This window comes from Onychostoma macrolepis, chromosome 16 (genome assembly GCF_012432095.1).
Source record: "Onychostoma macrolepis isolate SWU-2019 chromosome 16, ASM1243209v1, whole genome shotgun sequence".
NCBI lineage: Eukaryota > Metazoa > Chordata > Actinopteri > Cypriniformes > Cyprinidae > Onychostoma > Onychostoma macrolepis.
In genome coordinates, this window is record NC_081170.1 from 22,810,759 (window position 1) to 22,954,937 (window position 144,179).

General features: G+C 37.0%; 9 protein-coding genes and 1 long non-coding RNA gene across 15 annotated transcripts; 8 read left to right on the forward strand and 2 right to left on the reverse strand.

Annotated features, from left to right (window-relative positions):
* Window positions 1-3,654: 3,654 nt before the first annotated feature.
* Window positions 3,655-28,732, forward strand: jazf1b (JAZF zinc finger 1b). Its single transcript, XM_058745848.1, has 5 exons — window positions 3,655-3,976; window positions 15,738-15,810; window positions 19,349-19,545; window positions 20,087-20,256; window positions 24,442-28,732. The coding sequence occupies exons 1-5, from the start codon at window positions 3,862-3,864 to the stop codon at window positions 24,616-24,618; spliced, it is 732 nt and encodes a 243-aa protein (XP_058601831.1). The 5' UTR covers window positions 3,655-3,861; the 3' UTR covers window positions 24,619-28,732.
* Window positions 27,994-61,310, reverse strand: tax1bp1b (Tax1 (human T-cell leukemia virus type I) binding protein 1b). Of its 4 annotated transcripts, none has more exons than XM_058745843.1 (18): window positions 61,152-61,310; window positions 57,638-57,834; window positions 46,839-46,941; window positions 46,149-46,339; window positions 45,874-46,032; window positions 44,999-45,147; window positions 44,399-44,489; window positions 40,053-40,238; window positions 38,834-39,085; window positions 38,306-38,461; window positions 38,133-38,202; window positions 37,926-38,041; window positions 37,717-37,842; window positions 34,145-34,231; window positions 33,274-33,457; window positions 32,382-32,533; window positions 29,185-29,264; window positions 27,994-28,916 (listed from the first exon to the last, which is right to left on the reverse strand). In XM_058745843.1, the coding sequence occupies exons 2-18, from the start codon at window positions 57,812-57,814 to the stop codon at window positions 28,721-28,723; spliced, it is 2,475 nt and encodes an 824-aa protein (XP_058601826.1). In that variant the 5' UTR covers window positions 57,815-57,834; window positions 61,152-61,310; the 3' UTR covers window positions 27,994-28,720. The 4 variants fall into 4 exon arrangements, with proteins under 4 accessions (XP_058601826.1, XP_058601825.1, XP_058601828.1 ...); XM_058745842.1 differs by having other exon boundaries at window positions 38,306-38,464; XM_058745845.1 differs by lacking the exon at window positions 40,053-40,238 and having other exon boundaries at window positions 38,306-38,464.
* A 592-nt stretch (window positions 61,311-61,902) lies between these two features.
* On the forward strand, window positions 61,903-75,255 carry hibadhb (3-hydroxyisobutyrate dehydrogenase b). Its single transcript, XM_058745847.1, has 8 exons — window positions 61,903-62,058; window positions 62,677-62,837; window positions 63,352-63,461; window positions 63,724-63,845; window positions 71,437-71,570; window positions 71,663-71,739; window positions 72,287-72,443; window positions 74,192-75,255. Exons 1-8 carry the CDS (start codon window positions 61,989-61,991, stop codon window positions 74,348-74,350), a joined length of 990 nt encoding a protein of 329 aa, XP_058601830.1. The 5' UTR covers window positions 61,903-61,988; the 3' UTR covers window positions 74,351-75,255.
* Window positions 75,256-80,739: 5,484 nt separating this feature from the next.
* On the forward strand, window positions 80,740-82,773 carry hoxa13b (homeobox A13b). The gene is made up of 2 exons (XM_058747048.1): window positions 80,740-81,576; window positions 81,936-82,773. The coding sequence occupies exons 1-2, from the start codon at window positions 80,949-80,951 to the stop codon at window positions 82,175-82,177; spliced, it is 870 nt and encodes a 289-aa protein (XP_058603031.1). The 5' UTR covers window positions 80,740-80,948; the 3' UTR covers window positions 82,178-82,773.
* Window positions 82,774-87,803: 5,030 nt separating this feature from the next.
* On the forward strand, window positions 87,804-90,919 carry hoxa11b (homeobox A11b). The gene is made up of 2 exons (XM_058747141.1): window positions 87,804-89,109; window positions 89,838-90,919. Exons 1-2 carry the CDS (start codon window positions 88,491-88,493, stop codon window positions 90,068-90,070), a joined length of 852 nt encoding a protein of 283 aa, XP_058603124.1. The 5' UTR covers window positions 87,804-88,490; the 3' UTR covers window positions 90,071-90,919.
* Window positions 90,920-93,693: 2,774 nt separating this feature from the next.
* On the forward strand, window positions 93,694-98,172 carry hoxa10b (homeobox A10b). 2 transcript variants are annotated; one of them, XM_058747033.1, is made up of 2 exons: window positions 93,694-94,717; window positions 95,849-98,172. In XM_058747033.1, exons 1-2 carry the CDS (start codon window positions 93,952-93,954, stop codon window positions 96,124-96,126), a joined length of 1,044 nt encoding a protein of 347 aa, XP_058603016.1. In that variant the 5' UTR covers window positions 93,694-93,951; the 3' UTR covers window positions 96,127-98,172. The 2 variants fall into 2 exon arrangements, with proteins under 2 accessions (XP_058603016.1, XP_058603018.1); XM_058747035.1 differs by having other exon boundaries at window positions 95,852-98,172.
* Window positions 98,173-99,078: 906 nt separating this feature from the next.
* Window positions 99,079-101,390, forward strand: hoxa9b (homeobox A9b). The gene is made up of 2 exons (XM_058746667.1): window positions 99,079-99,710; window positions 100,503-101,390. The coding sequence occupies exons 1-2, from the start codon at window positions 99,182-99,184 to the stop codon at window positions 100,739-100,741; spliced, it is 768 nt and encodes a 255-aa protein (XP_058602650.1). The 5' UTR covers window positions 99,079-99,181; the 3' UTR covers window positions 100,742-101,390.
* Window positions 101,391-108,623: 7,233 nt separating this feature from the next.
* On the forward strand, window positions 108,624-113,411 carry hoxa2b (homeobox A2b). 2 transcript variants are annotated; one of them, XM_058746664.1, is made up of 3 exons: window positions 108,624-110,791; window positions 111,306-111,507; window positions 112,066-113,411. In XM_058746664.1, exons 1-3 carry the CDS (start codon window positions 110,693-110,695, stop codon window positions 112,794-112,796), a joined length of 1,032 nt encoding a protein of 343 aa, XP_058602647.1. In that variant the 5' UTR covers window positions 108,624-110,692; the 3' UTR covers window positions 112,797-113,411. The 2 variants fall into 2 exon arrangements, with proteins under 2 accessions (XP_058602647.1, XP_058602646.1); XM_058746663.1 differs by lacking the exon at window positions 108,624-110,791 and having other exon boundaries at window positions 110,867-111,507; window positions 112,066-113,404.
* A 142-nt stretch (window positions 113,412-113,553) lies between these two features.
* LOC131521708 (uncharacterized) lies at window positions 113,554-120,238 on the reverse strand. The gene is made up of 4 exons (XR_009266345.1): window positions 119,637-120,238; window positions 118,246-118,370; window positions 117,029-117,168; window positions 113,554-115,927 (listed from the first exon to the last, which is right to left on the reverse strand). It is a non-coding gene; the product is annotated as an uncharacterized LOC131521708 (long non-coding RNA).
* skap2 (src kinase associated phosphoprotein 2) lies at window positions 118,498-136,235 on the forward strand. Its single transcript, XM_058746666.1, has 13 exons — window positions 118,498-118,731; window positions 119,497-119,602; window positions 119,702-119,727; window positions 121,246-121,344; window positions 123,792-123,872; window positions 123,953-124,036; window positions 124,131-124,255; window positions 124,347-124,410; window positions 124,502-124,615; window positions 124,819-124,896; window positions 127,385-127,500; window positions 134,702-134,804; window positions 135,957-136,235. Exons 1-12 carry the CDS (start codon window positions 118,692-118,694, stop codon window positions 134,792-134,794), a joined length of 1,026 nt encoding a protein of 341 aa, XP_058602649.1. The 5' UTR covers window positions 118,498-118,691; the 3' UTR covers window positions 134,795-134,804; window positions 135,957-136,235.
* Window positions 136,236-144,179: the final 7,944 nt, after the last annotated feature.

A 144,179-nucleotide genomic window follows, 5' to 3' on the forward strand; every position in this document is an offset into this window, starting at 1 on the left:
AATAGATGTCTATTTGACATCTAAAAGGAGACGTCCAATAGACGTATTGCAGATGAGCAAACACTCTAAAAAATACGTCTTGCAGATGTAAATGCAGATGTCAAATAGACGTCTCCTAGATGTACGTGTGCTATCAGGGGAAGTGGGATGTTGTTGGAATACTAAACAACCTTTTACATGCTAAAAAAGTATAAACTGTTAATCAGATGACAAAAGGCATTTAGTAGATTGTGTACAATAAGTTTTAAGGCCTTAAAATTTCATGTATCAAATATGATACTGTAGGCTTTATACCATTTGCAATTTTAGGCCATCTACTTCCTGTTGACATCATATGCACCAAAGATAAATAAAATTGTAAAAAAATACTGTTTTATTGGTTTCCGAGATACTAAAAATTCAACTTTTCCCCGAAAATGTGGCCTTAAGCAAAAGGATCTGAATCTCATCCACAAACGTGAACTCTCAGAGGGACAAACTTGACTATTTGTAAAAATCTGAAGGGTAACAGAATTGAAAGCAAAACTGAAGGCCTTAAGCTCTGGAGAGCCTCAAAACAGAGCGAGTCAATGATGTAATGCTTTCACAGACATGTCCCACAGCGTGCTCCAGCACTGCTGGAAAAAGCAGGCCGATCAGGGTGCACAGCTGCCCATGCTGCGCTCGGCTGTGGTGAGTAAATGGGGCCCAACCCAACAAGGTCCCCATTACACAGTACCGGGCACAACACCAGCACCAACAACCTCTGCCAACAAACGTGAACAGGAAATCATGGAAAAACAGAGGCAGCGAGAGAGTGGGAGAGTGGGATGAAGCACATGGATGTGAACGCGAGCAAAAGGAAAGAAAACAGCCATAATGTAGTCCACACCACTGGAGCTTTCTATTACTGACAGAGAAACGCTATAGTGATCAAGTCATCTGTGTGACCACACGGCCATTTATAGCCTTTCTGCCTCTAGAAGTCAATTTATTTGTGGCTAAATGTATAGTAGATTGGACATACTGTATGCAGACCGTGCAAACATGCCAAATTGGGGAATACTTGAGCAGAATGAGAAGCCTGATCATACAAACCAACAGTGATGTTGCTTTTAGGAGCTTTATGATAATACTGAAGCTCAAAATCATTCAAGGTTTAATTCACAAAATGATATGGTTTGCACATGTGGACCACCTTCTTATAAACAGAAATCACACAAAGGAGCTTGTTTAGAATCAGTCTTATAACATGTCTTATAAGTTTCTTTTCTTTTCTTTTCTTTTTAAGTTTATTTAGGCCTATTTTATTTATTTATTTTTATTATAATTATTAATATTAACTAAAAAGGGTAACACTATTTTAAGGTGTCCTTGTTACACGTTACATGTACGTACTATTATAATACAAATAATTATGCATAATTACATGCAAGTAACCCTAAGCCAGACCCTATCCATTTAGTGAGTACACATAGTTAATTAATATTACTCAGTACTTAAATGTATAATTACACTGTAACAAGGACACCTTAAATAAAGTGTAACCCAAAAAGTACTATGGGGCCATCGTGATTTGGTACAGTGGGATTACAATGTTTATCAAGAGGTTGTTTTGCTGAATAATAATAATAATAATACGGAGTTAATGAAATGTCATGGCTGTAGAAAGAAGCATTTCCGTTTGTAATTCCACGCTGCCACCATGTGGATTTCTACTGCACTGCATTTACTTCCTATGAACAGTTAGGCTATTTACAGTTATTTAACAGTTTACACTAACTTTTATATTACGTGTGTTAACGAGAAACACATGCCAGACATTTTCAGTCTGACCATGTTAAAATACCTCGACCAACCACACAATATTTATTTATTGTTTGTTTGTCTGTATTTGCAAAACACAAGCAAAGTTGGTTTCACGCTTTGCAAACAAAAATCCACACTGTCAAACCACATGTAATATAAAGTAGAATTTCTAAAAATAAAAATGTGGCCACATTACGAATAATAAAGATTCTGAAAGTTTCAGTTCAATTAGGGAACTTTTTTTTTATCCCCTACAGAGATAGAAAATTACTCTAATAAACTAAACTTACTATAATAAAAAACATTTTTAAACACTATAATAAAAAAGAACAATTAGTTTTAAGGATAAATTAGGCTATATCGTTTATAAGCTAAGTTGTATAAGCTTTTTAACTGTTTTTCTTTAATTGCTAATTTTTAAGAGTGTTGAAATTAGTAGTGTTAAATTTCACAGATTGTGGCTCTTTCAACATACAGAGTTCTTGATACCTTTACGATAAACGTATAAAAATGTTGCAAATCAATATATGGATCAATATATCATATGTGACCATGGGTCTTTTTTTTAAATTAAGATTTATACATGAATAAAAGCTGAATAAATAAGCTTTCCGTTGTTGTATGGTTTGTTAGGACAGGACAACATTCGACTGAGATACAACTACACTGTAAAAAATAAGTGTAATTTTAACTGTAAAATTTGTAAAAATGCTACTGAAAAAAACTGTTAATATGTTAACAGTGAGTTCCTGTACTATATACAGGGAAAACTGTAAACGATCTAACCAGACATTTCATGTAATTTTACAGTAAAATGCTGTTAATTGTACAGTTTTTAGAAGTAAAAATAACAAATCAATGTATAATTTACAGTCAAAAACTGTAAACTGATATTCCCAGAATTCCCTGCGTGACACTCCACTTTTGAAAGCATTTTGTTTAAATAATCATGTTTTTTAATAGTTTTTGTTATCAGTTATGTACATTTGGGCTTTATGTTACATCTTCTGTTGTTTAATGAAAGTTTATTGCATTATTTAAATATCATGTGTGTTACCACGATGGTGTTTTGTGTTTGCATGAATGACTCTGTGCACCTTCTATATATCAGTATATACTTCTGCTTGTGGTGAAGCTACTGGTGATGAGCTTTGATTCTTCATGTGGCTTTCTCTTTTACCACCTGCATTATTATGGTGGTTGTCAGTATGTTAAAGGTACAAAACAGATTTTAATAGCAGTGTGTGTTGTTGAATGTAGTGGTTTACATTCAAATTTCCCTGTTTGTAAATTACAGTTATATACTGTAAATTTGACAGTTTTGTTCTGTAAATGTGTTTACAGTTTTTCTGTATTTTTTACAAAATTATTCTGGCAGCCACAGCTGCCAGAATTATTTTGTAAAAACTACGGATTTTTTTTTACAGTGTAGGCTATTAGAAAATCTGCAAATCTGAGGGTGCAAAAAATCTAAATATTGAGAAAATCACCTTTAAACTTGTCTAAATGAAGTTCTTAGCAATGCATATTACTAATCAAATTTTCAAATTTATTCATGGAACATGATCTTTACTTAATAATCCTAATGATTTTTGGCATAAAAGAAAAATCGATCATTTTGACCCATACAATGTATTGTTGGCTATTGCTACAAACATACCCGTGCTGACTGGTTTTGGGGTCCAGGGTCACATATAATATACCACTTGAAAGCTGTAGGCTGTAGAAGTGTATCAAAGCCATGATTAGGCCTTTATCCCTTCAGTAATATTTTAGGTTTGAACATATTTTGAAGAAGCATTCTTTTTTTAAAGATTTCAAGTGAAGAATCACCCATAAAGACACGCACAATGGCTTATGGAGCAGGACTAGTGTACAGTATTTCACATCAACAGGTATGACGTGTCGGGCCCTCCTCTCTTTCTCTCTCGTGCTGCGCTGCTCCAGCTGCTGCTGTGCCGCCGCTGTCTGTTTATCTGTCTGTCTGTCTGTCTGCCTGACGGTGCGTGCGTGCGTGCGCGCGATCTCCTTTCCGCTCGCGCCGTGCTGCTGCTCCTCAATGTAGCAAAGACCATGACAGGCATCGCCGCCGCCTCCTTCTTCTCCAACATTTGCCAGTTCGGGGGCTGCGGACTGCACTTCGAGTCGCTGGCCGAGCTCATTGTGCACATCGAGGATAATCACATCGGTAAGTGCGCTCACGGAAGCACAATCTGTGCCGCTGCAGCGCGCGCAGCAATGGCCGGCTCGGGCGCTTCACAGTCACACTCACTTCCTGCGTCTCAGCGGCGCTGTTGCTAGGTGTGGTGAAGCGATGGGACTTCAGTACGTTTGGCTCGATTTCGGGGCTCTTTTAGGTGTCGATAGCACAATATATGAAGACGTTCGGGCGTCGTTTAACCGCTTCAAACTAGTACATGGTCTCAACGCGTAAACAAGTGATAGTGCTGCAGTGGGAATGTTATTTTCTGCGCAAGGCCCGCAGACGCGGAGCTTCGTGGAGATGTGTCCATCTCACCAGCTCAGAGCAGCTCATAAATGCGAAAGGCATGCATAAAGCAGATTAAATTCAATCCAGAAGTGATTAAATGCTTGTTAGCTAATGCAGCATAAGAGCTTCCTTAATGTGGCTAAAGGTAACGGGTACGTGTGGATGGCCATGATCATTAACGTTATGCGTCATAATAATGTGCAATGGTCATGGCAGAAATGCATTAATAGGCTAAACGACTAAATGCACAAAAGCACTGGGATCAGATGACTGCAAGTTGGTGTTCACTTATTGAATCATGAGTATGGTTTGTATGTGTTAATCCACTATTACAATGTCCTGTATGAAATATGACACTATGGTGGCTTGAATTTCAGAGCTATCAGATCTCAAATGTCTTGTCACAAAGATTTCAGCGTTTTCTTAGAATAATAAAAAAAGGAATTGTGTTTTAAAGGTTAAAATAAGTCGCATTGTAAGATACAATACTACTACTAATAATAATAATAATGAGAAATAGAGATTTATGTAACAACACCACTGTATACACAGTTGAAATGATGAGACATAAAGTTGCAATTAGAAAAACAGTTACATGAAATAATCACATTGCGAGATAAAAGTTCATAATTATAAGATATAAAGTCACACTATAAGAAATTTGTAAGAAATAAAGTTGCAGTAAAGTGAGATATATATATATATACAAGTCATAACTGTGAGAAATAATGTTGCAGTTATTAAATACATTTTTCCAGGATTCTTTTAATAGAACGTTCATAATAACAGCATTTATTTGAAATATAATTTTTTGTAACTTTATAAAAGTTACTTTTAGTTAATTTAATGCATCCTTACTGAATAAAAGTATTAATTTCTTTAGAAATAATAATAATATGACCTAGCTTTAACCTCTGAATGGTACTTTGTGTAGAAATCAAATAAAGAAGTTGAATTAAAGAGTCAGAAGTCAGAAATTGGCTTCTGTAATATCCTGCGTTATATCATAAATCCATATCCAAACAAAAAAACAACAACAACAACTGAGTTCTGGTCTCTTACACTGACTTGCATTTTGTCCAGGGTATTTTTGATTTAACCGGAAGCACATGTGGTTAAATTAAGGCACATTTTACCTCACTTTATAGTGGTTTGTATTATTTACAAGTGCAGATGTAGGTCATAAGGTTGCACTGGTGCCTATCAGGGTCTGATTTGTTGTCATTCTGGAGCAGGGGTCGCACTGGGGTCAGGAATCCCTTTGAGTCCCAGCCTGCAGAACTTATATCCAGTAGAACAGATGCGTAGGGTCAAGGCCCTTTATAGCCTGTATTGTCCCACTGTATCACTATTAGTGTTAAGGCTGTATTAATGCAGAAATAAATGTATGGATGTGTGCTTGTAAATGTGTGATAAATGAAATGAGTTGTTATGGTTTCGCACAAAATTAACAGTGCTTTCTGGTTTCTCTGGCTGTTGTGGAAGCAGAAATGTAAACACAAGATGACTGAGAAGTCCAAAAATGTAAGCATAGCATGAGATGGAATGCAGGTTTACTTTGAGCACACCTGAAAAAGTATATTACATACCTATCTGTCATAATCAAAATGCTCTCATGATATCTCTTTCATTACGGTTGGTGATTCAGTCTCTATAGTGCTGATGGATATCTCAGTCAGTGGGGGCTGGATCTGGACTCTGCTGATGTAATTTAACACCGTTGGACTACCTGTCCAATAGACTCTGGCAAGAGCCTGCATGGAGTGAATTTGTAAGAAAAAACCTGTTTTCTTGAGACAAAGCACCACCCTTCCCTTCCCTTCTCTCCCCTGCTGACTGACATTCCCTGTTAGCTCAGCTGGCCTCTGAGAGGGAGATCTGTCTGGAGAGCTGGTGGAAATCAGCAGTCCAGTCAAGCGATTTAGCCTGAGGTGTTTTCTGCCATCCATATGCATGCCAAACACACTCTGCAGCTCAGATACTCTGCCGCAGACTGAAATTTGCTATGAATGCATCACTTTTTGAAAGCGTGATGTGCTTGTTTGCATAGTTTTTGAATTTATTTTCAGAATTATGTGATCTAATGGTGCACGATATATCAGTACCAGTGTCAGTAATAGATATTACCGATTGATTTATTGGTATCAATTACTTATTTATTTGATTAGTATTCAATTAATTAATTTTATTATTCATTAATCCATTTTATTTGATTTAGATAGTATGGAATTAAATAGTATAGATTTAAGCATTTTTAATATAATACATGTTATTTTTGTTTTGATCTGTTTTAGGCCTTCATGTAGTTTGAGGTGTCAGATGTGTTCAAATTAGACATCTTACATATAGGTCATAAAGATCGTACTGAAGATATAGTGAGGGAAAATTTGCATACTAAACCTTGCATAATCTTTTAAATCATCTGCAGTTGACCTAGTTCTTGAGACAAAATGCAGTTGCACAAATTATACTCACTTTTACACTGCTATGTATTATTTTGAATGCATCCACTGGGCGCAACCAGTGTTCAGGTCCATGCACCCTATGAGCAGTTTTGTGGTATTATTCTGAAGTGGAATCACAAAGTGATTGGATGTTTTACCAGTTCTAGGCATAGACAGCCTAGGTGGTTGCCTAAGGTGCCACCAGCTGGTAAGTGCCCCAACATTCCTGTTAATATTAAAGGTGCAGTATTTAATATTGACAGCTAGCGGTTAAAATGAGTACTGCAGTCCATATTCGAAATATATGAGAGAGTGGTTTCTCCTGCCCCCTTCTCCTCAAACTTGACGCTCACGAGTTGCCAGATTGAGGACACTCAACAGGAATGAGCAAAATTGACAATGGTACACGATAAGCCTTGCAGTGAAAGTTGATGAGTTGATTTCTCAGCATGTCTCTGGTCATAGAGCTTTTTAGATGGATGCCGGGAACTTTTAGTTTGGGTAGAATCTGCGATCTTCCCACAAAGATATTAGCCCCTTTCTCACATAAAGTCTTTACTGGTAAATTACCGGTGCATTACCGTTAAGAGATCATTTGTGAACTGGACCTTTTCAAAAATACCTGTAAATTCGTTCTGGCAATTTACCGGTATGAGAAGTTGTAATATTACCAGTAAATTACCAGTGATGTGGTCTGTGTGAACGCAGAACGAGATTACCGTCATGAGTACGTATGAGTTCAGAACACGCTGACGTAAGACGTCTACTCCTACTCTGACGCAGATGATGTATTTACTCCGCGCTGTGTAGTTCAGTTTGAAGTCGTCTAATACGATGTCTCTGGGCCAAAAGCAGCTGCATAAATGTGAACATTTGACACAAAAATGAGAACATCAACAAACCTCCATATTAACAAATGATGTCTCATAGTTTACCGGTATTTTGAAACTGATGTATTAATGGTGCTTTACTGGTTAAAAGACGTAACATCATTGTCTGTGTGAACAGCGCATTTTTGTATTTACTGGTAAAGTCATTCTGGTCATTTTATTTGCAATTTACTGGTATTACTGTGTGAAAGCAACTATTGTCTGATAAGTCAGCGAGGCAACAAGTTAGCTGTATAAGCTTTCAGATGCAGCCAGTAAATTCTGGCTTAAATTTAGCTGGCACTTATTCATCCGAATAGGAATGGGAATTTATACTGACACCTGTTGGCCTGGATGAATGAAGTTTGTTTATAAACCGCTAACTGCCAATTCATACTATTATTAGTAGTAGTGGTAACTCTGTCAATTTTATGACACAGCTGGTCTTATGTCAACATGGCAGCTCTCGTGAGGCGATGTAGAGAGAGAAAAAAATATTTAATAGAAAACTTATACGTGTGAGTGGACAACATTTTAATGATATTTCCCAAAAGTGTTCATTCCTTTGAGTGTAAAGCTTTTTTAATTAGCAAAAAATAACTGCGTAGCCCTTTAAATTCCACTATGGCTGATTTGCATTTGTGTGTGTGTGTGTTTGCTGTGGTATTGCTGTGGCTGAATGTTTGAGTGCAGGCTTGTTTTACTATACAAAATGGAGACCTAGTTGCCACAATGGCAACACACAAGAGCTCCGCTCTAACAAAATAAAATGACCTAGAAAAACATTGCCGTTCCACTCAGCACTTTTAAACCTGTCGTTCTGAAAACTGATAGCCTTAGGCTGCCTGCCTTTGTTTAGCTTATTTTCACCAAAGGATTTATGTACCAGGTTAAATTGCCCTCAGGACCATCATGTTTACATCTAAACTAAATGTGTCAACACTCCGTGGTGCCCCATTCTCTGATCGGATGAGATGGAGGTTGATCAATTCCAGGCAGCTGACCAGAGCTGAGCTTGTTTTAATACCTCTTCTGCTCTCTGATCGCACGTCTTGCATGTGTCCGGGGTGTTAGCTGAAGGAGAGTGTGGCTAAAGTGACTTATTGCGCAGTAATGAGGCAATTAGTGTCCCATGGAACCCGTCCCTCACCCACAGCCCTGCTCCTGGCGAGGTGTGAAATCTGGCATGGCCCCACATAGGCCTGGAGCAAGCCTAATTACAAAGTGGGATGGTGGATTTTTGGCCTCTCTTCCTCTTCATCTGGGGACCTGCTGCTAAAAACATTCTCTACTTTAATTAACGCCCGGCTAAACAAAGCTCACATTCTAACGGGTGAGGTGGGTTCATTGACAGGTGCTCTTGTGACCAATAGGGGGCGATGGCATGCTACCAGCAGAACAGAGTGGAGATTTGCGAGGTCGGGTAGAGAAATATTGCCGATAGGCCTCATTGCTTACAGCAAATGAGCTTGTGAAGTTCTAAGGTTGTAATATTTTATCACCTTCGAATTTTCCTCCGTCTTCAAGCAAATTCGAGTTTGTGGTTAAAACGCTCTCTAGGGTTTGATTGTTATATGTATTACGATGGCAACAGTGTAAATACAAGGAAAGAGGGTGTGTCTGAACCTTTTACTGTTCGTACTTGTGCGTGTGGGTTCTGTAAGCAACGAAAAGATCCCTCCGAGACTCTCGCTGGATGTGACAATTTATGCGATTCGTTTTCAACTTCCAGCTCTTAAAATCGTGAATTTAAAACTGGCAGGCCGCGGCCTCCGAGGGTTTCACATTAAAAGTGTTAATATGACGCTGAGATGATTTAGGGAGTTGAATGGGTTACAGCGCACAGAATTATTCTAGTTGCGACTACAGTGTATAGCTAGCTTAAATCCTCCTGGTGTTTGGAGACTATCATAAAAAAAAAAATACAGTTTACACCATGTGCTGAATTGATTTATTTTATTTTTTTTAATTATTAGGTTTTCAAAAATATTTTTTTTAAATATTTATCTCTACCATTTTGGATAGAGGTCCAGTTTAAATTTAAGATTTTATTTCAATTGTAATTCAAGTTTTAGTTTTAGAATTATGTCTACTTGTTTTTAAACATGAAAAAAAAAAACTATTTTATTTCAGTCAACATTTATTTTTAATGGTTTTAGTTAACTATAATAGCCCTACAGAGGTCTTCTGCTTTCAAGATGTCAGCTCTACAGGGGTGATCTGCAGGCCTCTGAACAATGAACCTCTGAGCTTCACCACACTGAGGGCTCCTGGAATGGCCTGGAAAAAAAATCTCAACGGAAATAATAAATTTGAGCAGTGACTGGTGCCCCAGAGCTGCACCTGGTGGACCTAATTACCTCAAACCAACACCCCCTGTTCCCTCCTAGCCCTCCATCCAAACCCAGCGCAGGCCAGCTAATGACAGGAAGAGCTGATATTACCTGGATTAACCATGGCAGGGGGCTGCCGCTGATTTAGAACGTGTGCGTCTGTGTGTTTTGGATGTGTGTGTTGTGATGTTCACTTGTACAAGACCACCCATGCTCAAAGGAGCAGCTAAATGTTATATCTTCTGAATGACAAGAGGTTACATAGCAGCAGCTACTAGTGCGGTTTGGACCCTGGAGTGTTTTTGTGATTTATCTCTCCACAGTTTTTTGAAGGGAATAAATATCCTCTTTTAGTCACAAAGGATGCAACCACTCTGCCTGGTGTAAATATATCACAATATTGGCAACATGGTTTCCCATAATGCTTTGAGGAAAAAATGTAGGTGGAGTTTTTTCCCCCCCTAATTTGTCTGGTAGAGTAAAAAGAGAATTGTGGGTGGGGAAAAAACAGTGCATGTGTGGAGAATACACTAATGACTAGATCTCCAGCTGGCCCAAAAAATGCAGCCAGTGCAAGACAACACAAGCACACTTTCACACAACTACACAATCAATAGAAATTTCTGCAAAAAGTGCAAGAATGTGGATCTGAAATGTGTTTTCAGTTTGATAGACTAAATCACACTATGGATGCATGATATATTGGTACCTTATAAGTTAATATCCACTGATACAGGGATTTTTAAATTTAGGCCTATGTGTCAATATTGGAAATCTAATTTTGCATGCTTATTATTTTTGTATTTAGATTACCTTTGGTGTCATCTAACATTCATTCACACAATAAAACTGTTAATCTTATGCAAAACCCAAAATAAAAATCCATATTACTACTGAAAATTATGAAGTTGTTAATTCACTTGTAGCTTTTGAAATGTTTTTTTTTTTTTTTTTAAACAAAATAGTATACAATTGTAATAGTCTATTTCAGTTATCAGCCATAACATGCAAATAATTATCGCTTCATTGTTATCAAGCAGAATTTTAATATTGCTGCATCAGTAAATCACATTTATATTTTTTAATGGCCTGTACCAATATCTGGTGACCAAAATATCTGTAATATAATATTGGTATGCAGATATGTAATACAGCATATTTTCAAACTTTCTTACTTCGTGAAGATAAATTTTAGCATATTTTCAAACTTTCTTACTTCGTGAAGATAAATTTTAACATAAATTTTTCAGTGAACAAATTTTTAAACAAACTTATTTTGTGTGTGGGTAGTAACCAAAATATTTTGGTTACCAACATTCTTCAAAATATCTTCTTTTATGTTCCACGAAAGAATGTAAGTCATATATGTTTGAATTGATATGAGGATTATTAAACAGATTTTGGCAGATTTTCATTTTTGAGTGAACTCTTTAATTCACTAATATATTAAAAACATGTGGACAAAGATGTCAGCTGATTTGAAATTTAAACAAAGATAATGCAGATAATTGTTAGCCTAATTGATCTAACCAATCACCTATCTGTCTATCATTAGGATATACTCTTACTCTACCTGTTTACCCTTCCTTTGACCTCTTCAATCTGAAAGTCTTACTAAGTCTTGAGCAGTGGTGAAATAATGTTCCTGTGTGTGTGTGTGTGTGTGTGTGTGAGAGAGAGAGAGACCACCATGGTAGACCACCTGTTTGTGTACTTGTGGACCACCTCTCCCTGGTAGGCAGCAGCTCTGGGGCCCGTTAGTGACTTCAGGCCCTAAGGAGCCCGGGCAATTCTATGTGTGATTTACGGAGTGTGTGTGCGGATTGATCCATGTGTGTGTGACTATATGCAGCTCTTCTTGTTTCTCTTCTTCTGGGGCTTTTCCCCTGCACGGGTCATATGCACACATACAAAACTCCTTTTTCTTGGCACAGGAACAGCATGGTGCCTAATGCATCTTTTGTGTGTGTGTGTTTGGCAGAAGGGTGTGGGGTCTTTCTCGCAGTAGTTAAATCAATGCTAATGAAACACTTTAGCTGAGGTGCAGGCCGAGCTGAAAGCTTTAAACAATAAACCGACGTGGAACGACACACCTACATCCTACCTGCCCTTCAGGAAGCCCAGCGTTCAAATGGCAACTGAAACCAACCCCATACTGCTCCATATAATGCCATTGTCTGTGAAAAATATGTGCAATGTCATTCGTAAATTTTCATATGATCTGCTTGCGCCCCAGTGATGGTTATGTTTAGGGATGGACCTTTCTGCTTACTTTTTACTAAACATTGTATGTTTGTGAATGTTTCAGACTGAACAAATTAATACGAAATTGCCAAATAAAGTTATGTTTTCCCAATGCTGTCACCCAATTCAGTCTCATGAGAAAACATACTTTTACAATCTGGTGTTTTTGTATAAATTCATACAATATAATGTACAATTAAAATAAAACTTTAAGGTGCCATAGAATGCATTGATACAATATTTTAAATTGTTCTCTGATATCTACATAGAAGGTATGTGGCTTAAGTAAGGGCAAAAATTCTCCAGAAATGGTTTTACATGTACATTTACAACCCTAGTATTTCTATTGTAGTCCCTAGTCTGCTATTGGCTTATTTGGAAGGGTCATGAATAATAATGTCTGCTCTGATTGGCTGTTACACAGTGCAGCTCATTTCAGTTGCTCACAGCAGGAAGAAAGCACAGGGAGGAAAATATGCATTTCAATACTTTCTCTCGCAGTTATATCGTCGGGTAATTATGCTGTATATAAAATGCGGGCATCAGGGAGCCGCTATTAATATGCGGGGCACTGAAACTGCTTTCAAATACACAATCGCTTTTTACTTTCACTTTCGCTTTCAAGATTCGCGATCGCACAAACTCTGTTTATACTGTGGAGCGGCAGTACGGTACTTACCACACATTTTACAAGATCAGATGCTTGTCAGTGGTGCTCAGGATCTGTAAATCATTCGCCATCATCCTCAGTCATCTCTCCTTACTCTGTTTATGTGGTAAGTAAAATCTTATGTACTGCAATGTAACAGGGTACTGCTAGCAAGGAGCTAACCATGTCCCTTTAGTGGCTCACGTTGTTTTATTAGAACGCGTTATTTGCTTTCCGTGCCTTTCTGAATACAGACACCAACCCATCCCTGCACTTCACATCCCCTGCACAGCCTGGAACATAACATTTATTTCCATGATCTGCCATTTTTGCTGTTGTCCTCGCTTGTTTCTTCACAATACCTGCAGAACCTTAAATCTGTGAGATTTCGGCATTGTATTAAAGTGAAGTAGATTACATATTTTTACGTTATGGATGTCTTATATGTAGAATTTGCGGGTTTTTAAAAGGAGGCCGGAGAGCGTGACGTCCGTATTTTGCGTATTCAGAGTCTAGTCTGACTGGGTTTTTTATTTTAATTTTTTGGTAACCGTGCCGCTGCGGTTACATAAAACTACAACTTGGTGGCTCACAAACAGACTTTTTCTAAGCAACAAATAGCAGAAGAAGAGTCCCTGCCCTCTTTTATTTGGTGTTGTTTGATAAAAATCATAGCAAATATAAAAAATTCTGAATGGCTGTTTGAAAACATGTAAATGCTGCTTGACTTTTTCCTTGTTGACAAGTGGATGTAAGTGGGGAAAGTACTGAGACAAATATAAGGATATTAATAAAAAAAAATTGAATATCTTGATTCACAAATAACATACCGCTACAAAAATTAACCATGGTTTTACGACATATAAAACCAAAAATCCATGGTTACTATAGTTAAACCATGCTACCACAAATTAACCATGGTTTTGCTACCATAGTTTAACCATGGTATATATAGTGAAACTGTGGTTATACAAATGGCAATAAATACGCCAATTTTACTATAACAAAACCATGGTTAATTTTTGTAAGGGCCATATTTCTATTATTCTGTAAGTGCCACCTACTGTCAGAGACTGAAATAGCATGTTCACTCAACCCCATCTACCGTTTTTTCAGCATTGGTCTGAACAGACAAATCGCATGTGAAAATCATTTGTGTTGGTGTGAACAGAGTTGTGCCTAGAAGGGATACAGCTGCCGGAAGTGACGCAAAATCTTTCCATAAAATAACAATTTAATTTTGCTACCTATCACATTCAGTTTTATTAACTTCTACACCTATACCCCAACCCTAAACCTACCCCTTACAATAATGCAAATACAGTAATTATTTTTGTTCAGTGTGACAAAAATGACGCGATATTGATGTACGCATGCCCAGTAAGCCCTGGTGGTCGAAGATGTATCCCTTCTCTACCCGTAATCAATTCGGCAAAATGTAAAATAGTTACGAATTGCCTGTTGGGCGTCGCCACGGTGTAACAACCAGGTGGCAGCATCTGCATGCCTGTGTAATTACGAGGCGGCCGAGCCGGAGTGAGTGTGTGATAATGCCACGCTGGACGGATTCGCAGTTCTGACACGCGGGGTGCCGCGTGCTTTCGAAGAGTCGAGACAAATATGTTTCGGGTTAAACGGAGCAGAAAGAAATGTTTACTCACAGCAGAGGCATAAAAAGAGGCATTGAGATGCATCACAGGGGGGTGCACAGGGGAGGCTCATTAGATGAAACTGTGTTTTGGCAGTGCTTGTGTTAATGGTGTTGGAGAATGCCCGGAGAGACAGGCATCTGAAAACCATTACCCTGGCAGAGCCGCTGGTATGCGGGCACCGCCGACCACAGAAGGGACGTTACAGTGTTGGGATGTTAAGCGGATTTTTGTGCTTTCAGGCAATGAGATGCAGTTTAGAGACATTTTAGCCGGTTTGTGTATTCTAAAATAAGATAAAAATAAGAAATAACAGTAAGTGAAAAAACTAACTCAACCTAGAATGTTTATGTCTGTAATTTAGGGAAAAAAAGTGTATGTATGTATATATGTGTGTGTGTGTGTGTGTGTATATATTTATTTATTTATTTATTTATTTATTTATTTATTTATTTATTTATTTATACATTCATATTCGCCACAAGGTGGCAGCGTAGTCCACAATGGTGCTGCTTCGTGACAGCATTGACCGCACAGAATCAGAAGCCGTTTTGACAGAACAGCTCTAAAACAGATATCTTTATTTTTGAAGTCGACTCTTTAATATGCGCAACTAAAAACCAGACATAAAACCATCTTTGCCCTGGCGTGCGGGCATTTGGATCCAGTTGGAGGGTGATCTGGGTGGCCCTGCCTAGAAAATGAGCACATCTGGGAGGAATGGCAGAGAGCTTGTTCAGTGTGGTGTGGTGTGACACTAACCAAATGGCTGTCTTAAGTTTTACCAAACAGCTATTGGATACGCTCTCCATAGCCCAGTCCGGTCTCTCTCCCATGCAGAAGTGCTGATTTATTCTGCCACTAAGTAGAGTTTAATGAAAAAAACTTGATTAATGGAGTTAATTGCCATCTGCAAGTGATTGTGTACATGTTGTGTGGCAGAATCTAGTATTGAGTTTGAAAGTCAGTGACTTTAACAATAAAGTGAGTAATAGCTTCACTCTGGCAATGACACGTAAGCTTCCACAAACTCACTGACTCTGATGCCACAAAATGACTCTCTGGGGTGACGCAGATTTAAACAGGTAAACAACACTGCTGTCACCCAAAGAGTTTTAGCTATATATTCTTTTTGTGTATGTTGTTAGAGTTTATTTTTATACTACAGAAACCCTTAAAGCCTCAAAGTGCTCTTGGTTGTTCTTTTGTGGTGTGTTTTTGTGGTGTCTTTGTCAGTCTAGTGAATTATTCATCTCTCTGTTTTGTTTAGATACAGATCCTCGTGTGTTGGAGAAACAGGAACTGCAGCAGCCCACATATGTCGCCCTCAGCTACATTAACAGGTACATGAGTCATGAGATATTCAGATTTTATGGTGTAATAAATTATGATTTTAATTTTTGTTGTATTTTGTACAAATGTTTTTATTGGTTGTATAGAGAGAGAGAGTGAGAGTGATCTAGTTCATCAATATGTGTGTTAAATGTATTATGTATTTACTTCATAAATAAAAATATTTGTATTTTCCACAGCATTTACTCAAAAATCTAAAATATTTGATAATAGGAATTTTACATTCCTGTTTACTGTTAAGCGGTGAAGCAGGTGTCTTTTTTGGCAGATGTCAAATTTATTTTCAGTTTGTTTAGTTTTGTTTGCTTTATTGTCCACAATGTAAATTGATTTTGGCTCGCCACCACCATGTATTAAAAACAAAATGCAAACATAAAGATAAAACATAATAATATGGCATGTTAAACATTTAAAGGGATAATTCACCAAAAATGAAAATTCTATCATCAGTTATTCACCCTCAAGTTGTTTCATACCTGTGAGTTTCTTTCTTATGCTATTTTGAAGAATGTGTGTAACCAATGTGCGTTTCTGGTCTGGCGTCAATGGGATTTTTTCCCGATGCTATGGAAGTCAATGGGGACCAGCGACTGTTTGGTTACACAGAATCTTCAAAATATCATCTTTTGGGTTCAACAGAAGAAACAAACTCATACAGACTTACAACAAGTTTGAGAATTTGTATTTTTGGTGAAAATATTAATGACCTAAGACTTTTACACAGTACTGTATCTTTAAAAAAATATGATATATTTATCCAAATGAAAAATAACAATTAAAATATATTTATTAAAAAATTACAATAAAAATAAAATGTATGGGCTGGCTATGCATTCTGCATATAGCAAAGTAGCGATTAATCAGGCAACCTTAAACAATCAACCTTGAGACTGTACAAAAGTAACCAAATGACAAAAATGAATCTAAGAACAGTCCAGCATTTTCCTTAATGGGATTCTGTAGTTTTTGGAAAACAGCCATGTGGTCAAGTCCTCCTCTACATCCTCTTAGGGATCTGGTCAGTTTATGAAGCTGTAACGAACTTCAAACCAGCACCCAAGTCATCGTATACACTCAATTTCACTCTGTTGAATGTGGTTTGTGTAGGAATACTCCGAGCTTAGAGACAGAAAGCAGTTCCAGTGTTAAACAGCTTTAATAGGACGAATGGTGGTGGAAATTGTTGCATAACAAAGAGGAGACACTTTTGTCCATCTCTTAACTGCTTTATGTGGCTTCTGGCTGGTAATCTGTTAATTCCACACCAGCTTTAATAATGTCTGTGTGAACATTTATGCTTTAATACATACATTCACTGACAGTTTTATAATGCAACAAAATAAACTGGAGTGAATGCATTGTTGTAAGGTGGATTAGTCCTCACTGAAGCAGCTGAATCATAACAGATAGACTTGTATGACAGATGGTTCATTTGTATTGCAGGAAGAAGTAGCTGTTTATGGTTACAGTGGTTAAATTTGGGACATCAATTGTACATCACATCACTCTTGTTTGGAGAGAATTGGGGGATGTACTCACAGGACACATTCTTGCATTCAGAAGCGGATAGATGGAGTGCAACTGATAGAAAGGAACAAAACACAGGTGTCTTGAGATGTTTAATAAAAATTGAACCAGTTTTAACCTCCTATTTGATACATGTACACTATCATTCAAAAGTTTGGGATCTGTTGGATTTTTTTAATGTTTTTGAAAGAAGCCTCTGATGCTCAACAAGGCTGCATTTATTTTATCAAAAATTCATCAAAAACATTATGCTGTTGTACATGGTAATATTGTGAAATATTATATTGCATAAGATGCCAATATGGTCTTATCATCAATGTTGAAAACAGTTGTGCTGTTTCATTTTTGTGCAAACCATAAAACTTTTTTTTTTTTTGATATAGAAAATTTAAATAACAGCATTTATTTGAAATCTTAATCTTAATAACACTATAAATGTCTTAAAAACCCTACTGAGTGCAAGTTTTTAAACAGAGGTGTACATTGATTAACACCAACAAAAAAAATCATTGCCCACCTTTCCATTCCTAATACTCAAGTTCTTGGCTGATTTATTTATTGAGAATTAAAAAAGGTAAATGAATGTATTAATGTAATGTATTAATATATTAGTGCAAAAAATATGATGATTAACCGGAGTTCTTCAAGTAGGTTGACGAATTTAGCTTTTTTGCATTCTGTCAAAGTTTGATATAGTGGCTTAAGTAGTGCTGGACGGTTCGAATTACGCACACTGTATGCATTTTTTTAAAACTGGCATAGAAGTGGCTAAGCAATGTAGACGGCATTGTGAATTGAGAGTGGATCCCTGATAATTGCATACACTTCTGACTAATGGTTGGAGAAATATTAATTACACACATCTAATTCTTTAACTAGGCAAATAAAATAACTGTAAGCAGCCGTTAAAAGAGGCCACAGACACTGAAGATGAACGCAAAGAGGAGAGCAAACTCACTTCACCATGCGCAAAACATTGGAACAAAATCCTATACTGAATTGGGGGTGGGGGTTTATATAAATGTATCTCTGAGGGGAACTTTCTTTTCTTCTTACCTCCATATAATGCATATTAATGTGGTATTTAAAAGTGCAGCACTGCTTTGTTTACGGCAGTAACCAATTAAAACGCTGCATCGCTGCTGTTACATAAGCGACACCTGCTGTCAGAGAGTGGATTTGCATTGTCATTCAGCCCGTCTGCTGTTTTTGTTTCAAGCTGGCATGTTTTATGTAGGATAATTTCACACCATTCTGTTTTTGCTGCAGATTTTGAAATTATACAATCTAATTTACATCAAAAACTGCTCATGCCACATGTAACATGTTTGATTGGATCATGATTAAAATACAGTGGTTTCATGCATTCGGATTCATATGAATGCACAGTCAGGGAAAAACCGTGATAAACCGTGAAACCATCAGAATCCTAAAAAAAAAAAACCAGCACTAGGTTAAAGTATTTTCCATGGGTTTTGTTGAACCTGCTGTGTGTGTAATACATGTGCAAATGTACTTCATTTTGTTGCCACAGGCTTTTTCCTTTAACAGCCATGTATTCCTTTGCCAGCTCATTTTCATTGCTACATTGTGCTCACTGAGACTGTATCTTATCAAGGTAGTTTTCCTTCAGTTAGTGTGGACAGATAAAGGGCTGGATTTTTTTTTTTTTTTTTTGTCCCAGAAACATCAAGTAGCTTTTTGTAGTGAGTAAATTTAATCGACTGGAAAGTCTTTGTGCGCAAAGTCTTTATACATTTTTTTGTTGTTGTATCCAATAATAACAAACAGCTATGAAAAGTCATGGAAATTAATTGCTCAGAAAGTGTGATGGCAAATGTACTGATGTTTGTGTGGCTGGATTAGAGTATTTTAGTTTATGACTGTTACTTTACATGTTTGGGCTTCCCAATAAGCAATAAGTCTTTGTTTTGAGTTTGCTATAATTTGTTGTAAATCAGTTTAAGAACTTCATCTAATAAAGTTCACTTCCCTCTCTAGGTTTATGACAGATGCAGCACGGCGGGAGCATGAGTCTCTGAAGAAGAAAGTTCAGCCAAAGCTGTCACTCTCACTGACGGGCAGCCTTTCACGCAACAGCGTGGCCACGCCCCCTCGCCACAACAGCGGCAACCTGACCCCGCCCGTGACTCCGCCCATCACGCCTTCGTCTTCGTTCAGGAGCAGCACCCCCACAGGTACTTCGTCAGGAACTCGCTTTATGCTTATGTTTCCTAGAAAGATGAATTTTGGTAATAACTCCATTAAACCTGCAGTGCTTGTTTGATGATCTGTTGTAATAGATAAACCAATAATCACATTGTGAGTCACACACTGTTTGTTTTTTTTCACCGCTGCAGTTTCCCATGGCCCTCTCTAGAGCAACATGTGCTCTCTCTCCCACAATTAAATGTTTTAAGCATTTTATTTGTGTGGGTTTGGAACAGAAACTAAATAGTCTCCAAATTGCTTGTATCATACTATTACTGTGCTTTAACCCTTAGACCTTCTTATGCCTTCCAGATTCTTTCTCATAAAACGCGAGCGCTTTGCTTGCTGGGCACAGTACTGTGAGAAAGATAACTGTACCAGTTTTCTTAAAGCTATTGTGTGTCCGCTGTGGTGGCTGATGGGAAATGCTGTTTTGTTGTTCTAGCGGTGTAGTGGTTAATTATCTGAAAGGTTTGATGTGTCGTAACATGATCAGTTACTAAATGATTATTTGCTTTGTGCTTTCAGGAAGCGAGTATGATGAGGAAGAAGCAGAATATGAAGAGTCTGACAGTGACGAGTCGTGGACCACCGAAAGTGCCATTAGCTCTGAATCCATCCTCAGTTCCATGTGCATGAACGGCGGCGATGAGAAACCGTTCGCATGTCCCGTGCCTGGCTGCAAAAAGAGATACAAGGTAAAATGGCTTAAAATATTTACTTTTATTTGTCTGTACACTATAGGTTTGTGGATAATTTTTGAAGACTAGAGAAATCCTAACAGCATGGAAAACATGCAACACAAAAAGTCCTTAAAATGATCAAAAACTAATATTTATATAATATTTTTATGAAAAATTAAAATTTTATACAATTTATAAATATACATTTAGTAATTCATTTAATATTTTTTACATTTCATATATTTTAACTAAAGGGGTCATATGACAATGCAAAAATAACATTATTTTGTGTATTTGGTGTAATGCAATGTGTTTATGCGGTTTAAGATTTAAAAAACACATTATTTATCACATACCGTACATTATTGTTGCTCCTCTCTGCCCCGCCTTTCTGAAACTCGTTGATTTTCACAAAGAAAAATCGTCGTTCTTATCGTTCTGAGAAACGTGGTGTGCTCTGATTGGCCAGCTATCCAGTGCGATGTGATTGGCCGAATACCTCAAGCGTGTGACGGAAATGTTACGCCCCTTACCGTATTTGGAAACACACAGCGTCTCCACGACATGGCGGTGGCGGCAACAATACTACAGCGAGAATAAAAGTTACGCCGCCTTTCCTTGCGTAAACATTTGGGCGGTGTTATGCAAATCTTCCAACACAGTGACGTAGACGTGGGGGCGTGTTTAAATGAGGCGTTTTTAGGAAGGTGTGGATGAGTCTTAACTTTTATAAAGAATATCTCTTTGGTTTTGAGACTTTAGTCTTTGCAACTTCAGGGATCTTATCTCTGCACAAACAGCTTGTAACACTCCAAAGACAAAGGAAAACTTGAAATCGCATCATATGACCCCTTTAATATATTTTATTTTAAATATACTTTATATTCTTTAAAATGTGTATTGTTAAGAGGTTTGGGGTCAATAAGATTTTAACTTTTTTACAAAAAAATACTTTTGAAAGAAGTCTCTTATACTCAGGCTGAATTTATTTAATCACAAATGCAATAAAACAGTAATATTGTGAAATATTATGAAATTTAAAATAACTGTTGTATATTTTTATGGGAAAGCTGAATTTTTTTGTAGCCATTACTCCAGTCTTCAGTGTCACATGATTCTTCAGAAATCATACTAATATGCTGATTTGATGCTGAGAAATTTCTAATTACTATCAATGCTGACAGTTGTGCTGCTTAATATTTTAGTGGAAACCTTGATGTATAATTTTTCAGGATTGTTTAAAAGAGCAGCACTTTCTTAAAAGAAAATAAAAATCCACCTTTTGCTGAATAAAAAAAAAATCTTACTGCCCCCAAACTTTGAACAGTAGTATGTACAGTGGGGAAAAAAAGTATTTAGTCAGCCACCAATTGTGCAAGTTCTCCCACTTAAAAAGATGAGAGAGGCCTGTAATTTTCATCATAGGTATACCTCAACTATGAGAGACAAAATGAGAAAAAAAAATCCAGAAAATCACATGTAGGATTTTTAAAGAATTTATTTGCAAATTATGGTGGAAAATAAGTATTTGGTCAATAACAAAATTTCATCTCAATACTTTGTTATATACCCTTTGTTGGCAATGACAGAGGTCAAATGTTTTCCTGTAAGTCTTCACAAGGTTTTCACGCACTGTTGCTGGTATTTTGGCCCATTCCTCCATGCAGATCTCCTCTAGAGCAGTAATGTTTTGGGGCTGTCGCTGGGCAACACGGACTCCAAAGATTTTCGATGGGGTTGAGATCTGGAGACTGGCTAGGCCACTCCAGGACCTTGAAATGCTTCTTACGAAGCCACTCCTTCGTTCGGGCGGTGTGTTTGGGATCATTGTCATGCTGAAAGACCCAGCCACGTTTCATCTTCAATGCCCTTGCTGATGGAAGGAGGTTTTCACTCAAAATCTCACGATACATGGCCCCATTCATTCTTTCGTTTACGGATCAGTCGTCCTGGTCCCTTTGCAGAAAAACAGCCCCAAAGCATAATGTTTCCACCCCATGCTTCACAGTAGGTATGGTGTTCTTTGGATGCAACTCAGCATTCTTTCTCCTCCAAACACGACAAGTTGAGTTTTTACCAAAAAGTTATATTTTGGTTTCATCTGACCATATGACATTCTCCCAATCCTCTTCTGGATCATCCAAATGCTCTCTAGCAAACTTCAGACGGGCCCGGACATGTACTGGCTTAAGCAGGGGGACACGTCTGGCACTGCAGGATTTGAGGCCTTTGTTACTTTGGTCCCAGCTCTCTGCAGGTCATTCACTAGGTCCCCCCCGTGTGGTTCTGGGATTTTTGCTCACAGTTCTTGTGATCATTTTGACCCCACGGGGTGAGATCTTGCGTGGAGCCCCAGATCGAGGGAGATTATCAGTGGTCTTGTATGTCTTCCATTTTCTAATAATTGCTCCCACAGTTGATTTCTTCACACCAAGCTGCTTACCTATGCAGATGAAAATTACAGGCCTCTCTCATCTTTTTAAGTGGGAGAACTTGCACAATTGGTGGCTGACTAAATACTTTTTTGCCCCACTGTATATGATTAAATAATAAAATAATTTCTCACAGACCCCAAATCTATTAGCACCATTATTTAAAGCTGTTTACTTAGGATTTCATTCACTAAAAAGCAGGTTTACAGCACACCTTTGTATCCATAAACAATAGCAATCACCAGTGGCACAAATATGATCAAACAGTGAATGCTGGGGTCTCACTGTTTAGCAGTCAAAGAGTTTATTAACACTAAGAGCTGTAATGGGGACAGGACTGGAAGCTTGACATATATTTTAAAGGCATACATGCAGTCCACTGAAGGCCTGTGCGTTTTATGAGATTTTCCACTGCCATCTGGTTCTGGCTGCTGAGATAAATGATGTGCAGCCTGTGAGAGCCGCATTCAATAAGAGGGAGAGGAAATGGATGATGACAGCCATGAGGGTGTCTCTGCATGTTCAGATGTACTGTTAGATGTGGCTCTGATTTGGGTTTATTTGGGTTCAGTGGGTGTCTGGTCTCCACTGATGTCAAGCAGCTGATGGTTTTCCTCATTATTTCACACAACACTGGATGTTTTATATGTCTGGAATTATTAAAGCGCATTTTTTACTCACAGATCGTTTTGTTTGCCTTCGGATTATTGATAAATGTTATAATGTAATATGGAATTCAAAACTTGTAGTAACTGAAGTGAATTGTAAAATGTTGTTTGCACAGTTGCATCCTCCGTGCCGAACTGAGGTCATCTAGGATCACAAAATGATTTCATTGGCTGAAAGTACTTTTAATATGTATATTTTCACTTCCTGATTAGAAAGTCGCGTCATGATGTTTGCCATCTGAACTGTTATTGCAGACATTAATGTCTTATATAGATTATAAAAGATTGTGTGAATATAGATTTTATAATTTTTTAACTTGCAAATGTTACATTGTTTTTTTTATACATTTGACAAAAAAACAAAACAAAAAAAACAGTAATATTGTGAAATATTATTATAATTGTATTACAAATTTGAATTTATTTTAAAATGTAATATATTTGTGTGACGGCAAAATTTAATTTTCAGCAGTCATTGCTCCAGGCTTCAGTCACATGATACTTAAAAAATAATTCTATGTGCTGTAATATGGTGCTCAAGAAACATTTTTTTATTATCAATGTTGAACAACAACATTGATAATAATAAAAAAAAAGTTGTACTACTTAATATCTGTGGAAACCATGATAAAAGTTCAAAGAACAATTATTTGAAATAGAAATCTTTTCTATCATAAATGTCGTGACTGTCATTTTTGTTATAAATGTAATTATATATTAGTAATATATATGTATATGTGTGTGTATATAGTTATTTAGTATTAATAAAATAAATATTACTTAGTTAAGTATATATTAGAAATTAGTATTAATTTCTTTAAAAAAATCTTTGAATATGTTCATATTAAATAAATTTTTATCTGATCAGGCAGGACAGGAACCCCTGGAGGTCCTCAACTCAGACAATTGATGCCATATAAATTAACAAAAATATGAATAATTCATTTAAAATTTCAAATCACACTTCTTTTTGTGAACCAGTCAAGACTTACTATAAAGTGAATCTAAATGCAGCAGTGAGTTGTTGTTTTTTCCCTCCTGTGCAGTCAATTATTGTCTAACCTAAACAATGATCCTCTTGTTTCTGCTCTTCTCTGCAGAATGTGAATGGTATCAAGTACCACGCCAAGAACGGCCACCGCACTCAGATCCGCGTTCGGAAGCCCTTCAAGTGCCGGTGTGGTAAAAGCTACAAAAGCTCTCAGGGGCTTCGACACCACACCATCAACTTCCACCCGCCCGTCTCTGCCGATATCATCCGCAAGATGCAGCAGTAGAGAGTGCCAACATCCCCCCCCCACACACACACACACACACACACACACACACACGTGTATATACAGTACAAACAGAACACCTCCACATCCATCCGCACCAGCAGCTGTGGCTGTCCATTAACTCTGACTTTGACCCGTCTTCTCCTCAGTTTTTTGGAGGACCTCCAAAAAATATTTGTCTGGAGGAGTTTGTCTTTCTCTATTTTACTCTTTCAGGAGTAAGACTTCTTCACCTCCCTTTTCATTCCACTCCTCATGAGGAGGAAACTTTAATCTTTTTATATTCCTCTTCCTCAAGGAAGACTCCCGAATCCCTGTATCATTCCGTACCTCCATGAGGAGGATTTGATTCAACCATCTGTCAAAACACTACATTTTGAATCGCATGCTTTAATTCTGTTATTTTTGATTATTTCATTTGCTTATTTGTATTTCACAGTTTTGTATTTTTGCACATTTGCTTAATCTTTTTGTTTTCCTCGTCTTTATTTTTTTGATGCTTGGTGCTTATTGCAAGACTGACGATATGTTTGGAAAGGTCAGAATCGTGACTAGATAACCAGCCTCACGCGAGTGAACGTGAGTCTCTGTGAGAGAAAAAACGAAAGATAGGAAAGGCTTGAAAAGTCTGAATGTTTTATCTACCCCGTATAAGCAACATTCATAGCTACAGATTGTGTATAACTATATATTCTATAAGTTTCATAGTCAGATTTAAATTCTATACTTTATTCCTAAGTTTTATTTTGTATATTTTCAACCGAGCTTCGGAGATGACGATATCGATTGATTGTGGATGTGCAGTTTTCGGTAGTGCTTTCACCCTTTCCATTAATCTCAGAAAAGTTTTGAGTTATAGCACCAAATGACTCTCAGGTGACAAATCGCCAGCATTTAAAAACGATAATCCTGATCTGATAGTATTTTAGAGTAGGCTGTTACACTCTTCCCAGGTCGGCTGTGGCCGGGCCGTTCTGGAGCGTTCTAGAACTCCACAGCGATCTGGAGAAGAACCTAAAGCACTTTGTAGTGACCCGTTGCCAACCTGTTCAGGGCATTTTGTATTGCCAAGGAGTTGCAGAATGTTTTCTGCAAGTCAGCTGCGAAATTCCAAGGACTAATATGGCGCTTTGGAGGTCTCTCTTTCTGAGGTTCTTTCATTTTTTTTCTAGCTAAGGGAATTCATTCTTTCGCTATACCTCCAGTGTGCTTGTTAGATGTGAGATTATTGAAACTGGTTGCCTTGAATTGTGGTACACCACAGCATTCCAGTACAGTATATGTGTAGCCAAGTGATTCAGATTGTGTATTCATCCTGATTCTGGCTCGTCTCTGGTGTATCCGTGTGACTTTTATACCCCTAACCTGTCACTGGGATGATGTAGAGTCACAACCCAAAGATATTCAAGTGTGAACACATACTTTGAATCAGAAAGTTACTTGATTTGATTTGCTTTTGGACTTGTGGGTGGTATAAACGAAGAATCGCTAGATCCTCCAGAGATGCCGGCCAGATCGGGGCCTGCCAATCACTCATTATGACATTACTGCATGGACGTTAATGTTGTTGGAATTGCAGTATCGGTTTAGATGCAACATTGTAACAGTATTACACTGCCAGTACAGAGGGAAGTATTTGATATATTGTGTACTTAATGTATTGTCTCGATGTGAGTGCTTTAAATTATATTTTCTTAAGTTTCTGGACAACAATGTTCCTACATGAAGTCAGACACCAGGGGTTGTTTTGGAACTGGTGACATTTTCTGCAACAAAACTGAAAAAAAAAAAAAAAAAAAAAAAAGCTGCTTCATAAATGTATACCTGGTTACATTTTATATATTAAAATGGCCTCTGATATGTTTTAAAAAATTGTCTTTTTTTATTTCTTCCCTCCAGGAATGTGGATTCATGGTCAATTTTAGTATAAGGATAGAGGAAAATTATTATATACCCATTTAATATATTTTTTTATTTATTTATTATTATATGATATGTGACCCTGGACCACAAAACCAGTCATAAGTAGCAGGGGAATATTTGCAGCAATAGCCAACAATACATTGTATGGGTCAAAATGACCGATTTTTCTTTTACGCCAAAAATCATTCGAATTTTGAGTAAAAATCATGTTCCATGAAGATATTTTGTAAATTTCCTACCGTAAATATATTACAACTTCATTTCTGATTAATAATAGGCATTGCTAAGAACTTCATTTGAACAACTTTAAAGGCGAATTTCTCAATATTTAGATTTTTTTTTTATTTTGCACCCTCATATTCCAGATTTTCAAATAGTTGTATCTTGGCCAAATATTGTCCTAACAAAGCATAAATCAATGAAAAGCTTATTTATTCAGCTTTCAGGTGATGTATGAATCTCAATTTCAAAAAATGGACCCTTATGACTGGTCACATATTGTTTTTTGTAATAGATATGTAGTCAAAGTTCTGGGGCCTCATTTATAAAGCGTGTTACCATAACCGCACTGAAAGGAAAAGCAGTGGACAAATATTGCCACCGCACTTCAGCAGCCAGGCGAGTAATACTTCTAAAGAATGAATAGAATACATATTTTCTTAAAATGTATAAACCTTATACTTGAAGAAATGGCTTATAGTCACTGTAATTTCTCGCAAGAATTTATGTGAGAAAACGTATTTTCGCTGATGGTCGGGAACGCCTCTTCACTGAATGTTTTGTAGTGTGTGCGCCTCGTCAGCGTTGTGTTGTGTAGTATGCGCGCAGCTATGACAAGACGACGACAGATGAGAAGAAATCTTGTTGCGTAGTGTGAGCTTGCCATTAGGGTGTGCGTACGCGTAAATCCACGCCAACGCTCATATTTGTAAAAACTGGCTTTGACGTAAAAAAGTGCTTAGCGTCACATCAGGGTCTGAGCAAATCTACACACTTTTTCTTGTTGGAGTGCTGCAGGTTTTTGAAAATGCAAGCTGTTCTTGCAGCTCGCTGTCCTAAATGAAAGAATATGGATGATGACTGGTGATCTTTTACATGTTAATGACATTAATTAGGAGTCGTTTACAAGGCAGAGAGCTGAAACCATTCATTTGTGCACAAGTTCAAGATCATTTGCGATTCAAAGATTACACATACTTGAGAGATGCTCATAAGATCAATTTTAGGATGGTTTCTGCGCAACATTTTATAAATGAGGCCCAAGGTGTTACAACTTCTAAATACTTAAATTCATAAAGTTTAAAAAATTGTAGTATGTTCCTTTCAGGCTTTCTAATAAAAAGAATCATTACAGCTAATCCTCAAAATGAAGCCTTACCATGTGGTTTTGGTAAGTGAAGGTAAATGTTTTCAATTTGAACAACTCCACAGGACCAGTATGACCAGCATAAATATTGCTTCAGTGAAATCTTTATTAGTTTAGATCAAGTATATAAGACACACTCGCACAGTAAGAGACCGAAAGTATTTAACTAAGGAAATGGAACAAAAATAAAAGATCTAGGTTTGTGATTTCAGTGCACAGGAAACGTGAGCATGCGACTCAATTGAAATAAATGATTTAAATAGATAAAGGAAAAAACACTAACTCAAATAACTTGATTATCAAGGTTTATCTTTAAAAGCTTATTCTAAAATAATTTTATAATATAGAACCACCCTCTTAGCTGGTCACATACATGCCCTGCCAGAAAAAGCTGTGCTCTGCCTGCACAGAGTATAGTAGGCGATACCTGACATAAACTATAGAACCTGGGGAAGGTTCTCAACAGAATGCTTTAATATGACATTTGCTCAGTGTTCTTAAATTATTCTTAACCACCTGCAATGCTAACTTTGATATGAGAAGCGTTAAAGTGAGCTAGAATAAACAGTCCTATTGACAGAAGTAATCCCCAACTACAATGGACTTAAATAAAAACCCTAAAACGTCACCCAAATCCATCTTTTAGTCATTTGGAATTCATTAACAGTATCCAGACTTTATCTTGATTGCGTTAAATAAAGAATCAGTTCTCTACAGATGAATGCTCAAAGCTAAATATGCTGTTTAAAGTGGCTGTTAACTGTAACACAAATGAGCAGAATGTGAAGTGGAGGCAAGGACTCTTTTTCTCGACTAGAAGTTGAGCACGTTACTGTCGAAGTGGGTGAGGACGTGCTTCTCGAAGAGCTCCTGGTCACAGTCGAGAGGGAACTGTTCACCGCACATGGGGCAGATCTTCCAGTGGCTCTCCACGTGCTCCTCAAACTTGGACTGGTCGTAATGAGGAGGGAAGATCACTTCACACAGCGGACAACGCTTCTGCTCCCCACTGCGAGATGGAGAAATTAAACTAGGTGAGAAAAGGCTAATAAAAATACAAAAATAAAGTCTGAATGAGGAAAACAAAGTGTGGCAAGGTGTGTTTGTGTGTGAATGAGCTGGTGCTGGAACAACAGGAGAGTAAACGGCAGTAAAACGGCATCTGTGTGAAGGCGATGTGGGTGGGCCGTTGAGCTAATGCACATAGTCACACCACAACGAAGCTCAACCACATGATATGTAACAGCCGTGAGGTTGGTGTTCGTGCGCGTTCTTACCTGGGTTCAAAGCAGAATGGCATCTGTCCATCATTGAGGAACTCTGCGGGGTCAGCAGCTGTAGGCTGATCATTGGTTTGCTGGGGAGAGAAGAAAAAAACCTTTCCTGTCAGCAAAAGCAGAGGAACCGTAAACCACCTGAAAACCTCCATTAGGCCGTTAACTGTGAATGATTAATATTGCAGGAAATCTTGTTGGTGTGGCAATATATGACAGCTCTAAACATAAGCAATTATGTAGAAGAAAGTCGTAGCATATTGATTAGTGATCTGGGGTGCGTTTCCCAGCATCATTAGCTGTTGTTCTGTTGTTAGCTACATAGTTCAAAAATGCACTATTTCCAGAAAACATGGTTTTAATGAATATTTGCATACATATGTGGTTGGATCTACAGCATATTTCTGTGTTATTATGACATGTAGATCATGTTCTTGGGTGCAGTACATATTCTATATATTTTACACTATTTATTTATTTATATATAAAATGTTTCAATCTAAACTGTATAGCATGTCAACAATACACGTAAAACCATAAGGGAACCACAGTGTAAGAGGGAACCCGTAATAAATCACATTTACATATTTATGTACTTAAGAAAAATACCCTGCAATTGTACTTTTAATATACTAAACTGGTATACTTAAAGCCTGCTCTATTGGATCAACTAATTTTGTACTTAATACACTTTATTTGTGCAGAAATAGTGCTGAAGTCCAACTAAAGATATACTGAAGTATTTCTGATTGTGCTAAAGTGGAACTTTTGCAAGTATACTTCAGGTACACTTTAAATATCTTGCATTTAAGGACCAAATATGTTAGGATGGTTCACCCAAAATAAAATTTACTATTTTTATGCATACAATGAAAGACAGTTGTTTTGGACATTCACTATATGCACAAAAACATCTTAAACATTCTTTAAAATATCTTCTAATATATTTTAAATAAAGTAGGTCAGGGGCGGACTGGGACCAAAAAGGGGCCCTGGACTTTTTGGCACAGAGCGGCCCACCAAACAACACACTGTGGACTGTTTTATGGTGTCTTTCTATTGGTCATATACAGTATTTGTCCCTTTGCAGGGGCTTGACATTATTATTTTAAGGAATAGAGCTCCAATTGTGGAAAAGAGTATAAAAAAAAAAACATTTTGATAATGAAAAATACAGTAAACAGTACTGTGTGTGAATTATATAATGTTACAATTTAAAATAGCTGTCTTTATGCAAATATATAGTAAAATATAATTTATTCCTGTGATAAAAGCTGAATTTTCAGCATACTCCAGTCTTCAATGTCACATGATCCTTCAGAAATCATTCTAATATGCTGATTTGCTGCTCAAGAAACATTTCTGATTGTTATCAATGTTGAAAACAGTTGTGCTGCTTCATATTTTTGTGGAAAATGTGATACCATTCAGTCTTGGGTAAGATTAAAAAATATTAACTAATATTTTTCATCAACAAGATTGCATTAAATTGATTTACGTGACAGTGAAGATATTTACACTTATTACGAAGTACTTATATTTCAAATAAATGCTGTTTTTAGAACCATTATACCAATAATAAAAACAATTATTAATAACTGATAATAATTAAGCAGCAAATTAAGCAGCATTAGAATAATTTCTGAAGGGGCACTGAAGACTGGAGTAATGATGCTGAAAATTCAGCTTTGATCACAGTAATAAATTACATTTTAAAATATCCTAAATTGAAAACCACTATTTTAAGTGTAATGTTTCATAATATTATTGTTTTTACTGTATTTTTGATCAAATAAATTCAATCTTCTTTCAAATAAATAAATAAATAAAAAGCATTAATTATTTCAAACTTTTAACCACCAGTGTAGCAAATTATATTTTTATTAGGCCTATAATATAAATCACTTTCCTATGCGCAGATTTCCTATGCTTCAGATTTACAATTTTCTAGACTACAGTAAGATTGAGAATGATTTTTACAGATTTTTAAACATTTTCTTAGACACATGAAATCACAGAAGAATGCCTATATAGAGATATACATTAACTCTCATTTCATGTCTGCTGAAAACTCCTATGTTATGTAGGCTACATTGTGACGTATAACGTAAATGGCATTGAAATCTGAGGAATTTGAAAAGGCCAGAAGTAGCTTGCGTTCCTGAAAATTAAATGTCTGTCGTTTAACTTTTTTTAAATTTGTTTTTTTTTATCGTAAACGGTTGGCAAATATTGCTGAATTGTCTTGTCATGTTTAGCTGCTTACATCTTACCTCAGCATCTGTGAACCGTAAATCCCACCTTCTACACTTTGATTGGCTATTTCAAACATTTTGACATTGACGAGTGCTTTTGGCAGCTGTACTGAGCCGGAGCATGCTAAATTAATTAGAATTTTTTAAAACAAGTGGCCGATGGAAGGATATACGTATATATACACTACAATTCATTTTTTTATATATATTTACGCTTTGTACAGCGGCCCACCGGGAAAACTTCCAGATGACCAGTCCGCCACTGAAGTAGGTAATTCAGGCTTGTAATGACATGAGGGTGAGTAAACGATAGAATTTAAATTTTTGGTGATCTATTGTAGTTGATATTACTTCCGGTTCATTCATCACATCTTGAAATGGAAGTGCAAGTTGAAAACACTGCATTATGAGTTACAACACTTGGCACAGTGTGCTCTGTTGTATATTTCACGTTTTAGAAATTTAGCACATCATCAAGGTATAGAGTCTGAATTTTTGGCATGAAGTCTGGGTATTCTAACTTTTCTATACGACTTGGCATATAGCTCTAGTACGCAAAATTATTTGTGTATACTTCTGTATACTTAGGTCACATCAAACTTGATGTGAACAGACCACTTAAGATGAAAAGTGACTGTTTTACGTTGACTGACTGAAGCTCTTCCATGTTTAGTTAGGTAAATCCACCGTTATCCAAGCAAGGCTAACGAGCTCTATTAGTTGCGAGCGTGAGCACTTCCTTAATGACTCTCCTCTGGGTTAGCAGGGCTTTAATAATGCCAACTTAGCTAAGCCCTACCGGAGGCCAGAGAAGTCCAGATAAAAGAAAGACAGAGATTTGGGAAGAGTTTAAGCCCATCTGCAGTTCTGACTTGATTAAAACCTTAATCCCACCTCTATATCACTTCTAACAGCTGAATGTGGAGGTAGCCGTAATGAACTCACAGTGTTCTGCGGCTCCTCTGGTTCCTCCAGTCCATCGGGGCGGCTGAGGTTCCGGGCGGGCTGTATGCACACTACATTGCTGTCCCAGGATGGAGGCCCAACTGGGGGCAGTCGGGGCATATGGTCATCAGAGAACTCTCCATCAGCTCCATCTGTCAGGAAAGGAAACCCTTTAATGCCTTAATATCTGGATTTATACCTCAAAAAAACATGTAGCTTAAACAAATATGAGCAGGAGCAATCAAGGAGTACATGCACAGCTGCCTAAAAAGTGTTTGGAGCCTAAAGTCACACTTGAAAATGTTTTACGGTCATAATACTCAATACCAAATATCAAACCAAGGTATTTATTTTTAAGAAACATGGAAAAGGATTAGGGCCAAGAAGTAATAAAAAAATAAAACCATCTTGAGAATTAAAAAAGTCGAAATAAAATGCTGAGAATAAACACACTCGTGTCATGTTCATGTTCATTGGACAATGTCAAACAGCATCTACAGTGGCGTAGGTTGGAGAGTAAAGCACATGGATGGAGAATGATGCAATCGATCAGGGTTTGAATCCAGTCTTTTGCCGAACTCGATTTCTTCCTTTTGTCATCACATATCACTTTGGAAAAGTGGAAATCAATTGCCTAACGAGTGTTTAATAATAATTTAAAAAATCACAATTTAACAAATTTAATCGCGCATTATGATGACTTTAATCTCAAGACGGTTTTATTTTTTTATTATTGCTTGGCCCTAATCCTCTTTCGTAGTTGTGTCATTACGAATTATATTTAAAATAATTACAATTATTGGCAAAACACATGCATATTAAAATACATACAATTTTATTCCTTATTTAAAATGAGCAATTGAAATGAATGATGAAATAGCAGCAGAGATACCCCTGGAATCATTAGAAGAGTACGGGTTCCCAAACATGAGATCAGTGGGGCGCTGGGGCACCAGTAGAGGAGATGGATCGTCTTGAGGGTACGGCATCGGGTACTGCAAGAAAACTGACTGCGCATCCACATTGCCATCTTTCTTTTCATGTTCTTCTTCCCTGCTGACACTCCTTTGCAACTCCTGATGGGACACAGGAAATGCAACAGCTGTTAAGTTTTGGTTCGCTTCAAGAACAGTCGCTGAAATCAGTAGCTAATCACCTAATCCACACATTTCAATTGAAACTTAAATGTAAAAATGCCAATTAAAAGCTAAACTGAGTGAAATCGGTCCAAAGGTGACCAAACTGAAAGCAAAGTCTAATTTAAGGCCAGCCATGATGCATTGACAATAACTCAGAGTCAGGTCCCATTTTTCCATCCTTCTTTTCATCCTTTCCTCTATCTTTGAGTCCAGACAATACATCACTCACCACAGCGAGCAGAGGCAGCAGAGTAGAGTAACTCGCCACCCTCGCACAAACAGTTTAATTAGGCCCTTCATTAAAACTCCTCTGCCTGTTCAAAGGGAGGCAGAGCTCTGCCTTTTATTGAAGTCTTCGGCAGGCGCCAATTTCATTTAGTCTGAACCTCAAATTGGGCCATTTTGCTTCTCGAGCGTCGAGTTTTGTGTTGTACCTCGACTACGCGTCCCTCTCTGTGGTCCAGGGTAATTGAATGGAAAATAAGGACTCACTTGCACTGCTGGCCCAATTAGAGAGATATGTTAAACCCAAACCAGATCCTGAGAATAAAACAACAAGCAAGAAAAACAACTGCATTTTTAGATTGGCAGAGGCCTGCGGAAAATGAAAACGAAAGCACGCACCCTCTCTAGCTTCTCTTTTTCTTTGGTCAACGAAAAAAGACTGTCCTTCAGCTCCTTGAGTTCTCGGCCCTTCTCTGCCACCTGGCTCTGGAATCAGAAAACAAAGCGTTTACTGAGATTATCTGCTAAAAACATTATTTAAGATGAAAAGAGAAACAACTTTACTCTAGAATGAGAATAATCGGTTAATTTGCGAAAAATAATGTACAGGTAGATATATTCACATAAAAAATATATTAAACTGATTCATATAAATCGTAATTGAGTGTGATGTGTGCATGAGTGAATGTGTGCATATTTTAAAATAATTATGTATTTTGCAAATTGTTCAAATGGATAACTTTACAATAAATTCCAAAAAATTCTATTTACTTAAATCAATTGCATTAAATCTATTTAAAAGCTTTAGTTACTTAATTTTAAAAAAGAAATATCAATATTTAGAAAAAATATATTTAAAAAATTTAAAAACATTTAAATAAAAACGACCATTACATTTGTTGTACATTTGTTAAGAAAACTGGTTTGCATCCACCTAAAGGGTTTATTTTGCAATAATGACAGGCTGACTGTGCGTGAATGCGCACACACACGTTCGTTTTTGTGAAAAGTGGGGACATCCCATAGGCGTAATGGTTTTTATGTTGTACTTACTGTATGTGCTATTGCCCTACACCAACCCTATACCTAAACCTACCCCTTACAGGAGACTGTGCATTTCAACTTTCCCCCAAAAAACCTCACTCTGTATGATTTATAAGCGTTTTAAAAAGTGGGGACATGGGTCAATGTCCTGAGATGTCACCTTCACCTTGTAATACCTATGTCATACCTTTGTCATTATACAAATCTATGTCCTGACTTTTCACAAAAAACGCACACGCACACACACACACAAAATTGAGTTGCACAAGAAAAAAAAAAAAGGCATCTTTGCAGAATGGTCAATTATACAGTTTATTATATAACAATATTGCCTGCCTGCATGATTGACCAATCAGTTAGGTATTCCAGAGCCATGTAATAACGTGATTGATTTACTTAAAATGTGGCAAATAAAATAATTATAAAAAGAATGGTCTTGCAAATGCTTTTCAATTGCAACTGATATGCTTGGGATTTTAATTAAGTACTTATTTGCTAGTAAAAAAAGATCTCCATGGTTTCTCTACCACTCATTTACATCTGTCTTTGCATGGCTCCACATGAGTCACACAGAAGAACCGTAAACTTAGCCTGAAGACTACCACTGATCTGCACATGACCTTACTACTTAAACAGAACTGAGTCCCTTGCTCTGTCTCCTGCTGTGTAGGGAGGCAGCCAGCAGATGCATTATCCTGTCTTGATCCCAGGACTCCCAACTGTCCTTCCTCCACTGTCTCCATGTCTCATGTAAACAGCAGTAAAAGTCAGTCTCCTCAGTGACACGCTCATAAACCAGCACTGTCAGTGTATTTGTGCTAATGCAATGATATCGGGCTTGACTCAGAGCAGCCGTAAACTGTGTGGAGGAGAAAATGGTACTAAGGTTGTTGTGGATCTCTTATCAGAACATCTGAAGGTCTGCTTATCTGTGATCACATTTCCCTCTGATCGAGTCATACTGTTCAAAATGTACCAAAGAAAAAAAAAAACCCAGCACAGCTTCCCTTTGTTAAGTCCCAGATGCTATAATAAAAAGAAACTATTTTGTGATATTTTGAGGTAAACATGAACGCAACCTCCGTTTTACCAGTTTACAATGAAAGTAAACAGTGATTACAAGACTTGATTAATATTCCATTATTCCATTATTATTCCAGTATTCCATTTGTTATGCGAGTTGTCAGCAGGAAACTCATTCACTCACATACCGCTTGTCCTGTATCACTGCACGAGATGAGAACATATTTTTCTTGGGTCAAGAAAGAGTCAGACTTTTTGATATATTTCCTCCTCCCATACCACGAAACACTCGCTGTGGCTGGATGCATTTAAATCCCCAATAATCTGCCGTAAGGATGCTTTCCTGTCACATACTAGACATGCACTTCGATAAACTGATGGAAAGCAGGTTAAGATGTTTATATGTTGGGAAAAATCGGGATAATTTGCAAATATCTAGCTCTGTCGATAGGTTTATGCTTAAACGGTTTATGCCCTTATGCCGATGAAGGAAAATGGTTTAACGCACTTACATGACCAATGATGTTTCATTAGAGCATGAAATTTTAAATTTTATTTTGATTTTAAAGCTAGCTATATAATAATAGCTATAAAAATGAAGCAGTCTTAAAAGAGTAATTCACTTACAGAATGAAAATTTCCTGATAATTTACTCACCCCCATGTCGTCCAAGATGTTCCTGTCTTTCTTTCTTCAGTCGAAAAGAAATTAAGGTTTTTGAGGAAAACATTCCAGGATTTTCCTCCATATAGTAGACTTCAATGGGGATCAACGGGCTGAAGGTCCAAATTGCAGTTTCAATGCTGCTTCAAAGGGCTCTACATGATCCCAGCTGAGTAAAAAGGGTCTTATCTAGCCAAACGATTGGTCATTTTCTAAAAACAAAAATACAAATTTATATACTTTTTAAACCACAAATGCTCATTTTGCACTAGCTCGACCTCACGCATTACATAATCACGCATGAGTGATGTAGGCGGAAGTACCGACCCAGTGTTTACAAAGCGAACATACAAAGACAGTCGAAAAACCCTTTACAAAAAAAGGCAACCGAAGTACACAGACGAAGGACTAACCTGCGTGACTTTTCCAACATGAATACGCAATGCGTGAAGACACACATGCGCATTGCAGAGCTAGTGCAAGATGAGCATTTGTGGTTAAAAAGTATATACATTTTTATTTTTTAGAAAATGAACAATCATTTGGCTAGATAAGACCCTTATTCCTCTGCTGGGATCGTGCAGAGCCCTTTGGAGCTGCATTCAAATGGAAATTTTGACCTTCAACCTACTGGCTACTATTAAAGTCCATTATATGGAGAAAAGTACTTGAATGTTTTCCTCAAAAAACTTTCTTTGCGACCGAAGAAAGAAAGACATGAACATCTTGGATGACATGGGGGTGAGTAAATTAGCAGGAAATTTTCATTCTGGAAGTGAACTACTCCTTTAAGGTGTAGTCGGAAGTTGGAACAAATACGAGGCAAAAAGCTCATTGTCTATTGTCAATAGTATAGTGATGTATGAAGCACAGCTCACACAGAAGTCGCTTTCAAACTAAGCAGTGAATCCACATGACCAACTCCAACCCATTGCAAAATCTGCATGGGGAAACATTTCACTCTCAGATGAAATTTCTGAATGCATGGATTCCTATTGAAACGACTGGATTTCACCCATGAAAATTCACCCAAGAATAGTAAATGACTTTTAGACCTGATGGAATCTGACTGAACAATGATCAACAGGTTGTCATCTGTCTTTTATTTTGTGACTCATTTCACGCTGCCCCTCTTATCTATATCTATTATCTATATTATTTTTTGTATAGCATAGTATGTCTTCTAGTAGAGTACAGAATTAAGTTTTAGTTTAAACTATGGACCAGTAGGTGATGCTGACCTTGTAGCGATCCTCCTCAGCAGCCAGCTGCATTCGCAGGCCCTCATTGGTTTTCATCTGCTCTCTTAGCTTCACCTCCATCTTTGTGAGCTCATCGTTTATCATGCTGCAACGCTCTCGCTCCTCCTGCGGGGGAATATGCTTAGTACTTTAGTATATCAAACAGATTCAGTGTGTCAGAGAGAGAAAAGAAAAAGATAAGTACTCACATTAAGCATCTGTTTGCATTTCCTGTATCTGTCATTTTTGTCTGGCTCCTTGCTTGCACTTTTCAGCTTGCCCTGAATGATGGCATCTAGCACAGCATCTGAAGAACCTGGGCTTCCTGTTAGCAGCCCAGAGAACACAACAACATGTCCATACAATGTCTAAAAACACTTGGAAGTTGTAGTTTGTATAGATTAGTATGATCTTACCTGGTGCAGATGCCTCTGGACTGGCAGATAAAGGACCAGCTGCTGGTTCAGACCCTGGACTTCTCTTCACCTGAGACAAAACACAAGGGTTGGCTGAGACTAGCCAACAGCTAAAAACTCAAAACACAAGACTCTGCAGGTGGTATAGCTATATAACTTGAAGGTTTACTCACTCCTTGCTGTTCAATGAGCTTGACCACTTGTTTCTGGAGCTTCTGGCATTCCTTATATTTGTCTTTATAGTGTTCAGCAGCCATCTGCAGCCTGAGCCGTAAATCTTCAACTTCTCTCTGCAATTCGGCAACAGCTAACCCTTCTGACTCCTTACACTGCTGAGGGAAAGAGCGATTAGTTAGTTAGAATGGTCTGCAGTTAAACAATGGAAAAGAGAAAAGTTCATAAGATTCTATAGTTACATAGTTATAAGTGGTAAACAGAGTGTGCAATCTGTGTGAATTTTCGTCCGAAATTTTCACACATTGAAAAATAAATAGGTTGTGTCAATCACATTTACACACTGCCTCCAAAACTTTCGTCCGTCATTAAAAAAATGGGCCAGGTTCAATTTTCTGTGTCTTTGCATCTGTAGCAAGCATTTTGATAGGAAAGGATGACGAACACGAAAAATACAAAAAATGCATATGAAAATTTCGGACTCAGTGTGCAAGGACCTTAAGTCATACAGGTGGGCATCTCCTTACCGCCTCCTGCTGGGTTGAGTTTTTCATCTCCTCCAGCTGCTTTTCCAGGCGGCTACACTCAGCCCGGGCTTCCATCTGTCCCTTCTTTAATGACTCGGCCTCCAGGCGGATCCGGTATAGGTCGGCCATGCTTCTGTCACGAGCGTTAGAGGAGTCGCGCAGCTCAGCTTTTAGCATATTTGCCTGCTGCTGGGTTGCCTGCAACTGCTCCTCTTTCTGCCTGAGCTGCTCCCTAAGAGCCTTACTTTCCCCCTGACAAACAAAAAATAACACTCATGAGAATACAAACATTCACAAATATGCACGCATTGTTGTATATCGATTGCGAATGAAGCCAACAGTGAAAAATACAGCTTCAACTGCTCACGTGGATATGTCTTCTGAAAGTTGGCCTTTTTGCCACTTTTATTGATACATATACGTAAAGGAAATTATCAAGAGGGGAAAATGGGATCAAGGACCATGTCTTAACCACTAGCCCACAGCTTCGATCATAACATTGCTTTTAAATGAGCAATATCCCAATAGAGTGGTGTAAGGATGACGTAGTGTTGTAGGCCAACCCGTAAAAAGCCACTGAAGATATTTCCATTGGCTTTTGGATTATTGCTGAAAATAAGCTCTATGACCAACACAAGTTTATGACGTGTTTCATTCATGAAGCTAATCTTCACAAATTCACAAATTTTATGAACGTTTAAGCCTAAATACAATTGTCAGAAGCAAAACTAAAGTTAAGCTGGAAACAAACTACTCCATGGACGAATTCAACATCACCACTAGTTTCCGACAGCTATTTCAGTCTTTATTTAAAATTGACAAGTTGGAAAGTCTGAGGTTGAATAGTTTGCAAGAGTGCGAGTATAAACACAGCAAGGCTTTAAAAGCGAACTAGCGAGTATATGAGCTTTCCTGTTTGGTGTGTTGGCGTTTAATGTCCCCAAAAACCTCTGTAGTCTCATTTAGCCAATTAGTAATCGCACATTTACAATATACAAGTAAAAGCTTTAAAACATAACAGAGCAGGATTTACTGATGTATTTTATGTCATAGAATGCAGTCTGAAAATATCTTGAGCTTTTGTTAACCACGGACCTTATTTCAGGCATTTGATCAAAAACCCATTAAAATGTTAACTAATTTCTGGGTTTTAGGATTCATTCCTGCAGCACTCTATATGAAATATAGGTTAAGCAGAAGCTTTTGTGTGCGTGTGTACCGAAGGTGAACTGTTGGCCAGTAGTTGGCAGTGCTGTTTTTCTTTCTCTGCCAGGCAGGATTTGACTCTAGTGAGCTCCTCCTTCAGCTGAGCAATGGTGTTCTCCTTATTCACATCTACAGATTTCAACATCTGCAGCTCAGCACTCAGCTTAGTGTTCTCAAGCTCCCGGTTCTTCAGGTGAATCTGTGCCAAACACACACACATACACACTTGATTCAAATAGACTGTTTGACTTTCTCTTTGCACATCTGCTGAGTAATAACCTGGGCCCATGGCACATAAAACTAGCAGTGTACCAAAGCCAGTCCAGATCCCGGACGAGCCCCCAATTATCCACACGATCTTTAAAATGAGGTGTATTTCCGCATGGTGAGTCAGTCAGTCAGTCAAACTTTATTAAGATCCCTTACGGGCAATTTAGATGCAGCAAGAATCAGAAACACAGCAGACCCATACAATACATTGCAAAACATAAATACATAAGAATATATAAATAAAATACAGTAAATATCCCTAACAGATTCCTTAGAGACCATTTAACAACCGAATTGCACAGGGAACAAACGAGTATTTGTAAGGAAGTATGCAAGCTAAACCTAATTATAACGCAGCAGTAAGAGAGCAGTGATTCTGCTCCACCCCCGCCCTTCTCTTTCTCTGCCTCAGGCAGCTGCTGTGAAGTGAGGGCCGGCTGTGTTTCCGTGGCTACAACCCAGCGTTAACGCCCAGTTCCTGTGCCCACCACAAGAAAGTATGGATGGAGGGTGAGACAAAGTGAGTGATGGAGAGTGAGAATTACACAGTGCAAGCCTGAGTAATTAGGAAAAGAATGAGGGTCTGTATTTCACTTCTCCATGGATAAATGCATAAGCGTTTTCAAATCAACAACTTAAAAATGTCTGTTTGTTGGTTTTAGGTAAAGGATAAAAAGAGACGTAAAAAATACTAAGAAATTATACTTAGGAATGGGCATGTATTAAACCAAAGGATACAAAGTAAGGATAAATAAATTTCTACATTTACATATTCAAAATGTAAAAAAGTGCTTTTTCTTAGCTTTTGTGTAAAGCTAAGAAATATAAATATTATATATAGCTGAAAAACAAAAATAATAAATAAAAAAATTAACTAAATATATATATATATATATATATATATTAGGGGTGTGCGATATGACGATTTTTGATCGTGGACGATAAAAATGTCTCCACGATCTGCTTTTGAAGAAATATCGTAGTATCGTGCTACAGCGCACATTCTATCAGCTGCAGTTCTTATTCCTCCGTCTCAATATACTGTACATTATTCGGATCTGCTTTAAAGCCTTGCAGGTTAAATGTTATTCACGCGTTGGTCTGACGTCCGCTTTTTCTGAGCCCGTACACCCGAAGCGCGCGTGCTAAAGCCTGTCAAAAAGCGCCTGATTACTGAACTAATTTATCTTGTGCACTAATACTGTCAAAACACACAAGGTTTATGTATAGACTCCGTTACTTATGTCTAAAATGAGTAAGTAAACAGCTGAGAGAAACGGATGCGTGCCTCTGTATATTAGATGCGTGCAGGTCTTAAAGGGGCAGTACTGAACATGCTGCCGACTGTCATTAAAGGGATAGTTCACCTTAAAATTTAATTTCTGTCATTATTTACTAACTCGCATGTTGTCCCAAACCTGTATTAATTTTTTTCTTGTGCTGAACACAAAAGAAGATATTTTGAAGAATGTGGGTAACCAAATAGTATCTGGTCCACATTGACTGTTGATAGAAGGAAACAAAAAATACTATGGAATAAGTCACTGGGGACCAGCAACTGTTTGGTTTTCCATGTTCCTCAAAATAGCATTTATGTTCAGCAGAAGAAACTCATTCAGGTTTAAAGAAACTTTTGAGTGAGTAAATGATGGTATAAATATAAAACTTTTTATTTTGGGGTTAATTATTCCTTCAATGTTAATAAAACACAAAGAGAAAAATCACTCACTACTCTTGACTGAAAAACGTTAATACAGTTGATTTAATAGGAATCAATCTATATATAGTGTTTTATTTTTATATTTGTTGATTCAATTTCTCAAATGCTCCTGCTAAATACACCTATTGTACCTGAAAATAAAACAGTTTTATTGGTAACACTTTACAATAAGGTGCCATTTGTTAACATTAGTTAATGTATTAACTAACATGAACAAACAATGAACAATACATTTATTGCACTATTTATTAAACTTTGTTAATGTTAGTTAATGAAAATACAGTTGTTCATTGTTTATTCATGTTAGTTCACAGAGCATTAACTAATGTTAACAAACACAACTTATGATTTTAATAATGCATTAGTAAATGCTAAAATTAACATTAACTAAGATTAATAAATGCTGTAGAAGTATTGTTCATTCTTAGTTCATGTTTACTAATGTTGTTAACTAATGAACCTTATTGTAAAGTGTTACCGTTTTATTTATATAGTATGTGTATTTGTAATGTGTATCTTTGTTCTCATTTTTTAATAACAAAGATAAAATAATGACAAAGATTTTTATCTTCGCCCACTTTGGCCTAAATATCCGCCATTCTTTTTAAATATTTTTGTTACCTTGAAAGGTTTTGTCTTTATAATAGGGAAATTAGTTTGGCTGTAATGCTCAGACAACTTGCAAAATAGTAAAACCAACATGACAAAGAATCGTGATAAAATCGTGAATCGTGATTTTTCTTAAAAATATCGTGATATTATATTTCTGCCATATTGCCCACCTAATAAATATATATATATATATATATATATATATATATATATATATATATATATATATATATATATATATATATATATATATATATATAAAATAAAAATATAAGGCAGAGAATCTGGTTGTATAGTTGTTTGACACTTGCATGTAGTTGTATGTCACAGACCAGTTACACTTGTGTCAATGGTTGTATTTTATAAATAAAATGTATTACTTTAAATCAAAGAAATGATGTTGTCATAACTGAAGGAATGCCTTTTGGGGAAAAAAACAAAAAAACAATGACAGCTTTCACAATGAAAAATAAAAGTTAAACAAAACGTTTACATACAAGGAAAGAAAAATCTCACAGGAAAGCAATTTATCTCATTAGCTCTGTAAAACTGATGTTATAAAAGTGTATTTATTATTAAGATCATTTATTACAAAGATCTGCATCTCAATGACCAATGAAATACGTACTTTGAAGGCCTAAATAAAGTTGAAAATGAAGGAAAAAGCAGTATTTTATTTTATTCTTTGGTCATGTAAACTGTAAAAATATTTAGTTTCAATAGTAGTGAAGTAATTTCTCAAAATATTTATTATGTACAGTAATGAAGTGCTATTTTTCAGGTACACCCCTAGCATAAACAGCATATACGAGGGCACAGTGTTCTTGTATTTGGGTAACCAACAGGGACGTGCGTGAGGTAGAGAGTAGGGATGTAACGGTATGAAAATTTCTTATCACGTTTATAGTGACAAAAATTATCACGGTTATCAGTATTATCACGGTATTGATCAAATGTGCTGGAGATGTTCAAAAAGTACCGACATAAATCACTTCACCAAGTTTTATATTTAAAAATCAACAAACAACAAATAAAATGACTTTGTTTGCATAATCACTAAAACAATAACATTACCAATGATGTTTGGATTTTAAATGACGACTTGACTGACAACAGTTTAATAGCATGTTCAAATAAATAATGTAAATGTTCAAATAAAGCTTTGAAAAGTTTCATAAAAAGGTAAACCTCACATTTCAGCCTTTAAATAAAGAAAAGGGTTAAGTCAAAATGATAATTGATTAATAAATGATTATATGTTTTTTATCTGCTTCATACATTCTAGATAACTTATCTGAATTGTTTAAATGTGTAGAATCCACATAAGCTTGTTTTTCATCAACTGGTCAAAACTTACAGCAGGGCATGCAAATTCGGTCTGATTTTGGCCAGACAGAAATTGCACACAGGCTGAATATAAAAGTAACTCTCTGTAAATCCACTCTCTGACTGACACTAGGTGGCGCTTATGGAAAAGCTGAATTACAGCCATTTCCCGTAAACTCCGTGGACAAATCAGTATTGCGATTAAGAACACTTCCTTTAGGTATTACATGGAGCGAAAACGAAAACAAAATGCCATCGAATCGTTTCTGAAGACAGTCAGAACCTTCAGAGGTAAATTCATATAATTAATTCATTCATATATTCATTTGCTTTTCCGCCCTGTTTTCACTCAAAACGAAACGTAAATTTTATCATGATTTATCGCCAAACCGGTAATCGTAACATCCCTAGTAGTGAGTGAGTAGCATTACCTTATAAAGCTCCTTCTCATCTTTCTCATTCTTCAGCTGACATTCAAGAGCCTCTTTCTCCAGGGTTAACTTCTTCACTCGATCCTTCAGGCTGTCAAATCAGAGCCATTATCAATCATTCAGCCACACAAGAAACATATACAGAACATGTTAAAAAACTCTTTTCTTGTCAAAGTTCTCAAAGTGAATTTCCTAAAAATATTAATCTAACAAATATGATCATATATAAAGATATGTAAAACAATTACATGGTTTGTTATAGGGATGTCAAAAGTCCTGGTACTTCGTTACTAAAGTACTAAATTGTAAGTAACTAAACATCAGCTTTTCTGCAGTATTACTAGTACTGATTGTTTACTTGAAAATAACTTTATTGTAAAATACCTGAAGGCTACATGCCATTTTTATTTTTTTTTAAGATCTCTTTTAAACGGAAACTGTGGACCAATAGCATATTGTTTTATCTGTGGTACTGGAATTGAGAACAATGAAATTTAACTGGAATTGATTATGGAAATGTTGGTATCATGACAACCCTAGTTTGTTATAATCTAAGAGATTGCCTCTTTATGGCTACTTCATTACGGTAGGAAATCGCACCAGTCTAGTTCTGTCTCCTTCTGCAGGCCTTTTTGTGTGACTCCGATCAGATCCTCCTCTAACTGCAACAGTCGTGCCGTACTCTCCTCCATTCTCCTTTTCACCTCCTCTCTCTCCTCCTGCAAGCTCTGGGCAGACAGCTGCAACTCCTGTGTGCACACAAAAACAGATAAGAGAGCAAATTCCCTTGGTCATAAGCATGTTGTTGTCCCAGCTGCTGCAGCAACGATGGGAGTTACTACAGAACAGACTATTGGCTCTTGAGTTATACTTGAGTGTGGTCTGGGAGAATCTGCAAACATGACTAATGGGAAAGCAGGTCTCCAAATCCCACTCCAGTCTCTTCTGCAGTACCACTTCATGTGCAGAATTTTTAGAATTATTTTAACAGCACATAAAAAAAACGTATAAAAGTGTGGTCATAAAATTAACAGCCAGAAATGGGTGTGCTTGTTTTCATCTTTAAACTAGCTCTGCCTTAGAGTTGATACATTTATACTTCATTGCCAATTGTTGCTTTTAAGTGGCAATTTTCATAATGTTGATTGTCATGTCTGTAAAGATGTAAATTATTATTATTATTATTATATTTTATGTATTTTTTTTATGTAAAGAGTCCAAAGAGAGACTCTCACTAGAGGGTGCTGACAGCCTGTGAACTTAGATGTAAACAGTTCAAGACTTTTTTTTGCTATTCACATCATATTTGAAAGGACAAAATACTGTCTTTTACCCATTCAATAAAATGTGAAATAACATTTCTATTTCCAATATATTTGTACAATATTATGAGGTCAAGTCAGGACAATAACAAAAATCTGGAAAATAATTCCTTTTCCTCTTTTTAACCATTTTTTTCCTCTCTGTCCTCTCACCAGCACATCTTTCCTGAGCTGAGAGCTGCTATCTCGCTCCTGCTCATATTCTTTATGTAGTCTGTTCTTCTCATCAATCAGTTCATCCCTCTCTTTCTGAAGTAGGTCCATGTTTTCCAAGAGCTCCTTCTTTTCCTGTTGAATTTGTTCCATCTTTTGCTGGAAAAAGAACCAAAAGTGACAATCCTGGCATGTGAAAACTGACAAGAAATATATAGTTCAACTATAGTTCAAGAAATCTCGAGTTCAGTAGTTACAAAACAAAATCCCCTCACCTCCAGGTAACTAGCCTTGGTGGTGACCACCAGGATATCAGATCCACCTTCATCCTCCATTGTCAGCAGTTCCTCCTCTGTGGGGCTGCTGGCGCGGAACTGGAATGGAGTGCTGGCCCCACGGATCTCTCCCTTATGTGTGACATAGCAAAACTGGTAGAATTCACCATCGTCATTTGGGACGTAGTAACCTGCAAAATACCCCAAAATCAAGCAGAGAAAACGACCCTATCGTTAGAGTGGTTCATGGAATGTTTTACACCAAACTCAATTGTCTTTCCCATAGGTTTTAAAACAAATGACTCTAATGAACGACAGCTAAGACTAACGAACATAGCCTGAAGTCCATTATTTACATCATAACTTTACAGTTCCACTGCAGCTTTATGACAGACTCATGTCATTTTATTTAATGATACATTTTCTTAATTGCCGTGAGGAATCCGGACCCATGCCATGAAAACCCTGTAATCCCTCACAAAGATTCCAGTATGTGACCTGAACCACTCCAGTAAAACTGGCCCATCAACACTTCAGCCCTCTAATAGGAGGCCTCAGTGTTTCCTATTTTATTGCATCCGTCACTTCATATTAAAAGCCCTCAAAGAACCTTTGAGGGGCCTTCTCTCTGGCATGACATTCACTGAAGAAATGCTGGCATGAAAGCCCATTTTGACAATGTCATTTTACCTTGGAAAACCACAGATCTGTTGACTGCGGTTCCCTCGGTGTAGCTGTCTGGAAGAGGTGACCACAGGAACGTGTAGTAGTCACGAGCGGTGCTCCAGCCAACCTGTCAGAAACAGAGAGGTTTTAAAAGGTTAGTATAATTGACTTAAAGCTCAGGTATTTTTTTTATATGTTAAAAAATACACCACAGTAATAATTTAGCTTCAAGACCTCGTTTTTCAGTATCGTTACCAAAACACTTCTGTGTACCTTCTTGCTTACTTATAAACAGGCCGAGCTATCAGGGTCATAATGTCACCATTTTTGCAGTAATGTAATGTCTCAATAGTGAAAGCATTTCAGTCATTAAGTAGAGAGGCAATGCTTCAAACAAGGTTCTATGAGAGCCCCTGTTCATGAGTATGAGTGTGACAGTGTGAGCGTTAAAAGTCTTTTCGGAAATAAAGTTGTTTGACATTTATATCCTATTGTTTGTCATATTTAAATGCTTGGTTAGTGTATTTGTTTTCTGTGGCTCTTTTGTTGTGGTAGAATGTAAGCCACTTTTTAAATAACTGAAATAATTTTGCAAATTGGCATGAAACTGTAACACATTCAAGATTTGCCACAATTCACAGCTGTGTAGTTGCAAGAGTAGTCATCCTCTTAGAACATCTGACAAGCAATTAGAATCAAACATTCAAAAGAACTTTTCTGGTTTTTGATGTTTAAAATATTATAAATCTGTACTGTTTAAAAAACAAAAAAATCTAGAATCTCCAGTCCAGAATTCTATATACCTTCCAGTTGGAAAAAACATTATAAAAGTATAACTTTTATAACCTGGCAAATACATACATACATACATAAATATCCCACATATATAACCACTATACATATAAACACTTAACATATCTGTAATTTCACAATATACACACTACCGGTCAAATGTTTGGAATAATACTTTTTTTTTGTTGTTTTTGAAAATCTTTTATACTCACTAAGGCCGCATTTATTTAATGAAAAAATACAGTAAAACAGTAATACTGTGAAATATAATTACAATTTAAAATAACTGTGGGTTTTTTTTAAATACAATTTAAAATATTTATGAATTTATGAAAAACATTTTTAAAAAACGTCATTATTCCAAACTTTACGGCGGGGAAATAATAATAAAATTGTAATAACATTATATATTATAACATTAAAAAAAATGTATTCACATGCCTCTAAAATCAAAACACAAAAAATAAAGAAATAATGGTGCAGCTTTTGGCAAATGTGAAGCTATTAAGTCACTAAGTGTTTATGTGAATTCTCCCACATACACTAATAGGAAGACTGTAAATGCTTCGTCAGGCTCTCATGGTCTTGACCATTGCCTGATTCACATCATGTTGCAAAATTCTTTGGCACATTGTGCATTTTTCTCATCTCCATGAGGCCTAGTAGAAAGCCTTTGAGATGAGAACATAAAAACATGAACTCGGCTGTGTTTTACGGGGGCAAGTGAAACTCAGCCTGTCTGCCACGTGTTTCTCGCCAAAGCCTCGTGAATATGTTCGGTTGAGGGAGCGCGGCTACAACTCAACCTTAACAGGAAGAAGAAAATAGGTGAAAATTTTATACATACTTCAGAATGGAAACCAAGATGTAATTATATGAATTTTATGTGTTGTTAACTGATGGTTGATGAGGGGGAGTACAGAAAATACATCCATAATTTCACCCTTCTGTCATAAAACTGTCAAACAAAATCAGACTCACATCGGGCTGACTGTGTTTGTGAACATGCAAAAGCACAAGCCTAGTACCTACTATTGGCATCTACGTGGGAACTCTGTCGCATCCTGGAAGTAACACACAAACACACACGCAGTAAAAAACGCAAACTCACTACAGCTCAGTCGGATTAGAAAGTTGTGTGGCTTGTTTGCTCAAACCATACAGCTGTCCTCTATGTCCACAATAACATTAGTGTTGCAGAAATCCCCTGATTGTACAAGAAAGTTGCCCGAGGTGCTGGAGCTGTAAAGAGCAGGAAGCCATTAAAGGCATGGCCCATACGGAGCGTCATTACTGCCTGGACCAAACTCCACTCATTAGAGACGTTCGGGGTGAAAGAGGGCGAAAATTAAGCCCCTGTGTGTCTCTCATTTAGGTTTGCGGAGGGAACGGTAACCAAGGGAAGAAAAGATGGATGAGAATGAAAATAGCATGAGAAACTACACAAGAACCTTCAGTACGAGAGCAGCTCCAGCTGCATTTAAGAAGAATAGACGATACACAAATAAATATAGACTAAAAATAAAATGAAAATAAAAAAGACAGAGGAAAATGACTAATTAGTATAATTACTATAATTCACTGGATAACATTTTAACGGGTGAAGAACATAATAGAAAAATATATAAAAATTGTCATTTTTATTACTTGGCTAAAACTAATATTATTTGATATTATATAACATTGAAAATCAACTGCAAGGACAAAGGTAAAGCTAACAAATAAAAAATACACACATACATACATGTTCCACATATGTGACCCTGGACCACAAAACCAGTCTTAAGTCGCTGGGGTATATTTGTAGCAATAGCCAAAAATACATTGTATGGGTCAAAATTATCCATTTTTCTTTTATGCCAAAAATCATTAGGATATTAAGTAAAGATCATGTTCCATGAAGATATTTTGTAAATTTCTTACCGTAAATGTATAAAAAATTTCTCAATATTTAGATTTTTTTGCACCCGATTTTCAAATAGTTGTATCTCAGCCAAATATTGTCCGATCACAACAAACCATACATCAATGGAAAGCTCATTTATGCAGTGATGCAATTTCCAAAAATTGGAATTTCTATTCTATACTATTTCTATTCTAACTACTTGTTTTCTTTTTATTTATTATAAATATTTACTCTCAAACACTAGCATTCTCTATTCTTTTGACTTTTTAATTTTATTAAAAAAAGACCCTCTAACACTAACGTTCCCTATTCTTTTTCTACTTTTATTATATTAAAAAAAAAAACTTGCGTACTGCCTTATTAGGCTAACTGAGACTTGTCACAGCATTTACATATTGTTGCTCTTTTGTTGATTTTGATTGCTTCTATTGTCCTCATTAAGTCGCTTTGGATAAAAGCGTCTGCTAAATGACTAAATGTAAACGTGAATGTAATTGTATACAATGTGAAATGTTTGGAATATTTTTTTATTTTTTTTATACTCACCAAGGCAGAATTTATTTGTTAAAATACAGTAAAAACTGTAATTTGTGAAATATTTAAAATAGTTTAATACATTTCATAATATATTTTAAATCAAATAAATGCAGCCTTGATGAGAGTAAAAGACTTATTTTAAAAGCATTTAAAAAAAAATCATAATTATTCCAAACTTTTTGACAGTGTATAAGAAGAACATACAATTAAACTGTAATAATTATATTATAACAATATATTACTTTTATTCGCATGCCTCTAAACTCAAAAAAAAAAAAAAACAACTACTAACTAAATAAATAAATGGTGCAGCTTTTGGCAAATCTGAAGCTATAAAGTTACTAAGTGTTTATGTGAATTCTCCCGCATACGCTAAGAGGAAGACTGTAAAATAAAATAAAATAAAATAAAATTAAATTTGTTTATAAAAGCCATGCAGTTTAATATTTAGTGCAGTAAATAAGTGTACAAACACTTTCTGGAACTACTGCATATAATGAATAAAACTCTACAGAGAACAAAAGAACATCCCAGTGTTTGTGAGAAAGTACCTAATTCCCTGACACGCAATGACGCACAGACTTGGCCCATGACTCTGTCTGTGCTGACTACATGCAGCATTGGGTACAGCCAGTCTATAGATCAGGATGCAGTACAGAGAACAACTACTGCACTGACAGGATAATTATAAAGCAGTGTTCACCTTCTTCGCGGTGAGTCTGATGGCGTGTTCTGACAATCCAACATGACGCTCACAAGTTTTTCAACTAGATTCTCTCTGTAACCATTCCAACTTCATAAGAGAGCCACAGGCAGCATGCCTGCTCAAACAAGAAAGAATAAGCAAAAGGCAAATTCAAGGATGCTAAGCACATTTCTCCTTTAGAGGATTTAAATCATCCTTATACATAATCTTATGTCATAACATACAATGCTATGGCTCAGATAACGGTGACTAAGAGGAGGAAGTAGTGGGAGTTCTCCATTGTTTGAATCACATTTACGCTATATTAAGATTTCCTGATTCCAAGAAGTGTACCAAGACTTTCCTTTCATAAAGTTTGAGTTCAGGTGTGATCAGTTAATCTCCTGAACACTAGGTGGCAATAATATCCTTGCGACTACCTGCCGCTCCAGGCAAGTGACTCATGGAACAGGTCTTGCAATTTTCTGGTGTTTGGCACGGCTGCCTTTTGTCTGTCAACACAGACAGAGCCATGTTGTGATTTATGATCATGTGCCCTTCATTGCCAGAGGTTATTCTGTGTCTCTGGGTGCAGACAAATGCACGTCAGTCAGCCAACTCTGTTTGGAGGAACATGCCTTCCCTTTAGGGTATATGAAGACACTGTGATCCAGTGGCATGTCAGACTACATAATGTAAGTTCCATCATAATTCAGAACATAAACAAAGTTTGCAATTGGACAGTAAGTAAAATTATGTAGAACCGTTGTGCTCAAGGACCAACTGCCATTCCTGTATGTAATGAGGGAGTTTAATTTTGTGAATTGCATCTGTTTTCTCAGTAGATATATAATGTGGCATTTAGGTGAGGTTGGAAATGTCAGATTTATGAGATTTGAGCACATAAATATCCAAGAAAATAATAATTCTCTTAAGTTTGTGTGCCATATTACAATACTAATATGTACGAATTATGGTAAGATGTTGCAGAACAGATAGGAAGGAAAGTGGGAAAGAGAGGGGGGGGGGCAGGATCGGGATTGGGATTCGAACTCGGGATGCCCATAACGCAACGACACTGCCCACATTTTTTATAAGATGCCATGCATAAATAAGCAATGTAACGATAGAATGTATTTCTGTATTATTTTTCCGACATAATGTATCATAATAATGATGACTGGCCAACTCAGAAGTAGGAGCTTCCCAGGTAAACTCAAAGCCTCTTAAAGGTGGGGTATGTATTTTTTCAAAAATGCTTTAGTAAACTGAGTCAGGCCAAGTACCAAAACAAACTTGTAGCCAATCAGCAGTAAGGGGTGTGTCTACTCATGATGCAGAGGAGAGAGCGCTCAGTGCACATGATGGACATTAGCCGAGCCAAGTGACAACTGAAAGATAGAGATGGCGGATTAAAAACAAAAGAGGAAAACGTCTGCGGAACAAAACAAGGATTACACCGTGTCTACACCGGACGCGACAGTTGTCATGTTGCACCACGCCACAACAGCTAAAGTCTGTCTACACTGGACGCGACAAAGTGACCATTGAAAATCATTTGAAATTTATGTCAATACGTCATAAATAGAACGCGGCAGCAGTTTACTGTCGGGGATTTGTCGTGTCGTGCCGTGCTGCATCCAGTGTAGACAGTATCACAGATTATAATGAGTTTTGCTTTGTTTCACAGAACTAATCGTTGCCTGGGTTGTGTACGTATGTGTGGGGCGGAGCTATTAAAATAGGGGTGAGACCCTTTGGGGTAGGGGCATGTTTGTTTTGGTGATTTGAAATATCAACATTGGCTACCAGAAATCCCACCTTACCCCACCTTTAAATGGATAGTTCACCAAAAATGAAAATTCCATCATCATTTACTCACCCTCATATCGTTTCAAACCTATATGGATTTCTTTCTTCTGCACAACACAAAAGATGATGTTGGTAACCAAACAGTTGATGTATGGGAAAAAAAATCCTATGGAAGTCTATGGCTACCGTCAACTGTTCGGTTACCCACATTTTTCAGAATGCAGAAGAAAGAAAAAGGTATACAGGTTTGAAACAAGTAGAGGGTGAGAAAATGACAAAATTTTCATTTTTTGGCAAACTGTCCCTTTAAAACCAGATATTTTACTATTGACAAGGTTTGGTCCACATATTACAGTTAAAGTTACTTAGAATGTATTCAAATCAAATAAGATTTTTGGAATCAAATCTACATGTTGTGAATCAGAATTGAACTGACTCAGGAAATTCATATTGATATACAACCCTAAATACCTAGGTAATTCTGAAAACTCCACACCACTTTCTTCTCAAGTATATATTGTCTTTTTTACTACTTGAACCAAACTGTATCTTTGAAAGATTTAATTGCATGAACTTCACAATCTCAAAGTCAATCAGAACAGAACTGGTGATTTCAGCAAGCTCTTTCCATTTGATATGGATCAGATGGACTGTGGACTATGGAGATTTTAATCCACCTTCCAAGAATTTGAAAGTTGTACCTGTTTCTCACGGGGGGTTTGTCCCTTTTAAATCAAGAACATTGGCCAGAATGTGATAGAGCTGCTGAGAAGCAGAAGCCCTCCTGACAGCCGGCCGTAAAACAGCTTCATAAGACTCGCTATATCACACGCAAAGTAAAAAGTTCTAAAACGCCACTTTGATCTGGTCGGATCCGAACCCAGACACTAAACCCTGACAGTGACCACACTCAACTCCCCCTCCACTAACCTACAGCAGTCAGATGTTCCTTTTATTTCCTCTCGCCGTACAGTCCACATCCATAATGCTGTAAATGGCGTTTGTTTTATGTTCTCCCATCCAGCAGTAGCTGGGGAACTCCAGAAAGCAGATGGAGCCAAAACACCCCACTTATCCTGCCAACCCACATATTTCATTACCGTGCACACCGTCATGACCACACTCGCGTTCAACTACACTTCAGCATGACGCACCGATTTGTGCCAACATAGTGGAATTTTCAAACTACCAGCGGGTTGTAATATTTTATATCTTTTTTTTTCTCTGCCAAACAAACTGCCAAGATCTTTCACAAATACGCAAACCGCATTCTGTTATACAAGCCGCTAGTAAATGTTCATGTTCATTTGATGAAAACCTTGTTAGAAGAGGAACCAGTTGTGACTGAGATTTTCCTGGATATGATTCACAGTTTTTCCCGATTAACATGAATAAGACAGATATACCCCATCAGTTCAGGGATTCGCACCACATTTCCTTCAGATTTAAAAGAGATTAAATTCCTAGTTAGCTCTCCATAAAAACATCTTTCTCAAAAACCACAGCAGGTGATCATCTTAATGGCTTGCGAGGAAGTGACCGGCTATATAGCCTATTTTGGAACCGACATCTAATATGCATCAAGCACAAACATTTGGGTTACACTATATATAACAGCAGCAGTTGTGCTCTAAAATGATACCTACAAAAAAAAAAACAGTCTTTCTGAGTAAGACTAGAGCGAAATCTGGTTCTGACAATCTTTTACAGCAGGAAACATTTAAGTGACCAGCAGTAAATCCAACATTATATTAAGCAGCAGTAATGGCGACTCCCTGAACATTACACTGCCAAATATGACAGCAGGGCCTTGTAATTTCCACACTGTGGAAAGTGAAGATAGGAAATGGAATCAAGACATTAAAATTGCAGTAACATCACACATGATTCCTATAAAATGGTAGGAAACCAACTTGGCTGACTTGAGCACTGTCCTGAAATACGTGAAAAGGGTAGCAGACGTAAAAAAAGGAGGGTTGAAAGTTCAATAGGTTAACATGGTGTTGACTGGAATACTTGAATTCTAATACTTCACTTTAATAGCTGATATATGATTTAGTAGAATAAAATGGGATCAAGGAAACAACTAGACTGCGGTTCATACATCAAAAAGACAAAACAGAGAACTAAGCCTGTATTTGCCAAACAACTTTCGTTGGTGTAATCTGTTAAGCAACTTACAGCACCACAGTAAACAGTGGCTTCAGGTGCAAAAAAAAAAAAAAGGACAAAATGTAGAACAAACCACAAAAGGAGGTCATACTAGTCAGGGCTCGATGGCCCGGGGCCAGCATGAAAGATGCACAGAACAGCTGACGAATTTGTCAATGGCCCAATCGGGCCACTGCTGCATCCTCATCATTTTTAAGCTTTGCCAATTTAAACATTTATGTGATTTTAAACCATTCAAGTGCAAAAAGATGCGTGCAAACACAAAAATGAGTTCCGCTTCATGTCTTCTTTCCCTTGAACAGACAAATACACCTTGCGAATTTGAACATTCAAGTGATTTTAAAGCATTCAAGCGAAAGACGACGAGAAATAACTCAAAGTACTCTCATGCTGTTACAGTGCGCACAGCACACACACAGGAATCTGTATCTCTGATAACACGTGTTATCTTTCATGTCTTCTTGCACTGGAACAGACAAATACATATACAAAATTATCCTCGAAAACGGTCCGTAATGTCTTGAGTCAGTCAACATAAACAGTTGAGAAAGAAATGGGATGTTTAAGACTAGGTTTACACTGCAGGCTAAAGTGGCCCAAATCCGACTTTTTGCCCAAATGTGACCCATATCTAATTTTCTTATGACAGTCTGAACAGCACAAATCCGATTTTTTCAAATCAGGCCCAGGCCACTTTCATATGTGGTCCTAAATCAGATACATATCCGATGTTTTGCAATGCGACTTCAGTCTGAACGACCATGTCGCATTTCATGCGATTTTTACGTCATTGAAATTCGACAGACGTCACAATTCTGCGCTGGAGGAAATCGAGCTCTCCTTCTTCTTAATATTCTTCTTCTTATCACTTTGTTAATTGTACATTAACTTAAAAATCACTAAAAACGTGCTAACACGAGCAACATCCATTTTTATTTCCGCAAACACAGTGTGCTGCGTCTGACATCACGTCTTCTTCTGCGCATGTGGGTCACTTCAGGGCTGTATACGGTTCACATATGAGACTAATGGCAGTCGCATTTAAATGACAGTGAACAACAGTGCAAAAAAAAATAAAAAAATCGGATTTCAGCAAAAGACCTGCAGTGTGAACTAAGCCTAAGCTTAAATTGGATCCATACTTTGTGTCTTAAAGTGACAGAGACTAATTTACCAATCGACAATCACTCACTACTCTTGACCCAATAACTTTAACCATTTTTAATCTGTATTTAATTTATACAGTGAATACTATGCAATGTTATATTCCATTTGTTTATTCAATTTCTGTACCTAAACACCTACAAACCTGAATAACTTAAAGGGTTACTCCACCCCAAAATGAAAATTTTGTCATTAATCACTTACCCTCCTGTCGTTCCAAACCCGTTTAAGCTTCATTCATCTTCGGAACAGAATTAAAGATATTTTGGGTGAAAACCGGGAGGCGTGTGACTGTCCCATTGACTGCCAAGTAAATAACACTGTCAAGGGCCAGAAAAGTATGAAAGGCATCGTTAAAATAGTCCATCTGCCATCAGTGGTTCAATCTGAACTTTATGAAGCGACGAGAATACTTTTTGTATGCAAAGAAAATAAAAATAATGACTTTATTCACCGTTTTCGTTCAAATCAAAGCATAAAGAAAGAAGACGCATCCATGTGGCGCAGCTGACACAGAACAGCGTATGCTGTTTGTGTCCAGCAGATATTCTCCAAAATGGCGCTACGCTGACGCAGAGGAGACGAATTGTTGAATAAAGTCGTTATTTTTATTTTCTTTGCATACAAAAAGAATTCTCGTCGCTTCATTACAGTCAGATTGAACCACTGATGGCAGATGGACTATTCTGACGATGCTTTTCATACTTTTCTGGGCCCTGACAGTGTTATTTACTTGGCAGTCAATGGGACAGTCACAAGCCTCCCGGTTTTCATCCAAAATATCTTAAATTGTGTTCTGAAGACAAACAAAGCTTTTACAGGTTTTACAGAATGACATGGGGGTAAGTGTTTAATAACAAAATTTTCATTTTGGGGTGGAGTAACCCTTTAAAGCATTGTCTAATAATAATTTATATCTTTGTTTTATTGTATTTCTTTGTGCTATTGCTTGTAATTTGTTTATTTGTTCTTATTTTATTATGGACTGTTCACTTATATTTGTTAAGCTAGTAGTTTTTGCCGTGATATTGAAGTTGGAATAGAGAATTGTAAAATTTAACTGGTATCTAAAATTTTGGTGTCATATAAGCCTTTTTATTTATTAGAGGACAACATAACAATGACAATGGAAACAACAAATATCTTTTTTTTTTGTGGCAGAGCCAGTGAAAATGTTGAATAGTCAGGGTGGGACATTAGTCTGACAGGAATGAAAATGAGGCTGTGCAGCTGTTTAACACCATACCAACTGTTTAGCCGATGAGACGTCTTTCTGTTGACAAACACCTCATAAAACAGATTTGAAAGTTGCAAATATTACATGATCTAGTACCTGTATACAGTGTGTCCCATTGTGAAGACTGTAAGTCTATCTCTCACAGCCTCGTTTTCAATCGTCTTAAATTCAATATGTCTAACTTGATTAAAGTCTATTGAGGAAGGCGTGGTACACAGAAATATTGATACAATCCACCTTCATGCTAAAGGTATTTAAAGTTTCTGGAAGTCATTACTAAGTTATGATTTAATATACTAAAATGTTACATTTACTATAATTAATTATATTTGTTTATATAAAATCTTAAATGTAATTGACTTGTTTGAAGGTGGAATGGTGATGAGATGAAACGGAAGAATCCAAGCCAAGTTACAACCTCGTATCTATTCTTCTCTTGGTAGACACTTCATATCCAAGGACTGAGCAAAACATGGAAGAAAAGAGAAGGTATAAAACAGAGACAAAATGACTGTCACCTTGAATATGCCGACCCAGTCCTTGGGATGTGGTTTAATGAACTGTGTGAGAGTGTAATGGCACTCTAATGCTGCATGAGGAAGGTAACTTTTCCCCACATTCTGGAAGATGACATGGGCAAAATTGGACATTTCCATGGTGCTGCTTGCTGCTGTCCCCTCCAGGAATAAAGCCATCTGTCTATCAGCAGCTGCGTCTGTGGGAATACAGGACCCATATAAGAAGTGAAACAAAGAAGAGACACTTGAAAATATTTTGTGCCAGATTCTACAGTTATCTAGGGTGAAACCGAACTTTTATTTTGACGGGTTGCCGTGAATACCTTTACAGTTCTGTGTATATGATATATGAGGATAGTTTTTCTCAAATGAAACGGTCGTGTGCTCATGAAGTGACTCTCAGAGCAGTTCTGGAGATGTTGTTCATGTATTTATGTTCTCATTTAGTGAGGCGGCAGACGTTAATATCACCGCAAGAGTCACGCGGGCTTCTGTATGAGTAGTGAACAAACCCGCGCGTCTGCGCCATACATTAACTCAGAGAAACGCAGAAGTCGTTTAATAGTCGTTTTGCGGCTTAATATTTCCAAATAGGAGTGGGCGTGTGCTCACTTGTGTGTGCGCTTACGTGTGCGTGTGTGCTTACGTGTGTGTGTGTGTGTGTGTGTGTGTGCACGCGCGAATCGGGGCGGAACTCCGCTGTGCGCTATACAGAGAGCGCGACCATGTAACGTAGCTCAGAAATGACATTCCGTCGTGTAAATAGATAAATAACATAAGGCTATTTAGTTTGTTTAATAAAAGAACAAGGTATAGACCTGTTATATAGGGAAGGTAACATTGAATGACTTCTTTTGTGGTCTGGCGCTATAGAGAAAATAAAATTAAATAAAATTAACTTGACCTTCAAGGGGGGCGGGGGGTGCCGTTGGGGGGGCGGGCCGTTATCTGTCTACTGCATTTGACTCTATACAAATTGTATTTCAATATCAAGAAAGGCAACTTATTTATGAACTAGTTTATTTCTAATTAATTCATTGTGATGAATTAAAGTTTTGATGCGATTTCTACAGCTGCAAGAAATTACTCTAATCAAAAACTACACATTTGATTGACTCCAAATAAAAAGTATCAGGAACACACATTTGCATTTGAGAGAAAACAAGTACTTTCTTTAAGTATTTATATACTTTATGCCTACCATCTCTTTCAAAATAAATAAAATGGGCTTAATAATAGGTTCCTTAAGCACAATTACCTAAAATGACATATTTTAACTATAAAACTCAGCAGAGCCTGTTTGGATTTGCTGAACATCTTCAAGTGAAATATGTGAATAATAACATCATGATGCAAATTGTGATACTGCTTGGTTTTTAATTGTTTTAATAAATATATTTTTTGATGTCGACCAGAAGTAAAAATATGGTTGTGAAACCTCATTCTGTCACACGCACACACACACACACACACACACGCATATCATTTACTCACCCTCAAGTAGTTCCAAACCTGTATGAATTTCTTTCTTCTATTGAACATTAAAAAAAGAGATGTTTTGAAGAATGTGACTAAGCAAACAGTATAGTTTGGAAAAAACACCATGGAAGTGTGTGTGTGTGTGTGTGTGTGTGTCCCATGTCTCAAGAATCCTTGCTATAACAGTTTCTGGTCCCCACTGACTTCCATGGTGTTTTTTCCAAACTATAGAATTCAATGGGGACTAGCTACTGTTTGCTTAATCACATTCTTCAAAACATCTTTTTTTCTTAATGTTCAACAGAAGAAAGAAATTCATACAGGTTTGGAACTACTTGAGGGTGAGTAAACGATGATAATTTTCATTTCTGGGTGAAATAAATCAATTTAATCTTAGATTAAAAAGCCCTCACCCACTCTGTCTCTCAACTCCCTCAAAGCCCTCCATAATTTTTAATAAAGACTCTTCAAATCATAATACTTTATTAAAGTAAACTGCATTTGTTGTAACTAAGTTAAACTGAGGTAGGTCAAATTATTATCACCACAACTATCAAACTCTGGGAAATGTACCAATTTTGTACTAATGTACTTTTTACAGACTTCTCACACTCATAAGGTGATGACTCAGTGAGGAATGAACAAACTGAGTCTGATGATTGTCGAGATTTTTCTGTGTGGTTGTGAACACTAGCCGCACTTGATAAGAAAAGGTATTTTGTTTTGTAATCATGGTGATAACTAAATAATCTCAGCAGTGAAGACCTTAAAGGTGTGTGTTGGTTTACCTGACCAGTTTCTTCAGTTTGTCTTGCTTGGGGAAAATAAGCATTGCAAAGGATTTGAGGAACACGTTGTACATAAAAACCTTCTTTATCAATTCTTCACTAAGCTGTGGCATAAATCAATTCAAATTGCTTATTTTTCCTTTTTTTTTTATCTACAGAAACATAACGTAATCTTGTGTGTGATAAGAGCGCAGTGAGTACACCGGAAGAGCAGGAAATTCCTGACACGACAGAGACTCAGTCACGCTTTCAGAAACAGCTGAGCTCTGCCGGGAAAAAAAAGAAAAAGATTTTTCACACGGCACATTTCAGCATGTGAAGGGGTGAAAACTTGCGACCGCCTATAAAACAGAATATCTCCCTCTCTATCTCAAATCAAAATTATTACGACCTTTATCCGAGTAGTGACGTCACACATGACGTGTCTTACTGACGTGAACTGTAAAATGCTTTGTTTTCATCGTGTTTACACAATCATTTAACCCTGTAACAACAAAACTGCATTTATTGCGGCTGTTTAGTTAACGTTATAACTTCCGTGACACTATTTTACTTGACAATCCAAAGGGCGTCTCTCTAAAAATAGCACAACACAAACAGAAATGTGAACTTAAGTAATTTAGCCGAAACATATTTAGTTATATGTGTAAATGACAGTAAAAAAAATATTTTTCTTCATACTTGATTTCTAGACATAAATGTTTTGCTAATAGGCCGAAGTTACTAGCACTTACACTTATTACAACTTCGAGTGTTAATCATGTTTTAACGAGGAAAAGTTATATTAAAAATATATGTCATATCGCATAGTATATAAATTGTATATGGTTACACCGAATATACTCCATATTCATCAAGTTTTCTATATTAGCTAAGCTAGTGGTAGCGATGTAGCTTGCTAGCAGGTTTTAGCTGGTCTTAGCCGTCTGGCTAAACAATAACAAACCATAATGTCAAGACAATTACAGCTTATTAGCTTTTGCCATTCAATCAGTGTTAAAATAATCCCAAACCCACATCTTATGTGGTCTTTATTTCTGTATAAAAACGCATCAGTTAATATCCTAAGTCAAGTCAAAGTGTGAGGCCGATAGTTCAGGAATAACCCTTATCTCCCGACCAACTATCTTTCACCACAACAGAGCTCAAAATTATATTAAAAGTCAGTAACATAAAATCAAAATAGATACTTAAGACTAATAAGCATATAAACAGACAATACAAGTGAATAAAAGACGGCACAATACCTCATTTTCATGCTGAAGTATCACAGAAAAAACCCAGCGCTGTTTTTGACGCACTTTCCAGTCTCAGCGCAAGTACACCCCCCTGCTCTGTTCTGCTAGTGTCAGTGGTTTCCCGGAACAACACAATAACAACAACACACCACACACATCATATCCGCCACAACTCAATCCAGTTTTCATCTTCATGTAGTTTCCACTCACCAGGCTAAGACTAACATATATTATTATACAGAAAATTATACGTGTTTTAAAGGTATTTTTGTCACTTGGATTCACATTTAGTTAGTTAACCTGTAAAAAATAAAAATAAAATTAAAATTAAAATGATAAATTTAGTTAGTTATAACTTCCCTGATTAATATAGCAAACGAATATACCGTTATTGATTCACATGATTATCAACACATGATGTACGCTACATATTTACATTGTTTAATAGACCATAAGAAATAACGTTTTTCGCGTAAAGTTAGTTTTAAAGGCTACTTAAGTTCCCTAAGAGTTCAAAATTGTCCTAAGGTTGAGTAAGTTAGTGAACTAAGACAAATGTTTCTGTTTGCATATACAATTACAAGACGTAAATACGATTGAATCATTTTATTAAATACAAATAATAAAAGTTTGTTGATGTAAATTAAATAGCAGACTAAATAAGGGCAGTTACAAAGTATTTTTGTTTTTCCATTAATCTATTATTAGATTTTAAGGATGTCCCGCCTTCCCTTGAATGTCATTGGACGAAGAGTTCCGAGATGAGTGAAACGTATGGAGGCACATGTGTCAGTCATCCATTATCCAATGGCGTCACTGTAAGTCGAAGGTCAAGAGCGAAGCAGCATGGCCGCTCTGTTAAGGGGCTCGCGGTGTCTAGTAGGAAAGTGTCATAACCATGTCAACGCCGTGCAGGGTAATGTGTTTGCACCGTTATCCTAAAAATGTGATGTTTTTGTCTACTACTGTGCATTTCTATGCAATTTTTCCGTGCGGCGAACATCTGATATAATACAATGAACTGGCAGCTGTCGGTAATAGCTGTTAGGCTAAAGTCATAGTAAGTCACTGAAACACGAGAAGACAAGATGACTTATTGTCATCAGACTCAGCCGCCATTGAACTAAATGGTGGACGGTTGTTAAATTGTTGCACTTGCAAAGTTTTTTTCCGATATATCTATGAGTGAGATTTAATATGTCATGATAAATCAAGTTCATCTAACCAGATATAAATTGTAAAAGGATGAAGCATTATTCAGACTTTAGTAGTAAACAAGAATTTGATCAGCTTTCTGTGGTGCTCTTTTTACGGATTATTTTTGTTTGTTTGAAATAACAAAAAAATAAATAAACAAAATTTAATATAATATCCAGTGTATTTGCACATATCCGCCTCTAGGTCAACATGCAGAGACTTATCAAGACCTAATCTTAGACTCTTAGAATTTTCATAACAGTCATGTTAAATGCTAAAATAACCGATGTGAAATTCTAAATATGACACTAATTATATAATGCATGTCTCTGTTTAGTCTCCATCAGGTCCATGGCCTCTAAAACCCAGGTGGGCTTCATTGGCCTGGGGAACATGGGAAACCCAATGGCAAAGAACCTCATAAAACATGGATATCCAGTGATGGCCTCAGATGTATTTCCAGAGTCCTGCAAAGAGCTACAGGAACTAGGAGCTCAGGTCAGGATAACGGACACAAAACATCTTGATCACATCTGACTTGTGTTAAACACTGTGATATACATGCTTCATATGATTGATTTCATCTTCATTTTTTTTTCTGACAGTATAGAGAACCCTTCCGTTCAAATAAGTTGTACTTTTCCACATTTTTGCTAAAATCTTTGTATGATTATATTTTCTCATATAATTTCAGTCTGACAGTATGTAGAAACCTTTATATATGGGTAGTTGACATATCAATGAATGGTGTGACGGAAAAATGTAAAAAAAAAAAATAATAATTAATTTTTTTTTAAAACTAACATTGAAGATAAACCTCTCTCATGAAATTTGTAACTCTAAGAATGAAGATACATTTTTCTCATGTTATTTGTAGGTTACTTTTTTTTTTCTACATTTTTGCTATGTCACACCATAGGACACAGTCCAAGTTTTTTATATAGATATAGATATATAGATATTTTTTACATTGCTTAATTAGACGTACTTCCTTTTGTCCCCATGTTCTCAGATCCTGGACAGCCCTGCGGATGTGGCAGACAAAGCAGATCGAATCATCACAATGCTTCCCTCAAGCCCCAATGTTATAGATGTATACACGGGCCCAAATGGCATCCTGAAGTAAGTCTTTCCTAAATAGGCTATATAGATTTTGCTGAACACAACATTTGAACTTCAGTTTAATTAGCAAACATAATTTGAGAGGGTTAAAAAAAAATCCAAGTCAAATCCAACATATTTTCAGGCATACTTTAAATTTAGATGATAATATCCAGATTAAATGGAATTTTAGCTGATTTAACTGTGGTGAGAAATGTTTAAAGTCGGCAATGACACACATACTGGACAGATCTTGTTTACTAATATCTGTACTTTACAACAGGAAAGTGAAGAAGGGATCCCTACTCATTGATTCCAGCACTATTGATCCATCTGTCTCCAAAGAAATGGCAGTTGCCGCAGAGAAACTGGGAGCTGTTTTCATGGATGCCCCAGTCTCTGGAGGTGAGATGATAAAAACTTCCACTACCTACCCAACATGGTATGAATGCTAGATGTAGATGCGGTAACTTGCATAGTATGTTATCGGCGTGACCTGAACCCTGACAAACCGCATATGTAAGTGCAGACAATGTTTGTTAGTGCATGTTTTAAAGGTTTCATAAATCACACACCCATAGTCTGTTATGCAACTAGTCACTGTCTGGGAATAGGTACAAATTTCTTAAAGAATCTTTGGCTCCAATTCAAGCATTGTGGTTTTCGCAATCACAGGTTCGTGTTAATAGTGGAATTCAGTTTCACATTAACGTCCATACCTGATCGTAACCATCCTTTGACTTTAGTTTCTCCTTGCTGCAGCAAGCAAACTACAACTTTGTGGCAATAGGTTAGTTTGGTAAAGAGAGAGCTATATATATATATATATATATACACAAAGTCCATGCATTTTCAACATTCCAAAGTAGAGGTGTGCGATTATATATCGTGTGCGATATATATCGTCTGCGATAATATCGCAATTGTTGTTTAAACAATGTGCGATTTGACATTATCGAGTATTTTGCAAAAACCATTCAAAACACACCTACAGAGTGCAAGCGTACATTACGTGAAGTCTAGACTAGTGCGCGTGCGTAGAGTGTGTTCTTTCAGTGCACTTTCACTACATTTAGAATGAATACAAAATTAAAGACATGGGGAGCAGAAAATGTATATAGGCTATTTTGTACCACTTCATATGGCCTAGTTAATCAATTTCACACGAAGAATAACGAAAAATAACGCTCAAAATTACCATGATTACAAATGTGATATTGTTTTTTTTTTTACAACAGTTCAATAAACAAGAGGTTAATTTAAGAGACTTACATTTTAGACACCATATTTTTTTTTTTCACCAAAGTTTTTGCTTTATTTCGACAACAAACATGTCTCTGAGCAACATGAGGCGTTTCATTCCTGCATGAATCAACCGTTTAAATGATTCGGTTCAGTCGCAATGAATCACTTATTAACAGTGACTTGCTGACGATTTTAATTTCACATTTAAAGTATCTTTTATTATTTGAATAATTTCAAATATCGGTATTTAACGTTTTGTTTAATATATCAAAACATGATTTATGCATTTGTAATTGCAGGTTAAATGCATTCATGTCTTGCATTAATCAGTGTGTAAATGCATCTAAATGCCACTTCAGATGCAGCTTCTATGTTTTCTCTGCATTGCAAAGATGAATTTTGTTGATACTGATTTAATTTGCTTGGTAACAGCCCAAAAGTCTTATAATTGTAATTCACTGATTAAATGTAAGAATTTGACTCACAAGATAATGGACACTTTTAGATAAAATTGCTTTATAAAGGTAGAAATGCCTATAAAATGTAAAAATCAGTTTAAACTTATTGGAAAAGATTAATTTCTGTGAACTGACCACCACACAGAATATGAAGAATATCAAAAACTTTAGGAGTCAGCTGTCCACGACAGTCCTTAAGATACCAGCACAATAACATACAGCAAAATATCGTCTAATTATCACTATTGATAAAATCCCAGAAAATATCGAGATATTATTTTTTGTCAACATCGCACACCCCTAGTCCGAAGGTTCGCAAAGTCAAATTTCAGGATACACCAGTTACAGCTCAAGTTTTATTCTTTCTGTCCTCTGTTTTAGTCTGAAATGGGTGATTTGCAGGTTTGTTGATAGGAAAGAGTTTTATCACCTACCTCATCTTGTCCATTTTCTTAATCCAGCCAATGGTGTGGACTCTTTGAGTTATAGACTAAATCAAAAGCCAACATCTGGGAATTGATCCTGTGACCTCAACTTATGGTGGAAATGGAGTCAAGTGCTGAAAATCAGGGTCTCTAATGCCATAATCTCATGTAACCCTTCTTTTAGAAACCTATACTGTATAGGATAATGCTGTGGCAGATATAGCTGAGGTCTAGATTTTGAACAAACAAATATTTTATTTATTTGGCCTTTTCTTACTGTGTTGTTTATTTGAATTTGTTTGTGCTTGTATTTCTGACTAGGCATAGGAGGATAGACTCTAGTTTTTCCACAAATGTCGTACTATTTACTGTACACTATGTACCCTATTGTCTAGTGTATGAATTTTATAAGCTTGGTTTGTCAACCAGCATAGCTATGATTGAAGTGTCTAATGTCCCACACCACGTTTTTTCAGTCACATTTTTTTGAAACGTGCATCTAGTATTTGAAGTGCACTACTTGGATTTTTCAGTGTAAACCCACCACTCACGCGATTTATACAATAAACTGGTATCGAATAGTATGCAAATTGGGACCTCTGAATCTGTGCAGATGTACATTCTTCAGTATCCAATAAAAGAGCGCTTCAGTAAGAATAATTTCATGTGCAAACTAAGGTTTTGTCCTATATAATTATCAAGACATGTAGACTGAGAAGAGAACCTTGACTTAAATTGTGAGGGAGGTGAAAGGAACTGAACACAGAATGATTCATGGCCTTGTAGTGGCCTTATAATTTTATTTTTGTCTACCTTGCAGCCTAATAAGACCCACTTTCTTTGAGCGTCTCAGATGTGTCTTAAAACCTAGTGTAGTAGTTAACTCAGATTTATGCCTTTTTGCTTTCTTTCCCACTGCATTGAATTAAAGGTATCCACTTCTTTACACTCAGCCTGGCTGTCTGGGGCAGTTTTGAGCTCAGCAATATTAAGAAGGAACTGTTCCTTTTGTTGTTCTACAGTGTTACTTCCACAGTTCATTGTCATTGATTTGACTGATCATACATGCAAAAGCAAGTTTGTTTGTTTTTGTTTTTCTTTCTTTCTCCATATTGTTAGTGTCAGATTCAGGCATTCACTGGCACTATACTAGTGATTAGTATCAAAACTGCAGACTTTCAACTGGGTAAATCTTGGACCTTCATCGGTTTTGTAAAGCTTTGGTCACTTTATGAATTGGATGCTCGGACATTAATCTAATTCAACCAATAATTTCTTCCATTTAATGCAGTGGTTCACAACCATTTTGGTTCCAAGGACCCACTTTGTTCAATATTCAATAATATTTAAAAGTGCCATCATTTTTTCAGTTTCGATTGTTTTTATTTATGTTTTTTATTTTTTGTGTATTCATAGATAGATAGATAGATAGATAGATAGATAGATAAATAGATAATCATTAAGGATAAAAATATTTTATTTTTATTTATTTTTAACTCTTTCAGTTTCTACACAATAACATTTTAAAGCTTGGAATAAACAGAAAACAAATGTATATTTATAACATATGAGTCGCTGGGGTATATTTGTAGCAATAGCCAAAAATAAATTGTATGGGTCAAAATTATACATTTTTCTTTTATGCCAAAAATCATTAGGATATTTAGTAAAAATCATGTTCCATGAAGATATTTTGTAAATTTCTTACCGTAAATGTATAACTTCATTTTTGATTAGTAATATGCATTGCTAAGAACTTAATTTGGACAACTTTAAAGGCAGTATTCTCAATATTTTGATTTTTTTGCACCCTCAGATTCCAGATTTTCAAATAGTTGCATCTCGGTCAAATATTGTCCAATCCTAACAAACCATACATCAATGGAAAGCTTATTTATTCAGCTTTCGGATTTCGAAAAAAGACACTTAAGACTGGTTTTGTGGTCCAGGGTCACACATGTGAAACCATGACCCACATTCACAAAAATAGTCGTCTTTTAACATTTTTATTTTACGTTTCTCAGTTGGCCAAAACAAGCATTTTGGCTCAAGGCCTTCTTCAATGCATTGAATGGTTCAGTCCCTCCACCCACCTTTTTAAATCATTATTTATATTGATGTCATCATTGATCTGCAAAATTAGCCAATATTTTATAATAAAATCCATGGGTATGCATTAAAAAATATTACATTACTTTTCCAGGTTGAGAAATAACACTTAAAATTAGGCAACATGTTTCTAGACCATGGGAACCCTGGTTCCTTGAAGAAAAATGGGTGAATTAAAACAAGTTTAATTTTCGTTTATTTTATTTTTTTATTTTTTATTTTTTGCTGATGCCCTCCACTGGGCCCTGACCCCCTGGTTGAGAACCAGTAATTAAATGGGGTTATGTCATAATGTATCTATCATATAATCCTTGATCTTTTAGGATAACCACTGTAATGTCTCCGACTTTCCATATCATTCCGAAGGATCCTAGTGGTAGGAAAGAGTGGCTGGAGTTTCTGCCCTGGTTCCCTGATGATTCCGTATTGAAGGATGGGGGTGTTTGACATGACTACAAACCCGAAAGCGTTAGAGCAGATCCTGAGAAAAGGCGCTGTTGCTTGTTCTTAAAGGCACAGCAAATGTATATAATTTTTTTTATACAATTGAATCATAGAAATAAAATTAAAGCAAATGACCCCTTTAAATAGCAATCAATTTGTCAAAATTGACTTTTTATAAGTCTAGTGTAACTATGCACATACTTTTCTTGAATTTGTGTGCTGCTTATAAACTTGCCTGAGGTGTGAAAACGACCTGTGTTGTCACCTAACAAGAAAGCTTTAACTCAGTCAACAGCTAGTTTGTGCTTTATGGCGATCCTCCTTTTTAATCAGGAAGTTGTTTCCTCTGGTCTTTGGGCACATAAAAACAATGTGCTTCTAGTTTGCTTTCCTTAAATTGTTGCCTCTCCCAATTCATATGCGTCAGTGGGGTTTGGCTAACATACCGTTGGACCCGCTCATGGTTTGTGAAACAGTCATAAGAAATCCACAGACCTGCTCATTCTCTTTACTTAGACCCTCCAGACATTATTCTCAGCTCCATGTTAGCGCCTGTGAAGGAGGCTTAATGAAACGTGAGCCACAACAAACTGTCCCTGACGTCATGTGCGTCTGTGTTCACAGCAGATGGTGAAGTGCTTGTGCATTTATAGAACTTTCCTCTCTGAGAGTAATTATGGCACTTCAATGGTGTTACATTTTGAAGACACGTCCTCTCAATCCTTTAAGCTTAAAGAGGTTACTGGTATGATGATGTGGACACAATCACATTAGAGCTTCAGTCACTTGTTCATGAATGCGGATGCTAATTCTCGGATTGGTCTTTTCAGTGGCACGTTTGATCGAAACGTCACTTCCGTTTGTTATTGTTACAGTGGTCTTCTTTAGAACTTGAACTTGTATGTCAGTTTAAACAGGTTCACCCTAAAAAATTCTTGCATTTCCTCACCCTTATGTTGGTTTAATTTCATATGGACTTTTTCTTCTGAATAACGCAAGGAGATATTTTGCCAAATGTTTCAGCTGTTTTTGTCCTAATAGTAAAAACATTTGTGGTGTTCAGAAACTTCAAGCTCCATATCCTGTCCATATGACTCAACTGGTCCAAACTCCAAAGTCTGCTGAAGTAGTTTTGACTCACTTTGTCTGATGAACAAATCCAAATTTAGGCCTCAGTTAACCTAACAAGATGATGATATGACCTCACTGGTTCTTGGATGTCACATGACCAAACATCAGATTTGTTGTAGTCAGTTTTCAGTTTTATTTCAGTGAAAAAAGGCTTAAATGGATAGTTTACCCAAAAAAGATTACTGTTGAACCACTGATGTCACATGGACTATTTTAAGGATGTCCTTACAACCTTTCTGGGTCTTCAACATGGTAGTTCCCTTGCTGTCTATGCAGGGACAGAAAGCTATCAGATTTCATCAAAAATATCTTAATTTGTCTTCCGAAGATGAACCAAGGTCTTACAGGTTTGGAATGACGAGGGTGAGTAATTAATGACAATTTTCTTTTTTGGGTGAGCTATCCCTTTAAAATTCTGTCTCTGTTCATGATAAAAAATTAGGGCTGTGCGATTAATCGAAATTGTCATTAAATCATGATTTGAGCTTGCGCGATTTCTAAATCGCTTTATAGCGTCCCGACCAATGGCGAAGCTGTGGCCCACCCAGTGAGGAGCTATAATTTTCCAGATTAATGTTATTTATTAAACTATATTAATAATAAACGTATAGTTTCACTATAACTTCATATGTACTTTAATTGACCATGAAAACTCACGTTAAATATATTTTACTGTTAGTTTATTAATTTTCCCTCTTCATAGGTGCATACGCTTGTCAAATTGATGATTCGTCAGTTTCTGGTAGTCCCACCCACAATTGTTAACGATGTGAGGGCGCGCGAGTTTGAAAATAGTGTTGAATTTGAAAATAGTGATACAAACCTCATTCATTCTTTAAAAAGTATATATTAGATATCCTAAATGAAACTTAAGTCTTACTGAGTGTTTCCACTACAGCATCAAATCTGCGCTCGGTGCCGCTGGCAACGCTACAAAGCTACTGCTTTGGGGCGTGTCAAATTTAGGGCAGAGTATGCCTCTAAAAACAATGTTTACACCCTGTTTGCATTTCATCTTCCTCTTTTCACAGCGATTGGTTGTCGCCCGGCGTTTTTCACGCTTTTTTTTTTTTTTTTTTTTCTGCGAAACCCAGTCGTCTCATATTAAGGTAATGCTTTACATACAATAAACCTTAGTTAACGTTAGGCAATGCATTAACTAACATTAACAATGACAAATACATTTGTTACAGTATTAATTCATCTTTGTTAATGTCAACTTTTTGCTAGCTCGGGTACGGTTTTCAGATAAAACTTTCATTTTAAATTTCAACATTTACTAATATTATTAAAATTAATGTTAATCAATGCTTTAGAAGTATTGTGTAGTAAATCTTTGTGCTGTATTTTTTGTTGACAATTTAATATACAGTTTTCATACGCTACACCTTGCCCACCCGGTTTTATGTAGGCCCACCCACTGGCCTGGCCCCTGGTCCCGACCTCGGCTCCCGCAGAATGCTATCCGAACCAATCAGAATGTAGCGCGCCCAAATGGAGCGCGAAAACAGAACAGACCGGGCAGACGTAATGCCATGGTCCATCTGTGGTGTTTTTTTTTTTGTTTTTTGTTTTTTTTTCTGCGCCCATGTTAACGATCGGTAAAGATCGTTTCTGCACAGTCTATTTTAGCTGTGCTGTGTTGCACGAGCTGAATTAAAGTGACAGCGCATTGTTCGCGCTAAAAAAATGAACCTGGATTTACATGGAAATGTAGTAATTACACTATGAATGCATATAATTAGTCTACTGTTTCACAGTCAACACATGGCTTTTTGGCTAGATTTAAAACAAGCAAAAGTGCGCTTTTAGATAAGGCAATAATAGATGACACTCGTGAAGGTAGGAAAAGTTATATTGATTGAGTTTAAACGTGAATAAATCTGTGAAAGATTGTATTACTGTACTGTGATAAAAGAGAATTACAATGCTGAAAAGCATATTCGGTAACAACGTTTCGAAATCGCGATAGGTACAGCCCTAATACAAATCTGTAAATAATGGACAAAAACAGCTGTAATGCTCTTACTTTTTTTTTTTTTTTTTTTCTGCAGAAGTCAGTCAGTCATGCATGTTTGAAACAACGTGTGAATAAATGACAGAATTTAAATTTTTGGGGGAACTGTACCTTAAGTAATTATTTAAGTGTAATATGATCTGCATTGTTGTCTATATTTCTCTCAGGTGTTGGTGCAGCCAATTCAGGTAAGCTCACCTTTATGGTTGGTGGGCCAAAGGAGGAATTCAATGCAGCCAAGGAGCTTCTAAGCTGTATGGGTGCTAATGTGGTGTACTGTGGCCAAGTTGGCACCGGACAGGTACAAATAGGATGTCTTTAAGAATATAGTGCCATTCTTAGAAAGGGGTTGATTGTATTTCTGGTCATAATCTCTCTCTTCCTTGTTTGTAGGCAGCTAAAATCTGCAACAATATGCTGCTGGCCATTGGGATGATTGGAACAGCAGAGACCATGAACCTGGGAATCAGGTGCAGTTGACAGAATTACTTGAAGGAATAAGTATACGCAAAAATGAAAATTTGATGAAAATGTACTCCCTCTCAGACCATCCAAGATATAGATGAGTTTGTTTCTTCATCAGAACAGATTTGAAGAATTATAGAATCACTTGATCATTAGTGAATGGGTGCCGTCAAAATTCAAAATAGTTGATGAAAGCATCACAATAATCCACATGATTTAAGTATGTCGAAAAACATATTTTGAAGTGAAAAGCTGTGTGTTTGTTAGAAACAAATCAATTATATTATATTATTTAACTTTAAACTCTCACTTCTGGCCAAATTATGAGTACTTTTTCTTTCTTTTTTTTTTCTTTTTTTTCAAAATCTGTTCCGATGATGAAACGAACTCATCTACCATCTTGGCTGGCCTAGGTTAAGTACATTTTCTGCAAAAACTATGATACAGATGGTTCAATGATGCAGCTGTCTTAATGCATTTACTGTTTCTACAGATTGTATTATTTTCTACTTTTTAACCTGAATGACTTTGTATTAATTTGTGCATTCACAGATTAGGGCTTGACCCAAAACTTCTGGCGAAGATCTTGAACATGAGCTCTGGCCGCTGCTGGTCAAGTGACACATACAACCCTGTCCCGGGAGTTATGGAGGGAGTGCCCTCAGCAAACAACTACCAGGGCGGCTTCGGAACTACACTAATGGCTAAGGTTTGCATCGTTTTTTATATATTTGTTTCTATTGTGGATACTACTAACATGAGGGGTAACTAATAACCTAAATAGTTGATTAGTGAAGTCTAGTCTATTTTTCCACTTTTTATATTGGTGTTCAAATGTTTGGAATAAATTTTTTTTTTTTTTTGTTATTTTATATCAACGAATACAGTAAAAATGGTAGTTATTTATTTTTTACAATGCGAATATATTTTAAAATGTAATTTATTCCTGTGATGGCAAAGCTGAATTTTTATTCTATTGTGCTGATTTGCTGCTAAATAGGGATGCACCGAATGTTCGGCAGCCAAAATTATTTGATTATAATTTAATTTCAGAATAAGCGAAAATACCGAATAAATTGTATCGAACAATGACATGATGTGATCAAATAGCAACCAACATAGATTGAGAGGCATGCTCTCTTTATAATGCAGCAAACTTTTAAAACTGTCTGAGAAAGACGGAAAAATCATTAAGCACCGACAGCGAAAGACCGTTTAGTACTGCATCACATGCCTTCAATGAGATGCTGCTGGTTACAGTCTGATAATTGAAATTTGCGTAATGGCCTTAAACAATTAGTAAATGAACTGCAGGATGTCATGTTTGTAATACACTCACACATTGCAAGTGTTCTGACAGCTATGACAAGCTCGTTAGCCAGGGTTCAAAGTCCAAAGCATGACAAAAATCTATACTGAAACCATGTCACTCGTCAGTTGCTCAGTATCATTTTATGAATTTTTGCAAGGCATGTGACAATGTGATATGTGCAACAAACATCTTCCCAAATTCGTAATAAGAATCTTTTGTAAATCTGTTGTTGTCAACAAAAAGAAGCACTGAGGTCTTCCTGTGGTTTCTGCCAAAATAAAAGCTGAGAAAAAGCAAGAACTCCAACATTCATCTTATTATTGTAATCTTTCTTTGTTCTGTAAAATAAAAAAGACATTAATGATGATAATTACTGTTCTATTAATACATTTATTATAACAGTCACACATAGTGTTCAAATTGGGATCTGTAATATGTTTTAAAAGAAGATTCTTCTGCTCAGCAAGGCTGCATTTATTTGAACAGTAAAAAATACATGCCTGAAATGGCCAAAAAAAATATTTAACCATTTTGTAGATAATAAAATTAAGGAATAAATTTAATGCAACACTGTCAGTATGTCTCTAAATGTAAATGTCTTGTATTAGCAATGCTTCAGTGTGCTTCAGATTAACTTGTTAAATTGTTGTTTGTTGGTATAATGTCTGCTAGAAAGTTTAAAAATGTTCAATGTGAAATATTTTTAAATTGTTCTTTGGTAATTGATTTTTTTTTTCTTTGAAAAGCAAGACAAAATAGTAAAAAGCACATTTTGGCTATTAAATTTATGCAATGATGAACAACACAATGGGGGGTGGAAACGTGGAAAAGCGTGTTTGGCATTCGGCTTCAGCCAAGAATTGTCATTTCTGTGCATCCCTACTGCTAAATAAACTTCTTATATACTGCTACCTCTGACACATTCATAAACATTAATGCTATTCTCACATTTCCCACTGTTGTTAAATATTGTGGGGGGTTTAAGACTGCACGTTAATTTAGTAATTGTCGTCTTTAAAATTGCCTTGAGACCCTGTATTCTGTTGCAGATAGCCTTTTTTTTTTAAATGCAAGAACAATAGATAATTTTTCAGATGTGCAGTTTTGCGTATCTCTCATGGACATTTGCTATCATTTATCCTCAGGATCTGGGACTTGCTCAGAATACAGCAACTAACACAAAGACCCCAGTGCCGTTGGGCTCTCTGGCCCATCAGATTTACCGCATGATGTGTGCACGTGGCTACGCCAGCAAGGACTTCTCATCTGTCTTCCAGTTCCTTCGAGAAGAGGAGGGCCAGTAGAAGGCAACACTCTGCCCCTTCCACAGCCTTACCCAGCACTGCCTGCCTTTCACATGACCTGACATGCAAAACTTTGACCTAACTATGTGATTTCATTGGCATGCGTGTGCTGGGAGCCATAAATGAATGAATGAGTGAGTGAGTACATATGTAGATTGGATGGTAGTGGGAAAGGTGTGTGTGTGTGTGTGTGTGTGTGTGTGTGTGTGTGTGTGTGTGTGTGTGTGTGTGTAATGTTTGAGGCTGTGAGTTCCTGTTGGAATCGTTACTTTTGTGGGCCCACTCAAGTACAATTAGTAATCCACCAATCAATTGATGAGATGCTGTGATTTTTTTTTTTTTTTTTTTTTTTTTCTTGCCTTCGTTGCTGTTCTGTAGGCTAACAAAAATATATCATTTCATTTTCACAAACCACAAACTTGCAAGATTCAGATCAGCCGTTACACTCCTTTTCTTTGCATATGTACAATTTTAGTTTTTGTCTTTAATGTATCTGTTGAGTCTAATTTGCTGTGGGCTAGTCTTGGTAATTGTTAATGGTGTTGGATCTACATGTTGTATTCATGTACATTTAAACACCTGGAAATTAAAGCAGGAAATATCTGTAGCTTTGATGTTAAGACTGTGGCGTGTTGGTACATGTTTATAACACCTATTTTTCAGTTGTACACAAACCTGGAAACTGAAGTGGTATTGTAAGGGTACTAAGCCAGGTTTACAATTGCGTAGGTAATCCTTATGAATGCGGTTAAATAGTTAAAATGATGCAACAAAGCACATATTTTTATCTGGTCTCCTCCCTCTCTTCAAGGTCAAGCAGTGGAATGTTTTTTGATGCTTCTTTATGAAGCCTCACCTTGAATTCAGTGGCATATAACATGCACAATAAAGATGACTCATCAGCACTACAGATCTTTTACACATTAAGGAAATTGTATTATTTTTGTTTTGTGTTCTCAGTGTTAGACTGGATGGGCTAATTTACACACAAATAATAATTGTCACTATTTACTCTGTTGTCCAAAAGTTTTTTTTTTTTTTTTTCTCATAGAACGCAAAAGAACAGATTTCGAAGAATGTTTTGAAGTGTTTTTATCAAGTCAATGGGGATCAAAACAATATAAGACCCCATTGACTTTATTGTATGAGCAAAAAAAGACTAGCATCTGCTGTATTCTAAGAAAGAAATTCATAATGGTTTGGAATGCAATGAGGGTGAGAAGATAACAGATATTTCAAGGTCAGGAACCCAGTAAAAACGATATTCAAGCAATCGTTAATATGTAATTTCATCTGTTCTACAGTGTCACAGTTCCATGAAGCTAATAATGATACAGTCAAGATACATGTTGTGAGGAACATAATCAGGTTTGTCTTCATGACGACTCATTTTCTCTCTATTTATCTCCTCAGAACTTTGCGTTCCTGCTCCATCTTCTCTCATTGTCTTTCGCCTTTTCTTGTCACGCTCACTTTTGCTCTCCTGGTTTCCAAAACGAGGGAAAAAGCAGTCAGCGGTATGTTTCTGATCTACCCACCAAAGAGCCACAGAGAGGCCATAATGCTAGAGGTCACATGATCACAGGACAAACCCATAAAAAGTCCATTAAGCATGGAGGCCTAAGTGCTGTGTTGTTATCTAGTTGGCAGGTCTTACAAACAGAGGACCATGGGGTAGTTAGACTTAAGACAACCCAAAACCCGGAATCCCATTCCGGTTTCACTCACTTAAAGCATGACGCTCTCTGGTCAATGAAAAAATATTTTCTCAGAGGTAAAGATTTTTTAGAGCGAAAAATGTATCCTAATTATTCGATGTATAGTTTCTTTTTTGTCATTTTAGTCACCGGCACGCAACAGGCGCTTCAGATTCGGATTGTGGACAATCATCATCAACTGACTAAAAGGCCACGTAGTGAATAAACAACATTAAATGGCAATTTCTGCTTCGCCTGTTACATCAGTTTCTTCATTTTTTAAATTTGGTTAGCCTATTTTTTTGCCTAGCCGTTAAAGGTATATTGATTGAATAAAACATGTTTCTAAAACTACCCAACGGATGGGAACTCTTATGGTACAGAGATGTGTGATTTCGTTAAGTGCGCGCATACTTTATGTGTAATTGTAATTATATTGTAATTTTAGCCAACACGATGTTTCTTCAGCAGGTCGTTTCAGACAAATCTTTTTATATTAATTTTATTTCTGAAATGATCAAAATAGACAAGACACCCTATTCAAAGTAAAACTCTTGCTCCCTCGTGAACTACGCGTTCTCTCAAATTATATTTGATGAAGTGTTTGATTTAATTTAATTTTTCATGTGACAGATACGTAGCCTACAGTAGGTTTAATATGTTTTATTTAATTGTATGGACCTTGACACGAGCACCAGGTGTGGTTGAAATAGGATAAGTGTCGTACTACTTGGATTTTGAGTATGGTGTAATGTGGTTGTTAGGTTTAACTACTTGAAATACAGCATGCCAACTGAGACCTCACTATCTGGATTTCCAGAACAGACAGGTTTAACTCAGAAAATAGAAGCACGATATAGAATTAGCTGAGAAGTCCGGTGAGTTTATCGTAAATAAACATGGGTCCATCGATCACTGGTTGCCTTATAATTATCCAAACAAGCTTATTTGTTTCATTTCATTATTTTCACACATTGTTTCATTAAAAATTATTTATAAAAAAAATTTTTATTTAATAATTGAGTACTAATATTCATAATCTTTGAGATTTAAAAACTGGGACCAAACCTTTGTTTGAAAAAAGTCTAAAAATTACTTTAGAAAGTTCTTTCATTGGCAATTTTTTTCCAACACTTTATTTGCAAAATAGTTTTATTTAGGATAATTAATTTTTACGTCAGTGGAATTTAAATGCATCTTAATAGCACGGACATTAAAAAGAGTTCAATTAAAAATAGTTAGTAGCTATCTTTTCGCTGCAATACAGCCTATAACACACATGTAACACAAAAATAGTATTTCAGTCAAACTGTTTTGTTTCAGAGAAAGAGAATTATGCCTATGACGACTGTTTGGACTTTGAATCACGATGTGCCAATAAAACAATTTCTTCCACATTTCATTAAAACATTAACTAAGGTAGGCTAATACGATCTTTGCTGGTAGCCTAAAACAGGGGAAAATAGATTGTAAAAATATACATATTCTCTTTTTAATGCTTGGGCTTAACATTTCATTTATTGATGCATAATAACGGTGGTTGGAGATATTTTATCAGCATTGAGAGTAAACAATGATTCCACATAACTCTACGAATATATCGAGTTTCTGCTTCAAAGCATCGAAGATGTGACATTTATGAAACATTTGCATTTATTTGAATACAGTTTTATTCCAGTGCATCAATAACCTGCAGAAAAACATCCAATCCAAATTCATTTTCAACTATTTATCTTCAAATAATTTTATAGCTTATTTAAATATGATTTCATCTGAATTGTTTCGTAGCACAGGGTGAAGGCGATATATATAGCCTACGTTGTTCTCAAAGGCCTGCATTAAGGATTACTGCATTAATTCAATTTTTCGTGCATTATTAGCCTATAAGGTTTTTAATAATTAATGATATTAATAGACTATTATATTTGCTTGATTAATGTGTATTTTAGCTGTGTCTGGCCATAATCATTCCACAAGACCAATGCCGTGCAGGTATTTTTTTATTTTATTATTATTTAATTTTTTTAAAGATATTTCTGACCATTTTCAATATCACACATTTAAAATGATTTCTACGTATTATCTGATCACGTAAAACTGTATCAAACAGCGTCATACGAATAATTCATTGGAAAGTAATTCTGGCCATTGTAATTTCGAATTACAATTTTATTTACATTTGCAAACATTACTATCAATCCGTTATTAATTAGTAGCCGACATCAGCAATATCAATCTTAATACGTGTCTGAAATGTAGTGCAGGTGACATTAAGTGAGATCTAAAGCCTCATGTGCTATTTATAACGTAAGGTCTTCAGGCTTCGTGCCTCTCAAATAGGCTATTTACTTTTAATACATTTACACAAGCCCCTACTACTTTGTCTTCATTGGTTTTCGTGAATGTATTTGTAGAACAAGATGAGTAAAAGTACCTCTTTGAGAAACTGAACCTGAAATGAAAAATATGTAGGCAGCTAAATTTGCATACATTTCCCTCAGTTTCAGTCTTTTGCTCTGTTTTTGAGAAGATATTAGATCCAAGCCTCGCTGTATCTTTGTTGATGTTTGAAACTGTTACACCAAGTCTTATTTCAGCCCATTGAAATTACAGACACATTTACAGATTTTATTTTATTTTATTTTTTGCTATCCACATATTGATTTAAATTATCCTAAATCTTACTACCACAAACGTAACAGCAGTACATCTAATTTTTAAATAAACATCATCATTAATATGCTCTGTGAATTTGTAAATATAAAATAGCATAGATATATTAAACAGTCCACAGTTGGCCTGCTCACAGGGCTAAAGCAGCCTAATATAGTTTAAAAACAGTAAGGCGGCTGTCTTTCACGTAAAATCTGGAGGAAACAATTGATTTTTAATGTTGAGGAATGAGGTGGCCTATATGAACGGTCGTCTCATCTATCTTCAAGGTAAATTTAGAAGTGCTATGAATCTTCTGGATCTAGTGCAGCAACAATTCTGACATCCGTCTGTACACATGTTGACTTTGTCTTTTACACAGCTCAGCTATTGTGAGAGGCTCGAACAACGCTGAACGTTAATAGCTCAAGAAACCTTAAAAAGATCAAATAGGGACTTGGCGCCTAACATGCCAGTGTTTGCACGCCACCAGCGAGCTTATTTCCTGTGTACTCTGCTGGATAGTGAGCGTATACAAGCGGCTGCCCGCTAACTAAAAAAAGACTGATTCTTTAACAGCACGCTAATTTATCAGTTTAGCATTTTTCTGTGCTCCAATAAACAGCTATGCTGTGTGCACATAATAATAACAACAGTAGGAATTAATCTATTGTTAAAAAAATTAAATCACATTACTGACTGATATTATTCAACATTAAAGTAACGGTTTCTGAGCTGTAAGGGACTCGGTGTTTCTCAGATAATGGTCAAAAATATTATTGACTGTATTTTATTAAAAAATCTTTCCAAAACGAAGGGGGATTAGCCTATTAATTTAATAACCGCAATATGAAACTTACACATTTTTGTGTTTGAATTTATTAGCCTGCAAATCGATTTAAAAATAAATAAACAAATGAAATACAAAGATTTGTTTGACCATTTATGTCATGGAGTACGGTATCCTCGTATTGGCTACTTCTATAGCCGCTCATCCTGTGTGCTAATTTCAGACTTAAAATAAAATTGAAATAACTTTGATTATGTATGCATCCTATTTCACTGTTATATAATCAAACTAATAATAGACTCCTAATAGGTAAGAATAATATTCATATTTAAATATTTAACGTTTATTATTATTTATACAAATAACACAAGCCGATACATCTCTTTACACTATCGTCTTGCTATAATTCCAGCAGTGCCAGACCTCTGTGCCAAGACATCAGATAACCAAAGCTGTAATGAAAACATTGATCAAGAGACGTTCATGCTGAATCTGTGGCATCACAAGCAGTAGTATAATACCTTTGTGCTCCTGTTTACAATGCACCCGGAGATGTGTGGTTGTTTCTTGCCAGACGGTCTAGCCTTCAATGACAACAAGGGCCCTGGCTAGACTGCAACTTTCAACTTGACCTTGGCCTCCAGCCGTGTGTAACTCATATGTAAACGAGTCTTGCCAAATTGTGGGCTGGTTTTCTAACCGTATAGAGTAATAAACTGGTGGTCATTTTCATAAAGTGTGATTTGTTATTTGACAATTTCATGGGGCTCGAAATGGTCGATTGTATTACATTTGGTGGTTCACTGTGGCTGTGCAAAATTTTGTAGTGTAAAAAAATATATAAAGAAAGAAAATAGCCACTTTAAGAATTTTTGGTTGCTTATTTAATTTTCACATCATCAAATGACTTGGAAGACAAGCAAATCATTTTCTTAAATAAAAAGCAGCACAGGAATAGAAGGTGAGTTCGGAACGCCACCAGATAGCCTATAGCTATATATATATATAGCCTATAAAAAGTTAAGCTGTCCGCGTTAGCTTTTTCATTACTGTTAAATGTCTTGGTAGTATGTGAAAAAAAAAATATATTTACAAATGTGCAATAATCTTACTCATAAAGGAAGGTGCGTAATATGTACCAGTCCCATTGCGCAATGGAATGGCACTTGGTTTCCTCGTCAGGATAAAGCTTATCGCCAGAATCTTTATAGCTATTTTTGACCAAATCCCTCCACTTTGTTTCAGTTCAGTGCAGTATGCTTGTATTGCTAGATCGGCGTTATCTCCAGTTTAGACGTTTATCAGCCTCTTTGCATATCACGTGCCTCCGCTCGTCCAATAATAGTTGGATCTTGACGCACACGGGACTCATGGGTATCTGTTACTCCACTGATCCACTGCTTCCCTTTCAGTCTTGGGGAATTCTAAAAGAGCTGGTAGGCTCCATGTAGGGCGTGCTATGACAGCGTCTTTACTCCTCCATTCCCGCTGGATTGACCCGGTGATGTTTCTCTATGACAACGGCTTGGATGATATGAGCAAAAACATGGAAGGATTTGTGGGAGGCAATTTTGCTGCTAACCAGTGCAGGAATCTTATTGCCCACCCGTCTTCTTTGGCCCCGAGCACAACCTACACGTCGAGTGAGGTGCCAGGATCGGGCATGGGGGAACCTGTCAAACAATGCAGTCCGTGTTCAGCCGTTCAGAACTCTCCCAGTGCTTCTTTGCCCTATGGATATTTTGGCGGCAGCTATTACCCGTGTAGGATGCCCAAGTCCTGCACGCAGCCCACCTCCTATGGGGATAAATACATGGACACGTCTGTTTCTGGAGAGGAGTTCCCTTCTCGTGCTAAGGAATTTGCCTTCTACCAGGGTTACTCGTCTGGCCCTTACCAGCCTGTGCCGAGTTATCTTGACGTGCCAGTCGTACCTGCGCTGAGCACCCCTGCGGAACCCAGACACGAGTCTCTTCTGCCTGTTGAAACGTACCAGCCCTGGGCAATCACGAACGGATGGAGCAGCCCGGTGTACTGCCCTAAAGACCAAACGCAGTCAAACAGCTTATGGAAATCGTCTATTCAAGGTAAAAATGCTGTATTTCTGTTTTATTATCTGGGGGAAAAATAGCCAACGCACTAGGGTTTCAAACGAAAAATGTAGCGTGAGTAAAATTGACCCTTAGGCCAACGAATAGCAAGTGATATTTAAAAACAAAGGAGCTGACAAGAAATTCCTCGTCGTACAATTTGTATTCTCACCACTTTTCACACAGTTTTTATATTTCACTCGACGTTTAGGTGTTTTCTTTTGTTGCACTGCTTTGAAGACACGTTGTGTTTGTATTTTCTGCTTTAATATTTGACATTTCTGACACGAACATCTATTCTCATTACGTTTTTGCAATTGTAACCAACCTTACTTTGGTTTTCTTCTGACCCCTAGATACTGTATCGGGTACCGATGGAGCCTCAGTGCGTCGAGGGAGAAAGAAGCGGGTTCCCTACACCAAGGTTCAATTGAAGGAACTAGAACGAGAATATGCCACAAATAAGTTCATTACTAAGGACAAACGAAGAAGGATATCTGCTCACACAAACCTGACCGAGCGACAAGTGACCATCTGGTTTCAAAACAGGCGGGTGAAAGAGAAGAAAGTGGTCAACAAGTACAAGGGCATCAGTTAAGGTCTGAAAGAATTCAAAACTGAAATACCAAAGGGGTATAAATGGAAGGACCTTCAACATTATTTATTCTGAAATCCATTCCATCATCTGTTCCACGTCAAGAGACTATGCGGAGATGCGCAGGAGGGAAAATGTCTATTTTACTTCCCTGTGTAGCCTACATATTACCAAGACACTGACACTGATAAAAGGCGAAGATACTGAAGCCATATTCACCACTTGATTTTTTTATTCGTTGCAATCTATAATGTATTTGGCAAAGACGTGCGAGGAATGTAAAATACACTTTCAACAAAGAAAATCAGTGAAGCTAAACAGACAAAACCATGGAAATTCGTGTATTTTTTTATTTTTACACATCAAAAACAACTGTAGCCTACCTTTTAGACTGTGGATTTGCATGCTATACGCTAACTGTACAGTAAATTTACCCCAAGTCGTGACAGATTTTTGTTTTGAGCTTTTATTTTATATTTAGCCTACCCCATACGCACTTTTGTAAATAGCCTACAAAGTCGCTTCCAGTCACCTGCAAAATATACAAATTCATTCATGTGTTCTTGCAGACAGTATGCAAATAAAACTCCCCATATTGATGTACTACCATATTTGTATCTTTACAATTATTACGAATGTCAACATTCTGCCAAAATGTTTAACACAAATGCATAAACTTATAGCTATAAGCTACAAATGTTTATCGCAAATGATCAGTTTCTATTTAATGTATTCAATTTCAGAAAAGAATGAGTGAAATAGAAGGATATCAGCTGCTAATACGAATGAGTGAATAATGACTGTGATATTGCTGTCTAGAGCCAAATCACTGAAGAAAAGTTAAAAGTGATTTTTTTTTTTTGTCCCAGAACAAATGTGCTACAAGAACCAGTTTCCATGGGCGTAACGGTGCTGCCATCTAGTGGCATAAATATGTATTTGCCTTGACTTCCCGCAGATGGTTCATTGTTCCTCATAGAAGTATTTGAGAAAAAACATCTGAAATCTAAGAATACGAGATTTATGTGTTTGCGTTAATAAACAGCAAAGCACTTAAACGTTTGTATAATAATCTGTTTTGCGTATTTCCAGTTATCCGATACAACGATGACTTCGAAATCCAAAAGCAGGTAAAATGGGGATAATATCACAGTGTTTGAGTCGATGTTTTTTTGTTTGCTTTTTTATTTATTTTGTAAATGAACCTACTTGAATTTGAATCATACAGTCAAAAATAAAAATTCGAACGAGAAAAAGGTGAGTGAAAGGCAGAGGAAAGATGCAGTCCGATATTAGTGGTATTTATTTTCCTTCTCCGATCTTATTTCAACCATGCGTAATGTACCCACGACCTAATGCAGTTAAAAGAAAAATTAAAATGCAGTTTTAGAGTAGGCTAACCGCTGAAGTATGTTTTGCCATGAAATTGTAATGTTGTGCCATGCCTTTCCGAAACAAAATTACAAAACAATGTTTCTTTTCCTTTTCAAATGTCAGCAAATATTTAGAGTAGACCCTAATTTAAAAAATGAAATAAAATTTGTAAATAGCATTAAAACGTCCTGCTGAAATCAGAGATAACCAAATAGCCTAACAAAATGACACCTGAAATAAAGAGAAAGAAAGAAAGAAACCTTTACAAAAACAGAAAACGAATAAACAGGCGTAGAATTCATTCCAATAAAATGTGTGAAGGAAAACTGGTAAGTGACAGTTTCAAATTAATTAATTTATTTCTATTCATATTATTTATTTAGAACCTTTGAAATATGATTATAGTTTATTATAGTTTACTTAGCCAACTAATGCATTTTCGAACGCATACTTACCAATTGCTTAAGTTAAATCCAAACCCAATGCCACTAAGAGATCAGTAGGCCTATATAGTTTTAAGAATACAATAAACACTAGCACCAGAAATTAAATGCAATCCTATTAAATAATCCAGATTCTTTTGATTAGGCTACTTGGATTTGTATTTTTGCATTTGCGAAATTTATCAAGTCACATCGTGTAAAATTTCACCACCGATATTTTTAATCAGAAAAACGATAACAGCAGTTAATTTCTTTAGTCTACGTTTTTTAAAGAATCAGAAAGATGTCATTTTCTTCAACTTGTGCTTGTCACAGAGCTGATACAATTGCATTTCAAATAAGATGACACATTTTAATCGTTACTGTTTCATTAACAATTTATTCTATTCTATCTATAGCCTATTCTATTCTACAAATGCATAAAATAACAAAACCTTTACATTTAGAGAGACTTTGCAGCAGTAATTCGTAATTCGTTTGTCACTGCTGAACAGGCACAAATAAATGATCTCTCTGTGGGTTGTGAAAGCAGCCTATGAGCTGTGGTCTCGAAAAACGTCTGAGTAGACGGAAAATGTGGAGGGAAGCATATGGACGGGATTCAATGTTTGCGTTTCAACAAGCATTTTAATTTGGACTGTGCTGCCACCCAAAGGCATTAAAGGAAATGGCATTTTAGTAAACCAGCGGTTCTCAGTGTTGGAGACGGTCGGTGTAAAATTAAATTTAGATGCTTTTGAGTATTTTTGAGCGTGGCCTATAACATTATTACATTTTATAAAATTTTACTTATCGGTAAAATGAAATATGCGATGTTTATATGCTCTCGGATATGTACATTTATATACAAATATAGCCTATAATGTAGCATGATCCCCGAACACAAATTAAGGGAGATATGAAACAGTAATATGCTATTGTTGCCTCCTTATTTTTCCGCAATAACAAACAACAACGACAACAAATCCATTGCCGTTTTCTTTCATTGCTCATACGAAAAACAACATTTTAACATTAGGTGCTCGTCTGTAATTACTTTTATAATTACTGCAGGCCTACTGCAGAAATAACTAGAATGTTTATAAATTAACTATAGCCTACATTTTGAAGAACATCTTGTACACACAGTCTGATTTTATATAGGCTAGCCTACTCATTTCATATGAGTATTTCATTCATTTTATCAAACTGATTAACTCTTTACTGCACACAAAATTTGTATAAATTGTAGTTTAAAACTTTAGTTTTTTGTTTACAGACGCAAATGTTCTAGTGTTTTTACTTAAAATAGATTACCTAACAACGCGTTTAGTAATCTCCTTTCTTATAGATACTATTGATAGAACATTATAATTTATTCAACATGCGTTTTACAATTAATATTTAGATTATTAGAAGTCTCAAACTGAAAAAGCGTTCTATAAAAGTGTTTTAATAGTTAGCTACATTTTCGGCCTATTTGATGGCATTTATTGCCCATGCAGTGAAGGACGCACAAAGCCGTTCGTATCAACAGTTATTTTGGGGAATATTGTTTTCTATATTTTAATACATACAAACATACTAATAAACGGTTACAGGGTTAAAAACGTACAAAACACATGCCTTGTCCAAACCTATATTTTCAAAGAGGCTTTATAATGGCAGCATCGTACATCATTTCTATAGGGGAGAAAAAAAAATTAAAAGTGCTCAACTGCACTGCGACAAAATGCAGTGAAAAGAAAATCTGTGCTAATTAAATGCACCAAAGCGTATAAGGCCACTCGACAGTAATATCACATTTTCACATCAAACTGACATTGTCTTTTCTTTTATTAATCACAAGCAAATATGAAGCAATTTAAAAGCGGACTAATCGTAATGCATTCTTTTTGCTACGATCGTGATTTAAAATTATTTTGTTATAAAACGGCACGTTTAGCCTATATTTCTAAATGGGATTATAGTGTTATTTCTGATTTGCAACAATAATAGACGTCCCTGAAGAACATCTATAATTCAGTTATTCCAATCAAAGGTCTATTAAATAGTCTAAATTTGTTTAAATAAATGGAATTGATATTGTTGTGGAATTAGCTGTAAGTCAAATAGAATTATGCGCGAGCTTTACTGCTTTTACACGACAACTGAATGTATTACAATTTCAGATGAGAAAAAAAAAAAAAAATCCAAAGCCACAGCTTTTCAAAGTGGACTGAAAAAGGCATCTAACAAAACAAATTTCATTTGTTCTTAGTAGTATGTAGCCTATGAAGTGATGACAAATTGGCTTGGACTGTACCAATTACTGCGCTTCTCGAGAAAGAAGTGCTAACTTGAGCCAGTGCGAAAGGTTATCGGTCATTTGCCTTGAGTCCCTGATTCGGGTGAGTCGAAAACAATCCTACAGAAAATTCCAAAGTTTCGTGCAATATTACAATTACTGGTGGAAACCCTTAAACCTCATCCGGGGGGCTGTTTGGGCTATTTGTAAACAACCACTTACACAAGTGACCCTTACCCTTCCACGAACTTGAGGTCTCGTTCTCAAACTCTCAATCATGCCAAAACTAAATGCAAAGTTTAATCTGTTTCTTTGTAGAGTCACGTGGAGCCAGACGTGGACCAGGTCAGTATCGCTACACTGAACAACATCTTCTATTATAACCTCCAAATAATAGAAATAGGCTAGTAACTGACCGAAACATGCATGAACCTTCTATCTACACGTGCATTCGATCTTATGGTTTTAAACCTAAGATGTGCTAAAAACATCACTCTCACCCGATACAACGCACGGGGCCGTTGTCTCCCTTTAATATACTTGTTACCCGTGACTTCAGGTCTCATTGAAGTTCACGAATTCCAAGTAGGTGGCGTCTCATGATCACTCTCCGACGGCCATGGCTTGTCTGAGCTGACAATGGCTGGAGGAAGATACCAAGAGCACCATAAAACCACGTCTGTCCTAGACTGGTTTTAGTTTTCATCGCCTCCCAGCACAAGATTACACGTTAAAAGTCTTAATATCGACAATATTGATAAAGGAAATGTAAACCATCTCCCAAAACAGCGCGTTTTCATTGTTGAACATAGCAGCCGATAATTGGGACGATTTTACGGCATATTCCTGTTAGATTTTGTTGCGCAACCTTCTTTTTTTTAATATTCTCTCTTTTTTCTTTCATTATAAATGTTAGCAGTTGGGAATTTCTTCCATTGTTCATGGTTTAATCCAATGTAATTCTGCGGGGGCCACAGCAAGTTAAAACTTTATGGGCCTCAACTGTGTTTTCAAGCCGCTTCACTTCATGACTCTGCCCAACCTGCATGGGCAAATACCGCCTTTGTCTTGCCTAAAATATTTTTTTGGCAAGCGAAAAATCGTTTTAGCAATTTTGCACATGAGAATGCAAATTTACCCTTAAGCTGTCTTATTTAATGAATAATATATGTGTGTGTGGGGGGGGGGGACTTATGCATGTTTGACGCAAATGGAGCTCCAAATAAGAGAGGCTTGTTTAAAGTCATGAAAGAAGTGTACTATATTCATATTCTGTAATTAATCAAATGAGTTTGTTCTCATACTACCATTACAACACATATAGCTACTAAAACTACCCAAATCGTATATTAACGCAATTATAATAGGCCTAGCTGTAAGCGCCTTTTGTAAAATTATTTTTTATTTTGTGCTGTAAAATTGATTTGTGACCACACTTCAAACTGTTTTTTTGTGTTTTATTATAACACACAGGCAAACAACGTTTTCAAACAAACTATGAATAAAAGCGTACTGTAATCTTACGCCAACTGGTCGAAGGGTAGGCTATTCCACTTTAAAATAATTCTGATTATCGTGAAATAAAGGCAAATAAATGAGGCCAGAAACGTAATTCTATTTCAGTTTCAACACATGCACGGCCATAACATTGCGTTCGAGTCAGTTTATTAGCCTACATGCAACTATATCAATTAACAAAGAGCATCACTTTCGAATTCAAATTGCAATCTATACTTCACAGCAAAAACCCTCTTATGTTTCTTCCTGGCAACTTCATTTTTAAGAGCGTAGACGACAGCGAGAAAAAGGATGGAGAGTTACAGCGACATGTTTGAGACTTAATAGAACAAATCCATAAACATCAGAAGCCCTGGTAATGTTACCAAGGCGCGTTGGCTGTTAAGCATGCGGATGGGTTTCTCCAGCAATCCAAAGTGTCAACATAACCAACCGTGGTCCACTGCAAGCACACGTTCATCAATGAAAAGTATCGCTCACTCCTCGACTTGAACATTTGCACATGTTGGCATACAATATTCTAAGAGGTACATGTCAATTTCTGCCCTTGGTCACATGACTGGCGCTCTCTGGAATGGATGGAGATGGATCTCCACGTCAGCTCACGTCTCAAAATTTCTGCTCGGCGGATCTGCTTCAAAGCCACTGAAGCTGAAGCAGTTCTGTACTACGATGCGAGGCAGTACTATGGTTGTGGCGTGCCCAACCAAGTGTCATGATGGATTTTGATGAGCGGGTACCCGTTGGGTCTAACATGTATTTGCCCGGCTGTGCTTATTACGTGTCTGGAACGGAATTTTCCAGCCTTCCTCCTTTTCTGCCCCAGACCCCGTCTTCGTGCCCCATGACATACTCATACTCCACGTCCAGTTTGCCACAAGTTCAGAGCGTTAGAGAGGTATCTTTCAGGGACTATGCCATTGACACGTCCAGTAAGTGGCACTCCAGGGGCAATCTGCCACACTGCTACGCGACCGAAGACATGGTGCACAGGGACTGCCTGTCCAATCCTGGAACTCTGGGGGACATGTTATCGAAAAATAACTCGGTTCTTTACCACTCCAACACGAGCCACACATCCAACGTGTATGGCAGCGTAGGGAGGAACGGAGTGCTTCCCCAAGCGTTTGACCAGTTTTTCGAGACCGCGTACGGGAACGTGGAAAATCAGCCGAGCGAGCTGCCGGTGGACAGAGCAACCGGCAAAGCGCCTCCACCCGCGGAAACAGGCAGCGACAGTTGTCGGGGAACGGAGGAGACAGAGCGCTGTGAAGAGACGAGCAGCCCGGAGCCATCTTCCGGTAACAACGAAGAGAAATTCAGCGGCAGCAGTAGTACGTACTAAAGCAGTTGTGTGAGAAAGTTTCTGATGTAACGTGCTGTTGTTAAAGGTTTTATATGCTGTTTTATAAGCATATAAGGTTTATAGAGGGCCCTGTATATTTACCCTAACAAAACTTTGTTATAAACGCGTGATCACGTGCTCGAAATTGAAATTGGCCGTGAATGATAGGCCATTTCCTTTTGAGTCTTCAAAAGTGTGCATTCCAGGCTTCATTACAGTTTGGGCTTTTTGTTAATGCAAACTTATTTAAGAGATAATAGAAATCCTTAGCTTATTTATCGCCTTTGAATGCACGTTGTACAACAGGGAATTTACAGAATATTTTAATTCTTAGGCAGCCTATTGTTCTGGTGTTTTTCTTAAATATCAACTGATGAATCTTTTAATGTGGTCATTTTTCTTAAAAGTAAAAAGTAATGCATGTGAAATTTTAGTCTCTATTAAAGGTTTCTCATTATCAAACGACCCTGGACGAGTGTGCGGTTGTAAAACTCGATATTTCATTAATTTAGGGCTAATTCTATTAGGTGTTGTTACGGATTTATCGTTTAATTTGTATAATTACATTTAGAGACCAGCTACAATTTGTGCAAAATTTTGGATTATTAATTATTCAGTTGTCTCTGCTGTATTCATTTAATGAGATTGTATATTATTTCTATGGAATAATATTAAGTTAAAGTCAGATACTGACAGTCTTTCTTCCTTACATTTCAGATGGACAGAAGACACGGAAAAAGAGGTGTCCTTACACAAAATATCAGATCAGAGAGCTGGAGAGAGAATTTTTCTTCAGTGTTTACATCAACAAAGAAAAAAGGCTACAGCTTTCCAGAATGCTCAACCTCACCGACCGTCAAGTAAAAATATGGTTTCAAAACAGAAGAATGAAAGAAAAAAAACTAAACAGAGACCGCTTGCAGTATTACACCACGAACCCTTTGCTTTAGATCGTCTTGTTGAGAAATCATTTAGGCGAGATGGTTAATTTCAAGTTCGTGGATGCACATTCCGGCTCCCAGAGGCTGCTGCGAGACGAGATGTCACCTTCATTCCTCTGAGAGACTTTTTCATCTACATAGCCTAACATAAATTTATATTCTCAGTAATCTCTACCGTTTGAAATTAAAACTATTATTATTATTATTATTAGGCTATTGTTATTGTTGTTATTATTACTGGTAGGCTTAATAATAATTTGTTATTATTATTATTTTTTTTCCATTCTACTCAGCTAAATGACTATTCAGTTTACAGGGATTTTATTTTTGTTATTACTATTATCTGACCAAGATCTGTACTTTTCGCATATGTCATAGCAGTAAGTAAGCTATAGGCTATTCTTGAAATCTATTTTGCTGGAAAAAAAAAAAAAAAAATGAGGAGAGCGAGATATAAATAGCGTACTAATGGAAAAGAAGGTGGTTTTTAATCTGTTAAATACTCCTACTTGTGGTTTATATTATTAGACTTCGTTTCATTGAATAACGCACATTTCATGAATATAGCCTAAGCTTATTAAGAACTAAATGCATCATGCGCGCTATATTCTCTTATACTTGAATTGTGTGGACTGAAAGTGTATATTTGATATTAGGTGTCTTTACTGAGCATTTTCCAGTAAAATCGGGTGATCTAAGTGTGTTCAGAAATGTCCAGAAACAGAGAGAAATTCTTATTTATTTTTAACGGACATTGGGCATTAACTAAGGCAAAAGCAATAACTGAACCAGCATGGACACTGCTCGAGTCCTCTGAAACCCCAAACCTGAATTGTATTTTCTTTTTGATTTCTGTGTTTCTCCACGTTTTCTCTAAAACGCGTGAAACTATATATCGATGTTGAAGGAGCTCAGTCATGTTCATGATAATCTCTCATGTTTATAACATCTCTTCAGTGTTATATAAATCAGTCTCTTGAAATATCTTGTGTTTTCTCTCTTTTTCCTGGAGCAGGATCAAATGTTTGATGGATCTTGCGTTATATCGCCTCCACGCTTTTCTTTGATTCAAGGATCAAGTGTTTGCAGTTATTAATGCCTAGTATCCATTACGGAACTGCCCAAAACATGGCTGTGTATGTCTCCATGAATCAAACGGCCTTTCAACAAATGGTTCTGTGTCGACCTTCCAGATAAGTCTTTATATTATATTGCTATTTTGAGAGGGACATGTAGCATCAATACAAACATTTCTTGAGGCTTAAACTCTAAGGAAACATTTTTTTTTTCTTGAACATGAAAAAAGACAATGAAACGTCTCTTGTTACTTCACATAATTGTACAGTTTCCCTGTATCAATAGCTATATCGATGATCCACTGCGAGAGGATCACAAATCTGATATGGCTTATGCCACTCTGAAGTCTTATAAAAAAAGGTCGACCATAAGATAATAACGACTGTTTTACGTGATGACCCTGACGGTTTGCGCATCCTTTGAGGCTCGATGGAATTTCGCCCTAATTACGGCACATCCCCCCGTTGCTGCAGCAACTCGGTCATAAAACCCGTCTTAGTCTGGAGCATTTGTAGAATTGGAGTGAGGTGCCATAAACCGTCTGAGAACCAAGGTTATTAACTGTGACTAAGAGCTAGAAAACAACGGCTGGAACCATTGAAAGCTTGTGTTCACGGACTTTTCCGCCATCATTTGTCTCAGTGTCCCATCATGGCACCACGGCTGGATTGCTCACTATTTCTCTCTTTCGACGATACATTTCTTGTCCACTGGGTGGCGCACTTTAGATCAATGTCATTGCCGGGTATCTAAAATCCAATGCTGAAACATGTTTACTTTGTGTACGGGCAAAGGACAACGTCTTCGTGAACTATACAAGGCACTGTTTCAGGTAAATAGCCAAGCTACCATCAGCATTGTATTCATTTATTATAATATTTTGATGATAATAGGCTAACATTTTAAAGTTCAATACGTAGCCTGCAAGTAAGGTTTGTTTAATGATAAAAATCTTTTCATCTAAAAGGTAGCACCACTTCTAACAGTTTTATTAGTCTCAGAGTATTTGCTTGTTCCAATTTGACAAATTGACCAGAGATCAATTTTTTTTTTTTAAAGAAATTTTAAGAAATTGGAGACTGTTTTGATTCTTGGCTTAGAAGTTACAGGTTTACAATTTTGCGTTTTATTTGTATTGTTCAATGTTTTCTACGCCATATAAAATCAAGAAGAAAATCAAGAAAATTGCTGTGATGCGTTAAATTAAAAACAAAATGATCTAACCTTTATTGGCTAATTAAAATTCAAATGACTTTTAAAACAATAGCTACCCGTCTTGAGACGCTTTGATTTCTTAATGCACAAAGTACAAATAAATGTTTTCCGATTATTAAAATTCATCTGTCAACGTAGCCGAAAAGATACATTTCAAAGAATAATTTGTCAATTGCCCATTTTTTCCCTTTAACATATAGGCTACATTTCAGACGCGTGATAAGAACTGCATGCTTTTATGGTAACACTGTCTTGGCTACAGTAAAAGCTTCCACTATAGACAGAGTGAATCAAAACATGATTATTGGAGCAGGGACAACTTTAAAGAAAATTAAGTTTAGGCTTCTTTGGTGTGAGTATACCTATTTTTTCAACGTGTTTTTCGACCCGATTCATGCAGTTGTGATATTTGGTCGATATTTAAAATTGCATGCTGATGCTCATGTGCAGTATTTTTTCTTTCTTTCTTTCATAAAAGAAAGAAAGAAATTTCATTCTTTTCAACTATAGGACGTTTAATCTGAACAAAGAAACAGACCTATTTGTGAATATATCAGTGGAGTATTTTTGAAAGCGTAAAATCCGTTGGAAAGAAAGTTCAGAGATAGAGCAATAAATGACCATTTTCCACATAACATTAAGCAACATAGGCTTAAAAAAAAAAACTTAAATGAAATAAAACAACACAAACCTGAGAGAGAAATTTAGAATTATATTTCATGTAATTAAATGCAAATCAAATGACAAATATATACAACGGCGGCCTCAACATCACACAGGCTAATTTTCAGATAATATCTCCTGAACGCAAAAGGTAGGCAAAGGTAAATTTAATCACATACAACATTTGCGTAAAAATGGCTATTGTTAAATCATTTAGTAAACATTATGGGACTGTGATAAGATTGATCTATAAAAATAATAGCCTTTAAAAAAAAATTTTTTTTTACTGTTAACTCAGTATCGTAGGCTAATTATAAAGCTTATATATAGGCTAGGCCTAGGCCTATATGTAACTTTAAGATTATCACAAGCTAAATCTTTATTCTACAGTATGGAAATCCACATCCAAAGTGTTTCTGAAAGGCAGACTGAAAGCCGCCTCTCGTTTTGAACTTGAGTGTAGTAAATAAATTGTTTTGACCCACCGCATGCATGAAAACCAGAAGAGCAGTCTGTAACTCACTGTTTATGTGCTTAAAGGGCTGTTGGGGCAATTACAGTGTATCATAAAGGTTTACTATTTTAGCACTTGATCTCCTTTTCGATACCTTGTTGCTTTTTGGTTTTATACAGGCTACGTGGCTCACAAGGCTTTGCGGCTAAGCGGCAATGTCAGCGTTAACGAAGTCAGCGGTCGTAAACATAATGCTGTTCACGTGAAATTCTGGTTTTATTCGTTTATATTTTCAAAAACGACTGAAATGTAGATTTGACTTTAAAAAAAAAATCTAGTAGCTTGAAAAAGATATGGGACTCAAGGGTTACGTGAACACAGAGGGAGGAGTCATCGGTGCTCGTTGCGATTTAATTGGCTGTTAGCTCACACTGAGTTGTATAGTTATCAGTAATTATATTCAGCATGTTTTGCACAAGAAATGTCATCCAGAAAGGGCAATCTTCTTCCACCGTCAAATTATACCACAAAGATGTCATGCTCCGATAGTCCATCTGGAAATTCGTTTCTGGTAGACTCCTTGATCCACGGAAGGGCCGAGGGAAGTGGACACTACTACCAAAACAGCGGAGTCTACTTGCAGCCGAGCTCCGAGTATTCTTATGGACTGTCTAACTGTGGCTATTTTTCGGGACTCAAACGGAACGAGAGCAATTCGCAAAATGTAGTGCCTACGTGTGGGCCATATCAAGGCATGGAAACATGGCTGGAGACGTCGAGGTCCTGTCGCATTGAACAGCCTAACAACCAAATTACCCCACGGTCGTTCTCGCCCACCATAAAAGAGGAAAACTCTTACTGCTTATACGAGTCTGAGAAGTGTCCAAAAGACACCATTACAGAGGACATATCGTACTCCCGGCTGACACCAAACTCATGTCCATCTAGCAACAATAACGGCTGTGTTCCGGTACCTGGTTACTTCCGTCTATCTCAGACATGCGCCACATCTAAAGGTTTTCCAGACAACCAGACTGTATCGACTCATGCTGCTGCTCAACGCTCTACCCGATTTGACAGCTCTCTTTCAGCCATAGGAGCAGAAGCGAGCAGGGAAGAGAACGACGAGCCTCCCACATGCGCACCATGTGCCCCGGCAAGAAACAAGGAGCTAAGGGGGTCCACTGGCACCGCTTCATCTCCCGAACCACCGGACAGTCCGGAGAAAGCGATCACGGTTACAAAAGGTTAGTTTTGTTGTTGCCCAGTCCAAAGGATTCGGGCGCCCTTTGGGCGCGTAAAAACATTCACGCCTTTGCGCGCGCGATACATATAGCCCAAGGAACTGTTTTACTGATTTTTATTATTATTATTTTTTTTTAATTGCATGTAGTATTACAGTAATATTTCAGATTTTATTTCAAACACCCTATAAGGCTTTATACTGGCCAGATTTGGCAGCACAATCATGCGCGTGAATCTTCTATTAAAAAAAACATTTAGCTTAAGTCCTTACGTCTGTAGTCGTCTCTGTAATCCAAATAACACAGCATTCCTTCGTGCCAAATGCAATGTGCACTGACCATTTTTCGTTTTTAAAGCTCACTTTTTTAAATAATAGCATAAAGACAATTTAAAATATATTGCTCACAAGATCTCATTTAACAGTTCAATTACCCTAATTTGGTTAATATGAAATATTTGAACCAATTCAATGCAAACTTTCTGACAGCAATAACGTGTGCTTCAGTTTTCTATAGGTATCTCAAAATTTTTCAATGATTAGCCTACATTAAAAAATCGTAAAGCGAATAGGGCCTATTACTCTCGACCCTGGACTGTGCCCATTTTGTGCATGTCTATATAAGTATATGAATTTAGCAAACCTATTTTTCATTATGCTGTTTATGACCTCTTGAGATTGTAATCACATGCTTTGATTTATTTAATGTTAATTTTCTCGCATAGGCGGAGAGTTTGTAGTTGCAATGCCTAACTAAAAATATTCTATTACTCGAAATGACCGATAAAGCGTCTTCAGTGCTGTAACAAACAAAAACAAAATAATGATTAAAAACTGAAGAGAATAATCAGATAATAGTCAAAACCCGAATTATTAAATCGCAACTTAGTTCATACTAGTAATTTCAGTATTACAAGAGTCATACTTTTTATGTGAGAATGTGTTACGTATGTACAACAGCATTTGGAATTATTGTATGGATATTACACGTTGTTGATGGTAACCTATTATTAGTTTAGTAATTAAATAATAGCCTATTCATTAGGCGTATCTGGTCACTGCATCCCATTGTAAAGTGTTGTGAAACGGGGGCCGCAGATGTACGTTTTGGACTAATATTGTCTCAAATTTTCAGCAGGAGATTCCAAAAGTGACAATACAGCTAACTGGCTGACGGCGAAGAGTGGCCGTAAGAAGCGTTGCCCCTACACCAAACATCAGACTCTAGAGCTGGAGAAAGAGTTCCTCTTCAACATGTACTTGACACGAGAGCGTCGCCTCGAGATCAGCCGCAGTGTTCACCTCACGGACAGACAAGTCAAAATCTGGTTTCAGAACCGACGGATGAAGCTGAAGAAGATGAGTCGAGAAAACCGAATCCGAGAGTTGTCGGCCAACTTCAGTTTTTCATGAAGCCTCCTCGCTTTATAGATCTCTGGCGCCCTCCTCCATCAGCTGCAGTGGTAGCCTGCTTACAACAAACCGTCTCCGTAGGTGTGTGTGCATAGGCTATATGACTTGTGCAAGATACTATTGATAACTTATTGTGTGTCGTATACTGTTGACGTTTTTATCTGTTTATGTATAATTTTATTTGACAACCCAGTCGTCATAACATGTCATGGTTATTTATAAACTGTCAAGAGTACTTCACTGTAAAAATCAAGAGAGGAAAATATCAAATGCTGAAGGTGTTCATTGTACATAGCATTCAGACTATATTGTACATTTATTGTATATAACTGCGCTATTTGCATGTTGTAATAATTACTATTATGAAACCATTTTTAAATAATAACTACACGTTTGTTCTAAGTACGACCTTGTCAGGTATTTGCTGTTCTAGGCATAAGTGGAAAAATCGGGTGCTTAAAATGCAGAAACTTCTTACCATGACGGGACTTCTTGTATTATTTTAACGGCACTCAAATGTACCATCTTTTTGGAAACATAGGCTAAAGGGATGGTCTCAGATGTAAATTAATTATTCATACATGGCAGAAAATAAATAAAGGCATGTGTAAAATCATCTTTAAATACACTTATTGTAGTACAAACACTCCTGATTTTCTGAGCTCTTTTATAACGGGGATTTTGGAGAAGCAAGGACTGTAATTTTGCTGACTATAAAATGAAATGATTTATATAATTATCAACACAGTCAGTAATGGTCCCGTGACAAGTCACACAAAAACGATTACAATCATTCCAATAGATACCAATTATATTCCTGTCTTTTGGGTTCTATTTCTTATTTAATTTACATTTACATTTAAGGGAATATTCCAAGAAAAGTCAACAAATTTTATGAGACAGTATTGGTCAGATCACAGCAGTGTGTGGGCAAAAACTCACATTTTATTGTACTTGTTTGCTTGTGCAGAAAATAAATAGAAAAAAAAATAAAATAAAAAATACGGCGTATTTGCCTTCTTATCTTCGCAAGCAAGAAACAAAGACAACTGCTAAGTGATTTAGGTAGTTTCATGTTGTTGGGCTATATTTTACATCCCCACAACACGAAACTGTCTTAATTGCCTCGCAGTGAGATTCAGCACAACAAGACAAACACGGTGCGGCGAATTCTGAAAAGTATTTCCAAAAGTAGCCTATGTTTTATCTTGGAAAAAAAAAGACAAAAAAAAAGACCAGAAATTCTCAGCAACATTTATTTTAAAGACACAATTCTAATGCGTGAACTGCAAGACTGAAGTGAAATCTTTAGAGCTGTATAAAAAAGTAAATATTTGAGTGCAGGTGTAGTTAGCAAGGCCTCGGTTACGATCAATGCACTTTGGCCAAAGCCGCGTGCGCATCTGAGACTGAGAGCACGCCCACACTGCCGGATGCGTCTGCTGGGCCGGAGGAAAAAAACACAAAGGCTTTATTGGCCATATTCAGGCCAGACAGCCAAGTTACAGCCCGAAGAAAAACAGAGTAATAGCCCCTGTTATAAACAGAGTATGTTGAAGTGCCCAGAGATCCACTCTTCCGAGGACAAGATCACAGCAATGCTCATTGACCAGAGGGAGAGAAAGCTCTGGTCGTCCTCTATTGTCAATGTTTTTTCATGGCTGAGAGTAAAAAATATCAGGAATAAATGAATTTTCTATTAAAACATCCCTGTATTTACTCATGCTTTATTTTACAATTACTTTGCTGATTTCCAAATACCATACAAGCTGTTTATATTCTGAATATAACATACCGAGGAACTCTACGTTTAACCACTGCAAATATGCAAATCTATTTACAAATACAACATTTTAATTATGAAGCATACAGTCACTATTTCACTGAACGTGTGGGATATTGCAAAACAAAGCTTTTCTGTCCTGTATCAGCTTATTCAAGAATACTAACAATCGAATATCATAATAACATTGTAATAACATTGTGATTGTGACATATTGTTGCTATAAAAATCATGTTTATAATCATCATCTTTTGTAGTGTTGATCAAACACGCATTTAAAATGTTATTAAATCTTTTTTTTCACTAATCTTTGTTTTAATCATTTTAATTGTTGTAAGGTTTTAATGCGTAAAGTTGAATTTTAAACATAAAACAAACGGTCTATTTTGTACATGTATCTGATAAGTGTCCGGTAAAGCTTTTTTGTATTTTTCCCCCATAGTTAGTTTTGTTCACAGCTTAGTTCACGTTCAGATTTAGTTTGACTTGTCTGCACATCACAGTCTGCCTTGCTTAGGAGCAGACTGAAGGTTTGAGCGCGTTGTTACTGAATGACTGGTCACTTAGCAGGTCATATCTCAACCATCCAGTGGCACTTATTGCCATATAAAGTATACATATGGCTCACGTAAAGATCCTTTTTATGTCTGAACTATTTTATGTCTTCTTGTGCACGACTAGGCCGCGCGGAATACGTGCATTCATCATAAATATGTTATTTTTTGGGTGTGCAAAATTTGTGGAAAAAAACCAAACAATTCAGTCAAAAAAGGGGTAGTTGAATTGGACTGCAGGTATTTAGCTAGATCCCTATACAACGATATGGCAACGCATTTAGCTTACGCGTTTGGGGGTTTATTTTATTATTGCAAACAGTACACCTACTCTATTAAAAACTAGATACGGGAATTCTACAATAACGCTTCTCAAATAACCATTCTTGTTATTAGATGCTGAAGCTTAACAACATGAATAAAATCAAATCCACCTTCATAAAAACATATGGCTATACCATTAAAAATATGACTTGTAAAATGGAGGCCATTTAACTGTGTGCACTGGTTAGGCTTTCCCCTTTATCTCCCACGTTCTCTCCCACAGTCACGTGTCTAGCACATCCAATCCAACCTCTGCAGTGATTCAACTTATCAGAGGTCTGTAGTTCACAGCGAAGTCAAGTAGTTAGTTACTTGATTTCAACGGATTCTGCTTTTGTGTCAGTTTCATTGTGGGTGTATCCGTTCGCCTGGGTTCTCTCTGCTTGTTTTTGTTATGTCGACATTGGGGACACTGAGCTACTACGCTGACTCACACATTCCACACGAGAATGACGATCATTTGGCACCGAGGTTCTCATCTGGACCCGTGGTCCAGCAGCAGGCTCGTGAACTGACGCTACTTGAATATGGCGAACAGGAGCAGTACACTTTCCAAGCCAAATCATCAATTTTTGGTGCGTCATGGAGTCCCGTGCCCGTGCAGCCCCCAGGCACATCTATCGCCTACCACCCGTACATTCATCACCCATGCTCAACAGGAGAAACCGATGGAGCATCCGTGCGTTCCTGGGCGTTGGAACCGCTGCCTGCCCTGCCTTTCACGGGATTATCCACAGATACACACCATGGTATAAAACTTGAACCACTGGTTGGGAGTGGTGAGTGCACCACGCATACATTGCTTGTGGCCGAGACTGACAACAATACGACCCAAGCAGAGAGGAAGATACCAGACGATGCGCTTTCCAACGGATCACAGGACGAGAAAGCTCCAGCAGAGACGAAGGTGGATCTAGACCCAAGTAAGTGCAGCTAAGTTCATATCAGAATGCGTTTGAATATGTAGTATTCAGTTAGGCTACTTTTACCCAAACAGATGAATTCAATAGGCGTCGTTTGTGTGGGCTATAATATAAAAAGTAGCTATAATCTATAAAAAGCTAGTCTTTTGTGAGAGAGGTCAACAATGGCCTGTTTACTGTAGTTAAATATTCCTATATTGTTCAGGCTAAAGGTCTTCTAACTAGGCCTTTCTTTCTTCTTTCGTTATGTGGGTGGCAATAATCTGCATTTGCATCTGACAGCCTATATGCATGTTTCAATGGAATGTGTCCAGTATTAAAAAATGCCACATATTTGCAGTATATGTAATCATTATAGTGTATAGACTGCATGTCATGTAACATATAACAAGACTGCTGTCCTACACGTTACATTCGATTAAATGCTACGTAAATGATATGGATATAAACGCACAATTGTTGCCATAAAACATACAATCTGGATTTCTGTGATTTTTATTTTTTGATAGACAGCAAGGCCCTTGTTTATCCCTCCTTCTAGTGATGCCAAAAATGCCAGTAGCTGGGAAGAAAATTATAGCTTGCACATAAAATTTTCGATCATATAAAATCCACCCGCAGCCCAGATGCATGCAGTCCGTGATTGTGCTTTCCAATTTCAGCATATCAAAATTGTATCGTAGCCTTTATATTAGACTCTTCTTTCTTCTCGCGCGCCGATCATAAAATGGCCGCAGTATTTTTTCAAGTGGCAACATGACTAGCTCTCTCTCTCTCCGACCCTTCTTGCAGATAACCCTGCGTCCAACTGGCTGCATGCGAAGTCCACTAGGAAAAAGCGCTGTCCATACACTAAGCATCAAACTCTTGAGCTGGAGAAAGAATTTCTGTTTAATATGTACCTCTCACGCGACCGTAGATATGAAGTGGCAAGACTCCTAAATCTCACCGAGAGACAAGTCAAAATTTGGTTCCAAAACCGTAGGATGAAGATGAAGAAATGCAATAAAGAACGTCCAAAAGACATTTAAAAGTGGAAAGCTATAAATGCGCACTGCAGTGGATGAAGTTATTTGGTTCGTGCGAAGGTGTTTGTGAATTAGCCTGTCTTTTTCCTCATGCACAACCATAGTAGATTATTATTGATAGCCTACATTTTGTAATGTTAGATGTACATTGCACAAACCCTTTGAACTAAGGGCATGCTTGTATATATCATTGTGTCTTTGTATACAGCTTGTTGGGTGATAGTTCTCTTATTTGGTTTGCTTGTTGTAGGTCTAGCATTTCGCATTCTGTACATTTTAAATATGTTCAAATTTTATTTTTTAAAAGTTTTTAAAGCACCAGTTCATGATTTCAGGGAAATGGGTTCTGCGATGTGAAATGCTGATGATATGCATGAATTTTTTTTGTAATTCAAAAATGACTTGTAGCGTAATGTATCAATGTTTAATGTGACTACCTAGATGTATTTGAACTACCTATGTATTAAGATTAATTTATGTTGTGTTGTTCGTCATTGGAATATTTCAGTGAATTTTTGTAACATTTACGTGCTTGTAATGTTATATGTGAACACATAAATTGCATACGCCAATACCTCAAATCAACACAGTGTTAGTCGTTTTCAAATTAAAATTCCACTTGTGTACATAAATAAATTTCTGATAAATAATACATTTCGTTAAGACTCTCTATACCAATGTTCTGGGCAAAAATAATCCTTTTTTTTTCTTCCATGGGTTACACTCATGCCTAATGAAGTGCAAATCTGCGATATTGCAATAAATTGTCACTAATAATTGCAGTCCTGTATTTCTGTGCTATACAGCACATAAAGTTCCAGACTCATGAAAGACTCAACATAAATAAATCGTTCCTGAAGGAGGTTGACAATGACTGCAATCCCATGGTATTTTTACGCTATACAACGAGAAATATTTTACCGCCCTCCAAACAGTTTTACACTTCTCATGTTCTCGCGCTCATTCTACCGTTATCTTGCAACCTACTGTTTAGTGTCCTGTTAACGGCCCGGATGCCGTTTATCCGAATAAATAAAGCTTAGTTTGATGCTCGTAGACAGGCCTGCACATTCTATTTGTGCCTTGCCCCAGCAAGCGATATTAGTGGCTGCGCGGCAATAAACCACAATCACAGTCTTAACTGTTTATGGGGTGCAAAGCGATTGAAGGCGGAACTGGAACGACTTTTTGGACGCCCAACGCCTATATTACAATTACAATTAGCCTACAGTAACACATGATAGGCTATAGCCTATTTTATAAAAAAATAATAAATAAATAAATAAACTATTTGATTAGTTTTCATTGTAGCATTATTATTATTATTTTGTATTTTCGTATTTAATTATTTAATAAACACACAAAATATAGAAAAACAGAAAAAGAAGAAGAAAAACTCTGTTGCAGACCAAATCTTCAAAGGCTCTAGACAGCATCGTAAAATGGGGCTCAGCCCCACTGTCTGTTTTTTCTCTGCTAATTACTTTATTACTCCTCAGCAACAATTAAAACGTTGCAGAACTGATAACCCATTTGTTGCCTCGTCATGCATAAAGTGACAACGGAAACACAACCTATTGACGCATTGTACTTTTTCTTGCGTCCAATATCATTGCTGCTTTGCATTTTGGTCATTTAAACTTCAAAATGTAAAAGAAATTGAAGTGTCGTTTTAAAGTGAATGTTTAGCCTACATTACGTGGATGTTTAAGTTTTTAGTTTTTTAACCGTAAATATGAATCACAAATGTGCGCACGTTTTCTCTAAATGGCATAGCTAGGAATTCTAAATATTTCCGTTTTAGTAAAGGTGCTCCCCCCAACGCTTCACATTTTGGTGTGTCTTAATTTAACGCACCTGATTCATCAGTGAATCAGCTCATTAATAAAGTGCTTAATGATCTATATTTGGTGTGTCTGATAAGAGTGAGACATCCAAACTGGGCAGTGTTGTGGGGCCTCTTTGAGCAGAATTGAGAATGTGTTTTAACAAACAGACTAACTACCATTAGTATCCAGCAGGTGGAGACAGCGGTTTGTTTGAAACGATCAAGTGGCAAAGTGGATTCTGCCCTACAGCAAGCTCACTTAATAAGGGCCAGCCACAAACAAAACCTATTAACTGATGCAGACATTTCAGCTAATGCATCAAGAATGATGAATGCGAACAATTGTCAATTAGAATATGGTCGCTGGTTAGGCCTTTGTGAAAACTGAACTGTCATTTCATTTGGTTTGTACTTAGTTTGAGCTTATATGCAAGACTTTCATGTTCAGTTGATAATGATGCAAATGGCTCATAAAGAGCAATTGGGTTTAATTTTATAAATATGATAGCTCTTGAATTTTCAAACCATTAAAACATGCATAAATGACTGACATTTGGAAAACATATCACATCTAAGTAGCACAGCATTCTTTTCTTGAATGCTATGTTGATCCGTGATGTGTTGACCTTGTCTGACCACTATGACCTTACTTAAAATTACAAACAGATGATCTGACACCATGTAGTTTCCTCCTATTCCAGCAATAAATCTGGATCAAACAAAATGAATGCTTTATAATATGCTTATTAAGGGCCGACTTGTTGCAGAGTTCAGCTCAAATGTGCTCCAACACAGTTTCTAGTGATCCTAAAGACCCTGGTTAGTTAAACTTTGCAGAAAGTGCATATCGCCACCCAGGAGCAGCATTGGATGCCCCTGGTTTACATAGAAGCACGCACACACTAATGCTCAAGGTAAGACAGATAGTTCTTGTCCATTCCAGAACTTTGCTTCACTCTCTTGAGTCAATATGGGACAAATGAGTTGTGCCTGCAATTCAAAGCATCACCTTGTGAAACAGAATTTAAGAGCAAATGTAGTAGAGGTATCAGGTCCTAAACAGTGGTCAGAGGGGTGTACTGCATGTTGTATGTATCCAAACAGTGTTGTAGCCAAATGGATAATGGGAATGCTAGAATGTGGCAGAGTGCACTACAAGCCAGAAGAAACTTTGTAGCATTGTACTTTGTACCTAATAGGTGTCATAATCATGCCAGAATAAGGTGGGCTTGACTGCTTTGAGTGTCAGATTGGGGTTAAAGTGGATAAAGGGATAGATAACCCAAACATCAAATTATGTCATCATTTATTTACCCTCATGTAATTACCTGAATGACTTTCTTTTAGAAAAAAATATATTTTGAAGAACACTGAGGTTCAAACAAAACACTGGATCCCATTAACTTTCATTGCATGACTTAAAAACGCAGGGTGAGTGATGACAAAATTTTTGGGTGAAAAAGTAAGAGCACCAGTAGACAGACACTAATTATGCTAATATTTTACAGGCTATACAAGATTTATGCATGGAAATAGATTGTAACTGAGTTAACATCACAGGTAAAAATTTCAGTCCACACTTGCAAATTTCAATGTATGATTAAAAAATAATTGATAGTTTAGTTTTACCGTTTTACAATGCCTTCATATTGTTTATATTGTGTCGTAGATCAAGGTGGAGGGGAAAAGCGCTATTTAAGTAGCACCTTACAGTCTTACGAGTGGTCTGGGGCCCTTGTTAATCCACAAGCGTTTCTATGCTTACATATATAACAACGCGTTTGGGAAAGAGACCGCAGTGATAAAGTAGCACTTACATACTACTTGGGTCCCACTTAGCTTAGTGTTTCAGGAAACCAGACAGTTGTTAGTCATTTTCCCCTTTCACTAAAAAGGGTAAAATCCATTTACGTATCACGTTCCCGTCTATATGTTTTAACTTGTCACACAGGTATGCATGCATCGGAAGCAATATGTAAAGATAAAGATGCATTGCTCTGAGCTGGATTGACGTTGCAACACAAGCATCGTGGATCATCTCAACTATCATCTCAGTAACGCACAAACTAGAACTAGGTCCTGAACTACAGCTGAAACTTCAGTCAATACGTTCAAGAAACAAACCTCAACATGAAAATTGCTTATCTTCTAAATTTAATAATTAAAAGATTTTGACTTAGATTTAAAATAATATTATTATTTTAACACTGTTGCCAGTAATTTACTGTAATTAAGATTTACAGTAGCAAACTGTATTTGATTTATCAGTATACTACTGTAATTCATTCATTTTAATATAGATTTCATTAGATTTTATAATTTTTATATAGAATTCATTTTATTTTTACTCTACATAGGTACTACTGGCATTCAATTAAAACAGACACAATGATTACAAAATATCAAATTCTTTATTTAAAACATTGCATGTATAACACTTAAAAAATACAGACTTCCAACTGCAGGAACAGTGCATCTTCACCATTTCTCCTGTCTTAGGATGTTTTGCAGTGCATTATGTTGTGTCCTCTGGATTCATCCTCACAAAGAATCTTTAGGCAACAGAAACATAATGAGGAAAAAAGACAAGCAGCCAAAGAATACATAGCCATCTGTAAAACCCAGGTGCTGCTCCAAAACGTGGCCACCATCTTTGCTCACCATCCACTTTGACAGAAATGTCTTCTCTGAAAAATAAGAAGTAGAAATAGCACACTTTTAAAAGGCAAACCTCATATACTGTAGAATACACAAACCTCTCAAAACCATAGTTGTTCTCTTACCATGAATTATCAGTCTCAGGGTGGCTGGCCTGCTCATGTCTTTCTTGATGCTTCATTGCAGTTGCCTTTAAAACACAAATACAAAAAAATGCAGTAAACCTTAAATTCCATTAAAAACTATAACAAACTAATTCTAAAACTAGAAAGGCAGCTAGCCATAAAACTAGTTTAACCTAGCTAACATACGATTTTATTTTCTAAAAAAGCAATATAGAACCCATTATATATACTATCTACAATGGATGCGGACAGTAATGTGATGCCCTGGTATATTTCTGATGTACAGATGTACTCCAAGTGCTCGCGCTGTTTCTGACACGAAGTACAAACGGATTTTCCAATCATTAGAAGCGATGTAACACATCCAGTAGTCAGTCCCAAGCTGCTGCGGTGTTGTAGACACTGTGTAGGGCAAATTGTGTCAATCCAAATGCAAGAAATGAGGAAAATAAAACGACCTCAGTATAATGGCGCCAAAGAGACCGTTACAGTAGTATACAGCAATTTTAAAAAATACAGTAAGTCTCTGTATGTGGGGTCTGACGTCACAGAAAATTCCCATGATGCAAAGGGTATTACAGTTATTTACAGTTACTGTAAAGGGAATTTGCAGTATCACACTGGGTGATATACAGTAAATAACTGTGGAAATTACAGAAATGTCTAACAGTGTAGCTACTCAGCTTTAAATGCACATAGCCTAATAGAGCTTAGTCAGGTCAGGCGCCATATTGGATTTAACGCAAATGAAAATGAGGTTGAGGAGGGATGTAGACGTAGGCTACAGTCTTTACAATGGCACACAACTTATAAAGGTCCTAGATCACGCAATTTTCACTACTATGTGAACATCGGTAGTACAGTCCATTGAACACACTAGGCCTAGTTCTATTCTTCACAGCCCCGTTTTCATTGCAGTAAATATGAAATGGGCTATGCCGCTACTCTGACTAAGGTCTATATAAATATGTGTATTATTTTAAGGGCATCTCCATTACTATTTAGCCATTGTGCTCTTTTGGTTGGGAACTCAACAGATGCACGCAGTGTCGGACATCCGCTATGTAGAGAACTAGGCTAACCATACAGAGATAGCCTACATAGATACACTTAGCCTCATGCAACATGCAATACGCAGCTTCCATGCATGCTAACATAAAAAGATTTAAACCAGCAATGGAGCAAGAAGGGAAATGAGAAGAGAGCACCTTTTTAAAACTCCTTTGTTAACAATATTTATTCTTTTTTTTTTTTTGCTTTTGCACCACTGCATAAATATTTCATGTAAAATGATTAATAATGTACATTTCTATATTGCAATTATATTGTAGCATGGAAGTCAAATGCATGTTGCCTGATGGTAAAAAGTGCATAGTGCTTCATTAATCTCTAAACTGAGATTAGAAAAACAGGAATGAAATTTTTCAGGAATGAAGAATGAGGAGGATAGCAGTAAGGGGGCGATGTTGAGCCTCCACTTGTAGTATAAACGCTGTTTTTTAGGAAACCATAGCCTATCTCGTTGAAAGGCAGTTGATAATCCAGCAGTAAATTATATTTTAAAGGCTGCTCTTTACATGTGATTATTTTAGCTATGTTACCATAGCTCTATCACACACCAAATAGGCCTATAGGATATCAGCCTATACAGGCCTTTATTTAAGTACTTTACTTTACTTTTAGTAGCTAATATGGTTATTTTGGAAGAAATTCGTTGTCGGAGTAAACAACCCTTTAACAATTAATTAATCATAAATCGTAAAATATCATGTAAAGTTCATGAAATAATAGCGGTCCATGTCTAAAGGTGGTATTATTAACCGATCAATACGAGTATTAAAAGGCATATACTTTTCGAAAACATTTAGAATTAAAACTTTTTGTTGCTACTCCTTTATAATCCAATATCCTGCATACAGACGTGCCCCCAAGGATCAGACAGGGTTACTATAGCCTACATTTAGTGATATGGACAACACGCAACACTAGATCTGCGCACTATTGGATCACATGACCCTGATAATTTACAGTAAACTGACTCACAACTTTCCAGCAGATAAAAGAGGTGTCATACACGTAAACCGATAGGCCTATATGCATTTGGTCTCCAATTATTTTTGTTCACCTTTTACGTAAAAATAATAATAAAATAAAATAAAAATAAAAAATATTGATGAATTCACGTTTGTAAAATCATAGTTAAATCATCGATTCATTGCGTCTAATGGAAATAGATATTAATGTGATCGAAGTAGCTAATCGGTGCCAGGATTCAGGATACAATGTTACCAATCTTTTTGCATGCAGTTTAGAAAACATCCCACCACCATAATATAGTAGCCTAAGCATATTTAATTCCAATACCCTACAGAGACGTTGATTCTTGGCTTACGAATTTACCCTGCTTTAATGTCTTGTTTTAGCATCAAGAAGATAAACTATAACATTTTTGTTAACGCCGTGATCTTCATATGGTACAGGCTATACTCTCACAACGTCATATCCTGAATAAAACTGCATGATTCTCTTCTAGGGCAGGGGTATAGTGCATATGCCCGGAAATGACATACACCTCTAGCACAACAATAGGAGCTTGGAGCTCGTTTACGACCCAGTGCAATGTGTGTGGGTAGAGGGTCATCCATCAAATGCCACTGTTGCTAGAGCTACTGCCGCTGCTGCCTTCGCAGACATCATAAACACCCCATATACGCCTAACTCGCACTAATTTACAAAGCCCACAGAGAGGGATACGAACAGATCAATCCCTGGCCTCTTTTCCTTTTCTTTTTTTTTTTTACATGAACGAATGGGTTTGGAAACGTGGTTGACCGAAGCAGAAGTATTTACAGTAGCTATCCTGAGATAAAGTCCATTCAGTTGACCATATCTCATTCACATATTGCTATTATATTCGGAAATATCTTCTTTTAACAGTGTTAGCTTACTCCATTCATTATTCAAATATGTTATTAAACAGGCCTCTGAATTTGCGTTGACTCTATAATTGAAAAACAAACAAATTAATTCGTATAAATAAGACAATACAATAAAATCCCAAAAGAAAAGACCCGACATGTATTTAATTACATATCGAAAAAGAAAATAGAGAACTACAGTCTAAAACAAACTTACTTTTACCAGCGACGTTTATAAAATGAAATCGCATTTTAGAATATTTTGTAAAAACAAAACAAATCAAAAAAGAGTTTTACAACTTCATCACATTATTATAATAATAATAATAATAATTATTATTAATAATATGATTATTTTTAACGCCTATAATGGTTACGTATTTAAATGCGTAAATCAATTTCATATAGCCTATATGTACTCAATCTATTAATGCATTAGTTTTGAATACAGCACATTGATCACTTCATTTGTTTGATGATCCAACGAGCCAAGTTTTCATTCTTAACTTGTGTTTTATGACCGTCAGCATTCATTATTTATTCTAACAGACGGTCAGCGGCTCTGTCCGTCGAGCCAGACATATCCAAAAAGACATGGTGCTGGAACATGCTCAGCACGTGGACAAAAATGATGCAAACTGCCAAATAATTCAAGAATTATTAAATATCTATATATTAAAAAAAACAACACTTCATTTTTTTTTTTTAATAGATTTGTCCTTCGAGAAACCTCGGCTTTAAAAATGTCATAAACAGTTTCTAATTAATATTTTAATGCCAGTCATAAAAGTGGACTAAAATTTCAAAGTGTTATTTTTCAATTGCACACTGATGCATTTATTCGACATACATTAAATTAAGGTAACTCACATACTCTCGACCTTGAGAATTTTACCTAACCAAATAGAAAAAAGATGGTCTTGTAAAGCCATAAATTAAATCTTTTTTCGAATTAATTTCAAATTTTACAAATACCAAAACACATTTCCGATAATATATTACAAGCACATAAACTTAAACACAGTATTCACGTACAAGCAATAATAGATTTACAAAGACATGAAATTTATAGTTCGATTGCCAATTTACAAAAACAAACAAAAAACAGGCTTTTCATTCAAAGCACGGCAATATATTTTGATACTCACATATCCATTCTGTCAGGCCTATCTAATGAGAATAAATACAATGCATTGTAAATATGAATGAATATTTCAACAGACAGATTAACATATAAATAATATGACAATTAACAGTATCCGTAAAGATACATCCTTGATAAATTTCGATGTTCAGCTCGTGGGAAAAGACGAAGATTTTTCGTTCGTGGTGGAAATGTGTAGGAAGGAGTGGGTATTTTTGAAGAATGCCGACACCCACGTTCATCTACACACAATAGCTCCTGTGTAGCTGCAAAAACACATGGTTTCTCTCTTACAATCAATATGTAATCCTATTCATTCCCAAACCTTCGATAAAGGCTGATTTTCCAAAAACGAAAATATAAAACGATCGATTTTTTGGTCCGAAATAATAACGCTGGTCCATTCGAAGAACATCCGGTTTGAAATTATGATCAAGTTCAATCCTTTAATCGGAAAATATCACTTTAGTCAATTTAATTTATAAAATGGGGAAACTCTCAACCGTGAGTACTACGTTGTTCTCTTCTTCCTGGCCACATATGATCTAAGGGAGTGTTAGATGGTTTAAATGTGTTCTTAGGGCACTAAGCTGTCAGACCTTTTGGCGTGTAAGATTGATAGCGTGCAGGCTTCCAGGGCTCTTTGTTTGGAATATAAGCAATAAAGTGCTCGAGGCCTACACCTACTTAGCTAAAAGACTTCTGAGGACAACATAGAAGACACATTCTTGAACGTAAAAGACTAATGAATAAACACTTTTATTTCATATTAATGAATTTATTATGTAGCCTATGTGTTTGCCTGTGAGATGATTTAACGTCGCTCAAACTAATTGTGAAGATCAATTCAGGTCAAATGTGTAGTGTATTATTATTTAGCCTACATAAATAGGCTACACTGAATGTACAATTATAAGTTTTATTTTCACAAATTCTGCACCGAGTATCAATTATGTTAATTGCACTATAAGCAGAAGAATGTAACCTGAGAAATTTCTGAATTAATATAGTTTCAAAGCTACAGTAGTTAAAAAAGGACTGCGATATCTTAAACTAAAACAAAACTAATACACATGCAAGCGTAATGCGTCAGTGCGCGTGTGAATACGCGGGCGCGTCGGGGCTTTCAAAGAATTTGTCTGCTCGCAATGTGCGCGCGCGTACTGTCTCGCGCGCTTTTGCTCGTGCATTGGCAAACGAGAGCGCGCATTTTCTAAGAAAGTAGTAAAAACCCAGACTCAGGATTAATGGGTTTCCTCGATCGTGGCTATTGGTGTGTTTATGTGTCCAGTTGATGTGTTGGGGGATCTTCAGCCGAGGGTCGGTCAAACAATAAAGGGAGAACAGCAGACGGACTCACTGTCACTCTCACTGTTTCAGGTACTGGCTATACTTACATTCTACGGAGCAGTGGGCAAACTGACCATAAATGCGTAAATAAACTAGCCCGTCCCAGAGAGTGAGGCGTTCCTCTCGGACTTTTTTCGATCAATCACACAGACAGTGGCTTCTTTTGATTAAACCCCAAATTGTCATTGGACAGAGGTAATCATGTGACAAGCAATACGGTCCAATTTCAACCTTGTCTCCATGAAAGCAATAGTTTAATGGTACCGCGGTCCCCATACGGCCGTAATCAGCAAAATAGTTTTTTTTAACCCGGCACGATATTTCATTTTATCTTCCTTGGGTCACAAATTTGTGAGCGGCGAATTTGGAAGACTTGGAGGAGATGAATTACGAATTCGAGCGAGAGACGGGTTTTATCAATAGTCAGCCGTCGCTCGCTGAGTGCCTGACATCTTTTCCCCCTGTCGGTGATGCATTTCAAAGTTCATCAATCAAGAGCTCGACGCTTTCACACTCGACACTGATTCCTCCTCCTTTTGAGCAGACCATTCCAAGCCTGAACCCCGGCAGCCACCCTCGCCACAGCCGGCCCAAGCAGAACCCTAATGGCTCATGCCCGCTGCCTGCCGCATCCTTACCCCCAGAGTACCCTTGGATGAAGGAGAAAAAAGCATCCAAGAAAAACCAGACAACTTCGACAACAACAACCACCACCGACCCTGGTCCACTATACTTCTCCCCTCAAGGTATTTGGATTTAATGCAATTTTATTGTTTATTCCAAGTTATTCTTTTTGTTGTTATTATTATTATTATTATTATTAATTTCGATAGCTGTGCTGCGCAAGGCCATGCTGCTTGAAAGTGCAAGATAGTTTGTTATCCTCATGGGTCATGCGAACATGTTAATATCTAAAAGTTTTTGGATGCGAAGGATCTGTCCTGAACAACTCCTAAACTCGGTGTTAGCTACTTGTAGTGTAGGGCATGAATTTTAATATTTGACAGTAATGAAGAATGATAGATTGCCATTACTCAACTCGGCAGCTGGCGTGTTCATTAATCTTCACTCGGACCTCTCCGCACTCACACCAGACACATCAGTATATTCTGGCATAGGGGATGAGGACACAAATTATTCAAGTGCCGTGGCTCCATTCCCACAAACAATTTATGCTCCCTGAGAAACGCAATATATTTGACAAGTTTGTGGGGTCAGCTTTAAGCCCCACAGCGCCGTTGTAAAAATCAAGAGTTATAATTAGTGGCGTATCAATAATGTATAACGCTGTGATCCCTTCATAGGCTCGCCCGAGATTTCTGATGGTGGCAATGGGGCTACTCGCCGACTCAGAACGGCGTACACCAACACACAGCTGCTGGAGCTGGAGAAAGAGTTCCACTTCAACAAGTATCTCTGCCGGCCAAGGCGTGTGGAAATCGCCGCTCTGCTGGACCTCACCGAGCGGCAAGTCAAAGTTTGGTTTCAAAACCGGAGAATGAAACACAAACGGCAAACGCAGTGTAAAGAGAACCACCACGGCGATGGAAAACCACCGAGCCTGGAGGAGGCAGGCGGACGGGGTGATGGGAAATCTTTTTTCGAACAAGTGGCAAACAATGTATCAGGGGCGCTTTTGGAAAGAGAGGGTTATCCATTTCAGCAGAATACCTTAACTTCTCAACAGTCACAGAATGGACACAATAGTGATTCCCAAAGCGCAACTGTCTCGCCTTTAGGTAGCAATGACAAACATCTGAAACATTTTCCCAACCCGTCACCCACTGTTCCTATCTGCGCCTCAACAATGGCCCCGGATTGTGCATCTGCTCAGGACAATGGCAGTCCCTCGGCCCTGGACGTCTCTTTACAGGATTTCAACGTTTTCTCCAATGATTCCTGCTTACACCTCTCAGATGCCGTGTCCCCAAGTTTGTCAGAATCTGTAGACAGCCCCATTGGTTTATCTACGGAGGCCTTTGATTTCTTCTCTGAGACGCTTACAACAATCGACCTGCAACACTTGAGCTACTAACTCTAACTGAAGTTTCATTATAGGGACGTCAATATCTTTCTCACATTGATGGTCTGTGTGTTTAATTGTGACTTTAAAATAGGCCTAGACCATTAATCAATGAGGTAAGTTTTTCAATAATCGAGTGATAATTTTTGTTTACAGAGAAAATATGGCAGGAAAAAAGGTGATATTTTTCACGTTTTATTTTTGTATCGTTCGCCGGCAAAGCGCCATATTTTCATAGAATAAATTTGTACTTGTTATTGAAAATAACAGCGGTGTTATTTATTTCTTCAATATTCAGATTAAAGAATAACAGGTTAAAGGAGTTAAACGAGGTATAAGATTCAAAGTATATATTCCTATTCAATTTTGCCGAGTTGTTATGATAATGTGTTTTTACATGTTTTACGAGGATTAATGTTTATTACACTTTTTTTCCGAGAGACAAAATTACATATTTATAAGGCTGCCAAATATATGTTTATAATCGCTAATCAAAATATCAGTTATCCCGAAAACTAGCTATTTGTGCGCAAAATTAATACGCACTTAAGTATGTAATTGCGTGTTACATTCTTCTTATTAATCTTTGTTAATTTCCCTGTAGCCTAGTTTGCGTTAAATTTAGATTTTTTTAACAGTATAAAATGAACCCATGGGAAGTTTTAGATGCCATCAAATTTGTAGACTAAAACAGAATGCCTCAAGAAGGAGATTGATGACTTGATGCTGCGTACACAAATAAGTCCCTTACTGTATCTGACGACACAGGGAGTCTCCTGGCCAAGAGTTGTAACGTTTTGGAGTTCAGCAATTAAATTTTATTGCCTATTAAACCTTCGACAGGGGGTTGGTGTTGAGGCAGCACTCCACGTAATTCAATCCGCCGCTGAGAATGAGAAGGGAATTCAACAGACAAACCACATTTTAACATTAATCATTTAGTTTATATAATTTATTATAATTATCAGTTTATCTGCAGTTCATAGATTTAATTTACATTTGATGAATGTGTGTCGAATCGGATCAGAGCATCTAATACAAGAGTTATCAAATGAAGTAGCCAATATAGTTTTATCAACAGGCAACGCTGCAAGCAATGATCTGACTGTATAAACTAAAACAGAATTCTGCTAGTGTTTTATCAATATTAATATTTATTCATTTAAATTGCAAATAGCTGATATCTGAATAAATAGCTAATAAACTAATAATCTCATTTGATTACCTCGTCCCTGCTCTCCCAAGATCTTACCTCTATGGGCCTGTGTGTCTTCTTGGTCTAACTCGAGTGATCCCCGCTAGTTGTTATACAGCCATAAAACAACTCTATTTTAATCTTTTTCGACAAGCCAGGATCTTGGCAAACGCTTTTCACCTTTTCCACAATAATAAGCCTGTCAACACCGGTCTCATGGCCTTTAAGTTTAACAAACACATTTGTATTTAGGTATATTTATTTTAAATTTTCTAAAGTATTTTGGCACTGATATTTGTCCCACATTAGTTGAATCCACAAATAATCACAAAATAAAATAATTCGTTTGACCATCATTAGTTCTTATCCGTGGCTGGTTTATCGAGTTTAATAATTATGGTGACTCGAGCCACCTCCGTTAATGCTATATAGCCTACTCTATGAAGTGCAAGTTGTAGGAAATTCTGAATGTATAAAATACGACTTAAGTGGTACCTCGAGAAGAGTGTTCTGTGAAACCTAGCTTCGGAGAAATCTAGCTAGGATAATTTCCAAACATCTGACGCCACGTTGCAATCGCTGCGTAAGTGTCGAAATGGAAATGAGGCCTAGCGGCCAACAGCTCACACCGCAGAGGCATTTGTTAGAGACGCAGAATGATCCGAGTCCTTGTATTAGATCAGGCTAACTTTACACCCACACAATGTAGGATTGATATACTATAACCACTGCAGACCTACTAATGTAGTTAAGTTATAATATAACTATATAATAAAACAATAATCGTGGTCTGAGGGCTTTTCAGTTATTAACAAAGCAGTTTTTAAATGCTCTTATCTTTCATTTGGTTTATTAAATGCTATATTATTTAGAATTTTCAATCATACACAAAAAGACGTGTACAGAAAAGCCCCTTTATAGCATTTTACAAAACAAAGCTCAAAATCGTTTAGGCTCTAAAGGCGTTGCGCCAAATCGAGCCTGAACAAATAGTTTGACTGACGTCCTTTGATGAAAACAAACACGTGATCGGCATTCTTTAACCAGGTTAAAGACTGAGTTGAGATTTGGCACAGAGAAGTGATCAACATCCAGCTAGCTACACAAAAATAGATTTTTGCATCATAGTCATGCAGGGAAAGGCTTAGAATTACAATACAAATTCTCTTTACAATTTTATCATTAATCTTCTGTTACAGTTTTCAAAAATGCCCTGAATAAAAATACTGTATATAAATATATAACTGTAACCCTCTCATTGAGGCAACTTTTTACATTCTACACATATACATTTTTGGAAGTTAGCTGTCACTTTTGTGGCAGCACCCCATTTTTAAAGCTGTGGTTGTAAAATAGAAAACTGGATAAACCAAATTTGCCTTTCCATAGTGAATATGCATCACAATAACTCATATGAGCCACTACTAGGACCTGGGTATCACTGCAGATGCATTTGCTAAAATATGTTATTGCACGGATGCTTCAAGTATAATTATCTGCTTACTTATTAAAGACTGCCATAAAGTTTGACAGACACATAACTTTCATGATCCTACCCAAATTGAACAATCAACTTTGCCTTAATGCAAACTGATGTGAAACCATTTGGTATGCATAATATGCACATGTAATTCGGGGCTCCAGCAACAATGTTATTTTCTCAAGTGTTTTGCAGCCTAAGTTTATGGCTTTGGTTAGCGAGCCTGACATATTTTTGGTCATCCCAGCATCCACAAGAATCGATGAACAATCTGTGCAAAGTAAAATTCCTGTCCCGACAGCTATAAAATGCTTAAAGAGGAAAGGCCTATGTTACTCAGTCTGTAATGTCTATGCAGGCATTTAAAGTCAGTGCAGTCAGCCTTCAACTGGTTTCCATGGAAACCTTGCATTTAATCTTGGTGGTCCCTTTTGTCATTCCTATGCAGGTGGGCTTCATGCAGATATTCTGAGGGTAGAGTGAAATTAGAGCAGAAACACTAAATATAAACTGCAAGATGCATGAAAATGCAAACTGTATATATGAATTTTAAGTGTGCAGCTACGTAAATGCTTAGGAATTCTTCACTCAAAAATTACAATCTGTTATCATTTACCCACTCACGTGTGCTGACTCTCTTTTGTGAAAAATAAAAGATGATATTTTGAAAAATGTTCAATGTTGTTTAGGGCTCCACTGATTTTTATTGTATGGACAAAAACAGTCTTTCTGTGTTCTGCCGAAGAAAAAAGTCATCAGGGTATGAAATGACATGAGGGTGCATAAATGACAGAATTTTCATTTTTGAGTGAAATATCCCTTTAAGGGTTTAAACCTTTTAAGGATCTGAATCAAACAGAATGGCTCAAGTAGAAGGCCAACCACAGCAACACCACAGAATACAAATGAACAAATTAGCTCTATGAAGCATGATATTATCTCATAGATCATGTTTATGGAATTCCTGAGGTATGCAATTATTCTTCTTCTAGTTGCACTTACGTGGTCTGCTTCTTAAACATCTCTTTTCATCTAACATAAAGTGTTCTTCCTCCTGCGGCTGCAACCAATGCCTCACAATGTAATGTTAAATCAAATGACTAGCACAGGTTCACGCTTCATGAATATATCTACAGTAATTAATAATCAAAGAACCAAATCCCTGCTAAAGAGAAACACAGGTACAACAGTTACAAATGTACATTTCTGACGTGATTGATGCATTCTTTTGTTGACATTAGACATTAAACGTAAACTCAAGGTTCAATTCAAGGGAGCCCAGACTTTTTTTCCCCCCTCTCCAGAAACAGGTGGTGAAAGTGGTGTCAAAAGACAGTTTAAATGTTTAAATGTAAGCTAATTCTAAGTCTTTTAAAAACAACACCTGAGCAGCCTAATCCCTTAAAGGCCAAGGGGCAAAAACACCATCTCATCCATCACAAAGTTGAACTTCACAGATACCTCTGCACCCTACAGGCAGTGTGAATTACAGTGGCAAGAGCGTGCCCTCAGATGTTCTTCCTTTATGTTCGGAGGCTGTTCAGGTGGTCTGATTCAGATATGACTTACCTGTCACATATCATAGTATTTCCTGGTGACCTCACCCATCTCATATGTTTTCAAGTCTAGTATGTCTTCACGTAGCTGCCATAAACCTTACATTTCAGTATTGTTTTGGGCCAACGAAGCAATTCTTCTCTACCAGCTCTCTGAAACAAAACCAAAGCAAAGGAAAACGTTACAGGCTCAAGTCACAAGGCTTGCAAGAAAAAAATAAATGATTCAGAATGTGGCAGTCAGTGGTTTCCATATGCACACCACAGAGTCATGTCGACCAAACATGATTAAAACATTGTTTTACCCTAGAGAAAACAACAAAGTATAATGCTAAAACTCTGGGATGAAAAGAAGTACAATATGTCTAATTTAATAAAGATGATGATCACTGGTTACGATGATACTGATGTAAAACTGCATTTAAACACTACACACATTTCTCCCTTTGTGGGTTGGGGCCAGAAGCTGAGACGTGTGAACTGAGGTGAGTCCAGATCAAACAGGCTCGGCTGAGGAGCATGAGATATGGAGCTGCTCCCCTCTCCTTCAAAAGGTCAAAGGGCACTTCACCTCTCTTTCCCCCTCCACACCAGATGGATCTGTGGCCAGGTCAAACGAGGTTCAAGCAGTGCTCAAGCCGAGCATACAAGCAGGCAGGATGTCAGTGTTGAATATCAGCCAATACTTTCATAAAGTAAAATTTGCCTTTTATTGTTTCATTTAAGTCATTCCTATGAATAGCTGTATTTGCTTTTGTGCATAAATATATCACAACAAGGCTTGTTCGCAAAATATGGGTCTAATTATAATGTGCAAAATAACTTGCCATATTACTTTAAAAAATATTTTGGACTCAAAAAACAAATTCCACTCCTTATCATTTTCTAGGAGACGTATTTTGAGAAGGTGACAGAGTGCAGGTCTGCTGGCAGGGCTCTGTTCTCTGCAGTAATCTCTGTGAAACAGCAGAGGAGCACAGAGAGAGCGCACAGAGCCAGATGGAGATGGATAGCTATGTGTTTTCCTATGAAAGCTGTGCATCACCCCCATTCTTCACCTGTCTCCCACCTCAGGATAAGTGGGCCCCACTCCAAACAGCAGGCCCATCTAAAAGGGCAGAAAGGTCCTTAGATCCTCTCACTAAAATCCTCTAATGCACCAGCAGCGAATATATACAAGGTACAGAGGGCAAATAAAAAAAAAAAACAGGACATTCAGCAGTTACTTACCAAAGTTTGTAAATGAGGATTGCCTCTTTGGCTAAGGAAGTAGTGTAGCTTCTTGTTTTAGATTCAGATTAGATTAGATCATATGAGCATGCTGTATCTTTCCCATCTGTTTTTCCGCTCTCATGCTAATAAAAACATCAAAAGTAAATATTATCACCGTGAAAGTGAATTCGACGAATAATGCAATAAAATGACTTATGTAAAGTGTATCATTCCTGTCAAATCGTGCACGTAAAACTGGACGAGGAAACGTGTGATTCCCCAGTGCACTGTTTGGGGTGAGCACTCCAGTCAAATGTTTCTGCTGGAGCAGGCGTGATGAATAATGCCGTCTAATTTGAATAGTGGTTTCTGCAGGGTAGGATTTTGCTTCTTCCGTATTGCATAGTCCACTTGTAACTTCCGTGTTTCGAAGGCTATCTTGCTGGGTCAAGCGGTTTATCACAATGAGGTCCATCCCGGAAGACTTAACGACACTCATTTCAGGTACAATCGCAATATTTGATCAAACAACAGTTGATAAAGCGAACGTTTAGGTCTCGAGCGCAGTCAGAATACAATAGGGTGTTTTGTCTTCAGTTAGAAACTCTACATTTATTTCTGGTCATGCTTGGCTGAAAAGAGGAAGTTTATTCTACCGAAAGACTTTGCGAATATTTCCATGTAACTAAGTTGGTCTTTGTTTACTTTTTTCTAAAGACGAGGCTGGGTGCGAATAGATGTTTTGTGTTTTAACGTGTTGTTTTAATTACTAAGTCAACAATGTATGAACATAGTATTATGATGTTATGATTCAACTGCAGATGAAATTTCAATTTTTTTCTTGTGCAGTTTTTTTTTTTTTTTAAGTTTTAAAGTCCTAACATACCTGTGGGAGACTCCAGCTTAAGATGCTAGCGATGTTTGAACACGGTAACGTTAGATAGTAGCCAGCTAACGTTACGCTAATTAGATGGAGTGAGATTGTTATTAGCTGGCTGACCAGCTAAAATGTTACAAAAAGCAGGTTGATAGCAGTTGTTTCTGGCCAAAGACCAGTTTAAGATGTATTTTCCAGCAGGGATGTAGCCTTGCCAGTAAACTAATCACAGTGTCATTAGTTTGGAATAACGTTAGTCGAAAGTTATGTTCCTCAAACATGAAGTAGGCTACACCTGTTTGCATAAACCTAGGCTACTTGAGATGAGGAATTCAAGAAGGGTGAAAAATGGCAAAAAGAAGCTACGCTTATAAATCAGTGTCTGTTTTCAGATCTGGAAGTATTTTTAACCGATGTCCTTAAAGGGGAGAATTTGAGCAAGAAAGCAAAAGAGAAAAAGGATGCCTTTATCAAGCGCATTAAAGATGTGAAGACGAGGTACCACAGAATGTATTCATGTAATTGATATTACCTGGTATGTTTGTGACTCTATGCTGATATAGTATTCAACAAAAATCCAAATTATTTGTGTTCCAGCTACTCTCAAGACTTCAAGGACAAACGTAAGTTTGGATGTGTTTGTGTTTTGTGCGTGTGTCTGGGGGAGGGGCTAAATTTCAAGCATGGTGAAGTAAACTAGTACTTCCCCATAATGCTGTAGACTAGTGTGTGCTTCAGTGTATCCTGCTGTTTCATAGTTAGCATTCATTCTGAACATGAGAACTTTAACTCTTCATATGTAAACATCTTTGCGTGACAAATATATAATACACATACACTGTTTCTCTTCTAATGGGAACACATGAAAAAGTGCTTTAAAAATAACCTTTAAGTTACCACATAACTGTTCACAGATCAGTTTCGTGTTTCCTACTACAAATTTAAAGTTGAGTTGTGGGTAGAGGGCTGAGTTTGGTGTAGCACTTTACAGCGACATTATTACCACATCACAATGTGAACAGGAAGTTCTTTGCTCAAATTCAACATGATGGCGCAAACATGCATAATATTTGCTTTGCCATCATCTTCAATGTTAATTATATTTTGAGGGCATGTGATTCAAACAGGCTAGAGTGTTACAGGAGATCTGTTTATCTTCCATATTAAAGAAATAGTTCAGTCAAAAAATACAAATTTGCTGAAAATGTACTCAACCTCAGGGCATCCAAACTGAGCCTGTTTATTCATCGGAACAGATTTGGAGAAGTTTAGATTCGCATCACTTGCTCACCAATGGACCCTCTGTAGTGAATGGGTGCCGTTAGAATGAGAGTCCAAACTGCTGATAAAAACATCATTATGATCCACAAGTAACTGACACCAGTCCATCAGTTAATGTCTTGTGAATCTGCATGCTTTTAAGAAACAAATTCATCTTTTTTCCCCCTTTTTTTTTTACTTGAACCCTTTGCTTTTGTTATACTATCCATGATATTGCTTTCTCCAGTGAAAAAGCCATCTTGTCTGAATCAGGAGAGAAATATGAACAGATCAGTCACCTTGTTTAATTGAAAACAGTCCAAAACAGTTCTAAACAAATATGTTGGTGGATTTGGATGTGAGATGACAACAGGGGATGGACTCACTGGAGAAAGCAGTATTAAGTATTAATTTACGAGGCGTTAAATAACAGACTGACTTTGTGTGAATTATTGCAATGTTTATATCAGCTTGAACTCTCATTCTGATGGCACCCATTCACTGCTGTGGATACACTGAGCAAGTGATGTAATGCTAAGTTTTTTCCAAATCCATTCAGTTGAAGAAATAAACTCATCTTCATCTTGAATGGCCTGAGGGTGAGTGTATATTTTAAGCATATTTTCATTTTTAGGTGAACTGTTCCGTTAATATCCCAAATCTCTGCAAAGCGAGTGCCACTCAAACTGTGACTGGGAGATCAAAGGTTTAAGCATACTTCATACTACCTCCCAGGCACCATGTCCAAATTCCTGTGCTGTCAGATATCATATCTGCAAGCAGCATACATAATATCTGAATCAGACAGTCTTAATGTGTCGTGCTAGTGGAGGTTTGAAATTTTGGCCTTTTTGAGAATGCTGATGAAGACTGTTGTGTAGGAGATGAAGACCTTCCAGAACCTGATGAAGCGGACACCAATGATGGTGGATCACTGCACTCAGAACAGGCTGACAGAGATGAGGAAAGCGCTTATGATGGTGAGTGGAAAATTGTGTGATTTATTTAAAAATGTTACAAGAGGCATGGAGCATCTGCAATTCTTTTAGAAGAACTTGTGAGACAGGAATATCACATGACAGTACTGTACCCTTGAATTCTCTCCTGGAAGTCAAAAGAAAAGTTTGTAATTGTGAGTACTATGAAAGAATCACTGCAATCTATTCTGTAACAGATTGCATGTACAGAATGCCCATAAATTAAGAAACAAAAAGCATTTCTCTCACTTATTTCTTTTTTACTTATCATCTTTTCTGCAGCCTCAGCTGTCATAACACAGTATCATTGTGGCAGTCCTTTGTCATGTCCTGTCTAGGATTTTTTTAGTAGTGGTAGAAGAACACAAAAGCTGAATGAGGTGCTTGAAAGACTGATGTAACCCGGCAACAGGCTCAGGAACAGTTTGAAGGCACAGACGTCAAGGCTTTAGCTCTCTTTTGTCTCTGAGCAAATGGTTTATGGTCTGCAGCCCAGACAATGCCGCCCACAGCCAATGTCAATTCAGGCTTCTGTTTTATTAGCGTCTGCTAAATGAATGCTAGTGGCAGAATTTACATTTAAGGAAATCCAGTTCAGCTGACTCATTTCGAATTATGCATCATATCTGATTATTGCATTCAGAAACTTACATAATCAGAAGGGTAGGATGCAGGCTGAGAGTGGTTTGTGTGTATGTATATGGTAGGAAGAGGTTTACTGCTGGAGTGCAGTCGTGTGTTTTATAGGTCCTTTTGCCCTGTGCTTGCCAGAGAGAACAGCTGTTTAGCTCCAAGATGAGATTGAAGCCTGTTAGTGCACACTGCAGAGCCTAGACGAATCAAAAAGGCATTTGGAGATTGACCAAAAAGTTATTTGAGACTATTTATTTTGGACAAATGTACTAAAGCAAGTGAAGTTATGAGCTTGTGTAACTATAATGCAGCTGTTTGGTTAAAGGCAGGGAGTTTGTCATTTAATGGGAGAAGTTTTTTTATTTATTTTTTATTTAAAAAAAAAACAAAGTCAAAACAGACAGACACATCTCAGGCTGTATTTGTTGAGAGTCAGAGGCTTCGCGTCTGTCACAAACTCACAGTGCTCTGAGTTTTTGCTCTATTTATATATTCAGCGCATTAAACGGAAGCTCATTTTATAGCGGAAGGTGAAACATGTTGCCACTGTTTATTTACAGCCTTTTGCAACAACATTTGCTACTTTTGAAGTTAGCATTGTACCATGGATAAAGATCATTCAAAGGGAGTTCATACTCATAGTACACATTTTTAGTCATGGCTTATAGTTATGGGTTTGTGTAACATGACCATTCAAATGTTTGGGATCACTATGTTTTTTGTAAAGGACAAATTGATTAGAAATGGCAGTAAAGACATTTATGATGTTACAAAGGATTTCCATTTCGAATAAATGCTGTTCTTCAAACATTATATTCATCAAAGAACACTGTATCTCATTTTCCACACTTCATTAAGAAACAGAAACATTTTCAACTACTGTTAAGAACGGTTTCTTGATTACCAAATTAGCATATTAAAATTATTTCTTAAGATTTATGAACAAGACTTGGCTGCTGAAAATGGAGCTTTCTTGTCATTAAGAAAAAAAATACAAATTTTAATTATATTAAAATAGAAAAATAGCTGTTGTAATAATGTTTCTAAATATTGCTGTTTTTGACCGTTTCCTTTTTCACTTTTTTATTTATTTATTTATTTTTAAGAATCTTATTTAAAAAAAAATCTTTGAACAGTAGTATATATATAATTATTTTATTTTATTATTTATTTTAAATTTTCACTAAGGAAGATGCAAAAATCAAAGTGATGCTCTTTGCCAACGAGTTCTTATTTTGCAAAATGTCATCTTTTTTAATTGTTTTGCCAGTGTTTGCTCTAAAAGACAGCATGATTTATGATTTCTTTGCTAGTGCTTCTACCAGACATTTTCAGAGAAATCCGCTCCAACTCTGAGGGTGTTCAGTTTGCTTTTCACAGTCAGCGTGTGTCATGCTCCCTTGACAGCACTTTATACATAATTGCAAACATTCCACAATTGCCTGTGTCATTCATAACACTGCTCTGCTCACTCACACTCATTCAGCAATGCAATGGTAGTGTGTACACAAGAGAAGGGAGGGCAGTGTAAACGAGAGGGGAGGTTTGCTTTGAAAACAGACCATGCATCTGGTTCACACACTGCTGTACCTGACAGATCAGTGCATGAAACTCTATCCAGTTTTGAATCTCTGCTAACTTTAGTCTCGCTTGACGTCAACCTTTGATTTTTAAACCTAAAGGCATGGAAGTAGCTTTCTGGCTGCCTTAAGCAAATGTATTTCATTTATTTGTGGATTCTTCACCAGCACAGTTAGCACTGCTCATCATAAATAAGCTGAACTAAAATAGAATAATTTTCTGTTTGTTGAAATCAGGAGTTCAACAGTATCCTCCGGTGGCAGCTCAGGACCTTCAATCCATTTTAAAGAGTGGCTACCTGGAGAAGCGCAGAAAGGGTAGGCTACTGCATTCACAAACAGGTTGCTCATGAGAAAAAAAAAACTCTGAAAAATAACCTCCTTTTGACTTCTTATAGATCACAGCTTCTTTGGCAACGAATGGCAGAAGAGATGGTGTGCTTTAAGCAACAACATATTCTACTACTATGGCAGTGAGAAAGGTAAGAAAGCTGCTGTTTTTGTTGTCACCAATAAATGTAGTCCTGAATTCAATTTCTTTTTTCTGAAACTGGATCATTTAATAATCTTCACTAGATAAACAGCAGAAGGGAGAGTTTAATATTGTTGGATACACGATCAAAATGAACAACACCCTGCGGAAAGATGCAAAGCGAGATTGCTGCTTTGAGATCTCTGCTCCAGACAAGCGTGTATATCAGGTCGGTCACCTCTCATAACATGTCTCAAACATGCAGTGTTTATTCATATCCTCAGATCATTATCACTCACAATAATACCTTTTTGCTGCAGTTCTGTGCTGCATCCGAGAAAGAAGCTAAAGAATGGGTGGAGCACATTGACTTTCTGATTAAAGGTAGGAGTGTACATCAGGAAAACACTGTCACTCTCTAAAGGTGTCTTTTATGAACAAATGTATCATGTTTTGCATGTGTTTTCACTATCAGACATGGGTGGAGTCATTCCTGAAGATGAAGAAGAGTATGATGACTGCTTACCTATGAACCAACCAACCAATCATGCTGTACCTATTGATGATGACATTTATGAAGAACTCCCAGGTTTGCACCTCAATTTCTTATTTTTTGGTGTATTTGTATTTTATTGTTATTTAATCACTTCTGGTGTTGGTAATCAGTTATAGTCATGTAAAATCCGCTGAGGGTGGTTCCTGTATGTAATGTGGTAGAAAATGGCTACAGAAATTTTGAATTTGGTGTATTGCTGTCCGCTCTGACTGGCACATCTATTCTCTCCCTCTCAGAGGAAGATACACCCCAACCTGTTAAACCAACAGTGACCCTGGCCAACAAACCCCCTCCACCATCTACCCCAATGACAGGTAATTACCACTAGGTCACCAGGCCTGTCCATCCTCTACCTGCCCTGCTGTCCCATAACACCACACAGACTCCCAGATCTGCCTGGGTGGCTATCATTTGTCTGTCCAACTTGTTTTTTAATCTTAAAAGGGTATAGACAGTGGAAAAAGAAAAATAGGAGGGATGAGGTCTTGAAATGACAACAAAAGATAGAATGTGGAAGAGAAGCAATGGATATTGCAGGTACATATGGATTTGGGAGGTTACACTGATGACAGGAGTAGGAAGTTAGTCTGGACCACAGGAAGGGCCTTCAGGAAGAGACCTGGAATTTTTTGCACCGTTTATTATTTGTAATGATACTTAATTTAACAGATTGGTTAGACAAATGCTAAACAATACTCTTTCCATCATCTCGGTTATTATTTAAAATGCTATATTGGTTTTTCTGTGCCTGTGTGGAGAAGCATGTATCCTGCCGGGTGCTGGGCACTGGGCAGGGGTTGGTAGGCTCTGGCAGGAAGCTGACTCCATTGGTGCACTGTGGCCCACCATGGCCCTCTGCTCCAGGCTCACAGCACAGGAAGTCCTGCTGACAGAAGCGATGGCTGAGGCAGGATCTCGTGACAGATGCTCAGAGGAGGAGGCCAGCTAGAGCACTAGTGAGAGCCATAATGAAGGAGAATAATACAAGCTTCACAGATCCTGGAAAGCAACATTGTCATATGAATTTTCCTAAGTAGTGTTTGTTGTCATTTTTTGATCAGGGCTGTTTCGAATAATGTTTTAAAATCCTGGAAGTGAATGCAATAATGCTGATTCCAGACCAGTGCAGCAGGTGTAATACTAATGCTTGGTTCTTTTAGGCTGCAGCCCTGAATAAAACCTTAAAGCAGCAGTGGGTAAGGTTATATTTAGAAAATAATTAGAATAATCTGCCAAATCAGCATAGCTGGGAAACTGCCAGCAATAACGTCTGTTGAAAGATATTTACCTTTAGGGGTATTTTTTTTATTTATGTGAAAGCAGTTTTACTAAACACCCACTCATGGTGCTGCCTTCGGGTAGACAATGTAGATTAGTAAATATATTGTAAATATGAATAAATAATGCTCTAAACTAAGAGCCAAGAGCAATGGCAGGTTAAATGTAAACCCAAGAGCATTGTTTTTGCTTATGGTTGAGATAGAAAATAAATGTTCTTTTGAAAGGGACTGAAACTTTGCTGAAGATTATAAAAAATCAAAAGCTTTATAAATAAAAAAGGCTTAAAGCAAATGTGGCTTGTAATACAAGTTAACTTGCACCAGTGAGGAGTCTTTCATTAGAGAGTTCTTCAGTATGCATCTCAACTGGCAAGAGCCACAGTTCAGCAATTTATACTCTCTGCTGCCCACTAGTGGATCTTTCTGAGCCAGAAAAACACTGGGGTCTTCAACCAAGAACCTATGGTCCCTCGCCAGGCCCTTGGAATCATCCTAACCTTCCCCCATTACATCGCCCAGCAAGAACCCTTAGCAGAAACTTAGCAGGGCCATATAATAATTTGTGGATAGTTGCATATTTGTGTATTTACATACATTTTTATATTGCTTATATTGCAAAGCCACTAAAATAATGAATGAATATTAATGAAGAGAATCATATATATTTAATTTTAATTGAACTTTTTTTTTTTTTTTTTAATTAAACATTTAGCTGAACCTTAGATTTGGTTAAAACTAGCTTGAAATTGTATTTGTGTTTATCACATGTTATGTCTTTTTGCAAAACTTTTTTTGAGATCAGACAATAATCAGTGGAAATTAACACTTTTTTTTCAGCAAAAATGCATTAAATTGATTAAAAGTGACAGCAAAGACATTATAATGTTACAAAATATCTCTATTTCAAATAAATGTTGTTCTTTTGAAATTTCTTTGCAACAAAGAATCAAAGTTTCCACAAAATTATTAAGCAGCACAACTGTTCAACATTAATGATAAAAAGCAAATCAGCATATTAGAATAATTTCTGAAGGATCATGTGACACTGAAGACTGGAGTAATGATGCTGAAAATTCAGCCTTGCTATCGCAAGAATAAAGTACATTTTAAAAGATATTTCTTTAGAAAACATAAACTGTACTGATGTTTTTCTTTATCATTAAATGGTAGTAATGTTTCACATTATTATCTGTATTTCTGATCAAACAAATGCAGTCTTGTTGAGTATAAGAAACTTTATTCAAAAATAAAAAAATCTCACTGACCTTAGACTTTTGAATGATATTGTACATACATTGAGATTTCTTTGACGGACAGATGAGATGTTCAGAGACCAAACCAACAACCTAGCGATCCCCATTTTTACAGCCCTTCATAAACGTTTTGCGATGCATATGTTACGAGTGTATTGAGTTCAGAATGACGCCTTTAAAAACACAAAATGTTATCATAAATGCTCTGTTCGTTCTTTAATAATTCAATTCTGTTTATAAATTATCTTCTATTCTTCTATCCCTTGCAGCAGCGAACAAGAGCACAGACTACGCCAACTACTTCCAGGGCTTGTGGGATTGTGCTGGAGAGCATCCCGATGAGCTGTCCTTCAAGCGAGGAGACACCATCTACATCCTCAGCAAGGTAAGACGGGAGCCATGGCCTGGAAACTTCCAGACTTGCCACAGTTGTCACAACCCACGTGACGGAGGACAGAAATAATACAGCATGAGGTAATGTTTATTACCCTGCCCTCTCAGACGTCAGCAGGAAAAGATGAATTTGCAAAAACATTCAGTTAAATAAATACACTGTGACGTCTGGATAACACATTTGAGTCAGATGCTGAAAGGTTAGTTTTGGGCCTGTTTTGTTCGCGAGCGGCGTTCCTGAGTGTGGAAGTCAAGCACACCCTCTCTCTGTGCACAGTGATGGGATTAGTCTTGTCACAACGGAAACCATTTTAGTGCTCTTGGCCCTGAGCAGAGCAGTCTGGCAGCCAGTAGCATTCTGTCACCTCTCTCCACTTCTGCCCAGTGCGTGTGCTCGTCTCAGAGCTCATTTGTGTGTGGGTATTTCAGCATTGGAAGACGGCTCAATGCCATGTTCAGTGAGGGCAGCCGTAAGCAGACCTTTAGCGTATATACACATCTCAGCCAGTCACTATTTATGGCTGTAATGGTAGTCTGTGTTCTCAGGAAACGCTGAATCCACCTCTCTATTTGTACCAGGTGCTGTGGAGAAGTGCGTTTGGTTAAAAACTTCCCGTACCTGTCAGCTCCGATGCGTAGGCCGGCTGTGCAGATCTGGGAACTGCCCGTGGGGTTTGTACCTGGCTAACAGAATTAGCTCAATACCTCTCAGGGCTACTTAAAACAGGTCAGCCTGCTCCGTTCACAGAAACAAACTCGGTATCTTGCGGTTTGTCTACTTAGCACCGTTGCTCTTCAGAGAAAGCACTGGAAAGCTTAATCGTGTTTGTGCTTTCTCCTTTAGAAGAGAGGTTTTGAGGTATCGACATTATGCTGGTGTTATTATGTAGGTCAAGGACATATTATATAAGTGTCCATGATTTAGTTTAAAGCTAGTGACAAATTCTTATATTCTTTGTATTTGTGTTGGCTTCATATAGTTTTAGAAAACTTTAATACCATTTTCAGGTAAAGTTTCAACTTGTAATGTGGCACAAACCTCAAGTTTGTTTCTTTTCCCTTTATTTAACCAGGAGGCAGCTTAATAAATATGGAAGTAGTCAAATGAATCAATATATAGAGAAAAAATAATTCTAATGTAAATTCATTTTTAAACAACTATCTAAAATTATTGTTATTAGTTCAAGTAAAAATAATAACATATTTTCCTTACAGGTTGAATACATGTTTGTGTACACAGATTATTATCCTCACAGTAAATTATCCTTCATAGATAGATAGATTTTTTAAAAATTAAGGTAAAATGTGATTATATAAATATCAAGTTTTCTAGGAGTTGTCTTATCTTAAAAAGATGAACTATGTGATTATTGACCTTGACACACAAGTCATGAAGATCTGCAGGGGTCCTCTCTGAGATATCCCTTACTGTTTTGTTGTTTTCTGCTTGTTGATTGTCTTCAGTTTTGTAGACAAAAGTTTTAAAAACATTAAGCAGTGAAGCAATACAATTTTTTTCTTAATATTCTAAGAAAGGTTAATTAAGGATTAAGCCAAAGTACTTAAATGAATTGTTCAACCAAAAATGAAATATTGTCATTTACTCACCTGTAGTTCCTAACCTGTATGGCTTTCTTATGCAGAACACAGAAGAAGATATTTTAAATGATGTTTGTAACCAAACTGTTTTGGTGACCATTGGCTTCCATTGTATGCACAAAAAGCACGGAGACATTTCTCAAAATGTAATTACTTATGTTCCACAGAAGAAAGTAAGTCATGCAGGTTTTGAACAGAAGGTTCTGGAGGTTTGACAGAAATTGTTATTTTTGGGTGAACTATTCATTTAAAATTTTATATATATATATATATATATATAAAATTATTAAATCAGGACAATTGTATTATCTTGAGATTTCTGACTTTATACCACTCAAAAATGATTTAAGTTAATTTTAATACAGAAATTAAAAGCAGTATCAATTATGTATGAATTATGTATTTATTATTATTATTTTTTAAATAAATTAATAGCTAGGACAAAATAAAGTGTACCCTCATTGACCCCTGTATATGGGAGTTTGATTCTAGTATTTCAGTCTTATGGGGGATCAGCCTGTTATTGGAACATGAGCTGATATGCTTCAAAAGAATATTTATTGCTTTAAGAGTAAGAGATAGCGATTTGAAATCTTGCTTGATTGACATTTTTTGTAAGTATAGGTATAATCAGTAATGGTACCATATTTGGTTGATAGAAGTGGGATAGCGATCTATACCAAATATTACTGCATATGTCAACAACAGCTACAGACTAGAGCAAAAGGATTTATATGTGAATGTAATAAACCTTTATTTTATTTTTTTATGACTGGTAAATAGAGAATTCAAATTCAAATATTCTCTGTCTTTCTGCTACATCTATTTTATTTATTTATTTTTTTGTTTCAGAGATTTTCAAGTGACCTGACAGCTTCATCTGAGCTTTTTAGGAGGGCTGAGATAAAACCCTCCTAAATAAGGCCTTGCCATGCCTATGTGTGATGTCATCTAATGTGATCCATTAAGTAATGGTGAAAGTTTAGGTCTCCAGAAGTGATTACACAGGAAAGAAGCTGACACAAAGAACTGCTGAATACAGCTTTCCATAATTCTACCCAATTTATTTATATTCGTTTTACTAGAGACACAGAAATGTGCAGCAGCAAGATAATGTATCTTCAGGAGAAATAGAGATGACATCCCAATTTCACCAGTAGCTAAAAATCCATAATTTGTAATGGATATATAAAGCATGCCAATGGGGAAATTATCTCATTCTGTTAAAAGTCAGCAGGCTGTCAGAAAATGACAGAATATGGTCTGAATGGGATCCAGGGGTGACTGCGTTATACAGTACAAGTCTGCCATCTAGTGGCTAGAATGAGTGCGGTGGCATTTTTTTTTTTAATAACCAAAAGAAAATTTGCCTTTTGAAAGACATAATTGTGTTGTTTGCATTTTTATTTTATTTTATTTGCATTTTTATGTACATACACACACACACACACACACACACACACGCTCCTTTATTCCTACAATTCCTTTATTTATTTATTTTTATTGATTGTAACTTAATATATTCTAAGGCAGTCTGATTTTGGTTGGTTGGAATGGAATTGAAATTGTAAAAAGCATTGTCTCTTTATAAATAATAACATAAAACAACAACATTTAATCACATGGCACTTTTTTTTTAAACAAAAAACCCACACTATTAAATCCCATTTTATAAAATATGCATGAAATGTATTGCACTGCATAAAAGAGATAAGTCTAAAGCCTGTATGTTGCCAAACAATGCTGGGAAAGAACTGCTCGACACAGTCCAATGATGCTGCGTTGTATTTGTGCCATTTTATGGGTACTACACGGCTTGGTTTACCATGAATATTGCAGGCGATCTTTTGTAGCGTAGCCCCTTCCCCCTTCCTTCAGCCAGGCTTGTGGATGACCGTAAAGCCGGTGTGGGTTTAGTGTCCAGCTGTGGCTCACAGGCCATTCAGCGCAGTCTGGGGAACAAGCTAGTGGGGCTATTAGTGGCCTACCTCCTTCCCCTTGGCCATGCAGCAGCTGCAAGTCTAACACCCCACCCCCCCTCCATTTACCCCCCTGTCCAGACCCTCAGCGGCTCTGAAAGGGTATTGACCATCAGACCAGGGGGAGGTGTCAGGGCCCTAAATCACACACACCACACTCTCTTCTTTTCAAAGCAGGCCAGTGTGTGCTGTAAATGATGCTTGGTCAAAATAGTGCATCACATGGTCTGTCTGGGGTCCAGAAGCATTGTAAAACTCGAAGACCCACATAATTTCAGTGGCATAATATGCTAATTTTAATTGTGCAGGATTTAAATTATTCACCTTACATCAAGATATTTCAAAGGTCATTTTAGTCCGCTAAATGCTAATTTAGGAAGTCTGTGTGACCTTACATGTTGGCTTCCTTAGATAGGCGCTGGATAGTGGTGTGTGGGCATGAAGGAGGAGTGTGAGGTCTGTACTGCTTTCCTGTTGCAGACTTATTTGTCACCCTCACCTTCTAATCTGACCCTCTTGCACGCGCACATATTCGCACACACACGGCACCAGGCGCTGCCCTGTCAATGAGGTGTGTCTGTATCAAAGGACAGCTACAGGAAGTTTCCGCTTCACCCCTTCACATGTGCACTTCCTGTCTCGTTTCACACAGGCTGGACAACTGCCCTATATTTGGCGGCCTGAGGTGTGTGAATCTTGGACTTTAACATGTTTTGCTTTCATCTCTGTTTTAAAGACAGCAGAATCATTTGTTTCTGAAATTACAATATTGTTCAGAAGTTTTAATAAGATTTTAAAAATTAATACTTTACACTTTTAATTAACATAGCCAAATTATGCAAGTAAAATGAAAGCGATGTTATATACTGTGATTTAATATACATACATTATATACATTATATTTATATATATATATACACATTTTATTTAGATAAATATTTATTTCAATATATGTTATAATATATTTAATATACATACATTATATATATATATATATATATATATATATATACACACACACACACATGTATATTAAATATATTATAACGTATATTTTAAATGTATATGTTAAAGTAAAACTATAATCTAAATGAAAATGCTAAGAACACAAAATCAAGGTATGAACAGAAATGTAATTCATTCAATTGTTTTTCCTGAAGAACATATAGGTCTTGAAATTTTTGGAATCAATGAATTTAATATATCAATGCTCCCAGTTTCTGTTAAGTCTGAAAACAAGCAGCTTAAAAAACACCTGATCTACAGCCTTGACTTTATTAGAACATAGATTTGGAATATAATTTTGAATATATTCCATTTATAAGCTTTACAGATAATGAAAGATTTATTAAAATCTGTGGTCTTTCAGCAAAGTTTTTCTTTTTAGTCTTATGAGGAGGTCAGTGCACACTGAGGACAGTTGGCGGTGGAGAGACACTCTCCATTACAGTGTGTGTGTCTGCGGCAGCTGTCAGCAGCTGCATAACCAGACCTGTGTTTTATAGACAGATACGTGCACGCAGGCAGTAAGAGGTTTGCTGGCCGGAGCTGAGCACTGTACATTATACAGCAGGAATCACTTAGGCTGCCGGGGTCAAGTAGGGGCCCACAAACTTCATATTTAACTTCAGATGGGGTATGATTCAAACCTCATTGCTCTTTCTGAACCATACAGAGAGAGATTTTTTTTCTCTGACAGTGAGGTGAAGGATGAAGGTAGACGAGCAGTGAGTGTCTTTTCAGCTTTAGGGAGATCAAAGACTTGAATGTCAGAGAGAAAAAAGGCTATAAATGTCAGTCAGAGTACACTGGATTGAGACGTTTCGGGGTTTCACTGTAGCTGACCGTTCTTTTTAAGTACAACAAATGAGTGTTTATATGGGAACTTTCAAAAACATGGAGAGCTGAGGTTTCAGATTGGCAACCTGGGCCCCCTGATGAGTGAGGGCCCCATTAAGGTCCTCTATACTGCCCTACAAAGGCAAAGCACGGGAACTACACCAAAGCTAAAACTGTAATTGAGTTGGCGTTTTTACTTTATTGTTTACAATGAGCCAAACCTGTCTGTCACACAGACAGATCATAGAAACCCCATTTCAGTCATAACTCAATTTTGACAAAAAGTATCACTGTGTTCTGCCTTTGCAAAGTAGTATAGGATTTTTGATTTTGATTTTTGATATGAACGTTTTGATGCCAAGGACTCCCAGATATGATGAATGCCTGGACCCCTTCCTAAAATATAAGGCAGCTATATTTTCAAGCGTATAAATTGGTATTAAATTAAGTGTGATTTTAAAAACAACAAATGAATTGTTTCTGAGATTACAGTACCGTATGTGTGTATATTTTTAATAAATGCTGTTCTTTTGAATTTTATATTCATCAAAGAATCCACAAAAAGTACAACTTTTTTGACCATTGATAATAAAAAACATGTTTTATTGAGCACCAAATTTGCTTATTAGCATAATTGTTCATTTTAATTTTAATAATGTTTCATAATATTGTTGTTTTAACTGTATTTATGATCAAATAAATGCAGCCTGCAGTGGAGAACATAAGAGACTTTTTTCAAAAACGTTAAATAACTTACCAACCCATACGTTTGAATAGTAGTGTGTATAATTGTCTTTTATATTATTTTTTATTTTAAATGTTAAATTGGTTATATCTTTTAAAATATTTACTTTTTATTAAGTCGATAGAAAGCAGGATACAATAGAAATATTACCAAATTTGTTTATTATGCACACATTAACACTGACAGCCTTTAAAATACCTTTTGTAAAATGTTGTACGTTTTCTGGTGAACCCTCCAGCACCCACTTGCAGTTCAGTGGGGGTCCCCAGACCCCAGTGTATCTAGCTCCTCCAAAGGTCTGCTGGGAAATGGAGTTTTATACAGCAGTTTCCGTGCGTCCACAGTTCATTTCAGTCCAGTCTCTTCTCCCTGCTTCCCTCCATTCTCCTTTTTGAAAGAAAGCACGATGTGGCGTGATAGATCTGCCTCAGCGTAACCCCAAAGTTTAGAAGGCATCTGTGAGAAACGGAGAAGTATCGTGGATGTGGAGAAAACGCAGGGTTTAGTGGCTTTGAAGTGAATGGCACTGTGTGATCTGTTTGTAATTATGGCATAAAGAAAGAGAGACGGATGGACGGATCTTATCTGCTGCTTATCTTTATGGCTATCTTTTCCATGAGCTGGAGGAGAGCTGATCTGTCTCTGTACGGGAAGAAAAGGACTCTGTACTCGGGCTCGCAGATCTGTTGTGCTTCATACGAAATATATCGCCCGTTCACATTCTCATGTGTAATCTTTATAGGTCCTATGGGCCTTGTGCCCTTGAATTGGCCTTGGAAAGACAGACAGGAGGTTGGGAGGGAGACAGAATGAGGGGGGGAGTGGGGGTGTACGGATAGAGACCGTATGAGAAGAAAATGAAGTAAAACCTGAAGATGAGCGGGTAAATGAACTATATATTGACAGATTTCATTCCCCTGAGTGTTGACCTATGAGATTTGACCTCACTGATTGTGTCACTGCACTGATTGGTCTCAACAGTGAGTGAGTTTAATGAATGTTGGTTATCGTTCTTTTTTTTTTTTTAACAGGAGTACGACATGTTTGGCTGGTGGGTGGGGGAGATGAAAGGGGCCATCGGAATCGTGCCTAAGGAGTATCTTCTCGAACTGTACGTGCTGTAAAGGGTCTGAGGTGAGTAAATGATCCTGGAATGACAGCTGATAAACCTAAGCTCTTTATATATACACACACTGCCGCTCAAAAGTTTGGGATCAGTGAGATTTGAATGTTTTTTAAGGGAGTCTCTTCTGCTCATCGAGGCTGCATTTATTCAATCAAAAATACAGAAAAAAAACAGTAATATTGTGAAATCTTATTGCAATTTCTAATATTGGTTTCCTATTTTAATATACTTTAAAATAGAATTTATTTCTGTGATGCAGCGCTGAATTTTCAGCATTAGTCTTCAGTGTCACACGATCCTTCAGAAGTCATTCTAATATGCTGATTTATTATGTGTGTTGAAACTGTTGTGCTGCTTAATATTGTTTTTTGGAACCTGTGATACTTTTTTCTTTGATTCTTAGACTTTTGTGTTGCAATATACAATGCTATTCAAAAAATTATTATTTTTAAGAAATTAATACTTTTATTCAGGAGGGATGTGTTAAATTAATAAATGTCATAGTAAAGACTTGTATTGTTAGAAAAGATTTCTATTTTGAACAAATGCTGTTCTTTTTAACTTTGTATTCATCAAAGAATTGAAGAAAAAAGTATCGCATGTTCCAAAAAACGATATGAAGCAGCACAACACTCATAATAAATCAGCATATTAGAATGATTTCTGAAGGATAATGTGACACTGAAGACTGGAGTAATGATGCTGAAAATTCAGTGCTGCATCACAGAAATAAATTCTATTTTAAAGTATATTAAAATAGGAAACCAATATTAGAAATTGCAATAAGATTTCACAATATTACTGTTTTTTTCTGTATTTTTGAACGAATAAATACAGCCTTGATGAGCTGAAGAGACTCCCTTAAAAACATTCAAATCTTACTAATCCCAAACTTTTGAGCGGCAGTGTATATATATGATGAATTTGATGAATTTTTGTATTTGTTACACATTTAAAAAAATATTTTTGAAAGTTGTAAACAACACTTCTAAATGATTTTTAGTACATCGTTCTACATCAAAATTCCATGTTTAATTCACTGTTACGTATGTTTCTTTTTTAATATTTGTAAAATTTACTAGCAGTTTCTAAGTGAAAATTATTTCCAAGTAAATCCTGATCCATTTTTGTTTGAATTGTACATTTTTGGTCATTTCTAGGGACCTCTGATGGCTGACAGAGTCCGAGTCTGATGTTCCACAAGCCGCTGTCTCTTTCTGTGTGTTTCTATTATTCTGTGTGATATGTAAAGCAAAACCTGCCAGTTCAAAAGCACCAGTGATTGTAAAATACATGAAGAATGTGAAGCTTATTTTTTGCTAATTATTTAATTATCACGTGCTGGCTGAGTGAATGTAAACCTCTTTTTTTTTTTGTCTTTCAAAGGCATTCAATTGTAGGTAAAAACTGTATGAAATAAAGCTTGCACGTTCACAAAACGTTCTGGAGTCTTTTTTTAGCAGTTTGTATTGTAGCCACCAGGTGGAAGCAGCGTATAACGTTCTTTGTAGTGAGATTGTGTCAAATAATTTCAGAGCAGATGTGGAATGTCTTTATTTGAGACTTGGTTTGATTCCTCCACAGGGACAGACAACACAAGACAGGTTTACCGTACATAGACCGTAAGTGCTGTTTGTACGAACAATCACGATGTTGCAGTATGTAACGAACTGATGGGAAACAAAATCTCTGACCTTTTTATGCAGAACATAACAAACAAATCAAATAGCAGTTATTCAGATGTGGAATTAATTATCTGCTGTAGGAGAACTGTTTGGCATATCGGATCGTATCTTCATGGACCGCTGCGTTGACATCCACAAATATCTGGGCACTGAAGTGAGAAACTTAATTAAAACACATGTCAGGCCGTTACCTTCTCTGCCAAGAAGAATGTATCCAAACGAAGTGTTACTATTTGCATATTCACTTGCTCAGTCAAGCTTCACACAATAAATACTAAAGACATTTTAATTTGATCATTACATAACACTGTATTATATACCAGTTGGTAAACAATTAGACTTGGGCCTGATTTTAAAGTTGAGCAGCATGGAACAATTTCAATCAAATGTTGGCACCATGTTTAGCTAATATTTCAAATTTTCATTTTTTTAAAACATCTTCAGCCAGATTTGAGAATACTAGAATCTCACGAAGAACTTTTTTATCATTGAAGAGATAAAATGATCACAATTTATTTTCAGGTCCAGTTTTCAATATTAACTAACAATTAACTACGACTTTTGCCTCAATAAACTCCTAATTACTGCTTATTAATAGTTAATAATGTAGTTGTTACTTTTAGGTATTGGGTAAGATGCAGGATGTAAAATATGGCGATGCAGTATATCTGCTTTATAATTGCTAATAAACAGCCATGCATGCATAAGCAACTAGTTAATAGTGAATTGGTCCCTATACTAAGTGTTACAGAGAATATCAGCATTATATTTTATATTACATATCCTCTTCATCAGAGTCTCACTCTTTTTATTGCCATTATTATACATATATATATATATATATATATATATGGTAACACTTTATTTTAGGGTCTCTTAAGTAGTTGCTTATTAGCATGCATATTACTAAAATATTAGCCATTTATTAGTACTAATTAAGCACATATTAACGCCTTATTCTACATGACCTTATTCTACATCCCTAATCCTACCCAATACCTAAACTTAACAACTACCTTACTAACTATTAATAAGCAGCAAATTAGTAATTTATTGAGGGAAATGTCGTAGTTAATAGTGAATAAGTGTTCCCTATTCTAAAGTGTTACCATATAATATATATATTATTAACTAAATATAAATGGCATCACTCTAACATTTTTAAAGTAGAATAAGCAACAAAATTGTGTGGCTTAAATAGGATTACTTGTAATATGCCTTATGGTACTGAAATAATATTTTCATAATTTGCATATTATATTAAATTTTTTATCTTAGCATTAAAAACAATGCTGTTTATTCTGTATTATAGCAGAATAAATTCAGCTAAATAAATAAATATGCCAGAATGAAAAAAGGTACTAAAACTATTTTTATCATTCATATATTATATTATATTATATTATATTCTTAGCATTAAAAACAGTGTTGTATTATTCTGTATTATAGCAGAATAAATTCATACACTGTTTCTTTACTCTTCAGCTGTGTTTCCTGATAATTTACTGGAATGGTGAAATCTGGAACACTGTGACTTTCCTGATTGAACTCGTCCAGTCTGTTAAAGAATCAGCACTAATGAAGGAGCTCAGGGTGGAGAGGATGTTTCCACTGAGCCTTGTGTGTGTTAAATTCACATCACATGTCAGTAGCTCACTCCTCTCTGTCAGGGAAGGAGAGAGAGGAGAGGACAGGATGTTAGTTGTGAGAGGGGTGGAGGTAAGACACCTGTCGAGGGAGGTGGGGATTCATTAGTATTCATTATACATTTCCCACCAGTTTCTGAGCAGAGCGGAACGAGGAGGGGCACCATCCGTCTCCTCCACAGAGATACACACAGACGGTTGAAACAGAGAGGTGTGTGATGTCATAGAAGAGGCCGAACGAAGCGTCCAACTGCTTGAAAATCAGCACAAGATTTTGGCGCAGACGTTGAATTTCCTCCTCTGTGAGTTGCTTAATAACCACTTCCTTACTTTAAGGGATAGTTCAAGCAAAAATGAAAATTCTGTCATCATTTACTCATTCCAAACTTCTATGACTTTATTTCTTTTGGAAAACATAAATGAAGATATTCTGAAGTGGTTTTTTTTTTTTTTGCCAAACAATGAATGTCAATGGAGACCAAACAGTTTTGTTAAATATCAATTAAATATACTTTAATTTTATATATATATACACACAGTATATATATATATGCATGTATATATAATGTCATAATTTGAAATGAAGCTGAAATAAATAAAATGTAAATAGTAAATGCAAAATATGCAAAATAATAAAGATAGAAATTATGCCTTGGCAACTAAATGAAATAAGATTAAGCTAAAGTAGTAAAATTACTAAAACTTATATTGTCATTATTTTTAATAACTAATTTGCCTTCATTTTTGTGGGTGTCTTTGTAATTTGTGTGTTGTTTGTTTAAAGGTTGAGAATGTGTTTTATTTTGTTGCTTGTTTGCAAATAAGAAAACCCAATAGAGTATAAATCATGAAAGATTACTAAAACGTAAACAAAAATGTTTAAAAAAAACCTAATAAAAAATAACAAAATGTACAAGACAAAATTACTAAAACTAAAATTGAAATGAAATTCAAACTATTAATAAATACTATAATAGTGTATAAATAATACAAAAATAACACTGGGACCAAAACAGCATTGATTGACAAAAATATTTTTTTAATATCTTTTGTTTTCCAAATGCAGAAGAAAGAAAGTCATACAGGTTTGCAATGACATGGGGGTGAATAAATGAGTCAACTTTCCTTTCAAGATGTCCTGTCAGCATAAAGGTGAAACTGAACAACTCATTTAAGTGTAACAAAATAGCTACAAAATTAAAGCAGAATGTTAACATGTAGGTTATGTTCTAGGATACTGAAAGAACACTCGTTTCCATTCATGTCCTGTTTTGAGCGGCTGAGAGGTTTGCGGCAGCAGATGGGCTGTCCCGCTGTGTGCCTGATTGAAACACAGAAGCTGGAGCCGACTCATAACAACATCACCAGCTCCTGTCAGCTCCAGCCAGGGAACAAATCAGCCTTCCCGCGGCTCTGCTGCAGGGAACACGACTCCGCTCAGAGGAAAAAGCAAGGCCTGGCCAAGGGCACAAAGGGTCCTTACGTTTTAGGACTGCCTTGCTGTCAGTGTTTACAAGCGCTGTGCTTGTGTACCCACAGATGATAGTCGTGAAAATCAAAGCTGGATGTGCAGATGGCAGGTCTGTATGTGGAAAGCATCTGCAGACTGCACTGTGAATATTGAAGAATTGATTATATAAGCTGGTTCAAATAGGCGGGTCGCTATTGATCACATGTTTGAAGTTAAAAGCTCAGGTTAATGAGGTCACACTTGGATCACAGTTTTATATAGTAAAACTGATTACATGAAATCTGGATTATGTAATCAGATTCCAAAAATTGAGTACACGTTGTTGACTGCTATGTCCCACAAGCCAAGCCGCTCTCACACAACACATCATGTTCCCATGCAGTAAAAAATACATTGCGGAGCAAAGAGAAAACTGACAACATACCGACAGACAAGACAGAGAAGGTTACTTCTGGTATGAAACAACGTCTCAGTTTTGTGGCTCTTTAATGTGTTGTGACAGATCGCTGTAGTGCCTCAGTTCAAGCAGCACGTGAACCGATCGTCTTTTCAAATTTACTTAAAGAACGAAATAAACATGAATGAACACCAGAAGCTATTTTATTTATTACAATTTTTCAAGTTTAAATCCACCAAAGTTAATCTACTCTCCTGTCTGATTTGTTTGTCAGACAAGATGGCAGTTTCAGCGTTATGATTGGTCAAATCGCCTGTCAATCAAGCTTTTTGGATTACATTTTAATATTACATTAAATATTGCATATTACATTTTAAAATGCTCATAATCAGATCACAGTTACGTTTTCTGGGTTACATGAATATATATTGTTCATAAAAGGGCAGTAAATTATTCACAATTTATTGATTCTCCCTAATTATTCTTTTTTCTTTGTTTTCTTGTCAATATTCCTACTGTATCATACCATTTAGCTTTGACTATATTCATAATATAGAATGGCCATGTAATTTTGCAAATCATGCGTCTAAATTTGGGGGGAAAACCAATGGTAAGTTTACAAAAATGTTTGGTAAAAAGTAATCTAAAAATAATCCAAAAATAGTCTGATTATATTACCTAAAAATGAGTAACCTAGTTTACATTATCATGTAATTGTCACGGTTCGCTGTGGAGGAAGCCCGCAGGAGTCGTGGAAACGTTTAAACAGTCTTTAATCAAGGAACTCAATCCACAATGGGAGATGCGCGCGGCTCAGGAGGAGGACGAACCCCCGGGAGGGGGCCAGCAAACTAAGTCCAAGGCGCACAGCAGGACCCAGGCCAAAGCCATGATGATGGCCCACGGTGGAGCCGACGAAGGGAGGAGCCATGGAGGTGGAATGACCGCCGACTCCAGGGGGTCGACCAACGGTGGCAGAGCAGGTGGTGGAGGAGCCCGAGGCGGAGACGGAGAGCCAACGAGCCAGGGGGATGCCGAGGATCCGAGGGGCCAGGGTGGAGCCGAGGGCTCTGGCGACCGAGGCGGAGATCCGGAGATCCACGGTGGAGCCGGAGCGACTGAGGACCAAGGTGAAGCTGGCGGGAGGAAGGAGCCCAAATAACTGGTGGGACGGAGCGACGATGGCAGTCCCGTGGGGCTCGCACCGCATTGATGGTGGGCTGAGGGCGAGCAGAGGGGCTGCCAGACGACAGCGGTGGAGGAGGCAGGAGCGGGTGAGAAGGTGGGCATTTTCAAGTAGCGGGCACTGGAGGGCACTTTCGAGGAGCGGTCACTGGAGGATCCGAAGCCCCCTCAGGGCTGGACAAAGGAACCAAGGACGAAGGAGGGCTGGACGGGACCAGCAGGGACGACAGAGAGAGGAGAGGGGGCAGATAGAACTCCAGCTCAGATTCCCAGTCAATCAAATCCCCCTCCATGTCCAGCAGTCCCAGATGTATAATCAGATCACCCTCAGCCATGGTGCAGGGGGCGGAGCTCCATTCCGCGCTCACACCGTCCACGGCTGGCTCCCTCGTGGTGGGCACGGTCGCCGGCTCTCGCACCTGATCTGACGTTTTGGGCTCAACTTCCGGGACGATCTTCCGCTCAGTCGCTCGGCTTTGCGCTGGCTCGTTGATCGCAGTGGGAAATGGCTCTCCGTCATAGGTGGGCTCGGGCTGATGCTCCGCACCGCGGGGAGATGGTGAGCTGGCTCTGGGCCTGGAGAGTCCACTCCACGAAGGAGGTGAAATCCTCTTGAGGACCATCCTCGGACGACAGCGGTCTGCACGTGGTGTTCAAACTTGCGTCATAGAATAAGCAGAGGGTAGCTGGTGGCGTTAGCTAAACACAGGAACAGTCTTGTATGGTCCTCGAGAGATCTGTCCACCTGCTCCAGGAGGAGGAGGAATTTGGGCCGGACGAGGGGATCCATGGGGCACAAAGGAAAAAAAAAAACACTGAGAAAAATGGGAAACAAAAACGGAGGGTAGACACACGGAGGTAACTGTTTAGGTCGGGTCTTCTGTCATGGTTCGCTGTGGAGGAAGCACGCAGGAGTCATGGAAACGTTTTTAATCAAGGAAATCGACAATGGGAGATGCACACACATACACACGTAGTAACCAGTAGACCCGACAAACTAGAAATTAAAGTACATAGAACTAAAAGGACAGGGGCTATAAAGACAGGTAAACGAGGGAACTAAGGAGACACACCTGGAATCAAATTAACAATCAGACTGGGGAGAAACTGGGTCACAGAACACATGGGGAGCAAAAACACAACACAAGACAGTCCACAATCCTGACATTAGTCTGTAATCAGTAATGGACTATAATTTGTAAGTAATCTACTCAACACTGGTAAGTGTTGGGTAGTAACTAATTACATGTAATCTGGATTACATAATCAGATTCCAAAAACTAAGTACTCGTAATTGGATTATATTACATTTTAAAATGCTCATAATCAGATTACAGTTACTTTTATGGATTACATGATTACATATTGGTATAAAATGGCAGTAAATTATTCATAATTTATTGATTCTCCCTAATTCTTCTTTTTCTCTTTTAATGTTTCCTTTCCAAAAACCTTACTGTGTCATACCGTTTATCTTTAACTACAGTATTTAGTCCACCTTAAAAAGATGAGAGAGGCCTGTAATTTTCATCATAGGTATACCTCAACAATGAGAGACAAAATTAAAAAAAAATCCAGAAAATAACATTGTAGGATTTTTAAAGAATTAATTGGTAAATTCCTCGGTAAAATAAGTATTTGGTCACCTACAAACAAGCAAGATTTCTGGCTCTCACAGACCTGTAACTTCTTCTTTAAGAGGCTCCTCTGTCCTCCACTCGTTACCTGTATTAATGGCATCTGTTTGAACTCGTTATCAGTATAAAAGACACCTGTCCACAACCTCAAACAGTCCAACTCCAAACTCCACCATGGCCAAGACCAAGAGCTGTCAAGGACACCAGAAACAAAATTGTAGACCTGCACCAGGCTGGGAAGACTGAATCTGCAATAGGTAAGCAGCTTGGTGTGAAGAAATCAACTGTGGGAGCAATTATTAGAAAATGGAAGACATACAAGACCACTGATAATCTCCCTCGATCTGGGGCTCCATAAGATCTCACCCGTGGGGTCAAAATGATCACAAGAACTGTGAGCAAAATCCCAGAACCACACGGGGGACCTAGTGAATGACCTGCAGAGAGCTGGGACCAAAGTAACAAAGGCCTCAAATCCTGCAGTGCCAGGCGTGTCCCCTGCTTAAGCCAGTACATGTCCGGGCCCGTCTGAAGTTTGCTAGAGAGCATTTGGATGATCCATAAGAGGATTAGGAGAATGTCATATGGTCAGATGAAACCAAAATATAACTTTTTGGTAAAAACTGAACTTGTCGTGTTTGGAGGAGAAAGAATGCTGAGTTGCATCCAAAGAACACCATACCTACTGTGAAGCATGGGGGTGGAAACATCATGCTTTGGGGCTGCTTTTCTGAAAAGGGACCAGGACGACTGATCCGTGTAAACGAAAGAATGAATGGGGCCATGTATCGTGAGATTTTGAGTGAAAACCTCCTTCCATCAGCAAGGGCATTGAAGATGAAACGTGGCTGGGTCTTTCAGCATGACAATGATCCCAAACACACCGCCCGAACGCGAAGGAGTGGCTTCGTGAAGCATTTCAAGGTCCTGGGTGGCCTAGCCAGTCTCAGATCTCAACCCCATCGAAAATCTTTGAAGGGAGTGTTGCCCAGCGACAGCCCCAAAACATTACTGCTCTAGAGGAGATCTGCATGGAGGAATGGGCCAAAATACCAGCAACAGTGTGTGAAAACCTTGTGAAGACTTACAGAAAACGTTTGACCTCTGTCATTGCCAACAAAGGGTATATAACAAAGTATTGAGATTAAATTTTGTTATTGACCAAATACTTATTTTCCACCATAATTTGCAAATAAATTCTTTAAAAATCCTACAATGTGATTTTCTGGATTTTTTTTTCTCATTTTGTCTCTCATAATTGAGGTATACCTATGATGAAAATTACAGGCCTCTCTCATCTTTTTAAGTGGGAGAACTTGCACAATTTGTGGCTGACTAAATACTTTTTTGCCCCACTGTATA

Coding starts and splice junctions, on each gene's coding strand:
- jazf1b (XM_058745848.1), top strand. CDS start 3,862: ATGACAGGCATCGCCGCCGCCTCCTTCTTCTCCAACATTTGCCAGTTC. Junction 19,546..20,086: donor CAGGAGCAGCACCCCCACAG/GTACTTCGTCAG, acceptor TTGTGCTTTCAG/GAAGCGAGTATGATGAGGAA. Junction 20,257..24,441: donor GCTGCAAAAAGAGATACAAG/GTAAAATGGCTT, acceptor TCTTCTCTGCAG/AATGTGAATGGTATCAAGTA.
- tax1bp1b (XM_058745842.1), bottom strand. CDS start 57,814: ATGGCTTTATTCCTGGAGGGGACAGCAGCAAGCAGCACCATGGAAATG. Junction 39,086..40,052: donor TGGCCAACAGTTCACCTTCG/GTACACACGCAC, acceptor TTTGTTTGTCAG/GGGGAAAGTAAGGCTCTTAG. Junction 38,203..38,305: donor AGCTCATTGAACAGCAAGGA/GTGAGTAAACCT, acceptor GTTTTGTCTCAG/GTGAAGAGAAGTCCAGGGTC.
- hibadhb (XM_058745847.1), top strand. CDS start 61,989: ATGGCCGCTCTGTTAAGGGGCTCGCGGTGTCTAGTAGGAAAGTGTCAT. Junction 62,838..63,351: donor TACAGGAACTAGGAGCTCAG/GTCAGGATAACG, acceptor CCATGTTCTCAG/ATCCTGGACAGCCCTGCGGA. Junction 71,740..72,286: donor ACCATGAACCTGGGAATCAG/GTGCAGTTGACA, acceptor GTGCATTCACAG/ATTAGGGCTTGACCCAAAAC.
- hoxa13b (XM_058747048.1), top strand. CDS start 80,949: ATGACAGCGTCTTTACTCCTCCATTCCCGCTGGATTGACCCGGTGATG. Junction 81,577..81,935: donor ATGGAAATCGTCTATTCAAG/GTAAAAATGCTG, acceptor TCTGACCCCTAG/ATACTGTATCGGGTACCGAT.
- hoxa11b (XM_058747141.1), top strand. CDS start 88,491: ATGATGGATTTTGATGAGCGGGTACCCGTTGGGTCTAACATGTATTTG. Junction 89,110..89,837: donor GAAATTCAGCGGCAGCAGTA/GTACGTACTAAA, acceptor CTTACATTTCAG/ATGGACAGAAGACACGGAAA.
- hoxa10b (XM_058747033.1), top strand. CDS start 93,952: ATGTCATCCAGAAAGGGCAATCTTCTTCCACCGTCAAATTATACCACA. Junction 94,718..95,848: donor AGCGATCACGGTTACAAAAG/GTTAGTTTTGTT, acceptor TCAAATTTTCAG/CAGGAGATTCCAAAAGTGAC.
- hoxa9b (XM_058746667.1), top strand. CDS start 99,182: ATGTCGACATTGGGGACACTGAGCTACTACGCTGACTCACACATTCCA. Junction 99,711..100,502: donor GAAGGTGGATCTAGACCCAA/GTAAGTGCAGCT, acceptor CCCTTCTTGCAG/ATAACCCTGCGTCCAACTGG.
- hoxa2b (XM_058746663.1), top strand. CDS start 111,144: ATGAATTACGAATTCGAGCGAGAGACGGGTTTTATCAATAGTCAGCCG. Junction 111,508..112,065: donor ACTATACTTCTCCCCTCAAG/GTATTTGGATTT, acceptor ATCCCTTCATAG/GCTCGCCCGAGATTTCTGAT.
- skap2 (XM_058746666.1), top strand. CDS start 118,692: ATGAGGTCCATCCCGGAAGACTTAACGACACTCATTTCAG. Junction 119,603..119,701: donor ATTAAAGATGTGAAGACGAG/GTACCACAGAAT, acceptor TTTGTGTTCCAG/CTACTCTCAAGACTTCAAGG. Junction 123,873..123,952: donor CCTGGAGAAGCGCAGAAAGG/GTAGGCTACTGC, acceptor GACTTCTTATAG/ATCACAGCTTCTTTGGCAAC.